The 108,447-nt window shown below is 37.4% G+C and overlaps 5 protein-coding genes across 11 annotated transcripts; 1 reads left to right on the forward strand and 4 right to left on the reverse strand.

The window, feature by feature from the left end:
- The first annotated feature begins 7,682 nt into the window (after positions 1-7,682).
- Positions 7,683-38,926, forward strand: LOC134824872 (uncharacterized). The gene is made up of 30 exons (XM_063836853.1): positions 7,683-7,759; positions 7,903-8,022; positions 8,230-8,297; positions 10,479-10,611; positions 12,694-12,773; positions 13,268-13,358; positions 14,716-14,828; positions 22,382-22,436; positions 23,373-23,466; positions 24,881-24,969; positions 25,229-25,296; positions 28,662-28,751; positions 30,332-30,408; positions 30,612-30,774; positions 31,536-31,634; positions 32,005-32,143; positions 32,264-32,337; positions 32,626-32,735; positions 32,996-33,097; positions 33,359-33,474; positions 33,665-33,789; positions 33,951-34,055; positions 34,358-34,457; positions 35,271-35,422; positions 35,630-35,699; positions 35,851-35,981; positions 36,505-36,634; positions 36,843-36,934; positions 37,614-37,698; positions 38,014-38,926. The coding sequence occupies exons 1-30, from the start codon at positions 7,729-7,731 to the stop codon at positions 38,166-38,168; spliced, it is 3,057 nt and encodes a 1,018-aa protein (XP_063692923.1). The 5' UTR covers positions 7,683-7,728; the 3' UTR covers positions 38,169-38,926.
- A 19,376-nt stretch (positions 38,927-58,302) lies between these two features.
- Positions 58,303-69,795, reverse strand: LOC134825457 (uncharacterized). The gene is made up of 12 exons (XM_063837633.1): positions 69,719-69,795; positions 69,307-69,354; positions 68,977-69,144; positions 68,662-68,817; positions 67,943-68,131; positions 67,278-67,379; positions 62,700-62,812; positions 62,512-62,573; positions 62,045-62,157; positions 59,884-59,971; positions 59,547-59,632; positions 58,303-58,600 (listed from the first exon to the last, which is right to left on the reverse strand). Exons 1-12 carry the CDS (start codon positions 69,780-69,782, stop codon positions 58,440-58,442), a joined length of 1,350 nt encoding a protein of 449 aa, XP_063693703.1. The 5' UTR covers positions 69,783-69,795; the 3' UTR covers positions 58,303-58,439.
- Positions 69,796-73,003: 3,208 nt separating this feature from the next.
- LOC134825060 (fibrillin-1-like) lies at positions 73,004-92,591 on the reverse strand. Of its 6 annotated transcripts, none has more exons than XM_063837178.1 (15): positions 92,192-92,591; positions 91,916-92,007; positions 91,648-91,711; positions 91,331-91,430; positions 90,935-91,057; positions 90,571-90,693; positions 90,105-90,224; positions 89,725-89,847; positions 88,798-88,923; positions 78,567-78,953; positions 76,262-76,424; positions 76,008-76,093; positions 75,115-75,291; positions 74,857-74,931; positions 73,004-74,174 (listed from the first exon to the last, which is right to left on the reverse strand). In XM_063837178.1, the coding sequence occupies exons 1-15, from the start codon at positions 92,279-92,281 to the stop codon at positions 73,954-73,956; spliced, it is 2,070 nt and encodes a 689-aa protein (XP_063693248.1). In that variant the 5' UTR covers positions 92,282-92,591; the 3' UTR covers positions 73,004-73,953. The 6 variants fall into 6 exon arrangements, with proteins under 6 accessions (XP_063693248.1, XP_063693250.1, XP_063693249.1 ...); XM_063837180.1 differs by lacking the exon at positions 78,567-78,953 and adding an exon at positions 77,862-77,915 and having other exon boundaries at positions 92,192-92,586; XM_063837179.1 differs by lacking the exon at positions 74,857-74,931 and having other exon boundaries at positions 92,192-92,588.
- LOC134825121 (zinc carboxypeptidase-like) lies at positions 79,464-81,691 on the reverse strand. The gene is made up of 2 exons (XM_063837261.1): positions 81,491-81,691; positions 79,464-81,305 (listed from the first exon to the last, which is right to left on the reverse strand). Exons 1-2 carry the CDS (start codon positions 81,599-81,601, stop codon positions 79,872-79,874), a joined length of 1,545 nt encoding a protein of 514 aa, XP_063693331.1. The 5' UTR covers positions 81,602-81,691; the 3' UTR covers positions 79,464-79,871.
- A 6,963-nt stretch (positions 92,592-99,554) lies between the features above and the next one.
- On the reverse strand, positions 99,555-103,219 carry LOC134825134 (uncharacterized). Of its 2 annotated transcripts, none has more exons than XM_063837276.1 (4): positions 103,120-103,219; positions 100,884-102,827; positions 100,543-100,717; positions 99,555-100,317 (listed from the first exon to the last, which is right to left on the reverse strand). In XM_063837276.1, exons 2-4 carry the CDS (start codon positions 101,106-101,108, stop codon positions 99,770-99,772), a joined length of 948 nt encoding a protein of 315 aa, XP_063693346.1. In that variant the 5' UTR covers positions 101,109-102,827; positions 103,120-103,219; the 3' UTR covers positions 99,555-99,769. The 2 variants fall into 2 exon arrangements, with proteins under 2 accessions (XP_063693346.1, XP_063693347.1); XM_063837277.1 differs by lacking the exon at positions 103,120-103,219 and having other exon boundaries at positions 100,884-102,286; positions 102,482-102,516.
- Positions 103,220-108,447: the final 5,228 nt, after the last annotated feature.

The raw sequence follows: 108,447 nt of genomic DNA on the forward strand, positions 1-108,447 counted from the left end.
CCTAATATGGAATTTATGCAACGCATGGCCGGTAATTAGCTAATTGAATTTTCGGCACAAGGACCAGGTTGCATATTACATATTATATTACATCACAGTGCTGGCAAGCACGACCGGTGCATTTATTGTGGGTATACTATGTACCCCCTTTACTATTATACCCCCTTTACTATTATACCCCCTTTGGTACACGTTACAAGCCTCTTTCGTGCACGCGAAGCGTGCACTCCGGCCGGAGGCGTTTTTCAGGCATTAAGACTCATCGGAAGTCGTTCAGCAGATTTATTTTTAGTTCAAAACATTCTAATTTGATGTCAAAGATGACAGGAATAAAAAATAGTTATGTTGAGATTTTTAAGAAATTTGCATAAAATACTCGCCAGCACTGTTATACGAAATTCGGTAAAAAACCCAAAATCGCCATATTCAGGTGCCTTAAAAACCATGTTAAAATTGAGTTAGAGATCTGAAATTTTTCAGGGCGTCTAGACGTTGACCAAATCGACTGCAAAAAAAGTTTCAGGTTTCAGGAGCATCGGGAAGTGGGTTTTCTAGAACCCCTGTTTTACGATAGATTGTCGTGATACATATATACATATATATATATATTCAGGGATAGACGCTTTGCCAGTCAATTGTAGCCTGTATTTAATTGTCCATAGATTTAAAAGTATAAAAGATACAGCCATTTCCGACCACAGGTCTTGCAAATAATTGTTTATACTTTAGTTTACATTGTATACAAAAATTATATGACGTCATAAACACCCCTTGATGACGTCATCAAGCTAACCGTTTTTAAAACTTGATTTTTGACAAAGTAATAATTTTTAAAATTAATTTTAAACCATTAAGGAGTAATTTTATTCAAAATCTGAGGAAATTTTCATCTTAGATAATTGTTCAAGCATTCTGAAAATCTACCGGAAAGTTTTTCTAGCTTGCTCCTTCATAAAGATATTCGTCATTGAAGTTTGTGCTTTTTTGAAGAATTATTTTATAAAAACGTCAATTTTGCGATTTAGTATTCTCTGGTGTTGGGCCATGCCTTGGGTTGTGGAGCTCAGTTCTGCTTCCTATAGGTATAAATTGTGTCATAGGCTAGTTTTAAAGTTGAAAATCGAAAAGTTGCACACGTTGGGACACGCCCAAATTGATAGAAAATCGCTAAAATCACTGAAAATTGCTGTTTTCGTCATTTTCTGTCAACTTTAGAGTGCCGTTGTGATTACAGTTCTTCTTAAAATACTTTGAAACTTTGCATGCTTATCAAGCTATATATAAAACAATTACATGCAAAAATTTACGGCGATTCAATATTGGATGCGCACGCAACGTCTGCTCAAAGTTTGCACGTGCGAAAGGTGAGAATTTTGCTCATTCGTGATTTCCAACAAATTCTGCTTTGCCACGACAGTTTAATGTCATTATATATGAATTTAATGCCAACTTGAATGAGTATTAAGTGGCATATTCAGTCAGTGATCGACCGATATGCTTCCCTAAACACAAGGAAATGTTTTTAAAGGATAGATTTCGAAATCGTTGAAACTTCCTCCTTATTAATGAAGATATCAGTTTATATTTCGACTTTATAAAGTACCCTGACATTATAATCAAAAAGAGATGATATTTTACCAAAACCCATAATCATGGGTAGAGTGGACCGCTGTCAGTGTCTCTCTTTCCCAAACAAAAGGAAATGATATTACTTTGATTGACCGTTCTCAAATGCAAAATGATACCGAGAATGAAATCGGTCGCTCGCTTTTCCCATTCATTTACAATTGTAATAGATTAAGAAAAACTACCCAAAGGCAGCTGTACTCGGCAATGAAGATTCAATAAACTTCAGCTAATTCAATAAGTAATACTAATAACTACCACCCTTACCCCGAAATACTAGGTATCGACCCGAACGCAACCCAAAGAGATTTTTACAGCATCTGATTGATGTAATCAATCGAAACTTATTACAATTCGTAAGCCGTGAATGAATGGGAAAAGCGAGCGACCGATTTCATTCTCGGTATCATTTTGCATTTGAGAACGGTCAATCAAAGTAATATCATTTCCTTTTGTTTGGGAAAGAGAGACACTGACAGCGGTCCACTCTACCCATGATTATGGGTTTTGGTAAAATATTATATACTTAAATACAGTGTAACATATTTAATTTTTTTATTATGTCAATTAATTATATTAATTACGTCGCAAGAATGTTATCTGGTTCTTGTACCAGCTAGCTGCATGTTTGAAGAATTAAAACAAAATTTTATGACGACTCGTCAATGAGCTGTTAGAATTATAATAACATTAACAACATGTAAAGATGTAAAGATGTAAAGATCGGTAATCTTTAATATAAACGCTACAGTTGATAAAATAAATGAAGGCAAAAAAAAATCATTAACAAAATATATCGCTGATCGCCTTATAAAAGTGATAAAATAACTGCAGTTGTTAAATAGAACTCAAAGAGTCTGAATGAAATTAACAATATCGGGAGCAATTAACAGTAACTGACCAAAACCACTAATCAATCATTTTCCATTCTCTAGCTGCACTGCCCCCAGGAACAAAGGAAACATATTGGTGCGGTAAAATTATGCAAATAGTGCGATCCCACTCCTGCCTACAATTATATTATGTGCAACAGATTTTAAAGGTAAAAACACCGCGATTAAGCTAAATTTAACGGGTGATACTCTTAAAATATTTGTTCCATATACAGGACCGTCGAAGAGTCCAACTCGGTGCGCGTCCTGGTAGGTTGTAAACCTACAAAGCTAAATTCACATAGTACATACGTTGCATGCCACTTTTCGCGCGCGAAGCGCGCGCCGCCGAAGGTATATTTGGGATACAAAACATGTATCAAAAGCTAAACAATTCGCCAAATTTGCAGCCTTTAGTATAGTGGTTCTCTCTAGTTGGATTATTCAACAGCGCGCGTAGAATTTAAAACTAATTACAACACTACACTTCGGCGGCGCGCGCGAAAGGTGGCATGCAACGTATGTCAACAAATCTATTACATTTATTAAGGACGTTATACTTGTTATACTTGTTAGCCTCATTTCACCCTCTCAAAAGTTGTATCACGTGGTGACCCCCACGGTCGCTTCACTATATACGATACCCCTGTATCGTCTGACGTCTTCGACGATACAGGGGGAGCCGCGCACTTCGTGCGCGGCGGGTCTTACCTGAGGACCCCAGGCTATTATGTTCATTAACGGAATGACAGGCTGAGCGCGGCCCAGTAAGGCGGGTCATACAACGTATGACAACTCAAAAGGTGGTTAGCCAATAGCCTCATTTTCAACTCGAATATTTGAAGCTTAGATACCGATTAAGTAATACTTAAATAAGTATAATCCCAAGGAATTTCATGTGCAACATAAATATCAAGTAACTTGTGAATTGTTAACCTCCTAGGAAACCCTTCCGGCTGGGGTATATCTCCAAAAGTAAAATAGATTGTAGATAATAGAACCTTCTGGTTTTCAACAAAATTTCCGTCTCGTAAATTTAAAATTAGCTCCCCAGGAGCCAAATTTGGGACAACTTAGATTTTGAATTAAACCGAAAAGTTTGATTTTGGGCTAAATAAAAGATCACAGCTTTTAAACTTTGCAAAGTGATGTAATTCCGCCTAATCTCTCATTCCGCCTAATCTCTATTATGTTAATGAACATAATAGCCTGGGGTCCCCAGGTAAATGTCATCAAATTATAATAAACGATAAAGTATGTTAAAAACTTTTCTGTACCACCTGCACTTGACGGATGTTACTCGTCTAAATTTCTTCGAAGTAGCGCGCGCCGCTTTCTTCTCGAAATGTAGCGCGCGCCGGGCCAGATCATTAACAATGGTCAACACCTGCACCACGCCACCGCTTACGTTGTGGACTAGCCTTGCGGTACGAATGCGCGGCTATATTGTGGCTAATTCGCCCACTATTGTATCACGTTGTTACCCCACGGTCGTTTCACTATAGTCCTCAGTCCTGACGATACAGGGGGAGCCGCGCACTCGTGCGCGGCGGGTCATACAACGTATGACAAGCCCACTATGGAACTAAATCATAAACACAATAAATAAAAAATGCGATCATGAGAATCATGATGTGAAACATGACTTTTACGTGCATTTACAAACGTTTTTAAGCCCCTTTTCCTATTAGGAGGGGGTTGGGTATTGATTACGGTTGATTACGGAAGGAGGAGGGGGTAAAATTGCTAAATATAAAATATTGATTATTTGTAGCGAGATGCGCTATTGGGCCTCGCCGAGCAAGCTGCGAAAAATTTGGAGGACTTCGACGCGCCGCGCGAACTAGCATTCTTGCTTCGCATCGTTGCTCTGCTTCGCAGAGCAACGATCTCGATGGGTTGACATCGTCAACCAACGAAAAATTAACATCGTCAATTAAATTCATTAGGTAATATGTGAACGACCCCTAAAGCCTAACACCTAAGTAATTCAGTACATCAATGTCAAACTGTCAAGAGTTAAATAACTTCATTTTATATCACAATAACTTCATTTATCACAATACAAGAGGGCCAAAGTTAAAAGTGCAACGATACTGCTCATGCTACTAACTGCTGCTATATAACTGATGCTCACTTTGACGGATGTTACTCGTCTAAATTTCTTCAAAAACTGCTAACTGCAGCTGTCGCGCCATTTGCAGCATTTAGCAGCAGTTAGCAGCAGTTAGCAGCAGTAAGCAGCAGTTAGCAGCATTTTAGCATTTAGGCGTGTTTACTGCGCAGCGCACGCCGTGCGCAACTACTGAAACATGAAAACTGCTGCTAACTCTACTTTATTTTATTTTTAGTTTTTTCTACCATCGCAATGTAATTGTAAAGGCTGCCCATAGTTTTTAATTGGGTTTTCAATGTTTCTGGTTTGGTTACCACTGGTCTTGCTCTTCCATAGAATTCACTACTAAGATCTGAACAGCACTTAGCGCCAAGCCAGCGATGATAGCAATTTGTGGTGAAGCAAAAGAAACCAAAGCGGTGCCGGCTACCGCTGCCGTCGAACTTGCACCTTGCATTATGCCAGATCCAATAGCCATCCCATTTTTTCCGAAATATCGAACGTCGTAGCTTATGTAATTCTTTTCCATTGAGATCATCCCGTATACCAATTTTCCTAAAAATGTCATGACCACAATAACGATTAGGTTTTCTTCGATGAGCAGCAACATCAAGTAGCTGGCTAAAATAATCACGGCAAGCGAGGTGTACAAAATTCTAAATCTAATCTTCTTTCTGATGATCGGAGATGCAATTCTTCCTAGTCCTGCTGCTCCTGCAACAAATGCCAGGAGGAAGAATTGATTTCCTTGAGTGACTGTTTCGCAGTTGGTACCTTCTCCACCAACTTCTTTTACGTTGAAAAGTCGTATCAATGAAGGTAAGGGTAGAATAGTCCCCCAGCCTTGGTAGTTATTAATGATGACAAAAAAGCACAGTTTTAATAGTCTCATTTTGAAATTTGGTACCTCCACAGCTTTTGCTTTTCCATTTTCAGTTGGTTCTGTTTGCAGTGGCGTAACGTTGCCTGTTGGCGCCCCCCTGCCGAAAAAAGCGCCCCCCTGTTGGCGCCCCCTCCCCTTTTGGTGCCCCTCCCTAAAATTGAACAAATTAGGTGATTTTAAAGAATACGCCGGTAAAATCTCTAAAAAAGTGTGTATCTAGAGTAAAACGCGCAGTTTTGCTAGTACTTTAGTTAAGTTTTCGAAATTGTCCCACATTCAAACGACGATTTGGCGCCCCCCTAAGACGGCGCCCCCCTGCACAGCGGGGTCAGCAGGGCCTTTCGTTACGCCACTGTCTGTTTGGTTGATTGTTTCCAAATTGGAGCTGTCTTTTAAGAAAATGTGTAGGATTAAGATTGGAGGAATGAAATTGGAAGAGAGGCGATGAGCAGGAATGTTCTCCAGCCGAGCAGATCTAGACTGAAATACCCGATAACTGGAATCCAGATACTGCCTACAGAGTAACCTAAGCTACTAACCAGTATTAAAGTATTCATAATCTTCTTACTGCTAGCTTTTTCGGCCTGAAACACGAAGGTGACAGACATATTCAATCCCACAGTGAAGCCTATGAGGGCCCTTGAGATTAGGAGAGTCAGGTAGTTCCCCGCCACAGAACAGACGATGGTGCTCACTATACTACCGTAGGGCGTAGAGGGACAGGCAGATAGTTTCTCGTCGGCCAAATCTGTAATTAGAATAATTTGAGGGAATTGAACAGTTCTCAACTACCAAAAATTAGCAACTAAACAACAAACCATGATGTTGCCTAGTATTAGTAAAAGTATAAACGGTACACTGTACAGGTACCTCGAGCGTGTTAAGATGATTTGAGGACTTCCAGTCCTCATATTCACAGTTCAGTATTTAACTATTACAGTCGCACTGAAGCTCTTACCGAGTAGATAAGGGACCTGCAGCAAAGGTAGTAATCCCCATTGTTAAATAAAGAATGCAGCCTAGAATTCCTTCCTGCCAATCATTAACTCCAATTTCGCAGGCCACGTATTGTGTTAAAACACCTGCAGAATTTCAAAGTCATGCAAAATCCTTGACAATGGGTAGTATAATGTTCGCAAGAAACTGCTTAATCTGTTAATTTCAATTCAGTTTTTTTCAAAGTTATCATTCTTATAAGAGTGATATTTTTAGGAATTTGAGCTTCATAAATGAAGCTCAAATTCCCAAAAATACCTGGTAAATATATCTCAATGTCATCCCCGATATTGATAAGCAGTCCAAAGAAAAGAAGAATCCAATCCTTCCTTGTCCAAGTATCGTTCGTCTTTTGGAGAAGATCACTTTGTTCGCCTGAGCTTTCTCCCATTATAATAGTAGCTGTTAAAAAAGAGATCTAAGTAAAACAATCAAAGCTACATCACATATTTTTTTACCGACGGCCGACAAAATTGTTGTTTTGCAAACTTAGCTTTAGACGAGTTTCGTTTCGCAAAACACATAAAATAGAACAATATAAAACATAATTTGTTAAACGTGGCAACTGAATTACTCCTAAAGTTTGATCGCAATCACTCGACAGATTGAAATTGAGTCACTTTAGTCACGATTACATAGTATAGTATGTAGTTTGCAGATTCTCCCAATCTACATTATTAAAAATTCAATGTGTGTAAATCTAGAATTATAGATCTGGAATTGTAAGGAAAATCGGTGTAAGAAATTAACCTTGTACATCCTTTGTTGTCTTAAACTCAGCAATCTGATTATCTGATGTTACAGCAACCTTGTATATAAGGTTGCTGTAACAGATTATATATTAATATATAATATAATAATAATAATAAATTGACTCTGAGGTTCAGAATCACATAATAGTTACCTAGCAATCGAAATAAGCATCACATTGATATTTTGTTGTGCAGTTTACTTAGAAAATCATCAACATGAAACCTTAAATATTTTTCATACTATCAGGTGGGCGGTGGCTGCCAAGATTCTTCTTTCATTGAGCATGAGTTTTATCCTAATTTATTCGACATAACTCTCAACATTGGGCCTATTGCCACAACAATAATATATGCAATGTTGAAGAAATTACCAACTTAACTGTCCAACAATTCCATACTTAACTGTCATGATTCCATGAGCAAAGTTTATTACTTCGAATAATTTTAGAATGAGATGAGATAGTGATTGAACAATCTGGACAAATGTTATACCTTATCACTCTTCTTTTAGCAGGTACGGAAATATTTCTTTAAATGCACTTTTGTGGTACAACATACAAACAACATCCACTTTACTTCTATAGGGATACTTTTTTCTATTATTGACAAATTTTAAAACAAAGTAAATCACTTTCACTGAACCAGTTTAATTGCCAGCAGGTGCAGTGTGGACATGGGACTGTGAGTATGAACTTGGGAAGGTCTACCAGTACCACTATACTAGTGAACTCATCAACACAGTTCCTGACAAACAATCTGCTCCATCAACTAACCATGGTAGGATTTTAGAACTGAAATATTGTTTCAATTACTTGCATCATGTTTCAATTATTTGCATCAACGTATTGTTCAGTAATCAGTTATGCATGTATTTCGTTTGGTGAAATGTGGTCTTGGTCAATTAACATAATCTATCAGCTAGTCATTCATTTTACCTTCAAAATGTAGAAAGGCTGTATTAATAAATCTGTTAATTTTATTCAGGTATTATACTCAGTGGAGTAGTAACTCTAATTCCTCTTGCTATGCAGACTGACATGTTCTACATTGAGGTGAATAAAAACATACAGTTTCTCACCACATTAAACACATATTTACAATGTTAAGCCATAATTCTATAATTCTACAAACTATTTGAACATTTGGGTTGCAAATCCACACTGCACCTCACAACCATTACCTACACACCAACAACAGCCTCCACATCTCCCTGAACACACATCCTGGCACACTGCAACCTGTGCAGTGTGCAGTGTGTTAGGATGTGTGCTCATCTTAATCAAATCTACCTGGTTTCCTCGCAATATTATAACACCAATTTGAGATCAGGACTCCACACAGATCACTAGACTGTACGGCCTGTAACAGACTGTAGCCTGGACATTGTACCACCTCTCTTCACTGACCCTACATAATGGTTTAATGAGTGGCCGTGTACTGATTGAATGGAGAGCACTGAAATCTGATTCCTGGCTGGTAAATTAATTATATCTAATTTTAAGGGGGAAGATTTTTAGGTGCAGATCCAGGTGTTTCGCTTTATTTCTGTATTAGATTTTAGATAAGATTAGTATTATGAATTGAAGTCTCTTTGTACTTTTTATTATTAAGGGGGCATACCCCAAAACAGTGGTTTGTGCCGTCCAGACCAAATGACCTCATAGGCAGTTCAGTGACCTTCTAGCGCACCGTTTCCACACCAAAAAAAATTATTTTGAGAATACCCATTTTTGTAATCGAGCATTTCCTGGTTAAGAGTGCAATTTTCGGAAAAAATTATTTTGTGGGTTTGAGACGCTATAAGTTAATCATTTCTTGCGGTATCGGGTTGAAATTTTGCTCGCCGTTTATTCACATCTATGTCAAGGTGTGTGTACAATCTTGATATCGTATCTAAAAAGGCTGGTGTGTTATGAATTTTTAAAGTCAAAAAGCTAAAATTGTCCTTTTCAGGCTTATTTTAACAATAAGTCAGTCAGGGAAGATCGGATTATTTGATGCTTGACATCAAATTGTTCTCTGAATTCTGGCGCAGTTTTTGATGCCCTCAAAAATGTTTTTACTCATTCACCTTCTGATCTATTGGACCTCAAAGCCAAACAACAAATTTAGGCACATTTTTCGTTTTTAATATTTACTGATTTTTCTAAAATTTTGATAGGAATGTGCTAGTGACTTTTTGAGGGTGCAAAATAACCGCAACTAGCACATTTATATATGAGTTATGAACAACAAAACACCCTAAAATGCTTTCCTTTGAAGTTATGGGAGAAAATGTGATTTTTTATCTGCAAAGCCAAATGTGCCTAAATTTGTTGTTTGGCTTTGAGGTCCAATAGATCAGAAGGTGAATGAGTAAAAACATTTTTGCGGGCATCAAAAACTGCGCCAGAATTCAGAGAATAATTTGATGTCAAGCATCAAATAATCCGATCTTCCCTGACTGACTTATTGTTAAAATAAGCCTGAAAAGGACAATTTTAGCTTTTTGACTTTAAAAATTCATAACACACCAGCCTTTTTAGATACGATATCAAGATTTTACACACACCTTGACATTGATGTGAATAAACGGCGAGCAAAATTTCAACCCGATACCGCAAGAAATGATTAACTTATATAGCGTCTCAACCACAAAATAATTTTTTCCGAAAATTGCACTCTTAACCAGGAAATGCTCGATTACAAAAATGGGTATTCTCAAAATAATTTTTTTTGGTGTGGAAACGGTGCGCTAGAAGGTCACTGAACTGCCTATGAGGTCATTTGGTCTGGACAGATTTGGGGTATGCCCCCTTAATGAGTGGATAGAAAATATGGGCATAAAAGGGGCTCGTGAATAATGTTGAGTTATGATATAACATTGATCCGGTGGTATAGTTCCTAAGTTTATGTTCAAATGCTAAGGCTTATAGCAGTAACAACAATTACAAGTTCACCTTGACAATACTCATTCAAAACACAGTTCATTGTTCATATATCCATTGTTCATTCAATGATTATTATTACTGTCATGTATCATAATAATTTGGGAGCAGTGATATACAAAAGTATCATCTTACAACTTATATTTAGTCTGCATTTATTACCCTTATTATCCAAATCCTGCATAAAAACTTTACATCTCCTTATCCTCATCTTCCAACCTACAATACCGTTCATTTTCCCACCAAATTTCCTCTGATTTACCTCACTTTACCAATCTCAAATTAAATTAACTCATGATTTACCAGGTATACATAGAGTCAATACAACAGCAGAATATAGACACACTTTACAGCCATGTGCTGGACCACTCCAAGTTTGCGGCTCTCTTCCTGGTTTCTTCTGACACTTTCAGAATACCCAGAGATCAAACTGGATACGGTACGTGTTTTGGAAAATTGATATTTCGGGATTATTATGCGATCAAATTAACTTAAGATAACTTCTTTATCGTAGATTAAAGCTGAGCTTCCGAATATCATGACAGAAGAATAGAATATTCAAACTGGATACGGTACGTGTGTTGGAAAATTGATATTTCGGGATTATTATGCGATCAAATTAACTTTAGATTATACTTCTTTATAGTAGATTAAATATTACCTATGACTCCCAATAAGAGTTGCGCTCGTTCCAGCGATCAATTATTGATTATTAATCTTCCCCCAAACAATTCTCCGCCAGCTCGCTGAAAGATGAATAATGGTTTTTGTTGTTGAATAATTTCATTCTCATCATGAGAAAGAGGTTGTGGTTGTATAAAAGTAGCAACGTAGATAGAAGCTGAGCTTGCAAATATCATGACTGAAGAATGGAATATCGTAATTCTTTTATGAATAAACACTGGAAAAATTACATCATTATTGCTTCATTAAATTACGACGAGAGATTCAAGGTATATTTATCATTTATTCTGTCTTGATCCAATAATTTTAGACTCGTTTAATGACAGTAATTAGCAGTTCCAGTGTATTATCAGTATAAGTACTAACTCCATCTTATCCACTTATCCATAACATTTGATTATCTATCGGAATTCTTGGAGAATTCTGCAATCCTGCAGGAAAGCTGAGGTGCAGTTATTTACTATATACTAGCATTGTAGCCTCACTATGTATCACCCTCAGCTCAAACTCTTGTATTTCAAAACTTTAGTTTTCAGCGGCTGCAACCCTCAATTACAAAATCTCATCTGAAATATCTATCAATGTGACAATGTAATTTTGGTATAAATTGAGGGTTGCAAAGCACAATTTAGCTTCACGCATGTCAATCATTTACCAATATCTATAGAGGAACCCTTTGCCGTTTAAGTTAGAGAGTTATCAGTCGTTAGAAGAGTTATCAGTATACAGACTGGAAACTGAGATCTAGAATCTGAACTTCAGATATCAGACTTCAAACTGAGATCTAGAATCTGACCTTTAGACAGAACTTTAATATCCGTATCTCACAAGATCCGGCATTACTAATTACTTACAGACACCAGCTACCAGTTACCTGTTACTGACAGGCACCAGTTACCTGTAACTCAGAGTGAGATAATACCTATTGTCCCACACCTTGTTTTCGGAGAATTGCTAAGTAAACAACGTTTAATTCACAATGACACGATAGTTTCCTCCTTTGTGACGTCATCAGACACGATATGACGTCATCAGAGGCATGTTAAATTTTACCGAGTGATCACTAGTTATCACGGTATATCGTAAGATAGCCCTGTCTCTACCTTTAATGGATTATGGAACACCTTCATTTTAGTGACGTTTCTAATTTTACATAGACCGAGGGATCATTAGATATCAGAGAATATTTTAAAATACTTTTATATAGCTTGACCTTTTCAGTGACGTGATATCCTGGATTTTACATGGTGATCATTAGTGATCACATATTAAATAGTTAACCTTTGGTAGCCCGCCTTATTTCTAGTCATGTTGTAGCCTCTCTGTAAGTGTAGTGCGTTCATCGTGTGGGTTTGTTTTGCACACTACAAAGAAAATAACATTTGCAAATTTGCCAACACGAAAGGTCGTTGATAAATAGTCGCAATATGATATCATTCATCAGAGTGAAACCAAAATCATTAGCTATCATCAGTGACTGGACGAGTGTGATAAACTAAAAATTTGCAAGAGCTTTATTTTTACCGTTTGGTCATCACGCACAAAAATAACAAAAGTCACCTTAAAATGTGTGGACCGTTAGTCTAGATAATTCCTTTGAACGCACCTATAACAGTACAAATATAAGCTGCATACATCAATAAACATGTAATAATTGATAACTATGATTGAATAAAGAATCGGGACCGATTTCAATTTGAATTTCGAAAATTCATCGAAGTGAGATTTAAAATGCTTTTTTCAAGTATAAAGATAATCAACAATACTTTGATTACTGTTAATTAATTAAATACTAATTATCATCAGCAATTATCAATTAAAGTTAATTAACTTTCAGAGTCTAACGTGTTACGAGCAGTTATCAGTGCTCTGAAGATAAAAAGTTGTCAACAAACCGGTGTCTACACTGCCGACGAGGTTCTTAAATTAAATTAATTATTTCTGCGAATAATTAGATTCGTTTATTTCAGTTCAACGCTGTTGTAAACGATTTTTACACATTTACACCTAATGTAAATTGTATATTTTGGATTGATTAAAATTAAAATAATCTAAAACTTGTTTGCATCTTACATCATCCTGGCTGGCTGTTTTGTGCAAAAATTTGTCCGAAGCAATCACAGGGCTAATAAAGCTAATGGTTGTTTCTATAGTTTATCACCTAATTAATCACTAATTGCTTAATTAATCACTAATCACCTTATCAATAACTAATCGCCTGATTAATTACTAATCACATAATTAATCACTAATCACATAATTAATCACTAATCACATAATTAATCACTAATCACCTAATTCAGAATAATCAGAAACTATTTGGAACTCCCAAAAACTGTCACCTAATTAATCACTAATCACCTCATTAATCACTAATCACATAATTAATCACTAATCACCTAATGACCCAGGTGACAGTAGCTGGACGACACACCTCCACTTATGAGAGTAACAGAGTAGACACTCTCATGTTTGATGGTCACATTCTCTACCCAAGTGAAGGTTTATATTTAAATATTCATTAATTATTAAAGATATTTTAATTGGTCAGTACGATAATATATAGTAGATGAGGTGGTACACACCTTCAATCTTCATGTGTGACCGCTCTCAACCTGGGATAGTCGCTGATAGCAACAAGGCATATCTGTTCAATAGCAGTCGATGAGTTACGTCACGTGACTCAGATCCGACCAATCACGCAACAGGATCATTGGACGGTTATCATATGTTTACTTTTCTTATCTGTATTTGACACTCTGTTGAGATGGATATCAGATATTTTTGTGCAGCTACCAAATTGTACAAACTTCAAATCAACCAAGAGAGAGTTGTCGGATGACGTCAGTTCGTTTCTCGGAGGCGTCGGTGTGCATTGTTCTTTCAGTTGCTCAGTGTTCTCAAAACAGTGCGATTAGTTTGTAATCTCACTGTTTGAGAGCAACTGACAACACAGTCAGTGCGATAATAAACTAATTGCACTGATTATAACACCAGAGTTATACTCGAATCTAACTGCATGTATAATACGATCACACCAGTTATTGCACTCGGCTTCGCCTCGTGTGATTATTGTATCAATTTGCACTCAACTGCGCCTCGTGCAATTAATAGTGTAATCGCATTATACGCAGTTAGATTAGCGTATATAATCTTGTTATTCGTGCGCCTTTTTTGACTGGGCCCTGGGGTATTCATCGCTCTCTCTAGACTTTAGAATTAGATTATATAAATTTTCGGAATTATACTATATTACATACCGTAATATTTAGAATTCCTTAGATTTACAGAATGCATAGATCTATACTAGTATAATGATGGTGGGCTGGATTCAGTTTGTTTTGTTTCGTGACCGCGACTAACCAATCAGATCACAGCATCGACCAATCCATATCTTGAATCAATGTAATATTCCAAACAAACTTGTGCGCCGCCCACAATTACCTATGTCTAAAACAAGTTACTGGTTATAAATATCTGTTACCTTTTCAAATTATGCAAAGAATTTACTCCACAAATGTTATACTAATTCTTTGAGGAATACTTCTTTAGACGTGATCATACCTTATAAACACCACAAAGTAGTTTTAGTTGACAAACTTATCAGTTCACAGAGATAGTGACTCACGGGTACCAGTAAAATGTATAAATATTTCTTTAAAAACGCGGGAAATTAACGAAATATCGGGTGGCGTAAATTCTTATTCTGAAAATCTAGGTGCTTGTTCACATACAAACCACACTTGTTCGCGTTTTAAAATTTCATTATCCCATTGATCCATCCCGTGAAAATAAATTGCCGATACACACTCGCGCGTTTCACGTTTTGTTTTATCGCCTTTTAAACGGTTCTTTTCAGATTCAATAGATGATTGGTATGCTGAGTCTACTAACAATATTGATGTGATAAGACGTGTGGAGAATATCAACATTGCTGAGTTTACTGGTTCTACCACACACCAACACAAGCAGGTTAGATTTTATAAGTGACATTTATTTCCTTTAGACTCATACTTTAACTGATTTATTTGAAGCTGTTGATTAATTTGTTAGCTTATTATTAACTCTGCTATGACTACGGAAACCTTTTTTTTCGAATCATGAATAAAAAATGATTTTCGGATTTGCAGTGAAAATGATAATCTGCTGTACCAAATTTACTTATACCAATCTTTTCCGTACTCCCACAAAATTGTACCACAGCAACTGGGTTCCAGACTTAAAAGATTAAATTCCTGTAGAAAAACCTCTGTCATAATCCTTCGCACAGCCCCATAGCCCCTATATATTGGTAAAATTCTCATACACAAAAACGTTTAATATTCTCTTCAGCCTCTTAGGATCTGGTCATTGCTGCTATTAGAGTCAGCATATTGGATCTGGTCATTCATCAGCCTCATTTTGAAATACCATCATGACATTTTATGTAGTATATTAAATATGAATTTTAACAAGTTATTACTGAATGAAGACAAAAGATTTCTATTCCTTGTATTTATTGCTTTTATGGACTTATTGCTATATATTTCGCCGAAGCTAAGATTGTTCGATTATCATGGTGCCTCGAAAGCCAAGTTCAAAATCCTTTCGAGTCGAAAGGATCCTATAATAATCTTCTCTGTGTATCATTAGTCCAGGAATATACTCCTCAGACGTTCCAAAGATTCAGATCACCGCTGATTGTCATTGAAAAGGAATTGCCAGGTGAGGGTTGAGCAATGAGACTAACGAGCTTGAGCACGCAAAGTGATCCATGGAGGATATTTCAATCATTTTCTCTGGGCTGTTTCCCTAATTTCAAGGCAGCTGGTACACAAGGAACCAAGAAATTAGAAAACAGCCTTACTTTTCTATGAGAACTAAATATATATATTATATACCTTTTGTTTTCGCCCTCTTGAAAAGGGTCTTAATTATAAAATATTTACGGTACATTCGTGAGCTGATTGTCATTGAAAAGGAATTGCCAGGTGAGGGTTGAGAAATGAGACTAACGAGCTTGAGCACGCAAAGTGAACCATGGAGCATATTTCAATAATTTTCTCTGGACTGTTTCCCTAATTTCAAGGCAGCTGGTACACAAGGAGCCAAGAAAACAGTCTTACTTATTCTAGTCAAACTGTTTCAATAATCTTTTCTGTAAAAATCATCGAGTCTTGACCTATGTGGCTTCTTCTTACGCAAGTACTGTTTTGTGTTCCTCTTGCTTCTGATAAAGGTGAATCGATCAATTACTTAATTACCCGCCAAATAGAATTTATTTTTCCAGTTTGGACTATACTTCTATTTTATGTCAGAAAAATAACGGCGTAAATTCGTATAAATCAGATTCTACTCAAGATTTTTATTGTCAGATATCTCCAATAATTATATTCTAATAACAATGCTTCTCTGGTTCAGATATTTCCTGCAACATCGAGGAGAAAAATGGTTTCCTAAAGAACGTTTGCAATTTCGATAGCTACTATACAGAGTATAAATGTTGGAATACAGATGAATTCTACGTACATTATCATGGAAGCACATTTTTTATTGGACAAATCTGTTCACAAGACCCATCATTCTACCAGGCTTGCGATAAAAACTTGGTGGGTACGATAACCAACGACGAGCTTCTCTGTGGAACTTCCTTATGCAAAGTTAACGGGCTAGGCTTCACATATTATATCATTCCACTGTCATTTATCAAAGAATTCGGCTATCTTTGTAACGGTCGGTTTGACTGTGACAACACTAAGAAAGACGAAGAAGGATGTGAGGATTATGAAATGACCACCATGCCTAGCGGAGCCGTGGTTCCTTCTAAAGATATCTGTGATGATGAATGTGATATTTTCAAATGTGAGGATGAAAGTATCTGTAATGGCTACAAATATGGTCTATATTGCATGTTGCGTGATGGAGGGTTTCAATACATACCTCCAATACACATATGCACTGCATACAGTTATTGTGAAAATGGGGAAGATCAGGCTAACTGTACCATCACAGATACGGCACAGACCTGCAGAAAGCCACACGGGGGGCCGGGGAATATTGCACCATTACATAACTTCACCAGGTGTTCTCCAGTTATTAAAGCAGAGACCCACAGCTACAGCCACTACTGCGCTTACGATAATATAACTCCAAGCCAAACCAACTGCTCTGACCCGTCCAGAGTTGGAGTTACTTGTAATGTGAATGGATATAGATCCACTCTCTCTAAATATTTGATTTGTCTAGATGAAACCATCAAGGCTTGTGATGATCAAATAGAAAGCAAATGCTTCTCCACTAATACCTGTAAAATACACAAGCACCTCATGTGTAATGATAAGTCGGACTGTGAAGATGGGTCTGATGAAAGTCACTCCACGTGTCTCTGTACAACAGAAGCCACTTGCAAGAGACGGGTTGGGAAATACGGAAATCTCCCAATACCGATATCTTGGTTAGGAGATGGGGTGAAGGACTGCGAGGATGGTGCGGATGAAACTGCAGTTTATGTTTCTAGCAGGGAGGTAGGATGTAAAAATACTTTTGTCTGTCCTTGGGGCAACCCAGGATATGTAAAGCTGAGTGACCTCTGTGATGGAACTGAAACCTGCGGAAATGAGAACAAAATCTGTTCGATTTCCCGCAGTTCCCAAGAAATCGCAACATCTGTGCCGACAACAAATAAAGGCCTCGTCAAAAGACTTTCGTACTGCCTAAAAGGTCTAAGAAGTTTGGAAAAACAAAAAGATAGCTGCATAGAAGAACATCACATCTACCCAGACCATGATTACTTTGGGGTGGACACAAGAACATTAGTGTTTCTTCCAAAAAGTAAGCAGTCTTGTGATAACCTATACGGAGAGAACTATGTGTACACAAGTTGCACTGACAGATGCTCCAGTGCCTCTTGTCCGCTAAGAAACATTCCGAGATATGAAGTTTGTCCTGAACAATTTCCAAACAGAGTGGGCACTATAACAAACGGAGAATACCTAGCTTTTTTCACGAAGTCCTACGGCAATATCTACACTAATAGATATTTCGTATGTGACAATCAGAAAAAGTGCTTAGATTATTCAAAAGTCTGTGACCTTGTTCACGACTGTGACGACAATTCCGACGAAATAAACTGCACAAACCATTTCCAGTGCCAAAATTCCAAAAATCTCATACCCACAACAAAGAAATGCGACGGACATTTCGATTGTCTGGATCTTTCAGATGAGTGCAATGAACAATGTTCAAAGCAAATCCTCGAGAGTGTATTACTGAAAGGGATCTCATGGTTAATTGGTACTCTAGCAGTTTTTTCAAACCTGATAATCATAACCAAAAGTCTGGGAACGTTAAAACGTTGCAGGACCTCAGTTGCGTTGATAAACAGGCTTTTGATCATTTTGATCGCATCAGGGGATTTGTTGGTAGGATGCTATCTTTTCATCATTGCTACTTACGATGGAATCGTCCTCAGAGGAGTTATTGCTTCAATCAGATCACATGGATTACAAGCCTCAAGTGCTCGGCAGTTGGTATTTCCAGCACCATCGGATCTCAGATTTCACTTTTCGCCATGACAGGGCTAAGTATGGTCAGAGTACATGGCATTTGGAATTCTATAAGGGTACCAGGTGAGGTCACCATGGCCAAATCTTTAAAGGTTGCAGCAGTTATGTTCTCTTTGACCCAAGGCGCGGCAGTAGTCGCAGTTATCCCGATCATCAAGAAGTTCGAAGATTTCTTCGTCAATGGAGTGAAGTTCCTAGATGAGCTGAAGATCTTCATTGGAACACCGAACAAGAAAAAGATCTTTGAAGTCATTAAGGCATACTACGGAAGGGCCAAAGAAGCGACCTTAAAGTGGGATATGCTCATCAAAATGGCTAAAAACATGTTTTCACATGATTATGATCACAATGACCATACGGATAAAGTAACCAAAGTTGAATTCTATGGAAATGACGGAGTTTGTTTATTCAAATATTTTGTCCAAAATGATGACCCTCAAAGATCATTCGTTTGGGGCATCTTAGCGCTCAATTTCGTCTGCTTTCTATTCATTTCCCTTTCATATCTTCTCATTGGAGTAGCATCTCGAAGGTCATCACAAAGAGTGTCAGGGTCAGAAAATCGGCAAATATCCCAACGGAATAGGCGTATGAATCAGAAAATAGCGATCATAATAGTCACTGACTTTTTGTGCTGGATTCCCTTTATCGTGATATGTGTCCTCCACTCAGTGAATGTCCTGGATGCAACACCCTGGTACAGTGTGTTCTCCATGGTCATTCTTCCGTTAAATTCTGTGATCAACCCGCTCCTTTACGATGATACAATAACTGAGGCGATGAAAAGCCCTCTACGGCAACTATCCTCCAGACTTTCAAGATCTACAATATGCCAACGAGCTCGGAGATGGTTGTATCCAGTACCGACAGAAACGGTTGAGTTAGAGCGTATTGAAGTGAGACAAGGTAATGTAACAACAGGAACGGCTCCACAACCAACATGTCTGCTTGTAACAGCTGATGAAGAAGTGAGACAAGGTAATGTAACAACAGAAACAGCCCCACAACCAACATGTCTGCTTGTAACAGCTGATGAAGAAGTGAGACAAGGTAATGTAACAACAGGAAAGGCTCCACAACCAATATGTCTGCTTGTAACAGCTGATGAAGAAGTGAGACAAGGTAATGTAACAACAGGAAAGGCTCCACAACCAACATGTCTGCTTGTAACAGCTGATGAAGAAATGAGACAAGGTAATGTAACAACAGGAACGGCTCCACAACCAACATGTCTGCTTGTAACAGCTGATGAAGAAGTGAGACAAGGTAATGTAACAACAGGAACGGCTCCACAACCAACATGTCTGCTTGTAACAGCTGATGAAGAAGTGAGACAAGGTAATGTAACAACAGGAACGGCTCCACAACCAACATGTCTGCTTGTAACAGCTGATGAAGAAATGAGACAAGGTAATGTAACAACAGGAACGGCTCCACAACCAACATGTCTACTTGTAACAGCTGATGAAGAAGTGAGACAAGGTAATGTAACAACAGGAACGGCTCCACTACCAACATGTCTGCTTGTAACAGCTGATGAAGAAGTGAGACAAGGTAATGTAACAACAGAAACAGCCCCACAACCAACATGTCTGCTTGTAACAGCTGATGAAGAAGTGAGACAAGGTAATGTAACAACAGAAACAGCCCCACAACCAACATGTCTGCTTGTAACAGCTGATGAAGAAGTGAGACAAGGTAATGTAACAACAGAAACAGCTCCACAACAAACATGTCTGCTTGTAACAGCTGATGAAGAAGTGAGACAAGGTAATGTAACAACAGAAACAGCCCCACAACCAACATGTCTGCTTGTAACAGCTGATGAAGAAGTGAGACAAGGTAATGTAACAACAGGAACGGCCCCACAACCAACATGTTTGCTTCTAACAGCTGATGAAGAAGTGAGACAAGGTAATGTAACAACAGAAACGGCTCCACAACCAACATGTCTGCTTGTAACAGCTGATGAAGAAGTGAGACAAGGTAATGTAACAACAGGAAAGGCTCCACAACCAACATGTCTGCTTGTAACAGCTGATGAAGAAGTGAGACAAGGTAATGTAACAACAGGAAAGGCTCCACAACCAACATGTCTGCTTGTAACAGCTGATGAAGAAGTGAGACAAGGTAACACTAACAAGAGCGAGTAAAGGTTACAAGGTTGAATCACATCAACCTTGAAGCGATTTTCCAACGAGACTAGAAGCGGTTCCAGCAAGACTAGAAGCGGTTCCAGCAAGACTAGAAGCGGTTCCAGCAAGACTAGAAGCGGTTCCAGCAAGACTGGAGATATTATAAGAAACAATGATCCCATATCTAGGGGGAACTGACGGTAACGCGACTCCTGTCCGACAGCACTATTCTTTGTGTTTGAGGTGATATCTCAAATTTGGCAAATTCACCCAAACTTGCACAGATTATTCGTCTTAAAGCTATCTTACTATCTGGAAAGTATCAAGAATCGTATGGTAGGATCCGACATAAACTATTGTTCGAAAAACCTATTTTCGGAGGAGTCGGACAGGAGTCACCCAATTTGACAGGGGTAGTGTGCTACGTTAGCAAAATGTAAGCTCTAAATAAAAAAGGGTGACCGACAACTGAACCCAATTGAACCTAGTTCCCACGCAGTTAACGAGTACCCAATCAGCTTAAATCCCAAAACGAAATTGGGTTCAGTTGTCCGGTAGTGGATTGAAATAACAGACAATCGTACTAAAGAGGAATTACAAGCCACATATTTAAAAAGAGTCCAGGCCTATTAGTTGTAAATTGACTAATTTTACTTTAAACTTTAGCTCATTCGCTCATTGTGATTATCTGAGATTTTTTGGAGTAAATATTCACTCTCCAGATTATAATTATAATCAGCTAGGTTTTATCTTTCGTAGAGACGAGTGTGTTTAAAATATGTTGGAATTTGATTGGATAATCGCTGTATCGTTTGAAAACAGTCTTGCATCACCTCCCAAACGAAACCAATATCTGTGTATTATGATATTGTGTAATTTAGTTATAATATTGTGTAATTTAATTGTATTGTGTGATTAAATTGTATTGCTGACTATTATTTCAGAATACACTATATCGGAATATGTGTATCAGAATACTTGTAATCAATGTTGACAAATTAACAAATGATTTAATCTACTGTATCATTTCATATTTACCAAAGTCAGAAAGTAATGCATTAATTAAGAGATATTATAATCTCGTTCAGGGTACTCTAAATATACTAACTTTAATTGGTTGATGCTACTTAGACTTTCTAAATATTTATTCATCAAAAGTACGATCATCATGATCTCACCGATGATCTACATTCTACATTCACCTACATTCTACAGTCGTGTCAAAATCATTTGGCACCTGAACTATATTTTGAGAGCGGCAAATCAAAGTGCTGGCAGACGCCGACCACATCTGACCACACTATATTTACGGTATATTTGCAAGGTCGCCACGTCAGTGTGGTATGAGTAGAATATACTGAATCTCCACACATTTGACATTGACAGTACTATCCGACATGTAATATAATAATCAGCTACTACTTATTTTCATACACAAACTAGTCACAGTATCAATATTTCAATTTAAACGTTGCTATTATATTAAATTTAACATCCAGATGTCCCGGACATAACTACCTGTCATCAAGTACCTTACTTTTAGTTACATTACATTGTTTTTAGTTAATGGGTCACTATGACTGGGCGGCACTGGTGACCTGGTGTGTTCAACTTCATCTTACCCGGATATATAATACTCATCAGTTGAGAATGACTTATAGTCCAAAGTTTGGTTGAAACTTAAAAAATGATAATATGGTTGACTGGGCACTATATTGCGGCGTGAATATACGTGATCTACGTGAAATGTGGTATTTTTAGAATTTTAAGTTTAACTAATTGGATAGGTATGTAGACTTTCTATAGTTGATAATGTATGATTTTTAAATAATGTATCAAATTTCAGTACCTCGGCGACATGATGACAAAGGGAACGACTGTCGAGTACAGTTATCTTATCGGTGAGATTTAATTACCATTCAATTTGTAACTGTGTTTTCTGCGATATTATAATCATCATGTGTTCTCTATACTTTGAAAACATTATTTTTGGGACCCTAAAATCGGGGTAAAATTTGTGCCGCGAAATTGATAACTCATTTATTATATATATTGGTTCATTCAAATTAGCGAAAATTGAAACTGCGAAAATGATCCGACTTTAGAAATCCGCGAAAATGAGTGCCTGTGAAAATACCTGGTTTTAAATCACATAATGCCAAGATGCTGCCGCGAAATCATTGAGATCGTGAGATAGCGGCATTTCACAGGCAATTTTGGCGGCAGTTTACAAGCAATATTTTTGACTCATCATGTTAAGTCAGAAATATTGAGCTTACAATTTTCCCAGACAAATTCCGAAGGAAGCATTTCATAGGTGTCATAGAGGTATCACACAAGTGATGGTGTTTATGCCTATTTGGAAATAAATTATAAACTTTACCATTGCTTCCGGGGGAGCCATAAAGTCAGAGTGTGAGATCACAGCTGATGAGCTGATGAAATGACTGGTGTGACTGGTGTGCTGGTGTGACCACATGGCATGCAAACTGCAATACGATAAACCTTCTGACAATAATTTTGCACTTTATCTTCTGAAACACGTACAGTTTAGCATGCTGGGTAGTTTGTAACATATAATATGGAAAATATGGAAAATATGGGCTTTCTCATAATAAAATCATGATGAAAACATCTGAGGTAACATTCCTGTCACTTTTAATCCTGGTCTAACAGAGAGAGAGAGAGAGAGAGAGGCTATTGAAGGGTAAGCGAACCCTCGTTCTTTTCTCTCACCAACCTTTTTACACACCGTGCGATAAAACATGCACTAAAACATGCACTAAAACATGCACTAAAACATGCATTAAAACATGCATTAAATCATGTATTTACAGGGTCCCTGAACATTGTACAGAATTGTGTGTTTTACGAGAAGTACAGTCCCAAACACATGACAGGTTACGCTACCACCACTGAAGTGTCAATAAGGTTTGTTAGTGATCTCTTTAACTTTAACTTTAACTTTAACTTTAACTTTAACTTTATCTTTCACTTTAACTTTAACTTAAACTTTAACTTTAACTTTATCTTTCACTTTAACTTTAACTTTAACTTTAACTTTCACTTTCACTTTTTTCACTTTCACTTTCACTTTTACTTTTACTTTCACTTTAACTTTTTTCACTTTCACTTTCACTTTCACTCTCTTCTTAAGTTCACCTGGTAACTTAAGTGAGTTGCAACTTTCTCACACAACTGTTTAAAAGCTGCCACTACTGAACTGTCAGTAAGGTTTGTTAGAGATCTCCTGTTAATCCACCTCTCACTAACCTGCCAAGCTGGAGACGATTAGCGCATGTTATTTTAAAGCTTCTGAAAGATCAACCTGTCGTATTATTGATATGTTCTCATAACCTTCCTACAGCTCTTTTTTAATGTTAATTTCGATTAACACAGAGGTATATTTGAGACTATATTATATTAACTTATTAATTGAAGTTAACTCTTAAGTTAGCCCATTATTTAAGGTGAAGGTCTACGCGAGATAATGAGATAATTTTGATCGAGTATAACAAAATATTCTGCTGAGCGCTTGTTCAGTTCCGATACAGCAACTATTTAAAATAGCTATTCAACTATTTAAAATAGCTATTCAAATGGACAACTTGCATGAATTGAACGAAATTGGAGATATAGCTGCATGCAACAGATGTTGGGAAAATCTGTTTCAAGGGTACAGTTTATTAAGGTATTTTTAAGAATCATTTTTGTCAGTAAGATCCTGTTTTATAATAATTCAACAAAACTTGTACTTACCCGTTACCGTTAACCCTAACCGTTATATATTATATATTATATTAACATTCCCTGTCTCACCTAATGAAACTGATTTATAACAAGTTTTAAAATAAGACTGTTAAAACACACCGTTATAAGTTACGGCGAAAAGTTTGTAAAAATGTTCATATATAATAGTTATTAGATACAGTTATGTAAATGCTGTAGTAACAGGGGGCTAGGTAAATTCACCACTGTTTAAAGCCTTGAAACTTTGAAAGTTATCTGAAATTACAACTGCTTAGTGGGTAAGGTTATATCCTTTTCATTATTCAGGCTCAAGTGAAATGACAAACTCTTGGAACTCCCGGAAAAAATTTATTTCCGGACCAGTTGATGATATAAGCGGCATTTCACACTGTCTTAAAAAACACACCAAAATATTTTTGGTTTGTTTGGACGTATATACTAAAACTGTGATTGAAGTTTAAAACTGTATTTTGTTTAAGAAACTACATCACAGTATCAACTAACTTCTTGTACTTCACCTCATCAGCTCCGCTTCCTCTAATTCCTTATCGATTTCACTTTCACTTTCACTTTCTCTATAATATTATCCTTTTAGGACATCGCTAAATCTGGTGGCCTCAACAATCGATCCTGACAGTACTTATCAGTTTTCAAACAGGGAACTAATCGAACTCAAACTTCATGGTGAGTAAAGTCGTATGGTAATTTCACTTTCTCTTTCACTCTAGCTCTCATCTTAAGTTCACCTGGAAACTTTAGTGAGTTGCAACTTTCTCGAATATACAACTGTTTAGTGTTTAATAATTATGTAACGTGTTAACATTGTCCCTGACTGGAGCTGAAGGTTTAACATTAACTTTTACTCCTCCACTTATACAACTATTATACAACTATTAAACATACATCATTTAAAGAAATACCCTGAAATGTTTGTAATCATCAGGAAAAGATTTGAAACAAGTCAGCTTGGTGATGGAATTTATTGAGCCAGATCTCCGCCCGTCTCTTAATGTTAGTGTTTTCTCATTTTTTTAATTAGTTAATTTACGACTTAATAAATTTATTGTCATCATTGAATAGTTTATCATAAAAATAACAGAAGAATATTTCTAGGGGGGTTGAGCCAGGTCTATTATATTTAAGACGTACAATCAACAATGTACATGATGTATAATGTGTGTTTATTTATCTACGGAACCATTCAGTACTGATTGCTTAGTAGGGATCGTTCACATATTATATTAACCAGATTTTGGCCGTTTCAGAGTTCGAAATGGCTTAAATATAAAAATTAATGGTTTCAGAATCCAAACCCCCCCCCCCCCCCCCCACATACTAACTGTGTAAGATTACAATAAAAAAGTGTGAGATATAAAAAAACAGTAAGATTTTCCGAACCCCCGCCTAGGCTGGCTTACTCAATGATATGTGAACCATCCCTTAAAGTTAAACTTTATTACTTTAAAGACATAACTAGTCCCAGTTTAAACATGACAACTGAATAAATATGTTGCATTTATTTGTGCACTATTGCGTAGGCTCTGGAAGTTTAACACTATAAGTAATAAGTATGATACTGCAAATATTTGTAATAAGTATGATACTGCAAATATTTGTTAATTTATAGGGAATATTTGCACTAAAATTTCATGAGATTTCATGAGATTTTATGAGATTTCATGAGATTTCATGAGATTTCACGAGATTTCAAGAGATTTCATGAGATTTCATGAGATTTCATGAGAATTCATGAGCTTTCATAATACCATCACTAGGCACTTATATAACATATTTTAATTTCACTGTCACTTTTAATTTGCTGCATAACAGCATTCTTTCAATAATTGGAAATTTAGGAATATTTCAATCTAATCGTTTACATACAGTGGTTGTGATGATTTCACGGGTTAAGGAATCGCGGGGATAGTCCGCTTTCAAGGAAACATCTCGTCATTTCTAGTCTGGAACGGACTATAAAGTAGTTTATAACAGACTATAACGTAGTCTAGACAGACTATAATGTAGTCCTTTAAGTTGTCTAGACCACTTACCCTCTCTTTTAGTGTATAGAACTAATGAGCTAGCCCTGAAATACACTCAGATATCTTTTTTTAAACACAGCGAGCTATCCCTTTTTAAAACACAGCGGGAAAGTAGTTTTATTGACCAATCTCCCCTCGTTTAGCAATGAATCTGTCAAGTGACATATTGACAGTAATATTTACCCTTATAGTGTGATGGGTAATATACAAGTTTAGGACACCTTTACTTAACAGCTTAGAGCTGACGGATTAGTTTTAACAGCAGAATCTGCAACAACTAAATTCTTGCATTGCCTAAACAACGTTATGGGCTTTAACAATTACTGAAAGTCTGCTGAGTATCGGATTATATTTTTATTTTCATAATAACCCGTAACCGTATATCGATGGAAATCATTCCAAAACAAATTCAATTTGAACTACATTCCTAAGTTGATCTGTGTTTTAAATCGCTTAGATTGTAAGGGATTTAACCACAGACCAATAAAGTTACAACAATTACATTAACCTTGTTTGGAAGACACCTGGATCAACAGTATCCCGCGGCCCCTTTTGACAAAACGTTTTGAATCGTTCAGCGCAATTATCGATTTAGTTTCCACGGAGCATTATAGCTGTGTTTCAGGTGGAATCTAAATGTTTAGTGTAGGTTGTGTGTATAAATAAAGTTGGTATAACGAGTAAATATAATTAGTATTTGAGGAATGTGTTTTAAAGAATCCCTCTCCGTTCTGTTGTGCAGATCAAAAACGGAGAAAATATTCCAGTTTACATACTTCAATCTGATCCAGTAATGGCAGATTATTAACATCGAGTAATGAAAATCACATTTTTGGTGCGACCTAGATGGTGTGATGCTGATTAACCTTAATAATGTAGCTATTTTAAGCGTGGGAAAAAATTGAAATTTTAAAGGCTAAATTTGAGAAATAACATACTATATTGCATTCCTAGGAGTTTACAGCCTGTAGGTACCCAGCTATAGCACTTTAAATAAACATGACAATATCTTTTCTCGATATTCAAAAATAAGACTGATTTATCTAACATAGATAGACTGTCCAGGAATGCTTAGTATTTGTATTATGACTAATTAATCAAAAGCTGACCCGATAAAACTGACCGAACTCCGTTTAGTTATACTTATACAATCACAATTACTGGTCGGCCGATTCGGGACATTTCTGATGTGGTCATGAACTCTCCAATCGTCTAAAATACTTAACAAATATTTAAGAAAGCTCAAACTATCCTCAATTTTAATGAGCTTGTCCTGTTTTAAAATTATGTTTTGTTGCAATAAACTATTTTAGAACTTCTGAATCTAATTTAAAAACGGAAATGAAATTATGTTAAACTTACAGCCCCCTCTTTTATCGGACCATCTATATTTATTTTAACCGACTGACCAAAATCTTGAGTCTGAACTAACAACATACAGATTATGATGGTATATTATCATAATATTATGATACTAGTGTAACCCGGCCTTCGGCCGGGATTTCACTGCCGCAGTTAAAAAGGGTAGGAGTAATTACCCGCTGAGTCAAAACCCGCATTAGGTGACCCAATAGTTTCTTAAACAATAATCTCATAATCAGTTATTTTTTGTGGATAATTAAGTCATTATTAGCCATGAGGCACCACATTCCATGATCATAAGGTCTGAACACCGAGTGTTACACCTCATCACTCCCGTCTTGAACCGCTTTCTATTTTTATTTAAATCGTTATAGAAATTAACCCTTGTTAACTCCGCACCACACCCCCATATTATATTTGAAAACACGCACAACATTGTCGTTTGAACTCTCTCTCTCTCTCTCTCTGCAGTCCAAACAGACCCCAAACACTAACAGTCCCCCTCCCCTAATAAGCTTATGGTATTACATTACAGCGAATCTTCCCGGGCTAACGCAATTATGACGCTATACTTAAATGCAGCTACATATTATACAGTAATGAGATATAGAGAGCAAGCCCCGTAACTCTTGCCGTTCTGCTCAAGCCATTTTATGCAACATTTGTGGTACAAAACCGTCAATTAAACCACTTACCACCGGCCGACTTTTAAAAAATTTGCTTATGGGCTTCATCAGAGTTTTGTCGGCACTATACCGAAAAACCCAGTCCCGTAACTCACACCGTTTTTTTTGTATAACCGTTCGGAAATTACACACAGACAGACAGACACACACACACATTCTGGTTGTTATTAAGTTGATACGATATTCATTTCATGTAATGAGAAATTGATGTTATTATTTATGAATAGTTAATAATCATTAATAAATCACTGATGTATTTATAGTTTTTAACCTGAGGATATTTCAGTTTGAAGAGTCAGGGGAAACTCTCAGAGAGTTAATACTTAACGGGTACGACAGTACTTCAACAGAGATCCTAAAAACGTGGCTTTATTTTGTAAGTTTATTTCTAATTTACCGGATCATTGGTAATGTTTGATGATATGCTACTTGACGACGTATTGTCAAGTATCAATGACTTGATGCATCCACAGTAATGTTAATAGTATTTAAGGAATTTTCTTAAGAATCTTGTTACGGGGATTGCTTTACATAATAACTATAATGCAACTTCAATAAGTTAATTTAGTCACCGTATAACTTTAATATTGATACTTTATAGAATTAGATGTGGATACTCGTGGGGAGGTGATGCACATATTTTGTTTACTTTAATAACTTAAGTACCTGTTCAGCACAAGAGGGAAGTGGTGCACATTTTGTATTATTTCACAAATATGGGGGGGGGGGGGGGGGGGGGGGGGGGGGGGGGATCAGGTACCAAGTGCCGTACGTGACGTCGACTAAGTGCAGTTTTGGAATTTACAAAAAGGACCCACCCAGTACCCACCCCCTTCACGGTACTAACTGCTTTTTCGGATGATATTTAGGACACCCACCCCCTTTTGCTGGCATTTGCGGTACTAAATGTTGAGAAATCACGGTACTAACTGTGTCTTGTAAATAAGATACGCACCCAGAAATTGCTGTAAACAGCTCATTAAACATTGGGAAATGGGCAAATTATACCCACTATTTAGTAGGGGTTTTGTTTTAATGTAGTTGAATTAAATAAAAAGTTACAAAAAAGAGAGCAAATTTTTAAAAACCCAAAAAAAGGGGAAAAACCTCAAAACCAAAAAAAACCCATTCCCAAAATTGAAATTTGTGGTAAAATGATTTTTTTGGGGGTTAAACACCCCCCTTAGTACCTTGAAACTGATTTTATGGGAAATGAGCAGCAGACCCACCACTCAGTACTCAAGTACTAACTGCGTTTTGGAAGAAAATATGACCCGCCCACCCAACGTCACGTCCGATTCTGACCTTATGATCCCCCCCCCCCCCCTGGTACCTCACCTCGAGAATCCACATTTATTAAGGTTATAATACTACTACAAGTATAATACTACTCAAGTCGTTATAATAAGCGTTGAGGTTCTTTTCAATATCCAGGCGTTGAGCCGCAATCAACTTTTATAGATAGTTCACACACCTGGGACGATTATAAATTCAGTAAATCTAATCATTGATAATCTTTGCAAAATAAGATAATTCCCTATCAAGAATTTTTGGCATGAACTTTATAAACGTCTCGATATTAACCTTAAAATGGAGCTCGAAAATAGATCTTGTAATTACTGAATCCCTGTGAGTTCAGGGTAGGCGAGTTTACTTAGATCAAATCATCTTATTAGTGAACTAAATTGTACCATGGCAACGTACAAATTACAAAGTTCGTTTATTCACCCTATTGAGATGATCAGTTCTGAACTTAGAGTTTATCTATAATAAAGTAGTGTGATGACGTCACGTTTTGTGATGACGTCACGTAGTGTGATGACGTCACGTGGTGTGATAACGTCACGTGTCACTGATTATTTCATGTTAGAATTATCTATTATTCTTAGTTAATGAAACTTTCTCAGTAGTCAGTAGCTCAATAAATCAACTTGGTGATATTGGCATATTTTTCAGATTCGTAATATTTATGTTGGGGTTGGATCAGACGAAGGAAGACAAGAATTTGCTCGAGTGAGGGACGTGAAGTTACTGTAAGCACATTATAATAAAGTCACGTGGTTTTGTGATTTATCACGTGATATTATAATCTTGTAATGCCTTCATAGTTCACCTTATGTGTTGTGATGACACTGCAGGGCCCTTTTTTTGTAAAAATATAAAACTTCCCAACTCTAATTTCACCCCCCCCCCCCCCCCCCTCCAATTACAAAACTTCCAATTACAAAACTTTCAGCCCATGGTTTATCGACGCAGCAAACGTAAACGGAACAGCTCAACTCCACTTACTGGCTCACAACTCAATTAAATCACTGAGAGCCCTGAAACTTACCGAACGGTTTATCGGTTCCAAACAGTTCACCACCGAGCCCCCTACCAGGATGCTGAAGTGGTTATTGGTGAGAGAATTTAGATTTAATTTATCGGATTTTGATTTATCTTAGTTAAACATGCTCGGTTTTAACTGATCACGTGTGAAAACAAATGTCACAACATTACCACTCCTCTGTAAGTGAAGGGCACGGAACACTCCATCACATACCTCTACACTCTACAACATGGTGGTGGTGATGATTAGTTTGGTGATAAGGGCGGCAACAGCCCAGTTACCAGGGGTGGATATGTGTCCTTATATCATACCTTATAGCTTATGCTATATATTGTATCTGTGTAGTAGTTAGAATTTAGATATTATATGTTATGTTAGTGGTATCTGGACATTTATCAATTACTCATTCATCATCACCTATACAATTACAGACTATTATATGCGAAATGTTATGATATTTAGTTCCGCTCCTTTCAGAGAGAGAGAAAGAGAGAAAGAGAGAAAGAGAGAGAGAAAGAGGGAGAGAGAGAGAGAGAGAGAGAGAGAGAGAGAGAGAGAGAGAGAGAGAGAGAGAGAGAGAGAGAGAGAGAGAGAGAGAGAGAGAGAGAGAGAGAGAGAGAGAGAGAGAGAGAATCCACATTCCATGAATCGTAGTGCAGGGTTACCTAAAAGTGTAAATTGGTTCTTTAACCCTGGCTGTAACAATAACCCTGACTTGCGGATTTTAGAGAAAACTACAGCCTATTTCAGATCATCGCTAAAAATACCGCTTATTAAATATGAAGAGTCACTGTCTTGAACTCTAAATGTTTAAAACCTTGTATTTTTCAGAAAACATGCGAGATTGATAGGTATGAAAAGTCGTGTGCCCTGGCTGTCGCGTCATCAGCTACCAGCACCTATCTTGCTCAGAACGGCAGAAGTAACATTGTAAGTTTTTTCTGCACAGTTGCACACCGCATAAGAAAAAACTGAAAAGAGTTGATTCGAATTAGCAGTAGATCCCTAAAAAATACGCCTTTCATCCCTTAATAAACGTATCGCGCGAATCGATTTTGCTGTTAAGGGTAAATTTGTTTCATTCAGTGTGATGCGCGCCGCGCGGTTAATTAGTTTAAATTACGCTTTGATATTAGATTTTGCACATGTGTACTCGATTTTCCATGTGTTATGCAAATATTGATGCACCTGCAAAATCAGCTCACATACGAAATCTGGATGCAACATGTTTACGACATTCAGATCGCGATAACTTAACTTAGCTCTGATCTTAGTAATCTAATCACCGAGAATTCCTCAGGTTACCGATATATTTGAGTTCCTGACGACACACATAACGAACAGTGTCGAGTTAGAGGAGAAGGTATTCTATGTAACGACTCTCGGAAACATGAAACTACCTGAGGCTACCAGATACTTACTGGACTTGGCACTTGATGGTTTGGAAACATATACTTAAACATTTTATAGTTTGTAGCGTGCAGATCTTGCTTATTATTATCCTGTTTCGAGGTAAAAACACGTACCTTGAACTCTGTAACAACAAATGCTCCAATCAGATAAGACACCAGAAGTGAGAAAAGCAGCTGTAGAGACTCTACATTTCCACAGTCCCAGCGAAGTTACTTTCGAGGTTTATAGTAGTGTTAGCTTGTTTTAGATAGGTGTGATGACGTCACGCCTATCTAAAACAAGATAACAGGGCCCTGTTAGCTTGTTTTAGATAGTACCCATTCTTCGTCCCCGTAGAACAACATCCAAATCTAAAAAGGAGGATGTGTTAATTGATAATTGTTCAAAGAGATTTTTATGATTCATTTGTCTTATCTTTTAACGACAAGCCTTTGGGACAAGAGGCGCTTAAGACAATAGATTGCAATGTTTGAAATGTCAACAAAAAATCCAATAAAGTAATTCGCAGGACAGATTAGGACTCCTGGACAAAGCCCTGGAAGAAGATAACTACGGAGCTCCAGCCCTTCATTACGTGCTCTCCTCCTCCCCTCACCACACTCTCCACCAACTCATACAGTCAGTTCATAGTTAATTAACTCAATTAATTAATAATTTGATTCAGTTAATTAATAATTCAGCTAATGTTCCTGCGCCGCTACAAATATTTGATCAAATTAGATCCAGTTAATGACATGTGAGATCACTGAAGAAAAAAACAACTGTATCATCCCAGTTAACAACATCTCAGTTTGATGTGTATCCTTAGTTGATACCTCCTTCTCAAACATAATCTTTATCTAACAACAGGTAATCCACACTTTCTGCTTTCATCTCAGGTACACATCATCTCGTATCTGCAGCGAACAAACCCACCATCTCTCTAGATTCTTCCTGAAAACTCTCGGCTCACTCAGCGACTCTAGGACTGATTCCGTCAGGTTCGTACAATAGTTAGCTGGACGATTCTATAAATTAATAGACGAAATGTTGGTCACGATTTAAAATAATTGCTTAATGTTTAGATTTTAAGTATCAGTTTAGCAGATTTAAGTAGTAAATTTAAAAATATGTAGAATTTTTTGTGAGAGACGGCCTGTGAAATGAGTTTATGAGATAAATAAATTAACCCTTCAGTTAAATAGTTTTAATTAGGTATTCATACGAATAATTGATATATTGGTTAATTGGTTTCTTAACAGGGCCAACATTGTACGAGATGAGTTGATTAGACTAAGATCTGACACAACATGTAGACTCTGCGCTGACTTGTCCGCTGAATCAGAGTATGATAGCATCGCACGTGACTATATATTTGGTAGGTAACGGCTTTAAGGGTACACAAAATTAACAAAGCAATCTTTCTTATTATTTGCGATATTTTTTCATCGTTTAACAAAATGTTTTCCATCTTCTTGCTGTTTCCTTCTTCCATAATAATGCTAAGCTCTACCAATAAATTTATAATTAAAATTGAAAATATGTGAAATAATGATCCTTGTTTCTAGGAAGCGCCATCTCGGGAGCAGAATTAGAGTTTGAGAGGTTTGGTGGAAATGGTATCAGTGGTGGTTCTACTAAATTGTCTCTAAAGTTTCTAGAGGCTTTTGGTCTTAATACCGACATTGTGCAGGTAAAATTGATAACTTTGAGGCAGAGTCCAATTACAAAAAACTGTGCTTTACTATCGGTCAATATACTTATGTGCAAGTCTAATATAAATAGAATCACTAATCATAAGTTTAAATTGAGATAAGATATATTTCGTCCTGTTAAACATTTGTAAACTTTCAGACATCTTTGGACCTACCGACAGTTGAAAACTTCTTAAACGATCTGGAGCAAGGTCAACTCAACATTGCAGTGAACGGACAACGGATAAAATCTACTCCCTTTAAGGTAATTTACGTAATTTACGTGATTCACGTAATTTAGGTAATTCACGTAAATTACGTTAATGTTACGGGCATTATTCAGAACAACCTATAAAAGGAAAAGTAACCTACGTCGAATGTTGCAGGTCAAGATTAAAAACTGGCAATCAGACTGACCTAAAGCCTTAGCTGAATTTAAATATCATTCACAGACGTAGCTTGTCTTTAAACAAAACTTATTAAGAACTTCATTGTTGATATATTCTTACTAATACATATTTATTAAATATTCTTGTTATCAATAAAAAGTGATAAATATTCCATCAGATTGGAGATATAGAAGAGGTAGACACGAATATTCTGTTATCTGATATCACTGTTCTTATCCCCACTCTGTCTGGTCTTCCTTTATCTTACTCAGTCGGAGGTTAACAATTAAATAATCAAATAATTAATACTCTTACGGATAATTGAATGCAAATAAAGAGTACCATAATTAATTATGGGTTTTGCTCATAGTCCCTTCGTGCTGCTTCTCTGCTGTTTATGATCCGCCAGAAGAATACACCGGACATTTTAAGCAAGATATCTCCGGCCAACCCTCAACAATTAAATAATTAAAAATTAAATAATTAAATAATTAAATAATTAAATAATTAAATAATTAAATAATTAAATAATTAAATAATTAAATAATTAAATAATTAAATAATTAAATAATTAAATAATTAAATAATTAAATAATTAAATAATTAAATAATTAAATAATTAAATAATTAAATAATTAAATAATTAAATGATTAAATGATTAAATGATTAAATGATTAAATGATTAAATGATTAAATAATTAAATAATTAAATAATTAAATAATTAAATAATTAAATAATTAAATAATTAAATAATTAAATAATTAAATAATTAAATAATTAAATAATTAAACAATTAAACAATTAAACAATTAAATAATTAAATAATTAAATAATTAAATAATTAAATAATTAAATAATTAAATAATTAAATAATTAAATAATTAAATAATTAAATAATTAAATAATTAAATAATTAAATAATTAAATAATTAAATAATTAAATAATTAAATAATTAAATAATTAAATAATTAAATAATTAAATAATTAAATAATTAAATAATTAAATAATTAAATAATTAAATAATTAAATAATTAAATAATTAAATAATTAAATAATTAAATAATTAAATAATTCTCGATAATCCCAGGAAGTTTAAGAACGACGAGTGCTGTGAGATCTGATCAGTTCCCTAAAATAACATTAGATAATGATGTGGGCATTTACCTAGAGACAGGTTTCAAGTTATCCGGAGCTGGACTCGGCTGGGCCACTAAAACAGAGTTCCATACTGAGTACCAGGTTTTTAATTAATCAATTAATTAATTATTTAATTTGCGGTTAATTTATTCTCACGATTGTTTTTTGTTAAAAACTGCATATTTTGCCGCTTTTGCTCATAATATATTCCTGAATTAAGTGTTAGGCAACTGTTCGCTTTAAGAAATAACTCTGTTTACATTTTGACTACGTGATCATAATTTTTGCTAACCTACTTCATTTTCCCAGGACGTACTTGAGTTCAAGGATGACATATCCAATAAACACACAATCGTTGAAAATCTATCTTTTAAAACTGGTTAGAAATGTTTTCTAGCTTTTACTCAGAATAAAAGGGCCATTTATGATATATATAATCAGCTTCATAATTTACTAACTAAGACAAAACACTAATGTGGGAATATAATTAATAAATAATAATCAGATAATCACACTTCCTCACTCCCCAGATTCCACCCTACCCAGTGAGTGGTCCTCAGTAGCTGACATTGCCCACTTCTTCAAACCCATGGTCTTTCTTAACTCGAGTTTCCTTACTACCCCTGATCTGGAGTCAACTAGTGATGCGCCCTTGTGTGAGGTATGTGTTTGTGCTGTGTGCTGTGTGCTGTGTGCTGTGTGCTGTGTGCTATGTGCCGTGTGCTGTGTGCTTTGTGCTGTGTGCTGTGTGCTGTGTGCTATGTGCTGTGTGCTGTGTGCTGTGTGCTGTGTGCTGTGTGATGTGTGCTGTGTGCTGTGTGCTGTGTGCTGTGTGCTGTGTGCTGTATGCTGTGTGCTGTATGCGGTGTGCTGTGTGTGTGTGATGTGTGATGTGTGCTGTGTGCTGTGTGCTGTGTGCTGTGTGATGTGTGCTGTGTGCTGTGTGCTGTGTGCTGTGTGCTGTGTGCTGTGTGCTGTGTGATGTGTGATGTGTGCTATGTGCTGTGTGCTGTGTGCTGTGTGCTGTGTGCTGTGTGCTGTGTGCTGTGTGCTGTGTGCTGTGTGCTGTGTGCTGCATGTGCTGTGTGCTGGCCTGGCGGCTGTGTTTACTGCAGTATGCCCATGTGCCTTTTTGGGTATCTCCTGATCAATAATCATCTGCTAATTTTCTCTAGATTTTTCAGACGATAGAAGAGGAGATGTTAAGTGTAACATTCGAGAATAACAAAATCCACTCATTTGACCCCAAGAGTTTCCTGGGAAGGTGGATTATTGAAGAAAATTTCTCCAATATTGACCAAAACCATGTCTACGGTTTGTTTAATTTCAAACTATTATATTTATTTAATATTTATATACTTTTTAAATGTAGAATTATTCTCGAAAATGATAAATGTGGGGATGATGATTATGGAGCCGCCATCGTACTCGTCAAATCCGATATAAACTACAAATCAGACAGGAATTTGTAAACTTTAATTTCACAAGCATCTACTCAGCACTAATCCAAAAAACATTGCAGAGCTATCTCAGTTTGATTGTCGCAAAAAACGACCGTTTGAGGGTCTAGTTATTACAGATGAGGAACACAGCACTTATACAGTCCAAGTCCAGGTATAGTAAGAAAGAAACTATGTACCGTTCACATTCCTGCAGGAATATTAACGGTATCTTTTTTCTATCATCTTCAATTTTATTCCCATGATTTTTGCAATCATCAAGTCATTCGGTATAAAACTAAAAGACAGGTAACCAGTTTTTCTATTCTGATGATTTTCCGTTTATCAAAGCTTTCTTTGGGAATAGAACTTTGAGTACCTCAATCGTGTCTTGTGCCATCCAGAGTGACCCTGTAGTCATTCAAGAAAAATTCAGTCAAAACAGTGAAATTTGGGTCCCGGAAAGCTGAAATTCGAATATTTCTTACTGGTAGTATAGGACATATTCAAAATTTTCATTGCATCAAATTTTTCTCCGGATATACTGCTTCCAGTACCTTGATGGCGACTTGTGTCACTCTGATCGACCTCACTGATTGGTCACTGGTACAAATTTCAGTCAAAACCGCGAAATTTCGGTCAAGGGGACGGCAGAAAAGCTCTTCAAAAATCTTCCAAAATCTCTTTTTCTATAGGGCCCTTTTCTTATTAAACATACAACAAAAAGTTACATATTGCCATCCAATAGTAGTGTATATTATAACTAATAATAATTAATATATTAATTCTTTCGCTGATCTTTACTAGTTTGAATTAAAAAGGCTACTATAAAAGTTTTAGTGTGATTATTTCAGTCGCTTCACGGAGTGTTGTCTGTGGGAAACCACGAGAGAGTAGAGTCATTAGGAGACTCAACTCAAAGGAACCTCCGTCTCACTGGTAATATTAATTCTCACTTACTTTTACTTACTTACTTACTACTTACTTACTTACTACTTACTTACTTACTACTCACTGGTAATATTAATTCTCACTTACTACTCACTTACTACTCACTTACTTTATACTACTCACTTACTTTTACTTACTTACTTACTACTCACTTACTTTTACTTACTTCGGTAGAAAATTGTCCCATTAATTCAAAAAGCTATCAACAAAAAGACACATAAACCGTCCAATATATGGTTATTGGTTAGGTACTAAGGTCCAAATACTTATGATCCAAAGACCTCTTAACAATGATAATTACAGGGTCACGTGACGACCTCATGTTAGTTCTCGAGAACCTGACTTACTTCACGCCGTCTGATTATTCCGGACCAGAGCTGATAACTTTATCTGTGGAGCAAGACGGGGTTCCTGTTACCGTCAGTCTTATCCTCTACGTTACTGGCACTTGCTTGTAGAAACTTGCTTGTTGGCTCTTGCTTGTAGATACTTGCTAGTAGGCTCTTGCTGGTAGGATATTTCTTGAAGACACTTGCTTGCAGAAAGCTGGGCGTGCTTGAAACTATCCTTTAAACAAAACTTGTTTGTACTGTCTAGTGCGTGGGAATAGCTTATTTAAAAATTGTTTAATTTATGATCTGGAAATCGCCTGTAATTAAATTCTGTAATTTGATATTTTCATAAACCCACTCTGGCACTTTCCTACAATTACCATAATTCGGGAATCACGAGATTGAGATTTGCACTTTTTATATCAAATATTTGAGCAACATTTAAAATCACCCAACATAGAATAATGCATTGACATGGTGATGGACAATCTGAATTTATTTTTAAATTTGATACTTTTTAACAATAATTTATACCAACTCTTACGTTTTCTAGCGATTACATACTGATTATACAAGCGATCTCTTAAACTTAAAAGTTAAATTCAATCAAGGTACAAATTGTATGACCCGGGTTCTGGGTTTTATTATGAAAATTATATCCGATAAAACAGTGATAACGAGCGTTACTTAATGGAAATGCTATTGGTATGAGCATGTAGATTTACTTTGAAGTTTCTTTTGGATTTCCGATTTTGTAAATTTTTATCATGAGTCTTTGTTCAATGTACAGATCATAAACTAAAATCATTGTTTGCCATGATCATATGTATTAATAATATACATAATAACATATTACAATAATACTATTATGTATTCACCTTTTACATTTTAAAGTCGGGATGTTATTTATTTATCAGCGGTTAGAAAGCTAATAGTAAATGCTAGAATCATTATTCAGTACCTCAATTTGGCCTCAGTTAAACTGAAAAATATCAAATATTTTCTTGCTCAGTACAAATTTTGTCGTTCGCACCTAAAAATAAATTGTTCTTCTCTCGTTCGTCCTCTAGAAAGAAGTCCACTTCAAATTCACAGTCTTGAGGAACGTCAGAGGCGGAGAGAGACTCCTCTCTGTCACCGCCTCCCGCCCAATCTAGCTGTTGCACTGGCATCACTGAGAAGAGAGAAACTTTACTTATATGCTAGAGTGGTCTCAAGGTACTGCAATAATTTCACAGTGAAACAGAAAAGTGCAAGATATTATGCTATTATCTGTTAGAGGTTTAATATGGACAATTTGAATTGTAGTAGATTTTAAAGATTTGTACCTAAACTGCAACTTTCAATTTCCTAGAATTATTCTCGATTACCTCACTAACCAAAAGCATCTGTATTCTCTAGTGGAATATCCTGCACTTCAAGTTCAAGTTGACCCGTGCCGAATTCTTGGTCGGAAGTTCCCATTTGCTGTTGTCCCATATCCATTCCTATATCTAAGCTGGTTGCCATTTGCTGTTGTCCCATATCCATTCCTATATCTGAGCTGGTTGCCATTTGCTGTTGTCCCATATCCATTCCTATATCTGAGCTGGTTGCTATTTGCTGTTGTCCCATTTCCGAACCACCTTCATTTGCAGCCAAAGCAGAAGCGGTTGCCATCTGCCAAGCGGACTTAGGTGTTTTCTTTTTCTTATTCTTATACTTCATAAGCAAAGCAGCAAACTTCTTAGAAGCCATGACCGTTGAAACTGCACTTGGAAGCGGCAAAGTGTTCGGTTCGATTTCCTTTCTGGTAGGTTTCTCGATACCTTCCATCATGGCAGCCCCAAAAGCCATCATGTCAGCAATTTGATCATCTAGCTGCTCTTTACTAATGATTGTTTCAGCTTTTTCGCTGATGTTTTCCTTCCTCTTTTTTTCAACTTTTTTCGATTTCTTTTCAATTTCCGGGGGATTCGGTGCTGGCTCCACTTTAAGCGGTCTGATTTCCTCTGTTTTCATAATTTTTGTACTTGTGATATTTGTTTCTTTCTTCTTCTGGCCGTAAGATTTTCCCGCCATAAAGGGAGGGACGAATCCTTGGCTAATGTACGGCCAAGCCTGTTGTGCGATGATGGGGTTTTGTAGCACAGGATCGTTCATGATATCTTGCATGTGAGTATCTGACTTTATTTCAACTAAGCCGCCAGGTAAATTGTTTGGTTTAAAAACATTGTGTTGCGAGCTCTCAGGTTTGAGTCGCTCATTTGTTATTTTTTCTGACATCTGATTCGGTATTCTCAGAGGCATTTGCATCGCTTGATTCATTTGTGTCATAGGGTTCATCTGCATCATAGGGTTCATCTGCATCATAGGGTTCATCTGCATCATAGGGTTCACCATCTGCGTCGTCATCGTAGAATTGTTCAGACTGTCTTGTCCACGAGATGCACAGCAACAATGATGACGACAAGATGTGTTCTTCTCAACCTGAGATTTCAAGGAGAGAGTGAGTTGTTGGAGCTGAGTTGATATTGCCGATGGAGGAGGTTGGATCGTTTGAAATGAGATACGTTTCTGGTCACGCCGCTCTGGGGGAGGAGCTTTCCTTCTGAACCGTTTCCTAAAACGGCGCTTGTTGAACTCTCTTGCAGAGCTTTGTTGAACTTGATAACTAGAACTTCTTGGACGAAAATCAAATCTGTTGGCATTGGATGAGGTAGGTTCCTCACATATTTCGGAAAATCTGTTCAGCTTCTGTAATCGTGCTGTCAAATTTCTTGATTCTGATTCAACAGAAACTTGTCTTACAAATTTTTGATCCTGATCGCGATATATCTCAAAACCGCTATTTTGGTTAGTTTCATACTCAAGAAACTCTTCAAAGGATGAAAGTGATGATAAAGAAGAAATGCTGGTGACTTTTCCCGGCGGGGGTGTATCAGGGGGTGGACCAAGAAAATCTGAAAATTTGTCAGCAAGAACTCTCGTTTGTTCCTCGTCAAGAGAACCATCGCTTGCCGGTTTATCCATGATGTTTTGAATTTTGGTGAGAAATGTGCCCTGGTTAAATTCGGTGGAGTCAGGTGTTTTACAAGAATGCGGAGATCCACTTTTGGAAGACTCTGATGTTGTTTGTTGTTCAGTTTCCTCTGATAGTGGTTTTAAGGCAGGTTTTTGTGCAGGCCCGCTAAAATCACAAACTGCGATATTAGCAGGAATTTGAGGAATCGGATCTTCATCTTGAGGGAAAACATTTAGAGCGTTTTTTACAGCGAAAGGATTGACGGCATCACAAGTACTATACTCCGGTTCGTTTTCCTCGTTGTCTCCATGTTTAGTTTTATTTGTTGTTGGTACACCGCTAGCTATACTTCGAACACTCTCATCTTTTGAATTCCTCGAACTCTCTGAAACATTCCTTGACCTAACTCCGCTAGCTATCGTTGGTAAAGCACTGACACTTGGTAGGTTTGAAAACGTCACAGTAGTTTGATTGTTATCACTCGTTGGTTCAAATCTCTGCTCCTTCACTTCTCCTAAGGAAGGGCAAGAAGGGACACCCGCGACAAATGGTAATGGTTCCAACTGTGGACCAGAAAAAGCGAAAGATATCTCCTGATTTACTACTCGGGTTACACCCCCGGAAAACAGGGAGGAGTTAAGTTTAGGCCACTCCTTAAGAACTGCACTCACCTCAGTAGGATCAGAAGCCCAGTCCTCCTCGATCACCAAGTCGTTCTCGTAGAGGTGCTGGCCAGAATGTGTGTCCTGCAGAGCAGGTGGGATGGTGCTTTGAACCTTGCCACACCCCTGGACAGCTGCTGATGTTATTATAGGAGGTGGTGGGACTTTGGTGTTGTTTACAGGCTTGGTAACTTTAGGAGAAGTTTGAGGCTGTGTGGTTGTTGGTCCGGCTGGTATTTGACCTCGACACCCTTGACAGATGTTGGGTGGGTTGAATGTTCCAGGACACGTCTGAGTGGTAATTTGTTGTGGTGGAGGCTGCTGACCTCCACCGTAGAAATAGTTGTAGGTTATTGGACCAGCTGAGGGTTGGATAGATTTATCCATATTGTCCCCCGGTGTATTCTGGGCAGCTTGGTTACTGTTGCCAGGGACAACTTTTCTGCCTGGTTGATTTCTAACTTGTTCGAGTGGTGAGTTTTCTCGTTCAGGAGCACCACGAATCTGGAACTGTGACTCGTACCACGGAGACGGATAGTTATTCTGTTTTGGTATATTTACCTGGTTCTGCCAGTTTCTGATATAATTTCATAGTTTCATATATAATTACATCTAGTACAGGGAGTACTTAGTGACCGGGACAATGTACTTGTAGCATAAGGAGTAATTTAACACGCTCACACAGGCTGACTTTCAACTTCACCGCCACCTGCTTGAGTGATGGTAGAAGTAAATTTCAGCTGCAGAATTATCAGTGTCACGCCTACTTAATGTTCAAACTAGCTCTTTCCTAGTTTCCACCGGAAGCGCCATATAGAGAATTTCCTTGGATAGCTGTCACGTGACAGTCACGAGATATCGATTGAGCGCGTTTACTGGTTGGATATATAGCGCGTGACATTGAGCTATCATGCAGACCCGATTACGCACCATATAAGGCGTAATATAAGAGCTGCATCTAGCACGTGATATTTGCAAAGCTAATTACACATCCATATAAGGCGTAATTAAGAGCTCTCGGAGTTGCAGGGAGTTGTAATAGCGTGAAATTGGCTGGTTGATTAGGTGTAACAGTACATACAAGTAAATTTTTCGTGAACTATGTTGGTATAAAGCTAACTCTGGTTTAAGAACAGTGTGTGAGGACGCGTACAGATGGAAAGTGCACTGATTTGTTGTTCAAATGGTTAGAACAAAGATTTGTCCGAACCGGCTGAAATCGTTGTTACGTTGAAAACTGTCTCGATTACCTTGTTACCTAGCTAGTAACTTGGTATGAAGAGAGAGTGGAAACCAGACGAAAGTAAGACGAAGTCTCGGGGATCGGGGATGCAGCCTACAATGGGCATGAATATATAGAGGGCCCTAGGTTGCTCCCCAGATCGGCAGTCCAATAACACATTTTCTGAAAATTCCTAATTTTCAAACTTTTCATCAGTTCCCTGGGGAATGATAAAAAGATGCGAGCGTGCTGAATCACTCTACAGAGCATTTAAAGCAAAATTCTTTAAATGCTCATTTTTGTATAATTTTTTATTTTTTATTACACATGATACTATTATGTATTCACCTTTTACATTTTAAAGTCGGAATGTTATTTATTTATCAGCGGTTAGAAAGCTTTACAATAAATAGTAAATGCTATAATCATTATTCAGTACCTCAATGTGGTATCATACCAACCTCAGTTAAACTGAAAAATATCAAATATTTTCTTGCTCAGTACAAATTTTGTCGTTCGCACCTAAAAATAAATTGTTCTTCTCTCGTTCGTCCTCTAGAAAGAAGTCCACTTCAAATTCACAGTCCTGAGGAACTTCAGAGGCGGAGAGAGACTCCTCCCTGTCACCGCCTCCCGCCCAATCTAGCTGTTGCACTGGCATCACTGAGAAGAGAGAAACTTTACTTATATGCTAGAGTGGTCTCAAGGTACTGTAAGAATCTCACATTGAAACAGAAAAGTGCAAGATATTATCTGTTAGAGGTTAACTATGGACAATTTGAATTGTAGTGCATTTTAAAGATTTGTCCTACATTTCTACCTATTAGGTAGAATGTAGGAGTGACGACCCACATACAGCTATGGCTGGAGAGTCTACGCCCAAAATCAAGATGGGATCAACACTGTGTGCTGTGCTATTTGTTTTCGCTGTTTGTTCGTGGAATGTTAGGGGCTTGGGTAGTCCAGATACTGCGGTTAATGATAAAACTCGGTCTGAACGACTTTTGAAGAGGGAGTTACTGGGTAATGACTGCAAAAGGTATGGTATGGACATTGTGGGACTACAAGAAACTAAGTGCACTAATCAGGTGGATATCATACTTCACAACAACTACAGACTGTTAATTTTTGATCAGAAAGAACAATGTCATGGGGGTATCGGATTTGTTATTAGCCCTAAACTGCAACCTTTCATCACAACCTTCAAACAGATCTCTGATAGAGTTGGGTATATTGACTTTTGTTTTCCTCTCAAGGGTGGTAGTAATAAGAATTTCAGGATCATCAACAGTTATGGTCTCACATCTCTTCGTGCTCAACAACACCCTGACAAACTGTCTCAGTTCTATAGAGATTTACACAATGTATCCTCTACTCCATCAAAATGGGAAATGTTCCACTGCGGAGATTTCAACTCAAAGCTGGGTAAACGAACTAGGGTTGATGAACAATTAGGTCTGGAAGGTTTGATAGGTAGACATGGTATTGGGACTAGAAATGAAAATGGGGAGCATTTACTTGAATTTATGGTTAAAGAAGACCTAACTGCATGTAATACTTTGTTCGATCATCCCAGTAGGCACAAACTGACTTGGACTGGTGAACACAGGACTAAGAGAAATACTCCTATATACGCTCAACTTGACTATGTGCTTTGCAGGAGGAGGTCTACAGTTTTAATAAAGGACAGCAGATCATACGGAGGCGCTGAGCTACGATCTGATCACAAACCTGTTGTAACTCGATTAACGCTGAAAAATCATGTTCTCATTCACAAAACCAACAAATCAGACAGCACTCAGTTTGACTGTTCAACTCTCTACAGGGATAAAGAACTCAGACAGAAATATCAAAGTGCGATTGCTGAAAGGTTATCGGGTAAAACTTATCCAGATGACCCAAATGAGAAAATGAATGAACTTTTTAGTGACATACGTGCGTGTGCTGAAGAAACTATACCACTGAAAGGGAAATCCTCTAAACAAAATTTCTCCAGTGATCTAACAGTAGCTTCATTAGTTGCTAAAAAGCGTGATCAGACTGTGAAGATCAAATCAGCCCCAAGCGGTAGTGATGTTAGTGAAGATAGGAGAGAAGTTAGAAAGATTCAGAATAGCATTTCTAAGAGACTAGTGCAAATAAATAACATGAAGGCTGATGCTCTAGCAGAAGAAATAAATAACACTGACGACACCAGAAAGATGTTTGAAGCTTCAAGATATTTAGCTGGTATAAAAAAGTCGGGTAACATAGTGGTCAATGATACCAACAACAATCCTATTGGTACCGATTTAGGGAAAGCAAACACAGCGAAATCTTTCTTCGAAAAACAACTAACAGAAGGAGTTGAAGCTGGCCTGCAACCTTTTACCTGCGATCCAAAACCACTTGATAACCCCATTACACCAGTTGAAGTTAAACTTGCTGCAAGTAAACTCAAATCAAACCGTGCCAGTGGTCCAGATAATCTCCAGAATGAGTTGATAAAGTACGCCCATCCAATCACTTTTGAGAAGTATGCTGAGGCAATTAACGAGTCATTTAGTGGGAACAAATACATTAGTTCGATAGGACAAGGTATTGTGACTCCTCTGCAGAAGCCCGGTAAACCTAAAGGTCCCCTCACAAGCCTTAGACCACTTACACTGTTAAACGGATCGAGGAAGATGCTCACTCAAATTGCCTTAAAACGGGTTGAGAGTAGAATTGACAACTACACCATGCCATGGCAGAGTGCTTACAAGAGAGGTAGGAGCTGCTCTGACATTGTGTGGGCTCAGAGAATGCTCATATCTGTTGTGATGAGGAAGAAATGGACATTTAGCAAAATGGGTATTGATATGAGTAGAGCTTTTGATACCGTGAAAAGGGATACTATCATAAATGTTTTGAAAGATGCTGGTTGTTCGGAGGACGACATTCGCTTAGTTCAATACCTTCTATCGAATACTCTCCTTAGAGTTCGTGTTAACCTCACTGTCGGAAGAGTTTGAAAGTTTACTCGGAGCCTTTCAAGGTGACAGTTTATCTGGAAAGCTGTTCACACTTATTCTTGCAGCAGCCTTACACCACCTCAGAGCTGTATCTGGGAGACCAAACCCACCAGTATCAGAACTAGGTTTTCCAACTGAGTGGGAATATTCAGACGATTGTGACTTTGCTGACGAGGACATCGAGAAACTGAGAATTTTCCTTCCTGCAGTGAAAGAGATTCTCAAAGACTGGAACCTCCAAGTAAATGAAAGTAAAACTGAATTCAGTACCTTCTACCTGGCGAAAAAATCTGATAAAGACACTAACGGTCAGCCATTAGCTAATAATGAACCATGGCGAAGTAATAAGTCACTAGGTTCCTTACTGTGTACTGAGAAGGACATTCAAAGAAGGAGAATCCTAGCTGAAATTGCTTTTAAGAACTTCGAAAAAGTTTGGTTGTCCGGTAAGAAAATTTCCCTTGAAAGAAAGCTGAGGTTATATGACGCTCAAGTTGTATCTGTATTAATTTACAACTCAAATAGTTGGAGTCCTAAAAAAGCAACCATGGAGAAAATGGACACACTTCATCGTAGACACCTCAGGTCCATTTTAAACATCAAATGGCCTAAAGGTATGATAAGCAACAAAGCATTGTATGAAAGGTGCAAAGTTGAAAAGTTATCAAAGCGTATCGAACACCAGCGGTGGAAGATGTTTGGACACATTCTCAGGAGTATGGAGAACACCCCAGCCCAAACGGCTCTCTCTTTTGCTATTGAATCAGATAATTTATTTATTGGAAGATTGGGGAGACCTAGAATGAACTTGTTATCGGTTTTAAGAAGTGATTTAAGTAGTAGAAATTTGCAAATGGACAACTCTCATGAATTGAATGAAATTAGAGATATAGCTGCATGCAACAGATGTTGGGAAAATCTTTTTCAAGGGTACAGTTTACCGCATTAAGGTATTTTTAAGAATCATTTTTGTCGGTAAGATCCTGTTTTATAATAATAATAATAATGTACCTAAACTGCAACTTTCAATTTCCTAGAATTATTCTCGATTACCTCACTAACCAAAAGCATCTGTATTCTCTAGTGGAATATCCTGCACTTCAAGTTCAAGCTGACCCGTGCCAAATTCTTGGTCGGAAGTTCCCATTTGTTGTTGTCCCATATCCATTCCTAAATCTAAGTTGGTTGCCATTTGCTGCAGGGGGGAAAAACTTTTAGATTTTTTAACAAAAGGGATTACGGCAAAAATCTATATCCGGTTGTTTTCTCTTGCCATGTTAAGTTTTTTTCTTTTGGCCCGAGAAACTTCGAAAATCCTTTTTTGAATTCCTAAATTTCTGAAAAATTTGTTCCCCGTAGAAATCTTGGGAAAGCGGGGCATTGGTAGGTTTGAAAAACTAAAATAGTTTAAAGTTTCACTGGGTTCAAATTTTGCCCCCATTTTCAAAAGGCAAAGAAGGGAACCCCCGCAAAATGGTAATTTTTCCCAAAAAACCCCTTTTTTGGAAAGGAAAAGCAAAGGTTTCTTTCCTTTGTTTTATATTGGGTTACAGGAAAACGCGAGGAGTTAAGTTTGGGGATTTGAATGAACTCAGTTGTTAAAAAAGCCCGGGTTTGACCCAAGTCGTTTCCGTAAGGTTAGAATGTGTGTCCTGAAAATAGGTTTGTTTTTTGAAACCTTCCCATACCGGACTTTTCTGATGTTATTATGGAGGTGGGGGGAACTTGGTGTTTTTGGTTGGTAACTTTAAAAGTTGGGCTTTGGTTGGTGGGCTGGTATTTGCCTCGCACCTGAAGATGTTGGGTGGGTTGAAGTTCCAGGCACGTCTGAGGGGTTTAATTTGTTGTGGTGAGGCTGCTGCCCCTCCCCCGTAGAAAAAGTTGTAGGTTAGGGGACCAGTGAGGGTTGGATAGATTATCCATATTGCCCCCGGTGATTCTGGGCAGCTTGGTTACTGTTCCCAAGGGAAAACTTTTTGCCTGGTTGATTTCTAATTTGTTGGGTGGTGATTTTTCCCGTTCAGGGGCCCCAAATTAAAACTTGACCCCGTACCACGGAGACGGATAGTTTTCTGTTTTGTAATTTTGTTTGCCGTTTCGATTTTTTCATGTTTATATTTTAATTACTCTAGTCGGGGAGTACTTAGTGACCGGGACAATGTAGCTAAGGAGTATTTAACACGCTAAACAGGGATTTTCCCTTTCCCCCCACCTGCTGGTGATGGTAAAATTTAATTTCAGTGAAAAAAATTATCGTGTCACCCCTATTATTTTTCCCAAATGCTCTTTCCTGTTTCCACCGGAAGCCCCCATATAGAAAATTTCCTTGGAAGCTGTCAGTGACAGTCACGAGTATCGTTTGAGCGCGTTTAGGTTGGTATATAGCGCGTGATTTTAAAAGTTTTAGCGACCCAATTTTCGCACCATATAAAGGGTAATTTAAAGGCCCGGGATTTAAGGGAGTTGTATAGGTGAAATTGGCTGGTTGATTGGGTTTAATACATTACAAGAAAATTTTTTCGTAAAATATGTGTTTTTATTTTTAAAACGTCTTTAAAACTTAAAAGTTAAAACTAAATTTTTATGGGAAAAGGGGGTTGGGGTTTTTTATGAAAATTCTCCCATTTTTTAAAACTTGAAAGAGGGGTACAAGAAATGCATTGGTATGAGCATGTGATTTACTTTGAAGTTCTTTTGATTTCCTTTTTAAATTTTTCATGGGCTTGTTCCCTGTAAAATCTAAACTAAACATTTTTATGTATTTGTATTTAAAAATTTATTTTAAATATTCAATAAAACTTTTTGTATTCACCTTTTACATTTTAAAGTCGGGATGTTATTTATTTATCAGCGGTTAGAAAGCTAATAGTAAATGCTAGAATCATTATTCAGTACCTCAATTTGGCCTCAGTTAAACTGAAAAATATCAAATATTTTCTTGCTCAGTACAAATTTTGTCGTTCGCACCTAAAAATAAATTGTTCTTCTCTCGTTCGTCCTCTAGAAAGAAGTCCACTTCAAATTCACAGTCTTGAGGAACGTCAGAGGCGGAGAGAGACTCCTCCCTGTCACCGCCTCCCGCCCAATCTAGCTGTTGCACTGGCATCACTGAGAAAAGAGAAACTTTACTTATATGCTAGAGTGGTCTCAAGGTACTGCAATAATTTCACAGTGAAACAGAAAAGTGCAAGATATTATGCTATTATCTGTTAGAGGTTTAATATGGACAATTTGAATTGTGCATTTTAAAGATTTGTACCTAAACTGCAACTTTCAATTTCCTAGAATTATTCTCGATTACCTCACTAACCAAAAGCATCTGTATTCTCTAGTGGAATATCCTGCACTTCAAGTTCAAGTTGACCCGTGCCGAATTCTTGGTCGGAAGTTCCCATTTGTTGTTGTCCCATATCCATTCCTAAATCTAAGTTGGTTGCCATTTGCTGTTGACCCATATCCATTCCTAAATCTAAGCTGGGTGCCATTTGCTGTTGTCCCATATCCATTCCTATATCTGAGCTGGTTGCTATTTGCTGTTGTCCCATATCCGAACCACCTTCATTTGCAGCCAAAGCAGAAGCGCTTGCCATCTGCCAAGCGGACTTAGGTGTTTTCTTTTTCTTATTCTTATACTTCATAAGCAAAGCAGCAAACTTCTTAGAAGCCATGACCGTTGAAACTGCACTTGGAAGCGGCAAAGTGTTCGGTTCGATTTCCTTTCTGGTAGGTTTCTCGATACCTTCCATCATGGCAGCCCCAAAAGCCATCATGTCAGCAATTTGATCATCTAGCTGCTCTTTACTAATGATTGTTTCAGCTTTTTCGCTGATGTTTTCCTTCCTCTTTTTTTCAACTTTGTTCGATTTCTTTTCAATTTCCGGGGGATTCGGTGCTGGCTCTACTTTAAGCGGCCTGATTTCCTCTGTTTTCATGATTTTTGTACTTGTGATATTTGTTTCTTTCTTCTTCTGGCCGTAAGATTTTCCCGCCATAAAGGGAGGGACGAATCCTTGGCTAATGTACGGCCAAGCCTGTTGTGCGATGATGGGGTTTTGTAGCACAGGATCGTTCATGATATCTTGCATGTGAGTATCCGACTTTATTTCAACTAAGCTGCCAGGTAAATTGTTTGGTTTAAAAACATTGTGTTGCGAGCTCTCAGGTTTGAGTCGCTCATTTGTTATTTTTTCTGACATCTGATTCGATATTCTCAGAGGCATTTGCATCGCTTGATTCATTTGTGTCATAGGGTTCATCTGCATCATAGGGTTCATCTGCATCATAGGGTTCATCTGCATCATAGGGTTCACCATCTGCGTCGTCATCATAGAATTGTTCAGACTGTCTTTTCCACGAGATGCACAGCAACAATGATGACGACAAGATGTGTTCTTCTCACCCTGAGATTTCAAGGAGAGAGTGAGTTGTTGGAGCTGAGTTGATATTGCTGATGGAGGAGGTTGGATCGTTTGAAATGAGATACGTTTCCGGTCACGCCGCTCTGGGGGAGGAGCTTTCCTTCTGAACCGTTTCCTAAAACGGAGCTTGTTGAACTCTCTTGCAGAGCTTTGTTGAACTTGATAACTAGAACTTCTTGGACGAAAATCAAATCTGTTGGCATTGGATGAGGTAGGTTCTTCACATATTTCGGAAAATCTGTTCAGCTTCTGTAATCGTGCTGTCAAATTTCTTGATTCTGATTCAACAGAAACTTGTCTTACAAATTTTTGATCCTGATCGCGATATATCTCAAAACCGCTATTTTGGTTAGTTTCATACTCAAGAAACTCTTCAAAGGATGAAAGTGATGATAAAGAAGAAATGCTGGTGACTTTTCCCGGCGGGGGTGTATCAGGGGGTGGACCAAGAAAATCTGAAAATTTGTCAGCAAGAACTCTCGTTTGTTCCTCGTCAAGAGAACCATCGCTTGCCGGTTTATCCATGATGTTTTGAATTTTGGTGAGAAATGTGCCCTGGTTAAATTCGGTTGAGTCAGGTGTTTTACAAGAATGCAGAGATCCACTTTTGGAAGAGTCTGATGTTGTTTGTTGTTCAGTTTCCTCTGATAGTGGTTTTAAGGCAGGTTTTTGTGCAGGCCCGCTAAAATCACAAACTGCGATATTAGCAGGAATTTGAGGAATCGGATTTTCATCTTGAGGGAAAACATTTAGAGCGTTTTTTACAGCGAAAGGATTGACGGCATCACAAATACTATACTCCGGTTCGTTTTCCTCGTTGTCTCCATGTTTAGTTTTATTTCTTGTTGGTACACCGCTAGCTATACTTCGAACACTCTCATCTTTTGAATTCCTCGAACTCTCTGAAACATTCCTTGACCTAACTCCGCTAGCTATCGTTGGTAAAGCGCTGACACTTGGTAGGTTTGAAAACGTCACAGTAGTTTGATTGTTATCACTCGTTGGTTCAAATCTCTGCTCCATCACTTCTCCTAAGGAAGGACGAGAAGGGACACCCGCGACAAATGGTAATGGTTCCAACTGTGGACAAGAAAAAGCGAAAGATATCTCCTGATTTACTACTCGGGTTACACCCCCGGAAAACAGCGAGGAGTTAAGTTTAGGCCACTCCTTAAGAACTGCACTCACCTCAGTAGGATCAGAAGCCCAGTCCTCCTCGATCACCAAGTCGTTCTCGTAGAGGTGCTGGCCAGAATGTGTGTCCTGCAGAGCAGGTGGGATGGTACTTTGAACCTTGCCACACCCCTGGACAGCCGCTGATGCTATTATAGGAGGTGGTGGGACTTTGGTGTTGTTTACAGGCTTGGTAACTTTAGGAGAAGTTTGAGGCTGTGTGGTTGTTGGTCCGGCTGGTATTTGACCTCGACATCCTTGACAGATGTTGGGTGGGTTGAATGTTCCAGGACACGTCTGAGTGGTAATTTGTTGTGGTGAAGGCTGCTGACCTCCACCGTAGAAATAGTTGTAAGTTATTGGACCAGCTGAGGGTTGGATAGATTTATCCATGTCCCCAGGTGTATTCTGGGCAGCTTGGTTACTGTTTCCAGAGATAACTTTTCTGCCTGGTTGATTTCCAACTTGTTTGATTGGTGAGTTTTCTCGTTCACTAGGAGCACCACGGAACTCTGACTGGTACCACGGAGACGGATAGTTATTCTGTTTTGGTATATCTAGCTGGTTCTGCCAGTTTCTGATAAGTGATGTTATCTCTTCTAACTTTCTGTCGTATTGCTGATCCTGAGGGTCACTAAAGCTTTGGATGGATTGTCGAGAAATTTGGGGGTTCGGCAAAGTTGTCACTCCCTGAAAACAATCCAATCATTACCAGTGCGATTTTTTTAAACGTCTAGGAAATGGACATAGCAAGTTCAAATGAGCAAGTTAGTTAAGTAAGTATCAAATGTTACCTGAAAATCTCGGTAACAGTTATGAGAAGGACCATATTTTGTTTTTATGGGCGATGAAACTCTTCCAATTTGAGGAAAAGGCCGATAGCTAACGTTATAACTCGGCTTCTTTTTTATTTCTGTTCTGGTCGTTCTTGTGATCTTTCTATACGATTTAAGTTTTTTAGAGCTGTGGACCTTGTCAGAATGAGTTGAATCCTGAAAAAAAAACTATTTAAAAGATAATATATAAATATTTCGAATTTTGTAAGTACAACTCTTTTAGTAAAACTATATATCATCGGCACTCTATTTCGCGTCGAACTGAAAACTTGAAATATCTGTAACCCCAGACAAGAAACAAATTATCAACCGCAAACCTCCAATGAATTCTTCCTCCTATGTCGTCTCCCACTGCCACTACTACCCTGACTCTCACAAGGAACTATTGAATGGCACACACTGTGTAGTGAGTGTGCGGTACAGTCTACAGAATGTGTGCTCCCACTGAAACTGTGAGAGGTTCCACAAGTACAGGTTGACCTGGAGTCTTCTCCGATTTTTGTCCCTTTTCTTTTGTTTTGCATCAGACTGTCGTTATCTGGTGCCAAGTTGTCTTCACTTTTAATGGTGTCGTCATCCGATAGGTAGGACTTCTGACTCTTTGATCCTTTTTCTCTATCAGGGTTGAAGACAGATCCGTCAGCTGTCCTGAATAGGCCCACAGACATTCTGCGGTCAACCCGAACCGGACCAACAGCACCACCACTTGAACTAACATTGGGCTCGCACTCTTTTACCTCATTTTCGCCCATGTAATTGTAAGTCCTTGGTGAACCTTCACCATCGCATACTGAAATATTCTCATTTATTGGCTCTTTATTGCCCCTTTGTGTACATGATGGACCTACAGCATCGCACACCGCGAATGTGGACTTGTCTGGTTCTATTTGGGTCCATGATGGACCTACAGCATCGCACACAGCAAATGTGGACTTGTCTGGTTCTATTTGGGTCCATGAAGGACCTACAGCATCGCACACAGCAAATGTGGACTTGTCTGGTTCTATTTGGGTCCATGATGGACCTACAGCATCGCACACAGCAAATGTGGACTTGTCTGGTTCCATTTGGGTCCATGATGGACCTACAGCATCGCACACAGCAAATGTGGACTTGTCTGGTTCCATTTGGGTACATGAAGGAGCTACAGCATCGCACACAGCAAATGTGGACTTGTCTGGTTCTATTTGGGTCCATGATGGACCTACAGCATCGCACACAGCAAATGTGGACTTGTCTGGTTCTATTTGAGTCCATGATGGAGCTACAGCATCGCACACAGCAATTGTGGGCTTCTCTGGTTCTATTTGGGTCCATGAAGGACCTACAGCATCGCACACAGCAAATGTGGACTTGTCTGGTTTCAGGTGATCCTCCAACGATCCGGAAGGAGCTACAGCATCGCACACAGTAGATGGATCTTTTGACTGCATATTATCAGTCCAGGTCCATGACGGTGCATCTTGATTAGTCACGTGACTCCCTGAAGGCGCCCCGGGTTTCATATCATAGCATCCCTTACCATACGTGTGGACATGTTGCTGCCTGCACTTCAATTTAGGAGTTGAAGGTTTTAGTTGGAGTTTAGGAATCGTGTTGTTTTCGAACCTCTTCGTGTAGTTGCTGAAAGATTTGGAGAAGCTGTTGGTGATGGACGTGGTCCTCAAGGTTCCCTCATGGTTACCACTCCGTGTTGGTGGATCATGCGTTATCGGGAAAGCTTCTGTAAACTGATGTTTAGATGGTTTGTATGGAAGAGTGGTGTGTCGTGGGGCTCTGGTTAATGGCCTGTTAGCGTGGGATAACCTTAACGTTCTAAAATCAGACTGCATACCAGAAATACTATAACCGAAATAGTGAGTTAACAGAGTTTAGAGTGGCTATCTACAAACCACAGTCCCAATAAAGCGGGGTTGAGTTAATGTGCGATCTTGTCACGGTAATATGATTCTACTTGACTAATAGTGGTATGACTATGATAGTGATATGTTTATATTTAGGTAGTAATGACATCATCAATGTCATTGACTGTACCGATCATAAAAGTAGAACCTCAGATCGAATGAAAATATGGATTCATTCGCGAATCAGTTTTGCTAATAATCTTTTATAAAATCTTCCAGTAGTGAAATTGACAATTGTTCTCCATTCCTGACTGCCATAAATAATTTCACTACACAAAACATTATTAATACTAGGAGACTTTTGAAAGAAAGTGACCGAAGAATTAACATAACCGTGCACAGACAGCCAAAATTCAAACCGAAGCCAATAGCGATTGTCCCAATTGTCCCAATTAAACACATTTGTGCAAGAAGAGCCTGAGTTTAACCTTAGAAAAGCCATAAATTGTACAAATATTTGATTTTCCATATTACGTCTAATTGAATTTCGAAAGAAATGTCACAAAGAATCGCTGTCAAACCAATTTAGTCATGATGAAAGATTGACCAACATAAAATGATCACACTTTTTACTAACATTGATGTTTTTGTAGTTCGTGTAGCGTGGTCATAAATTGTATTCGATTTGTTTTATATCATTAAGTGTTTTGAGAATCAAATTTTTGTATTTTAATCCATATTTTCTAATCATCCTATTTTGTAAGTTTACAATCGTATCCACAGCATTCGAGAAGTGCACCAAAAGTAACAATGCTATCTGAGCTGGAAGAAGATCAACTTATTGCACTGTCTAAAAACCTGGCAAATTCCAATAAGACCTTCAAGAAACTTCACAGTATCGCAAGAGGGAAAGTGAAAACACGTGGTAGTGGTACTTTGACACATATCTACCGATCATCTGAGAAAAATATGATTGGAAGCGAATTTCAGGTGGTGAGAAATAGTTCTCTACAGGGCGGAAGTTTGAGACCCAAACGTCTTATGCCTCATAGGATTGTCATTCAAAATAAATCGAGCTGTGTAAGTACTTCCAGTGTAAGTACTTCCAGTGTAAGTACTTCAAGTATAAGTACTTCCAGTAGTCAAGACACTGAAAATACCAGGTGTTCCTCAGATCACTGTGATAAACAGGTCCAGACCTTTAGTGTGACATTAACCCAATCCCCAGCTGATACTATCAGCCTGAATACTTGCTGTAACTCCGAGATATTTGACAGAAACTCTAATAATTCCGGAACGTCAATCAGTAACCTTACGCTTACTGACGATTGTATTGATGAAGTTTCCAGCCAAATTGGCTTTGATCTAAGTTCGGGAAGTAATGAAAAAGCAACAGACAGTGTCAGTATTGGAACCCCTAGTTCTGCAGTAGGACCATCTAGACTTTGTTCAATTATAGCATCAACATCAGACACGTTTCAGAATGATAATCAAGCCAAAACTTTAATTTGCCGACAGGAAGAACTCTTACAAAACAGTTCTGAAAGACTACGTGATGACGAACTGAGTTTAAAGAATAACTTTATTTCAACCCCAGATAAGAATATCCAGACAGGTCCCCCGATGAAAAATCTTTGTCGGGAGGTTTCCAGTGCAATGAAACTTGTCAGGAACAACCACTATTTTGTTGGGACTGGCACGATTTGTATAAAGTTTCGACACGGTTCTTGCATGCATTCAACATCAGAAAGATTGCGTGATTCAGTTGCCGTCGAACTTGAGAGTGATCAGATGTCTGTTAAAGATATTTCAGCTTTGACAATGAGCGATCAGGGTTCATTGGAAGACGGTCCGATTGTGTATCATACCAGTGATCCAGTCACAAAGAAAACTGATCCACATTCAGAAAAAAGTGATCAATTGAAAAGTGATGCAGTATTTGTGAAAATCAACACCTGTCAAGGTTTGACAAAGAATGACTTAGATTTAGTTGAAGGTTGTATTTGTAATGTCGAAACAATTGTTCCAGAACTTTTACAGCGTTTAGACTCTCTTTTCAAAACAGCTCTTGGAACTGCAGTGGATAATTTATGAAGTCAACATGAACCCGCAACTGTTTGTTTTTCTAAAGCTGGGTAGGGAAAGAGAAGAATCAGGCAAAGTACTTTTTCACGGAAACCGCTATTCTTTTGAAATACGTAGTACTTTTAAATACGTGACTTGATGATTTATAGGGCCGGTAAGCGGTATATCATGTGTACCGGTGGCTGCAGATAATCCAACGAAAGATTTTGCCGTTCTTGACAAACATAAACTGTATCATTAATTATGTATTTATGTGGACATTTTTGTATCATGATCGGGACAGGGAATCTAAACATTGACACGTGACAGCAATAATTAAAACAGCCAGTCAGCTTCCATCAATCCAGCAGCGACCAATCTAATACCAAATTATCGGTCACGTGGCGATTTGCCACTAGCGAAGCTAATTAAGATCACCTCACCTGTCTTCATTTAAAAATAAAACAATTAGATAATGGTATAACAAGCAGTTTATTCTGTGTATTAATAATATAATTTCTAAATGCCAACGAAATAAATAATTGTGGGCATTTTTTGCGACAAAAATTTGCATAATTAAGATAATTATTTAGTTTTCAAAATTTTTAATACAGAGATCATCATATTATAGCAACTTATATTTCACAAACTTAACTAGAGGAAAGTCAAAACACAATTTTTGTGAATGGTTGCAGCTATAATAGTATGAAGGTGTAACCAATCAACTGTATATTTCACATTACATATTGTGTATGCTCCCCGACTATGGTCAAATTCAGTGAACAAATCCTGACTAAAATGGAATATAGCAGAACTTTTAGATTATAATGATGGGTATTTATTATTTACAGTTAAACTAAAAGCTGACTGAAGTAAAGAATTCAATGTGTTGAAAACATCGAATAATGTATATTCCTACAAGTTCTAGTATAGAACTATAGGTGAAATCGTAAAAATTGATATGCAGATTGCAGGCTGATTTAAGAATTGTTCAGAAAATATAGATAAAATATGGATCTTATGAACAATTAACTAAACAAACTAAAAAGTTAAAAAGCCACATATTTTATATTTTCTTTACTTTCAGAAACGAAAAAATATGTAGAAAAACGCTCAGCGTAAAATACCAGAGCTCAAATTCATATCCGACATTGCTGCTACCTAATAGCTGAGAAAGCTCGTATTAATAAAGCGATCATATTAAACTATCAAAGAAAACTACTCGAAATTATCACAGCACCTGTCTCAAATAAATTTTAAAAGCTTAATTCTGAATCTGAATATATTGGGTCCAGAGAAAACAATGATATTGAATTGTATCACCACAGTCATCTGTACTTTTATCATTAAATGTCGCATAACATATTTTAGTCAAAACGTCATTATAAAAAGTTAAAAATAGTTTAAAATGGGTTCTACCTGTCCCAAACCATCATAAAAATCAAGTTTCGACCTCTCAACCCACCCAGGCCACTCCCAGGGGCCACGCCCATCCCAAAATGACTGAAATCCAGCTAAAATCCAGACTTTAAAATCTTTACCCCTGTAGTGCTTTTTATGTTTTAGTTTAAAAATGGGTTCTACCTGTCCCAAACCATCATAAAAATCAAGTTTCGACCTCTCAACCCACTCAGGCCACTCCCAGGGGCCACGCCCGTCCCAAAATTACCGAAATCCAGCTAAAATCCAGACTTTAAAATCTTTACCCCTGTAGTGCTTTTATGTTCCGGGGTAGGTGGAACATGTTTTAGTTTAAAAATGGGTTCTACCTGTCCCAAACCATCATAAAAATCAAGTTTCGACCTCTCAACCCACTCAGGCCACTCCCAGGGGCCACGCCCATCCCAAAATTACCGAAATCCAGCTAAAATCCAGACTTTAAAATCTTTACCCCTGTAGTGCTTTTATGTTCCGGGGTAGGTGGGACATGTTTTAGTTTAAAAATGGGTTCTACCTGTCCCAAACCATCATAAAAATTAAGTTTAGACCTCTCAACCCAGTAATGTGAGAATTAGTGTGGAAATAAAGAGATTCATTTTATTACATCATATATCTTAATTAAGTGACAGAAAGTATTATTATTTTAACTACAGATTATATTATTTCAGTTAGTATTGACATGAATGTTACGATTTCAGTTTATTTATATATTATATTGTCAATAAACCGGTTTCAAAGCCCTTATAAATATAAGGGTGGCCCTCGGGTCTTTAAAACAAAACAAACTCTACAGTTTCCTTTACAATTTGGTTCAGCCATTTGCATGTAACCTGGCCCATCAGGCAGTTCTTCGTAGAGCATATTATCAGGGTCTTCGTAAACACCACTTGCGTCGTCGTCATCTGGATATATAATGATATTTTCAGTCAGTTATATTAATTGTAGTTATAATTGGAGCAACTAATTGTGTACACGATACTTCATCTGGAGATTTGATTGACGATGGCAATCCTTCACAGCTAGAAGTGCATCGCTACGATCAATAAACTAGTAGACCCCTCAATCCAATTATGAAGCAATTTGTTGGGACGCTTTAAAACAGGCTTGCCATTAGTATATATATAGGTAAGAATCTACCAAGATTCCCTCATACCTCTCCCAAAATAATGATACAATTCTCTTATGCATTATTTCTTCTGTGATTCATCACATTCATCATACGACCATGTGATCCATGCATTTATTGGATCGGAGGCCTGATCGATTGAGGGCATGCATGGCACGCGCATATATATGCATATAATATGCATGATATGCGCGCGCGCAGGGATCGGAGCGGTTGCGCGATAGTTTCAAGAATTATCCGAATCGCGCGTTCCAAAAAAGGCACGATTCAGTGTAAACACATTCGTTCAATGTAAACACTGCAGATTGAAATTACAAGAGGTTTGGTTTTGGTTTTGGTTTTGGTTAATAGAGCTACACGCCACTTATGTCCAGGTTCATTATGTGATACATAATGTAGGACTTCTAGGCAATGTGCTTGGTTGTGGGACACACTCAACTAGGGAAGTTGAGAGGCCTCAAATCAAGTCTCATTAAAGAGATATCAACAGAGTGTGAGCCACTGCCAGACTAACCTGCCAGGCTCTATGAGTTCGGCAGAGAGTGTCTTCTTTGTCCTATCCTTAGTCCGTGATGCTGGTAACGTACTCTTGTTGTAGTACAGTGCAGTGGGGGTGACATAAACTCATTTGCACGAAGGATGAATTACAAGAGGTTGCTTAGACCAGTGGCCTTATAGACCATAAGGAAGTAAATTTATGCGAGTGAACCAAGTTAACTGACCTATGTCCGGTGTGAAAACTACATTGTTGTGTCGTCTTGGTATCGTTGATATTGGGGGTGGTTTGGGAGCTAACAGTTTGTAGTACCTGCGATATTTCATTATTAATTCTTATCGATAGGAAGCACTTAATGAGGAGCTACAACACAGCACACAGCAAAGTGCTATTAATAAAATGCACATTACATTCCTTCCAGTCATTCTGGCGTGGAATTTGATAAAAATTTGTATCATCCATGATTATCCAACGTAAAAAGCACTTAACTAGTTTGTGGATTCTAATAAAAACACATTACGTTACATTAGTGATTGCTTACCATGTAATTAGTGATTACTTACCATGTAATATAAAGAACAAGACCTAGTATCACTATCAGTAGCGATATTACTGTTATCGTTATTATCAGGTACTTTCGCTGGGTGTTTTCTGAAAAGAGAAAGTGACGTTAAAACCAAAAATAGGATTTATCTGTATTACACTTGAATAGATGTTAGTTAGCAGTGAGTTTTCATTGACGTAAATAGGAACGGGCGATGTGGGGGGGGGGGGGGGGTTATGATTTATTAAGAAAGTCGATAGCAAAGCCCACAGTTGAGATCTTGGTTGGTAGTATCACATGACATCAGCCGACGAATTACGTAATATATAACACAAATTTCAGAAAGTATATGTTGGCATTGCTGGGCGTTGATTTAACTACAAAGTTACCATAGTCCATAGACAACAAAGTGAAAAAATTTTTGTAGATTTTTGTAGATAGGTACACTAAATATTTGTGATGAATTATATCATAATTTTTATAATAATATATTTTATACAGGAATTTAAACTCAGTCGATTTCAACCATCATTTTAACATTTTTTGTTGTGTCATTTTTTGTTGTACATGCTGCAAATTTAGAAGAAAAATCTTAGATCAAATTTCACATCTTACTACGGACCAGGTAAATTCCAGCGAAAATAGAATTTTCGCGGGACGGGTTGGTCCGGAATTAGATTTTCTAAGTTATCTTCTTTTCTCTGGTCAGTCCGGAATTAAGGCGAACAGACTGGGATTATCTGATCCAGAGTCTGAAAAATCAGAACACCGTTCTGACAGGTGCCATATTGTTTCTGACACGTGACCATATTGTTTCTGACACGTGACCATATTGTTTCTGACACGTGACCATATTGTTTCTCACACGTGACCATATTGTTTCTGACACGTGACCATATTGTTTCTGGCAGGTGCCATATTGGTTCTGACATGTGACCATATTGTTACTGACACATGACCATATTGTTTCTGACACGTGACCATATTGTTACTGACACATGACCATATTGTTTCTGGCAGGTGCCATATTGGTTCTGACATGTGACCATATTGTTACTGACACATGACCATATTGTTTCTGACACGTGACCATATTGTTTCAGACAGGTGCCATATTGTTTCTGACACGTGACCATATTGTTTCTCACACGTGACCATATTGTTTCTGACACGCGACAGAGGTCACGTGCTCAGATTTATTTGATATTAGACATATATGATTATTGATAAGTTTATAGTTCTTACCTAAAAAACGAACTACAAATATCAAACCAGAGTTTTCTAACAACATCTCAGAGTAAATTATTGTAAAACCTAGTATCTATCTCTATAAGGCCGAACCCTACACCATCCATAGGATATCAATATTACCTTCCAAACCCTCCACTTTTTGATCCTCTTTTTTTTCATTTTTACATCGAGGCTGCTTTCATTGATGATGCGTGTCAGCAGTAAAAACATTGTCACCGAATATTGTAGTTGAGTAGGATAAACGATGACTAAATGCTACAAGGAATACATCAGAAACACTGATATCATACACGAAGAACTAGACATATAAACTTCCAAAATCAGTTTTTGTTCCTATTTTTCGCCCTATTTTTTACATCAGGAGCTTTCTTTGATGATGCGTGTCAGCAGTAAAATCATTGTCAACTCTACCCGAATAGTGTCGTTGAGTAGGAATACGAACACTACAAGAAGTACATCATAGAGGCTGATATCATATATACAAAACTAGGCAACATTATAATTTGCCTATTTACAGGGTGTACCACAGAGAGTGTGACTTTTTTGAGAAATGATACAAAATATTATGAAGGAGCAGTTGCTTCAAACAAGTCTCATTTAAAAGGTCATCACAAAAATTAACCAAATTCTTTCTAAAAGTTCAGGGTAGTTTGTATAATTTGTATAATAGTTTATAATAGTATTATTATACACGTGACACAAGTAGAATGAGCCGGAGGAATAAAAGGGCTTACCAATACTACAAACCTGTTCATCTGACATACTAACACAATATTATGTAACTTTTATTATAGGACTAACGATGTAGAAAAAATACGAATATTTCATCAGAAATATGATGTTTTACTGTTTATCCAACATATTACAATACTACTACTATACCAATATCTATTAATATTACTACTATTACTATACAGGAAGTGACTAACCCGATTCAGATATCTCGTATCCTTGTGAAAACAGAGAGTTGCCAAACTCAAAGTCAAACGCGCAGCACGAGTAGTTTCCTTGCTTATCTTTTGACATGTTCGTTATTTGCAACCTGGGTATTGATTGTGTGAGGTATTGATTATTTCATAATTAGTTAACTTCATAATTAATTAATTAGTTGTAGTTACTTGAAAGGATGAATATCAAGTCAGATTATCTTAAAACAGTTTCTCCATTGAGACAAATTTGTCTCATGTCATCAAATAATACCAAGTATGGACTAAAATATGAGTTCACAACTAATAATACTATAACAGGAGTATTTTACTTTAAATTAGTAGTAAAATAATCTGGTTCATGTTAGAACGTTTCTATTAAAAATCTAACTTAATCATTTTTTAAACTACATAATATGTTGATGATGATTGATAAAATCAAAAACAGTCTAAAAACGAAACTTTCTTACGATTGTAATCTTTCTCCCTTTACGATTGTAATGTTTCTCCCTTCACCATCACCTCTGAACCACTGAAAAGACCCATTAAATTACAAAACAAATATTTATTTCAAGTTCCGTTGCGAAAGTGGTACATTTTCAATAAATTAAAACAAGAATTGACTAAATAAATAATAATTTAACAAATATAATATTACCCTGTACTCGAGTTTGTAACCCTCCAGATAGCAATGAAGAGTAATGTTCTTGCCTCGCTCAACTGTGAACCTCAACAGGTCATCCACAACACGGTCTTTGCTTCTTACGGGTCCTACAATTAATAGTAATAGTACTATAGATGTGGATACTGGCGGGGAGGTGATAATTGTTTGTTTACATTAATATTGAGCACATGTTAAGCAGGCTGAGGAGGTGATAATTGTTTGTTTACATTTTAGGTCGAGCACATGTTAAGCAGGCTGAGGAGGTGATACATATTTTGTATTATAGAAGGTTTGTAACACTTGTAACGCCTTCTTGTTACCCCCCTTTGAGGACCCCGAAATATTTTCTGAACGAAAGCTCAAAAATAACCGAGAAATCGACCTTCTTATTAACTCATTTTGATGACTGTTTCTGACCTAAAATTGCACGAAAAATCGATTTAGCTAGGTTTCAGAACCTATAAACACTTCCTTATCCCTCAAAATTGATGTTTTATAGTTAATACGACCAACAAGCAACATATATTTTGATCCTTCGGTTCTACTCATGACCTAGACAGTTAAGCTGAACCCGACAGATTGAGGCAATCCTCACCTTAACTGATCAAACTGGTACTAACACAATTTTCAGATATAAATGTTCTTTGCGATAAGTTTATTGCAGCTTTGCAACTTGAGTGAAGACCAGAGTACGAAAACACACAGCAGGTAAGCAACTCACTTTTGGTGACTGTTCCTCACGAACATTCTGATCCTGTAACATATGAACAAATCGAACAGGTACTATCACAATTTCCAGAGCACAGCATGATAACAAAGTCAAAAGAAACACAATGAAGGTAGGTTACCAACACCACAATATAACAATCATACTGACAACTGAATTAAATGTATTCTGACGACGGGCAGCCTTGATGTGCTCCGTGGTCCTCAACGAGCGACCACTTGTAATAGAGGTGTTATGTCATGTGACACCGATCCGTCCAATCACAAACAGGAAAAGTGAGCAGATCGATATCGTGTGTTTACTATCCTTATCTTTATTTGACCCTCTGTTCACATTGTTATCTCTACCACATCTTGACTCGGCAAGGTCCGCGTGCAATATCTGCACCGCGGTAAACACGCCATGATTACGTCATGAACTTGAAATAGTGTGATTGTTGTACACTTATATAACCGTGCCCATCGCCCACGTACATTACAAACTGTTGGGGGGGGGGGGGGGGGCGGGGGATGGGGTTTAAGATAAACAACCGATCTTGATAGTGTGTTGGTCGCTCCTCCAACTGACTGTGATGCTTATCGTCCAGTCAGGAACAGAATAATAACATAATTTTTTAGTTATAGTATGTCTCGGCTGAACTGCGGAGATAAGTACAGTTTGCTGTAATATGTACAGTTTGCTGTAATATGTGGTCGCGATTATCAACTCAGTGGAATTCCAAATGATGAACTGTGCTTTAAGTTTACACCAACTGGAACCAAAGGAATATACCCATGGGTGCTCCCTAACTTAACTTGGACGGTAAGTGTTTGACAATAAAAACTAGGACACGAATTCTCTGACAAGAAATGTTAGCAGGTTTAAATAAAATATACCTGCAATTAGCAGGTTTAAATAAAATATACCTGCAATTAGCAGTTTGTAATGTACGTGGGCGATGGGCACGGTTGTATAAGTGTACAACAATCACACTATTTCAAGTTCATGACGTAATCATGGCGTGTTTACCGCGGTGCAGATATTGCACGCGGACCTTGCCGAGTCAAGATGTGGTAGAGATAACAATGTGAACAGAGGGTCAAATAAAGATAAGGAAAGTAAACACACGATATCGATCTGCTCACTTTTCCTGTTTGTGATTGGACGGATCGGTGTCACATGACATAACACCTCTATTACAAGTGGTCTCTCGTTGAGGACCACGGAGCACATCAAGGCTGCCCGTCGTCAGAATACATTTAATTCAGTTGTCAGTATGATTGTTATATTGTGGTGTTGGTAACCTACCTTCATTGTGTTTCTTTTGACTTTGTTATCATGCTGTGCTCTGGAAATTGTGATAGTACCTGTTCGATTTGTTAAGGAGACGATCTCCCTGTTCATATGTTACAGGATCAGAATGTTCGTGAGGAACAGTCACCAAAAGTGAGTTGCTTACCTGCTGTGTGTTTTCGTACTCTGGTCTTCACTCAAGTTGCAAAGCTGCAATAAACTTATCGCAAAGAACATTTATATCTGAAAATTGTGTTAGTACCAGTTTGATCAGTTAAGGTGAGGATTGCCTCAATCTGTCGGGTTCAGCTTAACTGTCTAGGTCATGAGTAGAACCGAAGGATCAAAATATATGTTGCTTGTTGGTCGTATTAACTATAAAACATCAATTTTGAGGGATAAGGAAGTGTTTATAGGTTCTGAAACCTAGCTAAATCGATTTTTCGTGCAATTTTAGGTCAGAAACAGTCATCAAAATGAGTTAATAAGAAGGTCGATTTCTCGGTTATTTTTGAGCTTTCGTTCAGAAAATATTTCGGGGTCCTCAAAGGGGGGTAACAAGAAGGCGTTACAAGTGTTACAAACCTTCTATAATACAAAATATGTATCACCTCCTCAGCCTGCTTAACATGTGCTCGACCTAAAATGTAAACAAACAATTATCACCTCCTCAGCCTGCTTAACATGTGCTCACTATTAATGTAAACAAACAATTATCACCTCCCCGCCAGTATCCACATCTATATGTTTACAGTATGTACTGAAGGGATATCCTAGGAAGTTTCTTGAACTTTTAACAGGTACCCCTCCTCATTTAACCCTCAATCAAGTTTCCTATCATTCGGCTGAGTCGACCGAGGAGAGCGTCGTTGAAAGGGTTCCCTTGGACCTATGCAGCCCCCCGTCTACTCAGCCGAATGCTCGAGAAATCGTGTGAGAGGGTTAAGTGAGGAGCTGTATATGATCAATATAGCGAAGCTTCGGGCGAAGAAAGTGTGGTATAACACCTTAACCGTCGCTGGCCTTAGTACTTGATCCTTCGGTTTCCTGTAAGTGCCGGTTACAGCGTAACTATGTAGCCCCATACTTTTTACGCTTACAGCTAGCATCACAGTTTTTTTTTGAACTGCACATTTATTTTGTGTTACTGTTATAAGTTTTGTTTATCACTCGGTCTCGCACACTGAGTTGATGGTTGCTTCTCCCCATCTGGGAATGTTTTACTTGTTTCGGCGCTACATCGCCTTAGTTCCTTGGTCATTTCTAGTTTTTCTGCACAGTGCAGATATTTTGTGCGTTCACAGGCTGGCCAGCACCAGATCCTGCGATGGGTCTTTTATAAAGCAATGAAAGGCATTAGTTTAGTCAAATCAAACAGAACATATGCTATCAGACTTTCAACTGACTAAGGTAGGGTTAAAACAGTTTCGACGCTAGCAACGATCCCCTTTTACATAGTTCCACTAAAAATAATAATTTAAGGTTAAATATGTATAGTGATAGGTAAATAAAGTATTATGCAATCAAAATTGTAATGAAAACGGTAGAGATAAAGTATACTGAAACTAAGAAAAAGTAGTCGCAACGTCATGAATCGAAATGTACCCAAAATACACCGAAAAGACCCCCGCGCAAACTTCCCGCGCAATTTAAAACTCCGCATTCCTCCGTTGCAAAGTTATTTTAAAACTAAAATCAAATATCGTGCTTCAAATATTTCGAATTAAATATTGGGGGGGGGGGGGGGGGGGGCCAACCATATTAAAGTATATTAAAATGTAGGATTTTTCCCGATTTTGACCCGGGGATATACTTTAATATACTTTAATATACTTTAATATATCCCTATCTCCTTGGAGGCCTACATCAAAAATTGTTGCTTAAAATAAGCTTGAAATGCAATTCTTAATCGATTCCAAAAATTTCTTGAAAAAATATTGAAAACTGATGGAGTTATTTCAATTTTAATGAAGTCATTTTGGCTAGTATTCCGAACCGAGATATTATGTGCAATTTTCCAAATTTTGTTCATGGAGGTCTTTTTACTTAGTATCCACTAAATTCAACAAACACTGAGTTATATCTTTCACATAGAGTCTCATTAAAAAATATTGAAATTTTATCGAATTTGGGCAAAAGCGAATTTGGGCAAAAGCGTATGCCCAAATATGGGCATATTTTTTTAAGCTCATAGCTCAGCCAATTTTTGACCAATCTGGATGGAAATTCATGTACTAGTCCTAAAACAGGCTTATCTTGCGAATCTAAGTGAAAAATATAGTTCATCATGTAAATCTTAACGAAGAATATAAATCTTCTAATTGTAGGTATATTAAAGTATATTAAAATGTAGGATTTTTTCCGATTTTGACCCGGGGATATACTTTAATATACTTTAATATGGTTGGCCCCCCCCCCCCCCCCCCCCCCCCCAATATTATATAGCATTTTTCTTGCCATTTGTTTAAAATCTTCAGAGATATACCAGCTATGACTCTGAAACATACCAGCTATGACTCTGAAACATACCAGCTATGACTCTGAAACATACCAGCAATGACTCTGAAACTTACCGTGATCACTAAGTTTCACATCCCAGTTGTCACGGCAACGTGTCCCGAACTCGTTTCTAACGCAACACGTGTAAATACCCGTCTCATGTTCCGTCAGCTCGTCTGAACGTATGTTAACCCATCAGCATAAGTGACACTTTTAGTTTTGTAAATATTAATTATCTTGTGACTTGTGTTTATATTCAAGTATTTATCTCAAATTTATCTTATCTTAATCCTAAAATCATCCTAATGGATGATAAATCCGTCATCGATTACATTTAATGATAACTACATATTATTTTAAATAAAGCGATACAGGTTTGCTGATCTACTATAATACAACTGTTAAATTTGAACAATTCTAATGTTTAAATATATTTACAAGTTAAAACTAAATCCCACAGGTACTTAAAAATGTACGAGATGTTTCTTAGAAACCGCTAGATTATAGTACTGGCTATAAAACACTATTGCATAACATTGCCTCACCTTTTCAGTTTCAATGTCATTCCACAGGTTACTTAGTTTAAGATGTGGTTGATAGCGCACCTTGCAAATATTTTGCAGCAATACTGCACACACATCACAAGGTTTAACGTCACTACAAGTTGGCCCTGGTAAAGTGACAAGATCCACAAATAAATAAAGAAATCTGATAAAATATAGTACTCCTTCTCTTTTACCTTGGTATCTAAGAGTATCAGGATCGGCCCTAGTGAGATCTGATAAAATATAATGAGGGTCTCTCTTCCACATAACTTCCATGCCCTGATACCCCACTGTTCTGGATGGTTCCACATCGCAGACAAGGAGGAAGCTGCGGCGGTATGATATCCTACTCACTTGTCTGCCGTGGGATTTGAACTTTGGAGCTGCGGGAAAGGGAGGTTATACACTGTACACTGTACACTAAACACTGTGCACTATACACTATACTCTATACACTGTACAATATACACTATACACTGTACATTATACAGTTATACACTGTACACTATACACTGTACACTATACACTGTATATATATAGGAGGTTGGTAAAAAAAAGTTTAACATTTGAACGACGATTTTCATGACAGTGAAAACTACAATGTCTTATAAATCTAATTCAACATTTGAAGAATAGGGGAAGAATATTTCATCATCACTTTGAGAAAGTCAAGAAATGACCGTGGAATATAAGAGGTATAACTATAACTTAGTCGGTCAAACATCTGTAGATTGCGATTGGTATGGTTGTAACAAAATTGTTACCGATTTACATAGAAAATAAGATAAATAGCTAAATATAGCTGGTTGCTCTTTCGTAAATTAATTTACAGATGTTTAAAACCATACAAATTTTTCGTGAACACCCTGTTCATAACTTAAATTTTAAAATATAATTAAAATATTAATCTCACCACAATGCTGCCTACCACAGTCCGATACCTCCATATTCTCCCCCGCACATAATTTTCCCGACAGCAGACAATGTCGTTCCCTTTCCTTGTTACAGGACAAACGGTCATCAACTGGCTGTGCACATTGTGACCACTGCTCCCAGTCAGACCACCTATCTGGTGAAGTGGAATAATGTATGTTTAATGTTGACCAAGTAATTAATTATAGATTTTAAGGATATTGTTTAAAATTATATACTTTTGAATTAATAAAATGTTTTATGTATTTTGATTTAGCTCCAATTGATAAGGAAAATAACCTGGTAAAAAACTAACCACATTGGTCATCTGGACAGTCAGTGAAGTCCTGGAGAGTCTCACTGCACGAGCGGGTGGAGTTAACCACTACAGTACAAAACCTCTCACGTGACTTCTGGCATGCTGTCATGATGGAGTTGTACTGACACGTCTCACCCCACACACCCCAGTTAGTCACTGTTGGTTCTGTCGAGAGTCAAATTGTTTAGTTAGCATGTGTGGTTATCTAAGTTGAACTGTTGGAAATCAAAATGTCTGATAGTGTAACTAATAAGAAACTGTAATGGAGAGAAATTTGTTAAATTAATAAATTTAAGTTAATAAATTAATTGAATTGATCATAATTACCTGGTGTAACAGGTTCCTGAAAAACCGCTGTAGCTGATGATGTCAACTCTGAAATAAAAAATGGTATCTAAGCAGTGAAAAAATGTGTCAGCTATAAAATAACTGTATCTTTATTGCTTTGAAAGAGCTATAATCTTATTGAAAAAATGACGGTTATTAAGACAGTGATCATTTGTTTGTAATAGTTCCCTTTTTAGAAGTAACAGAAAATCAACAAAGTTGTGTCAAATCACTCAGAGGCACTATTTCAGCGATTGTGGAATCACTTTTTTGTTTTTTTCCCTGATTTTTAATGTAAGTTTGCGGTAACAATAAAAATGCTGCAGATTGCATTATCAATCGCTTTTTGCCACACTGAAATGGTGCCTCAGCAAATAAATTGAACTCAAATATCTGTTACCAGTAAACTTACCAACAGAGCCAAAGGTTTGAGATAAGGCAAGTTCAGGTAGAAATAATATAAGAAAACACAGCATCTGCAATCATTTGAGGATGTTAGTAAATATCTATGATATCAATTAAAGGCACAATAGTAAGTACACAATAATACATACGCTTTTTAATACCTACGCTTCTTAGTACCTAAACTTCTTAGTACCTACGCTTCTTAGTACCTAAACTTCTTATTATATAATACAAATTTTGCACATTTGTTTGTTTTAATGGACTGGTTGACGTTTTCTGTAAGTTTCTCCTCTGCAGACAGCAATTTCGATATACATTTCAAATAGAGTGAGATATATATCTTTGTGAAGAATCACGCACATTCCAATTTAAGTAATAACTTAAAGTCACACCTAGATATTGAGTCATCTGTATTCTGTACTCTTTCCAAGATAATAGTATGCCATTGATACTCAGTTTTGTATCAGAAGGTATGACTCCATTTTTTGCTGACTAAAAATTTAAATAATTCAATGTCACATCTCCAACCAGTGCCTTTGTAAAGTTAATATTATTTATGAAGTTATATATATAATATAATTCACTGCTTTTGGAAACAGTTGCAATCTTTCAATGAAACAAGACATTTTTCAATGAAACGAGATATTTAGTTTTTAGCACTTTCTCAGAATTAACAATTCACCGTTTGGTGTCTGACATTTTGTCCATGACTGATAATTGGATTGTAGAGGTACAGGCAACTAACGGGGCAAGGAATGTATGGACCTGAAAGCTTTTGCACACACCGAAACACTAGTTCGCATCTTTGATTGCTCCCAAACTGCATGAATTAGTTACCTTACACTTCAATTGCTGATCTTAGATGACTTAACATTTTAATTTGGTCAGTCGCCACCAGAGTACACTTAGCTGAGTGATTGGGCAACCGTAATAGAGGGTAAAATGAAGAGCACTGTAAAAATATCTTGAATCTCGTAAGGGTAGGTAACCTTTAATACTCATAAATCGGAGTGTACTTCAGCAATCAAACACAACGCTGACAACGATTAACACATGTTTATTAAAAGCTTCTACAAGTTAAACTATCGTAGATCACTTATATGTTTTTAACCCAACTCCATTCAATCAAACACAATTTAAACAGTCTGGGCTGACTGGGAAAGCCTTCGAATAACACTTGCCTCTACTCCTAAACTTCATTCGAGAAGTATGATTTACGAGAAATAGTGTCACATAATTTCGTCAAGTCAAGATCTATTTCTTAAGTCCTTTGTTAGAAAACCTGCCAACCTTTCTTGTTAGGTGCATCTACCTTATCAAGTCAGATTTAATTTGCAGCTATAAACTTGTGTTTACTTAATAGTTTAACCCCCGGCCAAGGCAAAGATGCACAATCCTCTCAAATAGGCATCATTTACAGCTGAGCATAAGGGTTAAATTTAAATGTAATTAAAATTATTAAACCTTTTGGTGCTGTATAGAAATAACATTAATTAATTATTGTTATTATTATGTAATGTTTTGGCACTTTTGATGTCGATGAATTGTTTGGGCGGTTATCATATTTTCAGACCTTTGAAAAGCGACGTGAATCAGAATGAAATTAAAATGTATTGAAGTATAATGCACCATGTAAATTCAGCGATGGTTTTTGATCAACTTGTAGGTCAATTAATAAATTAAATAAATTGTAAAAACTATAATAATCTGAATAAAATGTACTATGACCCTGGCCCCTTGATGGTCATGCAACCCATTAATAAATCTATGTACACTGTACAGGCTCTTAGACCTTGAGTGAGTATTGGTATTCCACACGAGTAAAGTTCTATTATATCCTATTAGCTACATTATGTTTCTGACAAACTTACCTTTGCAATACAGAAAGAAATTAACTAACAACCAACACTACATCATTTCTCAGTGTTTCTCAACACTGAAGCAAACAGTTCAAGAGTATCAATCATGATCAGTACCTATAATGTTCAGTATTATTCTATCGATGTTCTCTACACACATCTAGAAGACGCCAACCAACACTCCTCATTCTTTGAACAAGGTTATCATTCTTATATCAATAACATATGAATAATATTAACCTGCGACAAGTAAGAAACGGCATCGTTGCCTAAACTTCGACTAAAATTAGTCTTACAAAATTGACTTATCTCCACTGAATCAGTTCATCGTAATAAAGACTAAGCTAAAACGAAAGTAGAAACTGCTAAGACAACTCCGTTTTAAATATTAATTGTACACCGCCAGACGCCATTGCACACCGTCATTGTTTATCAAAAAACACCACTAATCAGACAAATTACTGAACGGCTGTTTCGAATGAATGTCTAATGTCAAACGACAACGAAAGGCGAACAAAATTCTAACATTGTATAACCAAATCATCATGATTCATGAACCAGCTGTACATAATACATTCACTATTTAGGTATTCACTATTTTAGATAAATGATTCACTAATTAGGGCTATTACCATTTACCATCACGCGACGTCACTTTTGCATAGTCCAATCAAAAGCATTAACAGGCATCACGAGATAATATTTTATCCAACGCTAAAACAGTCTTGCGCAATATTACGAACGATTTAATTACTAAAGCGCGCGGCTTTTGAAGCTTACATGTAAAATTATTTGCTCGCGACTTCTCACTTTCCGAATTCAAATTTTATTTTCACACGTTTATCGTCCGTTTTAAAATTATAAATTGTGATGGCAATGGCCCTCGGACAAATCTAGCTTCCAGAAAGGGGGGCGCTTTTTGAGTGAAGCGGGGGGGGGGGGGGGGCGCCAAGAATAGAAGTAACGTTACTGTATCACATATCATTAATTATGAATATGTAATTTTATGTGGACATTTTTGTATCATGATCGGGACAGGGAATCTATACATTGACAATTTGACACGTGACAGCAATAATTAAAACAGCCAGTCAGCTTCCATCAATCCAGCAGCGACCAATCTAATACGAAATTATCGGTCACGTGGCGATTTGCCACTAGCGAAGCTAATAACTAATAAGCAGTTACATCACTGCTTATAATGTGATAACAATAGTTATCGCACTCCTATTTACCTGTTAATCACAGCCTAAATGTAGTACCAGGGCAATAACAATAGTTATCTCCCTCCCAGTTATTGCAACCCTATTTAATGCATTATATTATCGTAAACAAGAGAGAGATAACAACTTTTACATTATGGACAGTTACACACTGATCATGAGAGAATAAGATTACCTTAACTGTCTTTATTTAAAAATAAAACAATTAGATAATGGTATAACAAGCAGTTTATTCTGTGTATTAATAATACAATCTCTAAATGCCAACGAAATAAATAATTGTTGGTATTTTTTGCGACAAACATTTGCATAATTAAGAAAATTATTTAGTTTCAAAACTTTTAATACAAAGATCATCATAACTTAACTACATTTCATAACCTCAACTATGAGTAAAAAGCCAAAACACAATTAATGTGAATTGTTGTAGGTCTAACAGCTTAAATGGAATCTAGCAGATTATATTATAATGATGGGTATGTACGGTATTTACAGTTAAACTAAAAGCTGACTGAAGTAAAGAATTCAATGTGTTGAAAACATCGAATGATGTATATTCCTAGAAGTTCTAGTGGTGAAATTGTAAAAATTTAGATGCAGATTGCAGGCTGATTTAAGAATCGTTCAGAAAATATAGATAAAATATGGATCCTATGAACAATTAACTAAACAAACTAAAAAGTTAAAAAGCCACATATTTTATAATTTCTTTACTTTCAGAAACGAAAAATTAACTAGAAAAACGCTCAGCGTAAAATACCAGAGCTCAAATTTATATCCGACATTGCTGCTACCTAATAGCTGAGAAAGCTCGTATTAATAAAGCGATCATATTAAACTATCAAAGAAAACTACTCGAAATTGTCACAGCACCTGTCTCAAATAAACTTTCAAGTTTAATTCTGAATCTGAATATATTGGGTCCAGATAAAACAATAATATTGAATTGTATCACCACAGTCATCTGTACTTATACTTCTATCATTATATGTCGCATAACATATTTTAGTCAAAAAGTCGTTATAAAAAAGCTTCAAATTCGCCGTCTCAACGCGTAACGTTACTTCAAGTGGTACGGCATGGTGTGACGTCACTACACGTGATGTGACGTCACTACACGCGATGTGACGTCATGGTACGTGGCCGACATCTGAATGTTTCTAAATGTTATCATAAAGAGGTGGGTTATTCTGATAATCGTCCTCTTCATGATCAAATCCCCCTGCTTCTACTCTAGAACTGTAGTTCCCCTCCTCCGGTGATGGACCACGTGCGGCAGTGTCTCCACGTGCGGCAGTGTCTCCACGTGCGGCAGTGTCTAAACGTGCTGCAGAATCCCCGTCAACGTAGACTGGAACTTCTTGATGAGATGCTGAGGGACCTGGGTGAAAAAGTGGGGTTAGTACTTTAAGTATGACTAATTATCTGTTGTGCTCCAAATAATTAAATAATAAATTACATAAACTGATTTAATCTTTGTCTTTCTTTTCGTACAGCAGTTTTAGAATGAATTGTGCTACACAACTTCTTTTGATACAAATCGTGGAATCTGTGGTTAACCATGATCAATACAGAAACAGCAAGGTAGATGCAGCTGGAGATCAACTCCATTCACTTGACATGCACAATTTTTTAGATTTTAAAAATCACTTCTGATCAACAACAGCAAAAAACAAACATAACGAATCAAACATCGTCAAAATTGTTGACTCTGATTACGAGCACGTCTGGCTTGCGGCCTATTTATCAAATCACATAAAAAAGGCACAATCCCCAGCTCAACATTAACCCCTCAATTAAAATATCTCCTCAAATCTTGGTTTCTAAAGCTGATTATGTCCGTCAGTTTTGAGATTTATACCGACTAGCAGGAAGTAGGAACCCGTCCAACCCTAAAGTGGTGTCAATACTCAAGAGACTAAAATAATTATTACCTAATTGACACCACTTGGGGTCCAAATTTGGATACGACTAAAATGCGACTATAATGCGGCAATAATACGGCAATAATGCGGCAATAATGCGGCACAACAAGACAAAATCCCAGATAACAATAATCTCACTAGAAGTGGAATGTGTTAAAGGTACATAGTTGCTAGACATTCTGCGTAAGTGACCACGATCCAGCAAAGGGGAGTCTGAGGTAAAGATAATCTACTAAAAAAAGTGCTGTAATCTATCATATCGAGATATAGGTGCTGAAATGCAAACCAAGATGAATTTTATTTCTAAAACCTCCAGCGAGGAGAGCTTATCAATCTTCGGAAAAATAAAATCTAGCAATTAGCAAAAGCCTAGAATCCACCATTTGCAATGCTTACCAGGCTTCGGGTCACAATAATCATTCTCAACATAATGGTTTTCCTCTACAGTTTGATTATTTTCCACTTCCTGCTTACAATTTGGTTCAGCCATTTGCATGTAACCTGGCCCATCAGGCAGTTCTTCGTAGAGCATATTATCAGGGTCTTCGTAAACACCACTTGCGTCGTCGTCATCTGGATATATAATGATATTTTCAGTCAGTTATATTAATTGTAGTTCTAATTGGAGCAACTAATTGTGTACACGATACTTCGTCTAGAGATTTGATTGAAGATGTCAATCCTTCACAGCCAGCAGTGCATCGCTACGATCTGGAGATAAACCTTAGTTCACGCGTTCTACATCTTACAGTTCTATATGAAAGAACAGTGTGAAGTAATGTCAAAGCCAGTGAGCGATTAGTTGACATTCTGGCGGTCATGAAACATGGTCTCTCTGACAGACTTATTGGCAATAAAGTAGACGCCTCAATCCAATTATGAAGCAATTAGTTGGGACGTTTACAAAACAGGCTTGCCATTATGTAAGATTCTACCAAGATTCCCTCATGCATCTACCAAAATAATGATACAATTCTCTTATGTAGTATTTCTGGTGTGATTCATCATGCGATCATGTGATCCATGCATTTATTGGATCGGAGGCCTTGAGGGCGCGCGCGCGCGCGCGAGCAGGGATCGGAGCGGTTGCGCGATAGTTTTAAGAATTATCTGAATCGCGCGTTCCAAAAAAGACACGATCCAGTGTACTCTTAATTCGTTCAATGTAAACACTGTATTGAAATTACAAGAGGGTTGCTTAGACCAGTGGACTTATAGACCATTAGGAAGCAAATCACAGAGGGGACTCCGTTTTACCGAATTTATGCTAGTGAACCAAGTTAACTGACCTATGTCAGGTGTGAAAACTACATTGTTGTGTCGTCTTGGTATCGTTGATATTGGGGGTGGTTTGGGAGCTAACAGTTTGTAGTACCTGCGATATTTCATTATTAATTCTTATCGATAGGAAGCACTTAACTTCGAAACGAAAATATCAATTCCCGGAATGTCATGCCTTTATCCATCCTTTAAGTTAATCCAACTCTGTAACCATTCGAATTTAATCCAGGGATAAATCTGGAAATCTAAATAAACCACATACCCCTTTCTATAGCAGAGAAGTGCAAGTGCCATTAACAGCACCAAGCACACAATTATCAGCACTCCAATTATCCAATTATAAACACTATCTTTATCAGATCCTGTTTTCCTCTGCTCTTTTACTTGATCAGCTGCTGCTTCGCAAGCTGCCGCGTCTCCTTCACCTGATGAACAGGAAATGAGAACATCGTCACAGAGTACCAAATATGGTGGTGATAAAGTATTGTAAGGGTTCGATCATTATGACGTCATGGTTAGTAGTAACCTTATGACATCACATATCACTTTGGTGTTACACAATGATTTTACTACATAGGAAGAGAAATGCAAGGTTATTGAGCATAACTTGAGCATACAATGTCCTTTACTAGGGACCATACTGTGAAGGACGTGATTATTCGATCGCGTGATCTATAACTGATCACTAACATTGACTCAAAGTTTAGTTTCATTAATAAAGATTACACATCACCGTATGATAACATAACCCTGAGTGTAAGTATTGGCATGCAGATCAGTCAGCATTACATGCAGCGGAAAAGTAGCAGAAAAGTAGCAGCAAATCAAAAGAAGGATGATAATCAGTAATCATGCTAATAATAAATTATAAGTAAATCAATAAGTTAATTTTTAAAAGCAATGGAATCAAATTGTCTCCTGTATTATGTGTATTAGTCTATGAATAGATTAAGGTATGTGTAAGGAATGTGCAAGATTATAACTATGCAAATAATTTTTTTAAATTCTGCAGATGAGAAACAATCACGTAACTCATTCTTGTCAATTATGCAATTAATCAATTAATTAATGATAACAGCAGTCAGAGTAGCAGCAGCAAGAATTTATATCTAAAGTTCAGCAAGCGATAAATTAGTATTTAGTAAGTAAGTAAAGATTAAGTCTAGTTGCAATATGTTGGCAGTGTAGTACTAGTAGTTCAGTAAAACCCCGATTTACCACGCCCGATTCACCGCAAACCCCGAATTAACGAGGATTCTCCCAAACTCTGCGGTAAATCGGGGTATAACTGCAGTAGTTATAAGTTAAGACATAAGATTTAATATGTCTAGTTGCAGCATGTTGGCAGTGGATAATCCCAAACTTGTGACTAATTAATAATGAGTTGACAGTCAACACAGAAGTGTGTAATACTCCTGAGAGTAGTCGGCTAACAACTCGTGAAGCATTTGACTAATCTACATTCTACAGTAGTAGTCTAACTGTGTTGGCAAAATTCCAAACATGACATAACCATAAGGTAGTACATTTTATACGCTACAAGATAGTTTCAAACATTAAGTTACTCCTCCAAACGGTTAGAAAATCAATATAAAAAAGAAAATCAATATAAAAAGTGCTGTTACTACTCTGACTGTCGTGCCTATTTCTCTATTTTTAAGAAGCATTATCCATTGCGTGGCGCATGTGTGCTTTAAAGCGATTTTCTTCAATCATATTGCAAAAAGGCACACTTACGCCGCACGTTGGAAGCACAATCACTGGCCGTTTTAATCATGATAGGTGGTGACAACACGGCTTTAAATCGGCAGTAATCAAATAAGATCAAACAATTCACAGGCTAATCATTAGTGGTACATTACATGGGTCATATTGCTGAGAAATATCACTTTCACTTTCACTTCCGTTTTTGCGTGCTGTTAAAAAACAAATGACTTGTCATCTTCTATTAATTATAATACAATTATATTGTGAAGATGATGGACTTGTTTAACGCGCGAGAAGAGTTTAAATAATAGGAGCGTTTTTAGCTGAGTTAGTGAGTTAGTTTCAGTTCAATTTCGGCTGCACTGGAATGTTATGATTCGATCTTATGTTGATATTAACCGAGGAAAAATGAGACGTGGAAATTTTACTGTTTTGAAATAAAATTATTATCATTTTGTAAACCAGGTGTCTATAAAATGAAATGGAAACACGATTTTAAATATCGTTTCATGAATATTATTAAGAGTATTAGTTTTCATTAATGTACGCGTTGTACGTTGCAAAGACAACAGTATTGCAGATAACACACATAACTCCAAGATTCTTATCCTCTACCTGTGTAACATTCTTACTGGAAGTATGTGCTACTTAACAGGAATGCATACCGGACAAACAGGAATGCATATTGGACAAACAGGAATGCATAATTCATATCGTTGATTAACAAACAAACATAAACATAAGTATCAAGTATACAGAAACCACACCACAAGTTATATAAAGAAATCAAACTCAACCAAACCAGCATATTCAGCATATCAACACATTTCAACATATTATTCTACATATTAGTACATTACATGGGAAAGAGTCGTTATCTTTTGGGGGTTTGAGGTTTTCAGGAGTTTTTTCAGGGTCAGATATTTCACCATTATCAATTGTGTCGTTTGAATTTTGATCTTCAGTGCCATCTTTATCTTCGAAGTCGTTCACGTTGTCTTCATTATCTGCATCACTTTTTTCGGATTCATCATCTTTTTGGTCATCATGATCGTTAGTATTATTCTCATCTTCTTCAGTTACTATATCACTTTGGTCTTCAACTTGTCCTTCATTATTAGCTTTATCTCCGTCGTCAGTTTGTTCTTCTGGGTCGTCTCCGTTGTCCACGTCTTCAATAGGTGGCTTCACTGGTGGGTCTGTAGGTGGCTTCACTGGTGGGTCTGTAGGTGGCTTCACTGGTGGGTCTGTAGGTGGCTTCACTGGTGGGTCTGTAGGCGGCTTCACTGGTGGCTCTGTAGGTGGCTTCACTGGTGGGTCTGTAGGTGGCTTCACTGGTGGGTCTGTAGGTGGCTTCACTGGTGGGTCTGTAGGTGGCTTCACTGGTGGGTCTGTAGGCGGCTTTACTGGTGGCTCTGTAGGCGGCTTTGCTGGTACTGTTAAATAACGAGGCTATGTGAGCATTCTGTTACACTTCCAAAATATAATGGATGAATAGATACGATGAACATACAATTTTATTTCTAAATGGCAGATTTCGTTTTATTTCGTGTAATTGGAATAACAGTTGAAACTTTCGTACATAATTAGCGTGATTTTTTGTAAGATTTTTGAATTTATTTTCACTATTTTAGTGACTTTTCTAATAGCAATACCATTATTATTAATTATATACAGTACGTTCTCTCTAAAAAGGTTTGCAGTCTATTTATCAATTATCTACGTACTCAATGACTCATAATGACAACAATTTCTTTGGAAGTATTTAGAAAAAAATATTGACACTCCACCAAGATATTTCACAAAATTGACATTAATTTAATGGCATTCACTCTGATCGTGAAATCAATTGCAATCTAATTTTCTTTGCTAACATGACTTGTTTACATAATATCTAATTAATTCTTTGGCTTTAATATGGCCAAAGATTAAGGTTTATCACATGCTTGATGCAGCTGCTGATGTCAAACATAACATATTTATGGATAAAACAGCAAAGCGGTCATTAAGCGATCAATATTATACTGAAAGTAACTTAAGGTATCGTTGTAAAACACTCAAATCATACTGACAGAGTTTAACATCAAAAACTGTCACTAGAAATAATCCCAAAATCTCTTTCCCCCTCCTCAAAAGAGCACAAACCCATATACCTAAATTTAAATTTATGGTGCACCATAATAAGCAATGTTATCAACAACCGCAAGCAAACCATCAAAATTCTCCTCCCCAGTAGCTAATATCTGATTAACAGGTAGTCTGAAGTCATGACGGCCCTCATCCCTCAGTTCAATCCCGTAACTATCCACCACACCCAGGCGGTGGTGCACCCAGTCGATTAAAGTGCCACTCACTTCATACCAACTACCAGGGAACCTGTCATGCCAAATGTTCACTACAGGGTGGTTTTTGTAGTGCACGCCATGGCGCGCAGCAACAGCACGTGCAAATGCTTCCCCTACTTTAGTGTGGTGAGTAAGGTGAGGGGAGGGGCTTTTAGTGTAACCCCAGGGGTACAGAAACAGCTGACTATAGCTGTGGTAGGATATGGACAAGACTATCTTTTCCTTGTGGTTCAACAGAAAGTCCCTGATAATAACAACACAATCTTGATCAAACGGTGCGCTCCCCGGAAATGAGGTATCACAAGGCTCATTACTTCCGCCCTTAGCCGCGTGGTCCATATCCCAGTTCCTGTTTGCATCAACTCCATAACAAACCTTCAACAAACACTCTCCATTACAATCCCTCAGATTATACTGACACCCCGCAGGTTTCCTTGTCTTCCTCCACATTCTTTCCTCCCGAGAGTAAATATACCCATCAGGATTAGTCACCGGTATGAGAACAAACTGGAACGTTTCTCTCAGAGCATCTGTCTGTGTTGACTTGTCCTGCTCTCTCCGTCCTATCAGACCCTCTATCAGGTACATAACTGTAGCAGGAGAGATCCACTCTCTACTGTGTATACCACCATCTAGATACACCATGGGTTTATCACGTGACGCTGAGCTTCCCACACCATTGGTTACCCTTACTCCTCGTAGCTTTCTACCTTCGTACGTCTCACCGTCCAACTCAAACAGTTCTAAAACATCAGAATGGTGTCTGCTGAGTTCCTCCAAGTGATTGTAGATGGAATGTATGGTATGATATGAGTGGAACCCGAACATTTCATCAGATTGTTTTGAGTGGGGTAGTGGTGTAGGGGGTTCTGTGGGAGGGATGTATTGATTCAGGTTTGGAAGGTGAACATTTATAAAATTTGATGCAATTATGTCAGCTTTATGATTAGCTTGATCTTCTTCATCATTTCGGTATTCCTCGATGGGCGGTCTTCCCCCATTTTCCCTGATCAGCTTGCTTACTGCAACAAACTTAACATCAATCAAATATGACTGATAGATGAAGGGGAAATCAGTCCTGATTGAGTCATTGAAGGATGTGATGTTAGAAATCAGGATGTTAACCTTGTATCCGAACACAAACCCCTTGTGTCCGCTCATACTCAGGATCCTTACTTTCCCCTCTGATTGAAGTGTTTTCAGAGCTTGGTCCACTGGGTCGTGAATGTCTTGCCCTACTTTTAGTTCCACTACCTGAATTTTAATGTTATAGTGGATAAATTTAGACAGGATTTCCACTATATAATTCACTAATTCAGAGTCGTAGGTCATGGAGAAAATCAAGTTTCTACCAAGTTGAATCGAATCAACAGAGTCAGATCTAATTAGCTAACGGGTAATTATCTAATCAGCTAATTGGCTAAATGACTGTGATTCACCTGGTACCCATCGTAATCATCTTTACAGTTTGCTTTCTTATTAACAGGAGCACTGTACACTACACAAAGAACTAAAACTGAGCAAAAAACAAACTTACAAAAGAAAACCATCGAGCGGGAGGTTCCAAAACAGATTTGCAGTCCAGCCGAAACAAACCAAACAAATTTAAAATTGCCAATCTTTAATGAGAATTCCAGTTGGAAATACAATTAGTGTTTGATATCAGAGATGATGTCGGCTCTCCGTGTAAAAACTGTTACAGCTGCCCACATGATAAGGTGATTGGCGGCCGAGAGAGAGAGAGAGAGAGAGAGAGAGAGATTGGTGGACTTCCACAGAAGAAGGTTTGTTGTTGATTAAATTTATCACCATGGTGTAACACTGAGGCTGGGGGGACTAGTTAAGTTATCGTATTAACACTTAACAGTGCCAGTGATGACGCATAGCCAGTCATTGAGTCATGGTGCAGGTTCGGGTAATCAATAATTGTATTTTAATTCTGGTGAGTAGATATCGCAGGACTCATGACGATTGACTTATTGACAGGGTGATGTTCAAATCTGCAGAAATTGGACCTAATATTAGCCTGGTCTGGAATTTGGCCGTTCCGGGAATGGGGCCACGATGTTCAAATTACTGGATTCTGGAACTGCTATCAGGAATTATTTCCCTATCGTTTTGAGTTGATTTATTAAATCATTAGGCAACATTCCAATTTCCATGACTGGAAAAATTAATCGAGATTTTATCAAATGTTTAAAAATGGAAAAATATTATATTGCAAATTAATTATGCAATGAAATGCTTATAATTAGAGGATTTTAACAACCAATATTGACTAATTGCCACAATTAAATTACTTTCCAAATTGGGATATTAACTATGGTTATTACCAGACCAGAAAATACGGAGATTCTAGAAAAGTGAAAACTTGGCCCTATATTTGTTAACCATAGTTTGAGTAGCATTAATAGTATTAGTACAGTGTAGTTGTACACCTGTTGAGTGTGGAGCACCCAAAGTAAATTCTATTTATGGGAGGCCGACGGCCAAGCCCCCTCATTATTAGGGGTCGCACGGAGATCAGATCATGTCACCAATTAATGACGTATATTTAGTGATGGCCGTCGTGCAGCCCTATTAACTATTTATTGCCTTAATGCCAATAACTCAATAAATAAATGTAACTTGAGCTTATTTTTGCATTTCACTCATTCAATGAAAAATGTTAAGTACGCAATTCAAGGACAATTTGATGCACATGTAACTGTAAGCGAATTTAGTTTCTAGTCAAAGTTGTTGAACTACCTTATTTATAAATTATTATAAATATATATTTAATAGATAACTTTATCCGCTGAAGGTTTGGTATTGTTAACTTCAAATGCCAGTCAAATTTTGATCACCTGTTCCGCTAATGTTTAAACAATGATCCACTAATAACGGCTAAAATATTTACGTCGTTATTTAAAATATTTACAACGTTCTGAGCTATCGCGTGTTTAACAATAGCCTCTATTCCAATCCCGCAAATAATACATGGTCTATACATTATACACTATACACTATAAAGACACTTTATCAAACATGACATAAAGCTGTTCATCTAGATGTGTATAAATACTTTTATAGTAGTTTTATAGTAGTTTTATAGTAGTTTTATAGTAGTTTTATAGCAGTTTTATAGTATTTTTATAGTAGTTTTATAGTAGTTTTATAGTAGTTTTATAGTAGTTTTATAGTAGTTTTATAGTAGTTTGATAGTAGTTTCCCTACATTCCACATACACTACACTGTTATGTACGTGATACTGCGTGATATCATAATGATAATTATAGACTGAACAAATCATCGCTTAGTTTAACACTGACTTATCTTGTCTGTAAACTCACAACAGAATGTTAAATGTGATAATGTAATAGTATAGGGTATCAAGATATTATATTATCACACTTTCGAGCCAAATTTAGCAGGAAAGCAGAATTGATATTACATGCCCCGATGGGGAGCACTGGCTCTCACCCGGGGGCATGAAATATCAATCAGTTACTCAGAGAGAGCCCGATATTCCCATAGGAACAAGGAGCCCACTCTCAACATCTGTTCTACTACTGCGAGGTACTGATTTAAATAAAGATTTAAATCAACAACCTGAAGTAGTCTATGACCGTTAATGCAATGATCAGATAAACTTTCCAGGATAAGGAAAAATTTATATTTATAACTGGTTTTGAAAATATTTCCTTGTGTTTGAGATGCGTCAAGCAAAATACAATTTTTTGTTGTAAAACTTTTTCAAGCTGTTGCTTTTTTACTGCACTTCATAGTTCAATACCTAATTAGGCTTCGGATGATGAAACAAAGTAAAAACTCCCTGGTTTGTACGAGTTTCAAGCGACTTAAGGTTACTGAAAATGAGATTAAAGTTTACAAGCAGACTTGAAAGTTGCACAAAGTTTTGGTACTTGTCAGCGATACAATCAATCAGGCTCATTAATTTCCTTAATCGCTTACTTGAAATTAAAAAGGAAGTGTCAGAACAAACTACAGTCACCCTCACAAAAAGTAGTAAACACAGAAACGATGTTTGATCAATTCGAAGGAAGAAAACACACAAAACAAAGCCAGATTTCAGCCATTTCAGACCTGAATTTTAAATAGTAAACACTAGACGATGTTTGATTAATTCGAACGAAGAAAACACACAAAACAAAGCCAGATTTCAGCCATTTCAGACCTCAATTTTAACCCCCTCTGATCCCTTCTTTGAGCCATATTCCATAAAGAAATTGTGCAGAAATTATACTTGGCTTTTCCAAACCGGTTTCGCCTAGATTAGCTTGCGAAATTCGTGGCTGATCTATAAACAGACTGATAAAGAGACTTATATGTAGATTCTGTACAATAAAGAGCGGAAATTCTATCCCAGGACTAGTTTTAACTGAATTTTAGTTAGTGCAAATAAGTGCAATAAAAACATCCTATAAAATATACATATTATTTATATAAATATATCAAGGGACGAATGACGTAACTTAATCAGCTAATCTGGTTATAAATCAGTCTGGGCACTGGGGCAAACAGGTCCGATGATTAATGTGCTGCCATTCATTAGACCAATTCAATATTTATATTGGTAACAGTACGGGTGAACTACCTGGCCATGACCAGGGTGGTTATAGGCTGGTGGAGTACTGCGTTCTAAAATGTTGAAGAGATACATTTGAATATTACAAATGTTCTGATAATTTCCAGTTCAGATAATTTCTAGCTCGAAGCAGATAATGGCAAATAATGGCAAGTAAAGATGAATACTGACTAAGAACTAAGCAGAATACTTGATAAAATTCTAAGTTAACGATTACAAGTTGCATTGATTAAATCATTCTGAAATAACAGACAATCAAGAATCAAGACGGACGATAATATTGTTGATTTAAATTAGGGAGTGTAGTGTATAATGTGGACTGATAAATAGACACTAATTATGACCCCACAGCTATATTCAAATACAAGAACTAGGAAATTCTTTCACCTCATCGTAGATACAGATTATACGATAAGAACTGTGATGTATAATCAACACTTAAACGGATGTTCTATACATTATACATCTTCAGTTTTAATGACTCAAAATATATCTAATAGAAATAAAGTATAAGAATCACCTCACATCGATTGATATCTAGGATATAATTTATGATTCAAAGACGCGCTCGTGGTGGAATATTCTAGACTGCAATAAGTACGAGACCCATAGGCGTGAATATATTTAATATTACATGCACTACGTATCAGTATAAGAAAGCAAATTGGGCGCGTCGTACAGCATTCACTGTGTCATAAATGTGAAAACGTGAGATCCTAATTTTACGTATTGTATCTTCGATATCTGAAATACTAACTCATCGAGAGCTATACATATAGCTTGGACATTATAAACATTAAACATAAATAAGTTCGACATGTCTAGTTTTGCTTTGGTGATATTTATAACTAACGTTTGATCAAATTCTGCTTTCCCGGCCAAATTTGGCTCCAAAGAAAGTGTGATAAAACATTAATCACATGCCTTCTCATGCGATATCAACATTTTCAAAACTCGGCAAGCCTCGTGATTGAAAATGTCGATATAACCCTCGGCAAGCCTCGGGAAATATCGAAACTTTCGCTAACTCGGCAAGCCTCGTGGGCGAAAGTTTTGATATCGCATGAGAAGGCATGTGATAAATGTATAATATTGTTATACACCGTGTAGGTCAAGGTGAGTATTGAGTAACTCCAATTTTCATCACACTTTGTTTAATAATTCTGAATCTGAAGCACTATACTCATAAGTTTAACATTTTAACATTTTGTGTTCGATACGGCAACATAATATGGTAAACTCACACAGGAGTATATTACAAAGGAGTATATTACGCAATGAGATCATCGTAATGTACGACTAGTAAAGTTTTTAGTGCTTACCCTCTAGTTCCATGGCCAATTAATACAGTGAAAAAAATATGAAATTTTTATTTGTGAAATAAAATTAATACAGGTGACCTGTTCCATGCCCGTATTAATTTGCACGCAGTAATCGATATGCGTATTACTATTGGTGGTGTCGAGCAAGATCAGGACTGCGGCCACACGAGTTTTAAAATGAGGATACACAAACTTTTACTTAGTGTAACAACCAATGTACTGTCTGGAAGCAGAATGTTGTCCTGCAATTCTATTTACCTGAGAAGGTATCGTACATACGAGGACTGAGAAGGATGAGGACTGAGGAGGAGGAGGAGGAAGACTGAGGAGGAGGAGGAGGACTGAGGAGGAAGAGGAGGAGGAGGAGGAGGAGGAGGAGGAGAAGGAATGATGAGTGATGAGGTGGAGAAGGAGGAGAAAGACTGAGGAGGAGGAGGAGAAGGAGGACTGAGGACTGAAGACTGAGAAGGTATCGCACATATATGGACTGAGGAGGAAGAAAGGAGGAGGACTGAAGAGGAGGACTGAGAAGGAGAAGGAATGAAGAGGACTGAGGAGGAAGAGGAAAAGGAGGAGGACTGGGAGGAGGAGGAGAGGAGGACTAAAGAGGACTGAGAGGGAGGATGAGGAGGAGGAGGAGGATGAGGACAGAGGGGAAAGAGGACTGAGGAGAGGGAAGAAGAGGAGGAGGACTGAGGAGAAGGAGGAAGACTTCAGGAGAATGAAGAGGAGGAGGAGGAGGACTGAGGATGAGGAGGACTGAGGATGAGGAGGATTGAGGACTGAGGAGGAGGACTGAGGATGAAGAGGAGCAGGAGGAGCAGCAGGAGGAGCAGCAGGGAGAGGAGGATGAGGAGGAGGGGGAGGAGGAGGCTGGAGGAAAGGAGGAAGCATCTAAATGTTATTCCCAAATTCCATAACATTTTTTGTCCTTTTTTGTCCGCCCTAATTTTTGTCCGTTTTGAAAATATAGGGTACCGAACGGACAAAAACGGACACAAAACATGAGCCCCACCCCTTATCAGTGCAATTAGTGCAGTGTAATTAGGTTATGAGTAAACGCATTCCACAACGGAATATAGTTGATCCCAGAAACTTGCGGGACAACAAAATGCAATTATAATATCGATTACGACCGCAGCCACTGTATTAATACAGTGAGAAAAATTTAATCGTAAACATGTTTACGATTTTTTTAAGCTGTATTAATTCAGTGAATCGAAAAGAGAGAGCCAAAAAATCGGGTATATTTTTTTTAAGCGTATTAATACAGTGAAAAATTGGCCATGGAACTAAAGGGTTTGTACATAACATTCTGGCGTATATAAATATAAATATAATATAAACAATATTATACAATCTATTATATTGTAAACTACGTACGATATACACTGTTTTATATTGTATATAATATAAATTTTGTACACAAGGTAACACTTTGCATGTCATATTTTTCTGAGGAAGAACAATAATTGAACAGTATGGATAAAAAGGGGCGGGGGGGGGGTCGTTGCCATTTTTACCACCTACATTCCGCGATAAATGTGAATGATCTTTAACTGATCATGGATCGACCATGGGCAACGGTTCCAAAGTTATATAATCACACTATAATTGGTGTACGACTAGTTACATTGATTTTATCTTTTGCATGATAAGGTAAATTTGTTAAGTTTAGATTGATCTTGAAGGGGAAACTGAGTAATGTCTGACTACAAAACTTCTAACTCCTTTGGGAATTGAAAAAAAAAGTAAAATATTGCTAAATTCTGTGTTGAATTCCTGGAGACGTTACATCTGAATCAGCCAATAACATGGTATAAAAAGTATTTCAACGGTTTGTTAGTTACTGACTACATCATTTGGATAATTTATCATCACTAGTACAGTAAGTATATAATATGATGAAAGCTGAGGATTAAATCCCCCATATTATTTATATTATTACAAACTGTATCAAATTTAAGTTTGGCAAATATTCAAAAAAGTACTGTTATTCAAGGTAGTTTGATGTAATTGTGAGCGTGTAACATATCGTCGTCTTTACACTTTTTTTACGTTTCTGAGCTATATCTGGCCGTGTATTGGAACATACATCCGCCTGTACATACTTTTAATTAATATAATAACCCTACACACTTAACTTGTAATTTAGTCGCAACACTAAATTGTTAGTAATTTCAGCCATAAACTCGACTTTAGAGAACACACAATGTCGTGAGAAGAGATTAAGAAAATAAGAAAATAAAATGCTCACACAGAAACTGATTAGTATTAATTACACAAATACCTATTGAGTGTTTACACGCAATGCTACACACAACATCAGAACATTACACACATTCCCACACACAAGTCTGGTGAGTGTTTTAATTGCTCCCGGTTTGATCGCAGACGGAATTCCGTTTATATGTTTTTATTTCACGTGTGTTTGAACAATGATCGGTAAATTTTCAGCGGTAAAATACATGAGCTGTTTTAACGTTGAAATGAGCTGTTTTAACGTTGAAACGAGCTGTTTTAACGTTGAAAATTTAAATGCTCTTGCACAGTAGCAGCTTTAAATAAATATTCTAAGATTGTTCTAGAATAAACATAGTAAGGTTTGAGAACATATTAAGATTATCGGTACAATAAAATCAAGAATTATACACAGAAATCGTAAGAAAGCAGCTTAATCTTATGTGTTAGCTTCCAACGATCACATTTTTAAAAGATAATTTGTCCATTGACAATTGACATGGTTATCAAATTTAGTTCCACTATTTTAACTATCAACTGCATGTTAATTAAACAATCAACCTATTGATTATAATAACTAATTAATTAAACTTACATGAGCATGTCCTGAGGTCGGCGTTAAGAGTGTAAGGACGAATACAGCCACACTCATAACTCCCGGGAATGTTGATACACAGTTGTTCACATAGTGTGTCACCATGTGTTGAACATTCGTCCCTATCTGAAAGTTAATGGTATTTTGATTGAGGTTATACTTGAATATGTAATTATACAGGTGAAGGTCGGGGGATTATAGTATGAGCTTTATCTGAACTTTAAACCCACTGGAAAATCCACTTTTGAAGTGCCAGTTAGTGACCACCTAGTGACTACTTTTGAGCCGTGACATGGTTATGACATGGTTATGACATGGTTATGACATGGTTATGACATGGTTATGACATGGTTATGACATGGTTATGACATGGTTATGACATGGTTATGACATGGTTATGACATGGTTATGACATGGTTATGACATGGTTATGACATGTTTATGACACGCTTGTCCTATTATCACACTATGTTATATAATAATATTATAACATAGTGTGATAAAAGGACAAGCGTATCCTATTATATGGTTACAAATTACAATAGCGCAACAAATGCCAAGGACACGTCGTGTGTATTTCCTGCATATGCAGCATGTAATACTGTACGCCACATAACATGGGGGAAATTTAATTTTATAACAAATAATTGAATCAACCCTGAATCAAGCCTTGCAACTTCGTACGTAAAAGTCAAAAGTCGAAATTATCAAACCAAATCGACCTCCAACTTCGCTTCACTATAATGTTGCAAAAAAGAAGGTTGAATACATTACATTTGTAACCCCAGTTTATTACCTGAAATATTTATTATCTGAATTATCTATTTACCGACAAGTGGCCCAAATTTGACTCCCCAACAATCCCATCGAGAATCTACAGCTGTCACTTTTTAAAGATGTATTAATTATTATCAACAAATTTCTTACCATTACAACTGATATTATCATCAGCAAGCACATAACCCGGTCCGCATTTACATCTGAACCCACCAACAAGATTCTCACAGGTCTGCTTGCAGCCTCCGTTATTCCGGACACATTCGTCAACATCTAGAACACATTTCAGGGTAAATCATGTGTTATTTCGGACACATTCGTCAACATCTAGAACACATTTTAGGGTAAATCACGTCTAGTCAAATAATTATGAAAATTTAGAATAAATATGTTAAAATGTTAAGTTTCCACTTTTGGAATAACAAAAATAGAATGAACAATGTAATGCACTGTGACATGATAATATAGAGTGAGGTCATTCTAAGGTTCATCTCAACTGCCAATGCTCCAACAACAATGTGGATTTGTACCTGTACAGGTTTTGTTATCAGAGTTTCTGAAGTAACCAAACTGACACTCGCACTCGTAATCACCAGGAGTGTTCTTACATTTGTACTGACAAATACTCCCTGTCTTACACTCGTTTATATCTGCAGGAGTAGGAAGTTAGTAGTCAGTAGTCAGTAGTCAGTAGTCAGTAGTCAGTAGTCAGTAGTCAGTAGTCAGTAGTCAGTAGTCAGTAGTCAGTAGTCAGTAGTCAGTAGTCAGTAGTCAGTAGTCAGTAGTCAGTAGTCAGTAGTCAGTAGTCAGTAGTCAGTAGTCAGTAGTCAGTAGTCAGTAGTCAGTAGTCAGTAGTCAGTAGTCAGTAGTCAGTAGTCAGTAGTCAGTTATCAAGAGGAGTCAATTCAGTTGCACAGGAGCGAAAATCATTCGTCTTCATGCATTCTTTTCCTGTTAAAAAGTGAAGAGCAAACAATAATGCTGAAATAAACTTACCGTTGCAATTTTTCTGGTCGTCATCAAGTTCGTACCCATCCTCACAGTAACAAGTGTAACCCCCGTCTAATTCTCTACAGCGATGCGCACAGGGAGCCGGTGTGCGCTGACATTCCTTAGCATCTGAGAGTGGGGTTAACAGGGATTAATACATTGTAGCAGGTTAATATTTTATTCGAATGTTATGCATCTTAATATTAAAATGCGTTATCTCTTAACATGTAAAATATAATTTTTATAACATGACACCCTTTTTTTCAAGAGTTAGTAAAATATTTCACCCAAAACGGTTAGTAATCTTACAAAATTAAGATCAAATTAATTAAGATCAAATTAATTAAGCTCTAATTAATTAAGATCTCACCAAGACAGCTGGTGTTATCAGTATCCAAAGTGTAGTTTTCCTCACATTCACATGAGAATGACCCGGGTTCATTATTACATATGTGAGAGCAGGGAGGGGGATCACTGCTGCACTCATCCACATCTGAGATTTTTAAACACGTGTAATTATCATATGACTAATGTTCAATTTTAGAATGTAAAAATGTGCATTTTCAATATCAAATTTGCCCAAAATTTTCCCAAATTTTCCCAAAATGAACGTAGTATGAAATATTCTCTGCTCAGAGAACATCTCATACTACGTTCTGTCAATTCTGGAATTCTGGTACAAACTGTATTATAAAGTTCAAAGTGTTACAAATATTGCCATCTTCAAGAGCCTTAAAGGAAAACATAAAAGATAAGTAAGAGATACCTTGGTTACAGCACTCTCCAGCGTAGCCCGTAGCACAATCACATTTGTTCAATACTGTGTTCAACTCACCCTCATTGTAACAAACTCTGTTACATGACACCTGTAACAACATTGTTATGATATTTCACTGTTTTATGTTACACAATGATAGGCTTGAATTTATTTTTAATTGACAAATGTCAGTGCATACAATAATTGACCAATTGTAATTGTATGGTTCATTGCATGGCTCTGGTTACTGAAACATGAATCTTATCAGATGTGATTTTTGGAGAAAAATGTATCACGATAAGAGAGATGACAGAAATTGAACTTACAGTTCTTTCTAACTCGTACGTTGAGCATGATGTCCCTCCATTTCTTCCTTCTACAATAATCCGCCTGAGAAGAAGAAGTCAGAGTGACTTTTAAAACAGAGATGAAATGAAAATATTCAATCAATTTATAACTTATAAGCTGTCTAATAAGTAACAAAAAGTATACAGCAGGTTATCTTGAAAACAAGTGTTAACAATTAAATGCTTGTCGCAAATTGTTTCACAGACATTGTGCATAAGACCCTAACTATTAGTGTAAATAAATTACCTCTGCTGAGTTTCAATGCCAGATGGACCACAGTCTGCAGAACATTCTATAACAGTAGCCCACTCACTTAAAACACAGTCTTTAGGCACAGGCTGAGAAAACATGGTTATTTAGTCTAAGAAACAGTGATTTAATGGGTGGCTCAAATCATCTAATTTCCAATCAAACTTATCTGCACAAACAAAGGTATCTATATGAATCTGGTATTTAAAGTAACACATGACTAAACACTTTATATTGATGAATTTCTAAAATTAATTTGACAAGTTGTATTACCTGCGGTGCTCGCCTCCGTCTTTTAAGAAAAAATGAGTCTGATAAGTCGAAGTGTATAAGTAGTAAGAAACTTAGAAAAAGAGTCTTCATGTGCTGCTGGGTTGACTTTACGTTAAACTGTTCATCCTAAGGTAATTAAGTAATTTATAACTATTAGTTTTCAATACAATAAAATAATAACTACTTTTAACATATATTCATTGCTTTAGAAAGCTGAAAAAGAACTCCAAATCTAATATTTAGTTCAAGCCATCTAAAGTAACTCATTGAACGCTCAACAACGTTTCCTATCACACAGCAGAGTCTACACAGGATTACAAAGATGTGTAATTCCACACAGATATGATGGATCATTACTAGATACTCCCTAGGCTAGGTGAAACTGGGATTGGAACCGTGGACCTTCTGCATACAAGGCAGTTGCTCCAACCACTAGGCAACCATGTGAACAAATTTTACTGAAAAGATTTTTAAAACAGACATGTCTTAAGTTTTGTTTTCTTTCTTTTGATTGGTCGGCGTCGACAGTAAGTCTTTCTTACGGTGGCTTTCACAACTCGTCCCCATTCTCCAACTCCTGCTGCCGGAGAGAGAGACTCCCAAATTATATACCATAAATATATTAAACATAGATATCGACAACAGACTCTGAGAGTCTTGAAGTTCTGTTACCACCGCCCCTGGTGCATCCCCGCCGGGTTAACGACGGAGAGACAGGGACTTCCAGGGGAGGTCATGGCCTGCTACGTGCAACTCGTAGGAGTATGCAATGTTCCTGTAACGTCACTGTAGATCGCTCCTCTGTCGTTGTTTTGAGTATCCGATCCAAAAACCAAATCCTAGGGTACACGAGACGTGGAAGCCTGTAAGCTTGTTAGAGTCTGAAGTTTCGTTTTCAATAACAAAGAAACAATCCATGTAAATCCTAATGTCTTCGTTTCAGAGGTAATAGCTGAAAAAACGTGATGGGTATCTGGCGACCCGGACGAGTAGGTCATATGGGACCATAGCTGTATCTTTAAAAGTAAACGAGATACAGATTAGCTTTTATGGATATCTCATTTTTGCTATGAACTGTGGAGTGACCTAGTGTGCTGAATGGCACCAAAATCGACAAACTTTAAAACTCGTCGTCACTAATGGGTTAATCCCTGGTTCAAGATTTGTTGGTCAACCAGTGTATAGTGCTTTAAGGAAATCCTCCTCTGTTTATGTTGTTCTGTTAGTAAAACAAAGTATTTTTTTAGTAAAACAAAGTATTTTATTTATTAGCAGTGCAATCAATTCATATGATATAATTATAAGAATATAATAGTATGTCACGCCTATTTAACTGTTAAGTTCGAGTAGTCGTGCTATGGCTAAATTTAACTAGGACCAGTGGTGTCGATTAACATTTAAAAGGTGATTCTAAGTGACACAAATGGAAAATTTTAAGAAAAGACGGATTAAAACACAGATCCAAGGACAAGGAGACCCCACTGCAGGACCATACATGCTATTGGCTTGTGCATGGCCCAAAAGGTTCCAGTTGTCCAGGAAACTGTACGTAGCTGGTCAACTAGTTTTGAATTCAGACTAGGCTTGATGAGTTCTGGGGTTTCTAGAGGTAAGATTTGATGGTGCCAGGTTTGTTCAGGCGGACATGGAAATTATGCGAGGAATATATAGGTATATAAAAATCATATCAATATAAAAATAGATCCAAAAATAGATCCAAAGATTCACACGGCAGTCAGGGAACTTCCAGACAGGATGCTTTTGAAACAGGTATAATTAGCGCTTTTGTAATTAGTTGTATGCAAGGGATGGGATGCTGATTGACTAAGCTGGTTCAATGCCCCAGCTATTTAGGGGGAGCCACTCAATTTCACGCCCAGGTGTTGTCAATTGCTGGGTTTCAAGTAAGAGCTTTTTGATACGGCTCTTGATAATTGAGATGGGGGAGGAAAGGTCGGAAAATTTACTAGAGCCAGGGACCATGACATTGTTTTCATTAGGAGTGCATTTGTCGAATATTTTATCAACCAAACTGTTCCATATAGTCGTACCTTTGAAGACAAAATTGTGTTTAGAAATTTCAAGTTTGTGTCGGGGGACCCGCATAGTTTGGCTACATGCTCTGGAACTTGTTTGGAATAAACTTGTCAGAGAGATAGGTTGATGCAGTTTCAAGATTTTAAACAGTTCAGTGGATATATGTTGGGTGTACAGGTTGTGGATTGACATGATTTTCTCGGTATTGAATATTGGCTTAGTGTTTTCCAAAGCAAAGCTCCTTTTTGCGATGTGTTCACTGTATGGTCTTGCACGTGCACATGTTTCATAATATTCTGCCCGGTCAAAGCTTGGTTTGCTTCCAAATAGAAGGCGTACACATCTTTTTTGGATGGAGAACAGTTTAGATAGTCTATAAGGTGTGACACCACCCCAGCTACTGATACAGTAGCTCATATGAGACTTGAATAAGGAGTCATACAGGTTATGGTACTCTGTTTCTGGAATAAACTTCATAATACGTTTAATTATAGCTATACTTGTAGTTAGTTTACTTTTTATGTTATCTAGTTGGGGTTCCCAGGATAGTTCATGGTCTATGATAACACCAAGGAATCTCACTTTATCTACTCGTGTAAGCGTGTTGCCTGATAACGTGAGTGAGTTCTCAGAGCCATATTCACGAGCACGTGCACAGGACGAGTACCGGCCAGGTCTGAATAACATGTAGACCGATTTGCTTTGGTTAATGTGCAGCAAGTTAGATTCCATATAGTCATTTACAGATTCAAGTACTTTATTAGCATTCAAATAGGCTTCTTGTTCAGTTTTTCCAGCAACAAATATGTTCGTGTCATCTGCAAACAGTATGAAGTGTCCAAGTTTACTAGAGTTGGTAATGTCATTGATGTAGAGTAAGAAGAGGAGAGGGCCTAGAACTGATCACTGTGGTACCCCATATTCAATTTTGCAGTGATCAGAGTGTGTATTTTGGAAATCAACATACTGCTGTCGGTTACACAAATAGCTTTCAATTAGGTCAAGACAGGGCCCTCTTATGCCATAGTGTTCAAGTTTGACAAGTAATTTTCTGTGGTCGATTGTGTCAAACGCTTTGCTTAAGTCAATGAATATGCCAATTACATGATTCTTACTTTCTAGGTTTTTAAGAATGTGGTCAATGGAGTAATTGACGGCATGTGCCGTTGAGTGGTTGGATCTGAATCCAAACTGTTTATCGTATATGACCATATGTGAAGTAAAGAAGCTATATAGTCGGCAGTAAATTACTTTTTCAAATATCTTACCAAAGATAGGTAGAATGGATATAGGCCTGTAGTTATCAAACAGCTGTGGGTCTCCTTTCTTAAATACGGGGGTGACCTTACCTATTTTGAGAATTTTTGGAAATAGACCCTCCTTCATGAATGAGTTTAGGAAACCAGCTAGGTGCCTAGAGATTGAAGTGCAACATTTCTTAAGAACAGCTATTGATATGTCACTAGCCTTGTCACCCTGGAAGGTTTTAACAATTTTTTCGATTTCCTCAGAATCACAGGGGTTTAAGAACATACTGTTGGTAACTCTTTTGTTAAAGTAGTTCTTATAATTAATTCAGAGGTAATAGCTGAAAAAACGTGATGGGTATCTGGCGACCCGGACGAGTAGGTCATATGGGACCATAGCTGTATCTTTAAAAGTAAACGAGATACAGATTAGCTTTTACGGATATCTCATTTTTGCTATGAACTGTGGAGTGACCTAGTGTGCTGAATGGCACCAAAATCGACAAACTTTAAAACTCGTCGTCCCTAATGGGTTAATCCCTGGTTCAAGATTTGTTGGTCAACCAGTGTATAGTGCTTTAAGGAAATCCTCCTCTGTTTATGTTGTTCTGTTGTTTCTCATAACAGTTGCTTGGTTCCGATTCATATCACATTTCTGACAAATTCTCTAACACTGTAGTTAAAACTGTCTCTATCGAGCTTTCTTGATGTGACAAACCCAAGAGGAGTTTTGCCTCTATCACGAGAGGAATGTACGAATGATTTAACCATGTTGGACAATTAGCGGGTCGACTCATGATACGTTGTTTTTATGTCTTCATGAGCACTATCAATCTTAATATTCTTCATTGAATTATTTCGAGGAAACTGCAGTTTAATGCCATCATTACTGACTCGATTTCGCAATGAACATCAGCTAACTCTTATCATGTATGACCGATTACAGAATTAGACAAAGGGAAACACAAAATTCATATCACATGCATAGCAATAATGTTTTTGTTATTCGCTTTAATTATTAATTAACGATAAAACGTTACTCAAGTAGCAACAGCCAAACAACAACAACACTGAACCAGGCCATCGGCCAGACAATTATTGTATAAAGAGTCCTTTTTTGAGCGCTCGATTTATCAAACGCGGAATTCGTACTTTGGATGCACTCAAAATTTTAAATATCAGACTTATGACTCCGTTTAATTTTTTTAGTAAAGAATATTCAAACAATATACACATAATATAGCAATGACCCTATATGAAAATTCTGTAAAAATGGTACAAATTTAAAAACTGAGGTAAAAATAAAGCCCTTTGTAATAAAATATATAAAATCCACTAAATCACATCACAACAAAAATTAAAAGCAGTTTAGACCCCCATCCAACAAGCACTTCATGACCTTTTAGGGTTTAAGAGTGTTGATCAGGTTAAGGTCCAAATCACTTATTGCCGTGGGTGGAAGGGTTCTGGAACCTCTGTACCCCCTGATAGAGAATATACAGGTTCTAGATCAAAACGCAGTCTGCGTCTGACAAATGACATCACATCACAATACCGTTGGCCTTTCTTTAGGCTGATCTTTTCTGCAAGATGTTTTAGAAACTGCGAAGCCTCAGTTGCCATTCCTCCTGTAGTACTGAACACTTGATTCACGATGTCAATCCTTCGCAGCTCGGTGAGGCACACTGGTGCTAGGTAGGCTTGGGATTTTTGCACATCTGCCAATATTTTCGCAGCAAATTGGAAATAAAAGATATACCTTTTGCCGTCATGACAATAATCTGCGTTTTGAAATTGAATACCATTAACCTATTTTAATTAACAATTAAAAATTGTGTGTTTTCCTCCCAAATTAGCGTGACGTCACGTTATTGGAGCGTATATTGGAGCAGCCATCTGTAAGCCATTCAAGTTAAATGTCTCAATATAACCCAATTATTCTGCAGAATCGTGCTCGTATATTACTAGACCTTGAGGGCCTCGAGGTATGTAACATACGAACGTAGTTGAGTTAATTAGTTGTGTAACTATATGATATAAGAATAGTACACTGTTGAAGTGTTGAGTGTACACATCTTGATCTAGCAATCTGCATTAATTCTTGTTGGAATTACGTGAACGTAAATGCCAGAGAAACAAAAGTTTACAACCACAAAAATTGTACAACTATGATAAGATGTTGGTAATGATGAATGAGGAGAAGGAGAAGGAGATGGAGAAGGAGAATCATATAAAATTGTTGTTATTCTTTAGCCGACACATGAACACAAAGTTAAAATTATCAACGGCTTGCTAGTTATGAAATATAAATAAATCGTACGCGTAATTGGTAATCAGTTTCAATCCCGGCCTCACGGCCGATGCACGAAACACGCGGTATCAGAAACGTATTCGTAAACGGATGAAAGGCGACCATGTTATATCAGTTCTGTATAGCTATAAGTATAACTATAAGTGTTACTGAGAGTGAGACTGAGAGACGTGCACCGGCGCAATCTGCCGGCGCATCCACGGAATGTTGACCCAGACCGCTGCCGCGATATAAAAAACCGCGGTCATTGATGTATTGGCCGTCATATCAACAAATACAGCTGTTAGTGTTGACGATAAATTAGTTCTTCAATGTAGAGTGATATTAAAAATCGATTCATATACAATATACATTGTCATTAGTGTCTCGGTACCGCGACAATTGACCCCGCGACAATTGACCCCCCCCCCCCCCCCCCCGACAATAATTGACCCCCTATGTGATTACACTGGGGTCAACTGTCGCGAAATTTAGGGTTACATACGACAATTGACCCCCCAACAATTGACCCCACGACAATTGACTCTCCGACAATTGACCCCCTATGTAATTGCACTGGGGTCAATTGTCGCGAAATCTAGGGCTTAGTTCGACATTTGACCCCCCGAAAATTTACCCCGGACAATTGACCCCCATGTACAATTTGAATTACACCGGCCGGTTCAATTGATCAGGTCAGGGTCAGGGTCGGGGTCGGGGTCGGGGTCGGGGTCGGGGTCGGGGTCGGGGTCGGGGTCGGGGTCGGGGTCGGGGTCGGGGTCGGGGTCGGGGTCGGGGTCGGGGTCGGGGTCGGGGTCGGGGTCGGGGTCGGGGTCGGGGTCGGGGTCGGGGTCGGGGTACGGTTAGAGTTAGGGTTAGGGTTAAAGTTAGGGTTCCGGTTAGGGTTAAAAATAGGGTTAGGGTTAATTGTATTAAATTTATTATTGTCGGGGGGTCAATTGTCGGAAGGTCAGTTGTCGGGGGGTCAATTGTCGGGGGGGGGGTCAATTGTCGTGGGTCAATTGTCAGGGGTCAATTGTCGGGGGTCAATTGTCGGGGGTCAATTGTCGGGGGTCAATTGTCGTGGGTCAATTGTCGGGGGTCAATTGTCGTGGGTCAATTGTCAGGCGGGGTCAATTGTAGGGTTACTGGGCCGCGCTCAGCCTGTCATTCCGCCGAATCTCTATTCTGTTTATGAACATAATAGCCTGAGGTCCCCAGGTAATTGTAGGGGGTCAATTGTCGGGGGTCAATTGTCGCCCACCCAGTTTCACAAACAAATTAGTATTATATTACTATTAGTAATAGTACTGACGCTAGCTGACGCTAGCTCATGATAAAAAATTAACAATTTCCTTTAGCATTTTCCTTTCTAAAAATACATCACATTAATGCTAGCTGATAAGCACTTATACTTACATAATTAGAGTTTTAGGTTAGGATTAATTTAAAGGCACAATAACGGTTGCACCGCGTCACTCCCAATGCGAAGGTAATTTAATCCTAAACTCCTATTAGGCCGGGTATAGGCCAAAAACAGTCGATTTTGCGTATCAAAACAAAATTGCTCAAATCCCCTATTATGTGATCGGGTGATTAATGGAATTAGTGACCGAAAATTCATGGATTTAGGTTCGTTTTTTATCAATACCATTATTGATTATATTCAGACTCCAAACATCACACTCAGAGACGTTTCATTTTCCTTTTTTACATAAAATTTATTACATTTACTGGGCGGCGCTCAGCCTGTCATTCCGCCGAATCTTTTACGGTTATGAACATAATAGCCTGGGGTCCCCAGGTAAGATACTTATAGTACAATAAAATGTGTACTAACTGCAGTTGGCATGTTTTCATAATATATTTTTAAAGCGCAGCTACTATAATATGCTATAGTAGTACTATTACTTCTGTTTATGTTATTGATAAAGCAAGGAAAGAAGCTGATTATAAATATGAAATATTGAAATGAGACATTAGTAAAATGAAAATAGCCATGACTCAAAGAAATTTGGAAAAGTCGTCTTTAAATCGCTTCACTGTCACTTTTGCCGACATCTCCTCTCGCGCTCCCACAGTAGACAGTGCCATTCTTAATTGAGACTCATCAGTCCGCCGTCTCTTCACACTCTGATGTGTTGTTGCTACACCCCTCTCGCAACTCTGGGAATGACATTCAAATTCCGCAGTCACTCTACATTCTACAATCTGGTCCATTTCTTCAGCCCTCATGTGGGCTAACACGGGAGGAATTGTTATCTCCTGGGACTTAGTTGGGCCTTGGTAATTGAGGGTGTAGACAGCGAACGATCCTCTCTCTGGAGGGTTGTAAGGTCCACTTAACTTCTCAAACTTGATTCTGGCCATCGTGCAGTAATCCTTAGCATCGAAATCGATTAGTGGGAGGTGGAATTCACGAATCTTTATTTTTTTAGGTAGCTCGTAAAGCTCCTTCCGGCGTCTTTCCTCCTCTTTTCGCCATTCTTTGATGTTTAACAAACGACGTAGAATATTTCGTCCCTTTTGGCGAATTTCTCTGTCTTGGTCTCCTGAAAATAAAATTCTCAAATTTGGTCACAACATTTGTGAACGATACCTTACTGTCACCAAAATGTAAAACAACTAAGTATAGGTTACCCTAAGCCAAAGTTAGCTACATACAATTAAGTGACAGTTAAGTTTACAATTCTTGCATTTGATAATTGATATTTGTATCATTACCTGTGCCTATTTCAAGCGTTACTCATTAATAAAGTTATAAATACTTCACTCACCACACATGGCTATCATTATATTCTCAGGGTGAGCAAACCAAGCATTATTTTGAATACACTTATTTGCCACCTTCCGCTCATCTACCGTGCAAAACGTTTTGACAAGCTGTATCTCGTCGAACAAGTGCTTTGCACCATCAATGATGGTGTTCTTGTACTTTACAGCGGAGTACATCTGAAATTATCCCAATTTTGATATATTACTCGAATAGTATAGAATATCAATATAGTAGTGACAATCACCTTAAATGTTAATTTACATTGCGGTAAATTGATAAGTCCAAATCACCATTACATCGTCATTTGTCAATGATTGTTAAAATATCTGATATTATAGATACCTTGAAATAAACTTTTATTATAAAGATAGATAATCTCTCAAGGATAATCTCTACATAGGTTCCCAAATTATCCGGTGGTGAGCAATAAAGTCTTAAAATGCGTGATGCGAGCGTTAACCAGCGAGCCTGGTTAACGGGCCCTATCGTTGAGTCTTTCACACCACTGATGTCTCCTTTCGAAATTCCAAGTATCAGTTTGTAAAGCAGTCGCCTATCGGTAGACATCTTTTTCACTACCTAAATAAAGGATTCAGTAAGTTTCAGAACGACTGAGCTTTATTATTATTCAACAAACAAGTCTCTTTATTACATAAACAAAATACCCTTTGCTGCACGTTAAATCTCACAGTTGAAAAGTCACACTGTCACAGTTCGTTCTTTCGTCATCGTGTCCATCACATCAGAAAATATCATTTAGGTTTAAACCTATACCATTAACATACCTCTTCATCTAGCACTTGGAAGTTCATTTCAATCTTTTTAAATTTCTTTATTTTTAATTTCCAAACATCGGTTTGAATAAGCTGTCCAATGACACCACCGTACGCCCCACAACCTGAGGATGAGAGAATAGTGAAATATCAGCTTAACAATTTCAGCGCCCATAGTTTTAGCTAAGTTGCACTTTCGTGTGCCACGACAGTGCCATTGGTATCCAGATGTATGACCGACAATATTATATATATACTGCTAAAACATCAAACAAACCTTTTGCCTTTCCGTCGTAATAGAAGAAAATAGCTCGGAGTACCAATTCAACGTGATGGAGTAGACATATACTACGTTGTAAGGCTCTTCCCAGAAACTCCTCAAGATAATGAAAGGCCCCATTCTGGAATAGCAGCAATTTAAAAAAATTAACATAAGATTTATAGACCAACCATGACTACCAATGTGACCACTTACCAAATGTACTTTAGCCACATAAACTTAACTATATTCATGTTTCACACAGTGAAAATTTAAAAAAACGTGATTTTTACTTACAAATGGACCAGAGTTTGAAGCGGTGGCATCTCCTCCAACACAAATCAGCGCTTCGGATTGGATCTTGTGATCCTCTAGAAACTTTAACACTTGAGCAGCAACATCTCTACCTATCAAAAATCAAAATTAATTTGTCATATTGGCGGGTGAGTCATAGCTGTGCTTACAAAAACCACGCACAGCTCTCAAGTAACAGCAGGAGTAAGTTTAGCTTCGTCAACTTGAAGTAAAAGTGATATGTAACTTAGAATACAACAAATGCGTGTTTTAATTAATACCTGTTCCACTGGTTGAGCAGAAACCGACAAACTTCTTCTCCGGTTGCAGGACTATCGTGTAGAAATCCACAGTAGTGTTAATCACCTTGCGATCTTTATCTTTACAAATCTTACTTTTCTTTCCGTCAAAAAAGAGTCCTTAATAGAAGTATTAAATTTGGTTAGAAAAATAGCTAATGTTATATTCGCCACAATTCGCTGCAATCCGAAAGAAGCTTCGACATCAAGTGCCAACGATTTTATGACAAATTTAATGCACTATACTTATTCAAGCCAAATATTTAACTAGTTTTTCAACTAGAGCTAATATAATATATGATTTATCATATCTACCTCTCATATTCAACTTCGAAAGAGCTAAAACTCGCTCAATACCATCTTTCCGTATAGCAGATTCTACCATGCTCCTTGTAACTACAGGTCTGGGTCCTTCAATACCAACTGTGTTATACAAAATATTAGAAACTGCAGTCATTATTCTGGCATTGTCTTCAGACCCCGCTGCAGATCGTGCCAGCTCAGCTCCCATCTGCTCTAGTGGCAATTTCAGAAAATTCGACACATTGACTGTGGGTTTCTTCTCGCCAACTTTTGAATTAACTGGACAATAGTCGGGGTCTGCAGCTTTGTTATCAGGTATCGAGTGACAGCTACTCATCGTTCTCTCGTCAAAAAATGGCTGAAATAACAAGCGTATTAGTAACAATCTGTCCTTTGTTAGAATCTTACTTTTATTGCCCAAGCCCTGAATGAATTTCATCTCTATCATTCCGATAAGTACTTAGAGTTAGTCCAATTTAAATTTACTAGATATCGTTCTTTAAATTTAAAAATGGTCTAAACACTTAACTTCCTACATATTTTCATTGACTATAAATAGCTTTGTCTCAGTATGCCTTGTTGTACTCAGCAATTATAGAATTAGACATAGTTCTCATACTAATTCTTATTAAAATTTTATAAGTTCGTACTGGTTGGGAAGTGTCTGTTGTCAGAAGAGATGGCGTTGTGTTCTGTGAGCCTGATGCTTGCTCATCGTCCTCAACAATTCGAATACTGGCTGATGCTCGTACGGGAAAATCAAATACTGGCTGCCGTTCCAATACTGATCTTTGTCCCTTTGGGAAGATCTGAAACTCTTCGAGAAGGGTCTTGTTAAAGTCATCCTTATTCTTCTGTTTGGACTTTGGGTTCAATTTTCGTCGTTTCCCATCGATACGCTCTAACCGACTGAAAAGTTTAAATTTGAAGATCAAATTTATTGATGTTGTCATGTATCAGACTCGTATCTCATTAAATTACTATAAGCGAAATCAGTTTACAAACAATAAATAAAATACTTACTCGACGATGTAGACTGTGCGTCGTTTTAATTCGGCGGGCTGAAGGTCTGAAAGAACAACACCAGCAAATGTCAAAATATCTACAGCAACAGCTCGATAAATATCAGTGACTTTCCATTGTATTCCTTCGGCAGATGCCTTTTTCATGTGATAAGCTAAACTACTGAATGCATCCTTTATTAAAAGAGGTCGTCCTTCAACGGAAAGAATATCAAAGGGTTCGACAAACTGATCGAGCTTCATTTTTACAAATGAAGCTGCTTAGAAAATCCCGTGGTTTCATGTTTTCGTAACTTGCGGTCATTTGAACGCGTTGTTATAACGATCTCTAGATAATTTGGTCTACGATTAACTTATGAAGTTGGAGGTAACGTTGTTAAAACTTTGCAAGACTGCCCAAGATTGAGTAGCGGTAAAGTTTTGATTGATAAAATGAGAACAAGTTACCACAGCAAATATATGCTGTCCTCGTATCTTGCGGTCGATTAAACGCTCGGTTCATGGTCCAGCTTCCCAAAACGATTTGGGCTATGATTGCCCTGAAACTCAATTGGTCAGAGATGAAAGTGTTAAAACTGCTCAAGAAAATTTGAAACATTCTAAAAACTGCTCTAATGCTCACAATTGAGTAGCGGCTCGGCGAAAGTTTTGTTTAATATGATAACAACAAGTTACAACAGCAATTAGTATACTGTTCAGGTTCTCGTATCTTGCGGTTAATTGAACTTGGCCAATAGTTTTCAAACGATTTGTAATGATAATTGCTCTGAATTTCCCCATGGAGATCGTCTTAAATGCTATATTCTGTGACATGATTGCAAGGTACGACGTATAGCGTTCACATGACAAACCTCAGTCCTCACGTCAAATTGATAGCTACAATAGTACATCATAGCAAAACAACTGAACATTACACGTGAAACTTGTTACTGCCATGTGATACCTGCGGGAATGTTATCGAAACGCCTATGCGCTGACGACAGTGCAACGAGAGGGCCGCGAGAGTGCCACGACAGCCGTGACAATACCATCGGGATTAGGATGTATGACTGAATCATGAGCATGAATAATTATCTCCCTGACAAAAATGTCCGATAAGCTAAGATATATATCGGAATCCACAACATATATGTATCATAAATTAGTTTTAAACTAATTACAACACTACAAATCTATTACCAATTACATTTATTGGGAATTATGTAATGTAACGTGACGGAAATATTATAAACGGGCATATCAGCTGTTCAAGCCCAGGATGCACCACATGAAGAATTCGTTGTTACTTTGTTTGAAAAGTATTAATATAGTAATATATATCAACGTATACTTTGACGTGTTACTGTGACATGTTACTTTATCGGACGTATCGGAAACCATTCAGGACAGGGTTCTTTGAGCCTTGTTTGCGTCCAGGGATAAGCTGAAGATTGGTTGCCATTGTGGATTGCGATAACTGATCTCCATACCGCTCTCCTATATAAGCAATATGTATTGCAGGCTGTGATGTGATCGACAGTTGTGATGTGATCAACAGCTTGTTACAGCTTGTTAGTGTACACTGTACGGCTAGCACGATCCTGTCCTCAAATAGTTTAATCGTCAATCACGTATCGATGGATCATGATACCTCAATAGATTACGTCAGCATTATTTATTTATATTTACAGAACTGATAACATGGTCGCCTTCCATCCGTTTACGAATACGTTTTTGACGCTGCCTGTTTCGTGCATCGGTTGCGAGGCCGAGATCGAAACTGATTACGCGTACGATTTATTTATATTTCATAACTAGCAAGCCGCTGATAATTTTAACTTTGTGTTCATGTGTCGGCTAGAGAAAAACAACAATTTTAGATCTCTTTCTCCTTCTCCTCATTCATCATTACCAACATCTTATCATAGTTGTACAATTTTTGTGGTTGTAAACTTTTGTTTCTCTGGCATTTGATCGTTCACGTAATTCCAACAAGAATTAATGCAGATTGCTAGATGTGTACTGCACTCATCACTTCAACAGTGTACTATTCTTATATCATAATATATATAGTTACACAACTAATTAACTCAACTACGTTCGTATGTTACATACCTCGAGGCCCTCAAGGTCTAGTAATATACGAGCACGATTCTGCAGAATAATTGGGTTATATTGAGACATTTAACTTGAATGGCTTACAGATGGCTGCTCCAATATACGCTCCAATAACGTGACGTCACGCTAATTTGGGAGGAAAACACACAATTTTTAATTGTTAATTAAAATAGGTTAATGGTATTCAATTTCAAAACGCAGATTATTGTCATGACGGCAAAAGGTATATCTTTTATTTCCAATTTGCTGCGAAAATATTGGCAGATGTGCAAAAATCCCAAGCCTACCTAACTGGTGCATTTCGCCGATCTATTGTGGTTGCGAGAAGAATTATTTGATGCGCGGCGCGACCCAGTAGTGCATCGCGCTACAAACTGAACACCAGTGGCGTGAAGGTAGCCTTTTCAACATTGAGGACTCTGTCATTGTACTCACGTTTTTGACTCCGTTTAATACACATTGTATAAAAACATTACAACAGGCTTTCTCTCCGCTTACAACGTGTATCAAGACTTTGTGTACGATTTACATGCGAAACAATAATTATATTTGTGGGTATAAATACTTCATGATTGATTATGGATGTATTAATTGCACATGCGAGAGATAATTTTTGGCACAAAACTATTAAAAAATTTCAGGAGCGCCGCGCACATTTTCTTCGATTGTAATTTTGATCGAAGTATGAAAATCGAGCGCTGAAGCAATTACTGTGATATTCAATACGAGTACGATATAATTTTGTAATGTGGTATTGTTGTATTTTAAATTTTGTCTGCCTCTGTTTGATTATTGTTTCGATGTGCAATTTGATTATTAACTATGTTTTCATTTATGTTTTTATTGTTTAAGTATGTGGTGTCCTCAATCATACTAATTCCTATCGTTTTTACTGTATTATTTGTCTCTCACAAGTCGTTTTTGTTTGTCATACTTTTTATCTTCACCATAAGGAAAGCAAAATTTGGCCGGCCTTTGGTAAATGATCATGTCTCTCACATTGGCTAAACGCGAAACTGGATCAATCCCCAACATCAGAGACATGATCATTTTCATTATCGTGATTGGTTGATCAACCAAATCGGTTTTCGTAGATCCTCTACAGCTATACACTGTCGGCGATGTAAAATTGCTCTATGCTGAATGAACCATTTTGATCATTCAATATAATCACCTAGCTTTTCTTTAAATCCTGAAAGTCCACTATATTATTAGATTATTATCATTACAATTCTCAATGATATCATCCGATTTTTTTGCAATCAGTAACATCCTTTCACAACCACATGTGTATTCTTGTTAACTTATAGCAGGAAATATTAACAATAAAACACATTTCACCTGCTTCGCATTTCACCTGCAGACAGACGCAGACTGCGTTTTGATCTACTCAGAACCTGTATAATCTCTATCAGGGGGTACAGAGGTACCAGAACCCTTCCACCCACGGCAATAAGTGATTTGGACCTTAACCTGATCAACACTTTTAAACCCTAAAAGGTCATGGAGTGCTTGTTGGATGGGGGGTCTAAACTACTTATTGTTGTGATGTGATTTAGTGGATTTTACATATATTATTACAAAGGGTTTTATTTTTACCTCAGTTTTTAAATTTGTACCATTTTTACAGAATTTTTATAGTTATAATTATTTTTATATAGGGTCATTGCTATATTATGTGTATATTGTTTGAATATTTTCACCTGCTTTAGAAGATTAATTGTTGATTTAGCACATTCTGAACAGTTTTGTTCTAAGTCAAATCACAGATTTTTTCCATTTCCCCTTTTGTAAAAAGGCAATAGTGAAAGGTTACAAAAAAACGTGGATTTTGGAGATAGCGGAGGCGGGTCTGAATATGGTGTCATTCCTTTCTTTCGTTCGTTAGTTACCATGACAACTTACCGTGCACGCGCGCGAGGATTGCTTGCGGAGATGTGGTGTATAGCTAGCCTGTGGTCAATGCGCGGCGCGATTTTAATGTATACTATGTAATGTATAGTATTAGGTAATAAGCCCAATTTGTGCGTGGCGTTATAGCACGCGTAGTGTACTGATGTGTTTCAATATCATTATTATGAAGTGAGCTGATTTATGAGCTTATTATAACCATTGACACAAAGGCCACAATCTTTCGCCAGCTCTCCAATATCCACCATGAAGCTGCATTTTATATCCTTGAACTACACAATATAAACTAAAGTATGTTTTAGTGTAGACTTTTTGTCACAACAAGACTGCAACCTATAGTAACAACTATCATAAACAGAACCCCTAATGTCTACTAAAAAATTTCTTCTAGTCCTTATATGAGCCTTGTCTCTAAAAACCTAACTGAACTAGCGTTTCGGTGTGTGCAAAAGCTTTTGGCACGCGCATTCCTTGCCCCGTTAGTTACCTGTCCTTCTAAACCCAAACTAGCAGTCAAGGACAAAAAGTCATGTAATACACCAAATGGGCATTATATTTTATGAATTGTTTTACATCTTTTATTCTGTAAAATGTGCTAAAATTAAATTTCTTGTTTCATTGAAAATTTCTTGTTTCATTGATTAGAGCTTATAATACCTTCCGGGAATTATATCCACTAAAAGTCTCCGACACTGAGAGCTGATAATTTGCCGATATATCCCGCAAGGGAAGCCAAGGTATTATCAGCATAGACCTCAGACTGGCTGGCGGCAAGTTGTAAAACAAATAACACTGGCGTTCTATATATTAGACACTATATTGTATCATGCGCACGTATCGGATTACACCCCTTCCAATTCGGAACCGGAAAATATTATAATACATAATAGCTTGGTAATTTCGTGCCCGCGCGTTCCCTCCAGCAAGCTGTCGGGAATTATCGCGCTC

Source organism: Bolinopsis microptera, chromosome 13 (assembly GCF_026151205.1).
Source record: "Bolinopsis microptera isolate Bmic1 chromosome 13, MBARI_Bmic_1.0, whole genome shotgun sequence".
Classification (NCBI taxonomy): Eukaryota; Metazoa; Ctenophora; class Tentaculata; order Lobata; family Bolinopsidae; genus Bolinopsis; species Bolinopsis microptera.

Coding starts and splice junctions, on each gene's coding strand:
- LOC134824872 (XM_063836853.1), top strand. CDS start 7,729: ATGTTATACCTTATCACTCTTCTTTTAGCAG. Junction 10,612..12,693: donor CAGAGATCAAACTGGATACG/GTACGTGTTTTG, acceptor ATTAACTTTCAG/AGTCTAACGTGTTACGAGCA. Junction 30,409..30,611: donor GTGAGGGACGTGAAGTTACT/GTAAGCACATTA, acceptor CAAAACTTTCAG/CCCATGGTTTATCGACGCAG.
- LOC134825457 (XM_063837633.1), bottom strand. CDS start 69,782: ATGCTGTGTTTTCTTATATTATTTCTACCTGAACTTGCCTTATCTCAA. Junction 62,574..62,699: donor GTTACAAACTCGAGTACAGG/GTAATATTATAT, acceptor GGGTCTTTTCAG/TGGTTCAGAGGTGATGGTGA. Junction 62,158..62,511: donor AAGGGAGAAAGATTACAATC/GTAAGAAAGTTT, acceptor ATCAATACCCAG/GTTGCAAATAACGAACATGT.
- LOC134825121 (XM_063837261.1), bottom strand. CDS start 81,601: ATGGTTTTCTTTTGTAAGTTTGTTTTTTGCTCAGTTTTAGTTCTTTGT. Junction 81,306..81,490: donor ATGATTACGATGGGTACCAG/GTGAATCACAGT, acceptor ATTAAAATTCAG/GTAGTGGAACTAAAAGTAGG.
- LOC134825060 (XM_063837178.1), bottom strand. CDS start 92,281: ATGAAGACTCTTTTTCTAAGTTTCTTACTACTTATACACTTCGACTTA. Junction 76,425..78,566: donor AGATAACGACTCTTTCCCAT/GTAATGTACTAA, acceptor CCTGTTCATCAG/GTGAAGGAGACGCGGCAGCT. Junction 74,175..74,856: donor TTTAACACATTCCACTTCTA/GTGAGATTATTG, acceptor TTTTTCACCCAG/GTCCCTCAGCATCTCATCAA.
- LOC134825134 (XM_063837276.1), bottom strand. CDS start 101,108: ATGTCTACCGATAGGCGACTGCTTTACAAACTGATACTTGGAATTTCG. Junction 100,718..100,883: donor TAATAAAAGTTTATTTCAAG/GTATCTATAATA, acceptor GGATAATTTCAG/ATGTACTCCGCTGTAAAGTA. Junction 100,318..100,542: donor TATAATGATAGCCATGTGTG/GTGAGTGAAGTA, acceptor TTTTATTTTCAG/GAGACCAAGACAGAGAAATT.